Source organism: Mytilus edulis, chromosome 4 (genome assembly GCF_963676685.1).
Source record: "Mytilus edulis chromosome 4, xbMytEdul2.2, whole genome shotgun sequence".
NCBI lineage: Eukaryota > Metazoa > Mollusca > Bivalvia > Mytilida > Mytilidae > Mytilus > Mytilus edulis.
The window spans coordinates 52511629-52655807 of record NC_092347.1 but is presented as its reverse complement, the minus strand read 5'-3'; the positions used below and the strand labels follow the sequence as shown (position 1 = coordinate 52655807).

The following is a 144179-nucleotide window of genomic DNA, read 5'->3' as shown; positions in this document are numbered from 1 at the left end:
ACTAGATTTTTGAAAAACTAAGGCTTTTCTACCTTTAGGAATATATTACCTTAGCTGTATTTGGCAAAACTTTTAGGAATGTTTGTTCCTAAATGCTCTTCAACTTTGTACTCTATTTGGCCTTTTAAACATTTTTTGATTCGAGCGTCACTGATGAGTCTTTTTTTAGACGAAACGTGCGTCTGGCGTAAACATAAAATTTTGATCCTGGTATCTATGGTGAGTCTATTTGTGCTACTTGCGTTTTCACATGAATCAGAAACAAAGGAGGAGGTATTATACGGACTTTATGTTTGCCCCATTACGTCTTCAGTATCTTATTTTTACTTTAAATTTAGTCCGAGATTACTCTGACGTCCAACGGCTGTTTTGCCAGACAAGCTGGGGCCGTGGGACGTCAGAGCTCGTCCCATATCAAAAAGTGGATATTTGCCCACCCAAAATAGATGCGCTGCTTCGTCGCTTCTGGTGCCGATTGAGGGCCTTGGAATTATATAAATCGGGCATCAATCTGTTCATTTTTCATTTATCTCTTCATTTATGTAAGTTTCACCTACCTGCCAACCTTTATTTTTCCATATTTTAACAGTTTTCACAGAGACCAATCGATTTCTGCATTTTGACAATATCAAATATCCACTTTTTGATATGGTCCCACGGTCCCAGCTTGTCTGGCAAAACAGCCGTTGGACGTCAGAGTAATCTCGGACTACTTTAAATTGTAATAAACGAGCATCTTCATATAACAATTTACAGTAAAACATCTGTTTGCATCAGGCTGATAGCTTAAGATTATAAAGTACTTAATGTTTCCCCATTTCCAGCAATGTTTTTTTTTAGCAATTATCTCCTTAATTGGCGTTTTTTATAAACTAATTATGGGAAAACTGCTATTGTCTAATTTAAGCGTGAGATCTATATGTGATTTTACCGCACTTGGCGATTTTTTTTCTATCATATCTTACGATTTAGGTAGCACTCCACAGTTAGGTGTGTAGTTTCGCATTTTGACCCCTGTGGATTTTTCAAATATTAGAGCTAGTGTGCAATAAAATTCATTTTTGGATAGCTGAGTATTAAAATAGCCTTTGTATTGGGTTTATATGAACATCAAGATTATGTAATGTATGTAATATAGGCTGTTTTCTGTATGACAGTCCGTATTTGCATGTCCCTACCATACATTGGTCCGGCAATTGTTGTAATGTTTTTTTCCAACTTTTTATCGCACGAACTTTGTGATTGGATTTTACGAAAAAATGAGGCGAAAGACACCCATTTTTTATTTGATCATTAGGAAGATTTATGAAAACAGTTTCTAAAAAGGTATCACTCAAAGGCATTGAAATTCTAGTTTGATCCAAATTTTGGGGGTATATGTGACATGTCCACCCCTCTTTTTGCAATATTTTATGGTAAATAAATGTAGAATGTTGCCATGGATACACATACAAGGAATTAATTTTCACTCTTTTAACTTTTGAAAATCAAATCTATGGAATATACTGATTACATGCATATGCACATGTACAACACAAACAGTTAGGTTAATGTATTAGAAATCCAGGAATAGGAGATGATAAAACATTTTGAGGCTCATTTTTAATTTTATTTTTAACTGTGGAGTGCTACCTTAGCAGAAAATTTTCCGCAATTTTGGTCAAAATAAAAAAAAAATCTGACCTATAATCATTAAATTTGAGGACAAATTTGTGCTTGCATGAAAATTTATTCATAGGTCTTTTCAAGAGAAAAATATTAATGATATAATAATCAATCACAGATAGCCAGCTTTTTTCATCTCTATGTCCATGTCCAAAAAATATTTTAAGTTCATTAGACCACACTCATTCTGTGTCAGAAACCTATGCTGTGTCAACTATTTAATCACAATTCAAATTTCGAGCTGAATCCAGCTTGAATATTGTGTCCATACTTGCCCCAACTGTTCAGGGTTCAACCTCTGCGGTCGTATAAAGCTGCGCCCTGCGGAGCATCTGGTTTTCATAGTTTTCATTTAGTACTACCGGTTATTTTTGTTTGTTATAAGGAACATCCGCCCTATGTTTAAAATAGTTTTGTCTTCGAAACAAGACCCCTAAAATGCTTTTCTTGACATTTTCAGAAGTGACACTATTTGCTGGCAATAAAAAAATAGCAATAAAAAAGTCCTTTAATTGAACAAAATTTGCATTCACGGCAGATTATATTCTTACTACCAACAACTTAAATCACCAACTACACTTAGGCTGTTTTTCTTCAGCATGATAGTTTTACTTTGTGACAAGGAAAGGACAAGAATAAATCAAGATTTTATCAATTTTATTTTCGCTAACAACTTTATGAAGTTCTTAACTTGCTTAACGTATGTCAATATCCTAACTGAAGAACTGACTCAGCTTTTAAACGTGTGTGGGCAATTCTTTTCTAAATTAATTGTTTTGATTCTAAATGTCTTGGAAAATTGAACCAATGTTTATTTTTTTACATTGTTTTTCAACAAATAGTCTTGTTCCTGTTTCTTATTGAAACAAAAAGAGTTTGTTTTGGAATAGGTAAAAAAAGAAAGAAAAGAAAACAGATAATTAATAAAATCCTGTTTAAGAATAGGTTAATTAACTTTTTAAAATTTTCTACTTCGAAAAACTGTACCATGCTTCATACCATCAAGTTATATTATGGTGTAATAATTTGTACCATACCATCATACCATACTATGGTACCATACCATGGTACCATTCATGCATACCATGGTATGATGGTATTCGTACCATACCACCATACCATAACACATACCATACCATGTTTTAGAGTATGCCGTCTCAAATACACCTCTAATAATAAAAGGGTTGGTTGTCATCATTTGTGGTTTTACGGGAGTTGTGGAACTGATTTTTTTAAGTATTGTATAATTGACACCTTGTGATGGAAACTTATCTGAAATCGTGGGATTGTTTGACATTATGTGTAGTAAATCATATTATACCTTCATTTTTTTGTATTATAATGGGAGTTGTTGGACTTTCAGTACTATACCACAATTACACATTGTGATTACTACATTCTGCATGACAATCTTGTTTAATAGTTTAATAGTTTATTTCAAACCTTGTATGCCTTGTCAATTCTTGAATTGAGCAAACCTAGCTTTGTCCATAATCTTTATACATGTATATATAAAGGTTCAACTTCTTGAAATATTTAGGTTTGCTTCATACCTAAAGCTACACATAAAAAATTGGCAGTGCTCCATCGTTTGGCGTTAGGATAAACCAGATAATCCGAAGCTCTCGTGCATGTTCTCATTTTTCATTTCTCAGATTTCATTATCAGGGTTACCTCCTTACACATAAAATGGTTCATGAGGGTTAAGAAAAAGAAATTGACTAAGTATAAGTTGTATTGCCACCATCACGATTATTGACCGATTCAATGTGACGGTTTCTCAACGCCCTAATGACATGTATTCGCGGTCTATGATATTTAAATACACGTAAAGTCGTTTGGTTTGTAATTTAATCGATTGTGTTCTTTTCTCAATTGTAACAATACAATTATGTTTGAGTGTAAGATTCGCATGGCAGGTGAAGCATACATAGCAGGAAACGTTTACCCTTGATCCTTTAGGAGTTCATGTGATTCCTCTGCTATTGTTTGATATCTTGATGTGTTTCTTTATAATTTATCTGTAAGATTTGAACATTGGTAAAATTCCTGTCGCCTTAAACTATACATCGCTGGGACATGGTTCTTCTTGGTAGCATTCTTGTATGCCTGGTATCTTTGTAGAGTGTTTTTCTCAAATAGAACGAACAAAGTAAAAAAGCTAGCGATATACTTTAGCTTTATGTTCTGCTAAAAAGATGATGCACAGTTACTATATCGTTTAAAGCATAGTTACTAGTATGCTAATTGTATCTATCCCAAATGAACTTAGAATTCTGAACACAGTTTGGCTTGTTTCATACCTACACGTACATCTAAAAAAACGACAGTTGAAGTAGTTTCTGAAGTAATATTTACGAGGATTTCGATATGATAACGTGAACAGTTGTTATCCATTCGTTTGATGTGTTTGGACTTTTGATTTTGCCTTTTGATTTTGGACTTTCCTTTTTAAATTTTCCTCGGAGTTCAGTGTTTTTGTGTTTTTACTTTTTGCAACAATATTGTGTTTTCTTATTGGAATTCCTTTTCTCCAAAAGATTTGGGAGTATTAAATAGTTTACACGATCAATTGATCGTTTCCTTGCGTTTCGGAACTACCATTACAAATTTAAAAAATGACTGTAACATATATAATTATAATCAGACTAAGAATTATAGCGGTAACTAGCCTTTAAAGTTCTATGTTGTTGAATCCTTCCGCTAGATTGCTATTTAATTACAGGAAATAAGATTAAAGCAAAACAGTATTGAAAATGACAGCAGAATTAAAAAAAATATTAATCTTTTCAATATCTGCCAAATTTCCTTTATTGAGAAAATATCTCCAAGCAAAACGTGCAATATTACATATCGACAAACTAGGGATCTACAAGGCATGCATACTACAAAAAATTTTAAGTGAATATTTGCCTGATTTGCATACATATTTTCAATTATCTTTTATTTTTTTCGCTTTTAAGAACAAAGAAAGACTTTTTTATGATATTCATTATGTTGCCTTTCTAATGATCAGCTTCGGGTAATGTACATCTTCAATATAATGAACATATGCTATTTTGTGTAGCAAGTCATCTAGTGGAACTTTTGCTTAGGTAAATAAGGTAAACAGTAGTTTCCCGATTTTCAAATCTCTTCAATCGATTAAAAATTTTAAAAAAATATAAGTATGGAACATACACTGGAGGAATCGCATGAACTTCATGGATCGAAACCAACTGTGTACTACCGGTAAGTGTCTCCTATTGGACATTCATAACTTGCCACGCCATTCCACACTCGTTCACAATCGGAGTTAGGACACAAGTAGTAAAATAGGGAGGTGAGATAATCTTCACCAAAAGCGGTGGTATATATAAGAAGATGTGGTATGATTGCCAATGAGACAACTCTCCATCCAAGTCACAATTTGTAACAGTAAAGCATTATAGGTCAAGGTGGCGGTCTTCAACACGGAGCCTTGGATATCACACCGAATCGCAAGCTATTAAGGACCTAAAGATTATTAGTGTAATACTATTCTACAGAAAAACCAACGGTATAATCTAAATTAAAAAACAACAACACAGAAACAAACGACAACCACTGAACAGCAGAAACCTGACTTAGGACAAGTGTAAAAAATTAAGCGTTTTCATTATTAAAGTCATATCAACCTGGGATCTACAATATATCGTTACGTGATAATACATTGCAGCTTTTCTTTTGATGAAAAACTGCAAAATGTCCGTTTCAAAATCTTAATGTCAATGGCCAAATGGATATCAAATATTGTCATGACTCCAATTATCGGCTGTAAATAATTATCAAAGTTACCAGGCCAATAAATTGATACGCCAGATGTGCGTTTCGTTTAAATAAGACTAATCAGTGACGCTCGAATCCAAAAAAGTTAAAATGGCCAAATAAAGTACGAAGTTGAAGAGTATTGAGGACCAAAATTCCTAAAAGTTTTGCCAAATATAGCTAAGGTAATTAATATATTCCTTGAGGTAGAAAAGCCTTAGTATTTCAAAAATTCCAAAAGTTATTAAATAAATTTAGATATCTCTGCTAAAATGTTTTTTCTTCATCATTTAGTAATGAGATGAATGTTTGCTTAGCGTGCAATCTTCTATGTTTTCATGCATCGGGTATTGCTATATTGATGATAATGGGTTGATGTGTATACAATACCTTCAAGCAACCTTATCAAATAATTGGCCAATAATTATACTTGTTATGATAATGATCGAATTTCCATCTGTTCTAAATTATGATAACAATCATATTTATCATCTTTGTAACATCATTTGCATTACAAGATGTCATTTTCCTATGTTGAAAGAACTTCTATAACGCAATTAAATTCCTCATAATTAGTTTAATATCGCTAGAATTCTTATAAAGAAAAACATGATTTTCGAAGATTTGTGTCTTATTCGTTTACCTCATTGGCCTTTTATTAAGTTGTTATATATGTTGTGTACAAGTTATCATGTTGTACACCTTATAATTTGTACAATAATTTATCATATGGATATTGTGATAAAAAAAAGGGTTGGTACCCACTAAAAAAAGTCATATTGATTCATTTATATTGCCTTGAGCTTATAAATTGAACTCCTGTTTACTGGTCTTTCAAATGGCTAGTATTGTTGACCAACAGGATTATTTTTTTCAAGAAGTTCAGCAATTTGCTGAGAATAATACATCGCTGTTAGGGCTCATAACATAATTATCTTAATAACAAAATACAAGTTAAGCTTCGTGCCATACTCAAAATGGTTTAATTCTTACTTTCAGATGACACCATACTTTACTACTTATCCATTGCGGATATGCATGATATTATAAAAACAGCACATTTTGGGGTCGGTCATGTAGGTCTCCATTAAAAAAACAAAGAACTAAAAAAAACATTTTGCTAACATAAACCGGGAAGCAATACGCATATTTACAACCAACTGTGAACAAAGTATTGAAAAGAAAACGTTCTGATATATCAAAACTTGTTGTTAAACCTATAATTTCTGTTGAATTCAACTGTAGAGGGCAGGTTGACATTGTAGACCTTCAACCTGTCCCCGACCAGGAATTTAAATGGATAATGCATTATCAAGACCATCTTACCAAATTTAGCGCGCTTAGAGCTCTGAAATCTAAGAGAGCTGCTGAAGTTGCGTATCAATTACTTGACATTTATCTTCTATTTGGTGCACCTCATATCCTCAAAAGCGATAATGGGAGAGAGTTCACTGCACATATAATTACTGAACTGAAATCGTTATGGTCAGGATTAGTAATAGTTCATGGGCGACACAGACATCCCCAAAGTCAAGGGTCTGTAGAAAGAGCAAATGCAGACATTGAAGAAATGCTCATATCATGATGAATGACAATGACACACGACAGTGGTCTGAAGGTTTGCGCTTCGTGCAATTTCAGCAAAAACAGATCATATCACAGAGTATATTGTGTAATTCGAGATGTTCGCTCACCTGCTCCAACAAATAAGAGCATAATATATCATTGTATAGTATTGTAAATAGATTTATCAGTGTGTTTCATATTGATTCGTAATTAAAAATGAATTTATTTTTTATCATTTGATTTGAAACTTATCATATGTAAAATATTGTACAAGTTATAAGTGAAATTAAGCCTTATTTTGTACAAATTGTAATGTGTACAGGCACTTTTTGTACAAATTACAATTCATACAAAGTCAAAATACAAATTATAATAATTTGTACAAAATGATAACTTGTACACAACATTATATATATACTCCCTCTCTCTTAAAATGAAGCGTTTTTTTTAAATATCAAAAGACTATTGTAATATTTCAGGGAAAAGCAACAACTATATTATTAGATTTTTTTTAAGGCTCATAACAGTACACATGCACTATGTAATTAATACAATTTAAACAAAAGTTATAATTAAATGTCAATTATGACGTCATTACGCAAATGAAAGTTGTACTTCAACGAATTTTTTTTTCTATTTTAATTTGTCTATCAAAATATTTATATAGCTGGTAAAACCGGAAAATGTAAATGTTAAGTTGAAATAAATATGAAATATTTTGCTTGTATGTAAACTAAGATAGTAGATAATTTTTAAGTGATATTACATAGAGGTGCATCCAAGGTCTATGTGTTATCGGTTTTCTGCTTAACATTTTGTAATGCTATCAACTCGACGTGAAATGATGTAAGTTAATTCAACGTTAAAGACGTAATCATTATCCTCTAGAGATGGAATAAAAATCCAATTCGGATAATTTACCTTGAGAATTTTTCTTTTTTCAATATTTTATGATAAGGAAAACGAAAGGGAAATATTTCGTATAAAAATGCAATCACGTCAATAACACTTCAATGTCAAAGGATTAAATGGGAAAAAAAAATATCGATGGTCTCAAAATGAGAGTTCAAAAATATCAATCGTACAAATTTATACGGAAGTAGTTTGATGATTTCGGGTTTACTGTTATACATGTTTAACGATGTTCAAATCTCATAACCCCATTGTTAGGAAGATATACATCAAGATGATAAAGAAAACTGAGAGAATCACATGAAGACCAAAAAGGAACAAGACTGGATGCGTTGACAAGATAATATTCGCTTGCTATGTGAATCCACACTCTGTCACAAAGGTATAATCGGGAATTTAATTAAATAAAGATAAGATAAGATCAGATAAGAATTTTATTAATCTAATCAAGAACCCATAAAGGGCAGCATTTTACAACACAATATGATTGGGAAAAGCAAAACAGAAAACTAATACCACACTATAACGTTATGGACAGGATCAGAGCCTAACACAACATGTGTTTTATATAACTATTATATTAAATCTCATAACAATAAAATATTAAATTATTTCATATATTTTGTTTACATCTGGATCTTATTTCTAAACCTTTAATAATGTAATTTCCTAGGCACATGATAGTTGGTAAATGCTCATTTGTGAACAGCCAGAAATATTTCTTATCATTAGGTAGTTCTTTAAAATTAGTACAAAAAGTGATAACTTTATCAATAATAATTTCCTCTGTTCATCATATAATGGACAATTTACTGTAAAATTGGTCTCATCTTCAATAGAATTTGATCCATGTGATAAGCAGTGATGACATAGACGTTGAGTTCTCTAGATATATATTTTTTACTATATCTATCTTTCTCAATTCTAAGATCATGAGCACTTATTCTCATTTTACATATAGCTCTTCTTATACTAAAATCTTTAATTGATAAATAAGCCTCCTTTACAAAGTCAGTCTTGAGGTTGAAATAATTTTCTAATTTACTATTACCTTGTGATAAGGTTTCAGATCTTTTGACCAACCAAAATGTTTTAAAACTATTACAAAGTTTACCTTTTACAAATTTAATTAATTTATTGAGCTTTGTATCTAAATTTTGTATAACAAGTGATTGAAGTACATATTTCATAGATGAATACCAACAATTAGTGTTTTCTGCATCTAAATTAAAATTGTATTACAAACATAAGTATCATAAAGTAACCCTTTGTCCAACTTGTTAAGCTTGTGTACATATTTTACCATAGATATAATGACAGAAAAATAAAGAGGAAATCTTGCAACCTCTGATAACACTGCTAAATTTGAGGCTTTCTTATTTACACCAAGAATATACTTTAAATATCTGAAATGTGATTTTTCCAAATAATCATTTATGTAGTTTAATTCAAATAGATAATCACTTTTTTTCTTGCAAACAGTAGAGTTAATTTGAAATGAACCCAGCAGAGTTAATTTTAAATATAATCGTTTAAACTACAGGAACGACACATCGTATCTGTTACAATTGGTAATGCTGACCGTGAAGTTAATGTGGTGTTGAATTTACTTTTTCGTCCTCATAACTCTGTAGGAGCATGACCTTGTTAATAATGTACATAAATGTTAGCGTACACGAGCGTACCGTAATAACATGTAAACGCCATATGATTGGGCAGAGGGTAAATTATTGCTTAGAAATGGGAGAGAAGTAAAAGAAACAAGTTGTAAATTTCTTACGTCCTTAACGTTTTTCGAGATTCACCTTTAACAGGAACGCTCAAAGCCGAATATTTGAAATTCAACGATGTATAAGAACTGAATCAGTTAAAAAGCTGTATGATCAAAATAAAAAATGACCTAACAAATTTGTAAACAAACACTTTTAGAAGTTTTGTTTATAAATCAATTGAACTGAGCTGATGATACCCTCGGGGAATGATCGACCAGGGCTGTCCAAAATGAAAACAACACGTTATAAATTTCAAGCGTCCGAAGTTGACAATTAGAAAGTTGAAATCATTCGATTTTTTTAGATTCTAGTCTGAAGTCGCCCTTCTGTGTCAATATCCTGAAAAAATGAAGAGATAAAGCAGACATGCTAGTTTCGATAGGTATCCTAAATCAATCCCATGTGCAATGGAATATATGAGATGCAATAATATGACAGTTGATTTCCATTTGTTTGATGTGTTTGAGCTTTTGATTTTGCCATTTGTTTAAGGAATTTCCGTTTTGAGTTTTCTTGGGGTTCGGTGCTTTCGTTATATTGCTCTTCGCTGAAATGTTGGTAATTGAGTATCATGATATCATTTTAAAGTGATCTCAAAGAACCTTACAAGAAGCCTTTTCGTTTTGTCTCAGAAAATGAAGGATATACATTCTGCTGAATATGAGTACAAAAAGCTATGTTTACTAAAACAATGTGTTATATGTTCATTAATGCAACATGTACCGTGTGCTGACATACCTACAATTAATATATATTAAATATGACAGCTATCATGGTGTCGGTTGCAATAATATACGACATTCTTTTTCTTACACTGACGTGCACTTGCTGATAGTAACCCGAAAGTTTTTTGTGTAATATTTATGTATTTTTTCCGAAGTTCAAAGTCACGTGAATGCAATTAAGTATCACTCCAGACTTTCGAAGTAATCAATATTGACGTTATTAATTGAAAGCTTTGAATGAGATATAATTAACGTTTACATGTACAAAAACATGATTAATATTGTACCTGTTAGAATAGTATTTGTTCGAAGTAGTATTTTTACCTATAATGTCTTAGTTTTGTTCACATACCATTGTCAATATAATAGAATTTGATGCGACTGTCATACAATAGAGGGGTTAGGCTAGCTTTAAAATCAGGTTTAATACACCATTTTCTACGTAAGAAAATGTCTGTACCAAGTCATGAATATGACAGTTCTTATCAATTCGTTTGATGTATTTGAGCTTTAGATTTTGCCATTTGATTAGATACTTTCCTTTTTGAATTTTCCTTGGAGTTCAGCATTTTTGGGATTTTACTTTTTTCGAACAAAACATGTTACAAAAACAACCGATTTATATTGTTTGAATAAAACAATATTTTATATCAAATAATACAAGCGAAAAATAGATATATACAAGAACATGTGGTATGATTGCCAATGAGGCAACTCTGCATCGAAGTCACAACTTTTAAAAGTAAACCATTATGATCAAAGTACGGTCTTCAACACGGAGACTTTGCTCACACCGAACAGTAGGCTATTAAGGGCCCTAAAAAATAAATAGTGATAAAAAAAGTCCCTTAAACCTATAGGTAATTATCACTTGTGCTCCTATCAAGACTTTTTTTTCCTAAAGTCTGCTTTCATAATAACAGTATACCTCTAATAAACGAAACACCTATTTGCCTTTAAACTTGATCAATACTAGAACATTTAAAAAAGTTTTAATTTACATTGACCATAAGTATTTACACTGGGTAAAATTGTTCATTGTCGAGTTTGCGAGGTTGGATATTGCCCTGAGTGCCTTTTGCTCTTTTAAAAGTATCTCTGCTTTTTCTTCTTGTTATCGTGCGTGAGACACGGGGAGGTCAACAGAACATAACACACATACACTTTGTTTTGCTATCTATATAAAATTAGAAGATGTGGTATGATAGCCAATAAGACAACTCTCCACAAGAGACTAGAATGACACAGAAATTAACACGTACGGCCTTCAACATGAGCAAAGCCCATACCGCATAGTCAGCTATACAAGGCTATACTTATTATTGTCGCTTTTTGCAATCAGATGAAGAATGAAGAAAAATATAAACGAAGAAGTCGTTGAAAATAATACTATATTGATGATATCCTCACCACCTAATTTCCAGAATCCTTACACTTATCACTTACTTCCTAGAAGCCCGGAACTTATTTGCTTTTCACTTTTTTCGTCCCCAATAGCTGTCAATGGACTTTTAGCAACCAATAACAAACAACAATCAATTCCAACAAAACACTAGAAATGCAACGTTGAATATACCGAAATCCATCTCCATTATTCCAAGGCTTTCTATACAGTGTAATTACGACAAAAGTATCAAATATCAATTAATAATGTTGAAATGACATAAACACTGTTATGTAGGCCGCCACAATTCATTCTAGTTCGGAAACCGATCATATCATAAAAGTTCTCTCAAGAATACTAATGGAAGTAAAATCATCCCCATGAGTATTCAGGAAGTCATTTTGTAAGATAGGAAACAATGACCGATGTAGATTGTTCTTCCGTTATTTCTCTTAGCAAAGCAGCGTTCAGAGTTGTTGTCGTCAAAACCTCAGACATCTTATGTACTATAAGTATTCATAAATTACACCAAGCATATATTTTGCGCGCTTAGTAGCACATCCAATAACAAAAAAAAAAGAAAGCCAAATAAATTACGAAGTTAAGGAGCATTGAAAAGCATATGAAGTCCAAATAAAGTAAAATATGGGGCAAAACAATTTATTTATGTGACGAATTTTATCATTTTTTATATACAGCAAAATATAAAAGACTATCAAAGAATCAAGGCATTACAGAAGCTATTGCATACTTAACCTTTTTAAATAGTGCTAAGAAATAAAACAAAAACCTTTATAATTTGATTGACTGATTTTAGTTTACTTAACATTCTCGTGTAAATATTTCATGCATATTCATGACAAAACCATTAAATGTAATACCTGTATATGGGCTGCAAAGTGGATCGATATCCATGTACAAAAACAGCTGTCTAAGACTCTTTTTAAAGTTTAAAAATTTTAAGTGTATGTTTGTCAACACACGATATAAGTTGCATTTATGAACATTTTACGCATTGAATTAGTAACCATTTTTTTTGTACTGATATGAGGCAGTTGTAATACAGATCTTTCTCAAAGACAAAAAGGAAATCTTTTTGCAAGGTTCATTTAATGTTACAATTGAATTCATCTACGACTGGTCTGAAAAATTTAGACCGAGGAATATGATTTGATTGATTGATAAATTGCTGTCTCAGCATTACAAATCTAGACATGGTTCGAGAACTTGTCTGCGCTAGGATTACCTAAAGATCATCTTCAAGTCTATATAATACGTTTTTTTGTAATAGATACAGATATCTTTTCAAAAACTAATGTCAAAATAGGGATTTGGCACAATTGCCTTTGAGGCTATTCATCAAAGACTATTATTAAAAGAACAAAGATGTTAACACTACCAGGCCAGGGTACGATCTTGAACAATGAGTAAAACAAATATCGTAAAGTAAGCTGGAAAAGGCAAAATTTCAAAATTGAAAAGATAAGAAACAGTTAAAAAGAAAATGAAACAACGGTGTGATTTTCCCCTTCGTCAATTTTAATCAATTATGTCTGACAACATCAAACAACAACCAGGCTCCTTGGTTGAGACAGGCACACATAGAATATTGCAGAATTATACATGTTGGTGATTGCTCAACCTTTCCATACAATTGGACAGTGGTATAACAGCACAACATAAGAACACACTGTATAAATTAGTTGTAAAGTAGTCGACTCGTCTGATATGTTCTATAAGAGTACTAGCAGTTTCTGAAAACTAGTTTATATTCCAATTACAACTAAAAAATAAACCATACTTTCGCAAACTAAAATATCTATTAAAGCAACTCAAACAGGTTACATACAAAGACGTCAAAGGCAGTCTGAGAAAACCATTATCATGTGCAATGCCAAAATACAAATTACTAGTACATGAATAAGTTTATTTAAAGGACCAATAAGTATTATAGACTTTATCTTAATATACGACCTCTATAAATAACATTAATGATAAATTAGCAACTTTTCAGTAATTCAGGGAAACAGTTATTGACTGAATAATTTTCAAGTAACTTTTATGTACTATAAATAAAAAAATTATTGCGTGCATTTATTATCATTTTAGACTAAATTGCAATTTTAATCTTTGCGAAAATCTTGTTTAATTCAGATTAAAAAATTTGAAACACAAATATACATTTCAGTAACATTGGTTATGACATGAGACCTAATTAAAAACATTCTGTCAAGAAAGAGGTATGACGGTGACAATATAAATCCCCCGACCTGTGTGAAGACTTAATTGTCAAAATATAGTGTAGCTATTGTCAACGAAAGGTAATACATTGGCGAAAAATACCAAGGGAACATTCAAAACTTATAAATCCAAAAAGGAACTGACAAAAAAAAAAAGAAAAAGAAAAACGACCAAAAGGTAAACAATTCCACTATACTACACATACACTAAAGAATGGGCAATACGAACCCCATCAAAGACTGGGCGATATCTGGTCCTAGGTAATTGTGTTATATAAAAGAAAAGAAAAGTTTTATTTGATGATGGCAAAATCAAGGAAAGGCAAACAGAATTGTGGTTACGTCGATTATAACACAATTCGTACCATTTGCGATACAAATATTCCAAAAGCAGTCAACTGAATAGAAACGGAGTCCAAAAACTTTACCACTTGGTTGAATATCTTCTATGTAGGCGACAAACTTCTATCGTGAAATCATAAATGAAAAAGTAGGTTCTGGAATATTATATGAATTGAGAGATTTACAATTTATACAGGTGTTCGAAAGCTGCCACATAGAAATGAAAACTTCACAAATGGGAGGTGAAATCAATCCTTCTGTTGTAAAGTGTTGTTCTCAACTGATCCTCATTGTCAGTTTCTATATGTTTGTCAAGATATGAGTCAGAATTTACAGTTAATGTAGTCACCTTTATATAAGGATAAAAAAAAAGCATTCAACACAGTTACCAAACTTATATTGAGGACATCATCTATGTAACAAAATGAAGTAAAGGATAATGTTAGCTTCTGAATTCAGAAACACGTCGATAAAAAAGGATATTATATTCAGCCATTCTAAATTAAAATATTTGTATCTATCATACTATTTTTTTTTATTTACAAAAGAAGATGGCAACTGTTATAATTCAATTTTAGTTTCTAAAGGCCATTCTGTAAAAAAATTAATGTAATAACATCTTTTATTTATCTTATTTGGCTAATGTTACTTTAAAATTAAATACAATTTTTCTTCTTGTTCCCCTCCCCTCGCCCTCCCCCCCCCCCCCCCCCCTTACAATCAGTTTACATAAAAAAAAATGGTTTACTTGATTGCGTTGATAAATAACACTCTAGTTTAAACTGTTTGACATTTTTTAGTGTTCATAATTAAATAACATTCAGATCTGTGCTTTGCACGAAAATTTGGCGTAAATGAAATTTATGTTTATATTTTCAATAGACAACTACATGCGATAGTTAAATAAAAAAAAATATGAATGATTGATTGTTGTTCGCTAAACATGATTTAAATAACTGATTTTTTTCTATTGTTTAGACGTTTATTTTGTTGGGTTTCAAGGCCATTTATAATCCACAATCCACAGATGTTATTAAAGTAATATAAGACAACTGTTGACACTGTGTGGTCAGATGTGGTCAGTAAATGGGTGATTTTGGGATGTAGTTTTGCTATCCATCTCTGTTGGAATACTACAAGAGACTGTCTGATACTTTAATCGCCTTATAATTATTTTATTACAAGTTCCAATCATGTCGATTGATAAATGCGGAAAGAAGTTGAGAATTGATTTGAATTTTAAGAAAGCAAAATTACGAAGTTCAAATTTTAACTCCCTAAGGTCAAATATTTTACAGTGTTGACATAAAAAGTTTTGTTCCTAAATTAAAAATGGAAAATGTCTGATTTATATATATAAAGTTTACACTTGTGTTCTCATTCAAGTTGAATGAAAGCGAAATCCAGAGAATGTCCTTTACAAAGGAAAACCCTAATTTATAAATGAGTAGGTCCAGTAAGGGCCGATTTTGGCCTCAAATTTCAGGGTCATCTGACGAAAGATTTTGGACACTTTTTAAACACTTCAAGCTTGAATATGATCCGCACCCGTGTTCATCCTCAACCTTTATATATATTATGTATTATCATCAAATACAACTTACATTTCAATATTAAGAATGAACACAAATGCGTCCACTTTCATTTAAGACGGAAACCGTCTAAAATTTAACTAAAATGCTAAAATTGTGAAGATTTCCGTAATTTAGCATGACTTAATGATGCTAGTACCCGAATTATGTGCATCATATTGTCAAAAACAGCTCATTTATGTATCAGAAGCAGTCTACTTTCCAATTAATAACTAAAAGTTGACTGTAAAACAATTTGTTTAAATGCTATATTTTGGGGCCAAAAAGGGGTCATTTTCCTTTCATTCATCTGAAGCGCATTTTTGGATTGACCTTCATCAAGACCGCTCAAAACTGAAAGTTTCAAAGCCAGGAATGTATAAGAACCGAAACAGTTTAAGAGCTGTTTGACATAAAAGGACATAAAATAGTGAAATCCGTCTCATGGCAACTTTACCAGAGGGAGTTGAAAACTTAGTTTCTAAATAATTTATAAATTCATAAACGGAAAATATAAGATTTTGATATAAATCCTGTCAGTACTGGAGTATTGTTTACTGAGCTGTTGATATCATAGGGGACTTGTACATGATCGAAACAGGACACATTGAAAAAGAGTTTCATGATATAAACCATAAGAATATTGAGTTCACTGAACGCTGCTAGGGTTGAGTACGCATTTATTTCATTCCCTGGGTGCACCTTTGGTACTGAACCAGTAACTTGAAAAGCTACGGTAGTTTATTAGTTGACAAGTTTGACTCCGTGAGGACAACAAATGAAAGAGCAGATAGTGTGCTGGTTCATAGATCGTATGTACTTAATAGTTATTACATTGCCAAGCCTGCTAGGTGTATATCCGATTCATAAGTCTCTGAAACATTGCCGTTTACAGTGACATGCATAAAAGCTAGAAATAAAACTTTTTCAAAAATACCCGGTTATTAATGTTTTAAGACTCGCGACTTTTCTCCAAAAGACATCAGAAAAAACAGAAAAGCCAAATAAAGTACGAAGAATCGAGGACTCAAAATTCCAATAATTTCTCTCTTATACAACAATGTTAATCTATTTCAAGGATAGAGCGTCCTTAGTATTTCAGGAACTGGATAAGCCTTTTCACTATTTTTGTCTCCAAGTCTAAATCCAAAATGTTATTTGTGAAAAGAATTGTAAACTTTTAGTTTACAATAGACTCTTATTTTATTAGCCTATTTCAACACAATCGATAGGTTGAGAAATGTCTTGGCACTTATTGTTCGCATGGTAATAATTGTGTTGGGTGATGTTGTTATGAAATATAATAACAGCATTCTCCAAGTTGCACAACAAACTATCCCAGCGTTATTATAAATAATTATACATTGAATTTATGATTAAAATGCTTTGCAAACTATTATCATTATAACAGTAATGAATTAAGGTGTTTCTATGGTTAATCAACCATGTATGTTTTATTGAGACGTGTAATCCCAGCAGCAGAATCCGGAAATTAATAACTCAAGAACATGGTGATTGATAACAATATGTTCAAATCAATCTCGGATATATGTCCAAAAATTATTACCATAGCCATGAATAAAACAATATGTGGGTAACATTGAGATAGCAACCCGACGACAGGATTCAATTAGATATGTACCTCTGATCATGGAAGTATTATATCTACACATTGTTACACATGATTGATTTTTTCTTCTTGTTATTATATTTATGTTTTCAGCAAGAACATGACCCAAAACACCTCTGGGCCAGTATAATGGATCCCAAGCAAAATGCAGTTCAAAGGAGTTATTTTCTGATATTTTAGCTCACCTGGCCCGAAGGGCCAAGTGAGCTTTTCCCATCACTTTGCGTCCGGCGTCCGTCGTCCGTCGTCCGTCGTCCGGCGTCCGTCGTCCGTCGTCCGGCGTCCGTCGTCCGTCGTCCGTCGTCGTCGTCCGCCGTCGTTAACTTTTACAAAAATCTTCTCCTCTGAAACTACTGGGCCAAATTAAACCAAACTTGGCCACAATCATCATTGGGGTATCTAGTTTAAAAAATGTGTGGCGTGACCCGGCCAACCAACCAAGATGGCCGCCATGGCTAAAAATAGAACATAGGGGTAAAATGCAGTTTTTGGCTTATAACTCAAAAACAAAAGCATTTAGAGCAAATCTGACAGGGGTAAAATTGTTTATCAGGTCAAGATCTATCTGCCCTGAAATTTTCAGATGAATCGGACAACCCGTTGTTGGGTTACTGCCCCTGAATTGATAATTTTAAGGAAATTTTGCTGTTTTTGGTTACTATCTTGAATATTATTATAGATAGAGATAAACTGTAAACAGCAATAATGTTCAGCAAAGTAAGATTTACAAATAAGTCAGCGTGACCGAAATGGTCAATTGACCCCTTTAGGAGTTATTGCCCTTTTTAGTCCATTTTTAACCATTTTTCGTAAATCTTAGTTATCTTTTACAAAAATCTTCTCCTCTGAAACTACTGGGACAAATTATTCCAAACTTGGCCACAATCATCATTGGGGTATCTAGTTTAAAAATATGTGGCGTGACCCGGCCAACCAACCAAGATGGCCGCCATGGCTAAAAATAGAACATAGGGGTAAAATGCAGTTTTTGGCTAATAACTCAAAAACCAAAGCATTTAGAGCAAATCTGACATGAGTAAAATTGTTTATCAGGTCAAGATCTATCTGCCCTGAAATTTTCAGATGAATCGGACATTCCGTTGTTGGGTTACTGCCCCTGAATTGGTAATTTTAAGGAAATTTTGCTGTTTTTGGATATTATCTTGAATATTATTATAAATAGAGATAAACTGTAAACAGCAATAATGTTCAGCAAAGTAAGATCTACAAATAAGTCAACTTGACCAAAATGGTCAGTTGACCACTTTAGGAGTTATTGCCCTTTATAATCAATTTTTAACCATTTTTCGTAAATCTTAGTAATCTTTTAGAAAAATATTCTCCTCCGAAACTACTGGGCCAAATTTAACCAAACTTAGCCATAATTGGGGTATCTAGTTAAAATAATGTGTCCGGTAACTCGGCCAACAAACCAAGATGGCCGCCATGGCTAAGAATAGAACATGGGGGTAAAATGCAGTTTTTGGCTTATAACTCAAAAACCAAAGCATTAAGAGCAAATCTGACAGGAAGTAAAATTGTTGATCAGGTCACGATCTATCTGCCCTGGAATTTTCAGATGAATCGAATAATCGGTTGTTAGGTTGCTGCCCCTGAATTGGTAATTTTGAGGAAATTTTGCTGTTTTTTTGTTATCTTGAATATTATTATAGATAGAGATAAACTGTAAACAGCAATAATGTACAGCAAAGTAAGAACTAAAAATAAGTCACTATGACCAAAATAGTCAATTGACCCCCTAAGGAGTTATTGCCCTTCATAGTCAATTTTTAACAATTTTCTTAAAATTTGAAGATTTTCAATAACATTTTCCACAGAAAGTACTGTTATAGATAGAGATAATTGTAAGCAGCAAGAATGTTTAGTAAAGTAAGATCTACAAACACATCACCATCACCAAAACAAAATTTTGTCATGAATCCATCTGTGTCCATTGTTTAATATTCACATAGACCAAGGTGAGCGACACAGGCTCTTTAGAGCCTCTAGTTTATATTTCTTAAAACCACATTCTCACATATTTAAGATTATCTTTCAAAATTTCCATGATATAACCATTGCATTTTAAATTTTAATATACCATTATCAATAACCGATAAATATTTTTAACACTTGCAATCTTGGTTTTCTCATTGTGCATAATGTTCGATTGACCAATCACAGCTTTTATTACATTATTTGGTACTAGCAGCTTTTGACATTTCTGTTTAATAATGTTTCTTGAAAACCAATAAATTAAATCTCTTCAAAGAAAGGCAAAATCTTTCCACAAAAACAAAGTACACGAAAAACGTTATCTTTATTATTTCATATATCTAGATTTTCGATACAATACTTCATTTTAAAAGCATCGGAAACTCGTTTCTCATTACAAAAGTACAGTGGAGATCACTTCTAACCTCTCATTAGAACTGTCATAGAACTGTTCTAACCTGTAGTAGAACAGTTCTACCTAGAACATTTCTACCCTAGAACTGTTCTAAGTAGAACTGTCAGAATCAGTTCTAGGTAGAACTGTCTAAATCAGTTCTAGGTAGAACTGTCTAAATCAGTTCTAGGTAGAACTGTCCAAATCAAAATGAAGTGAATAGGAGGTTATCCAACTCATCGGAGAAATATTTTTATAAGATTGCACAGGAAACATCATTGTTTACGTTTCTTCGTTCCCCGTTTTTAACAGTCTCTTCATACATGTCATAAATATATCTGTGCATTTAATTCATGGAATTTTAATCGTAATTTACCTTGTTTGCCTTGGATTTACATTCATTTAAGATTCTGTTTTTGACAAATGTTCATACGAAAATTGTACAGTGGATGAATTATGGGATATTAATGATAAAAGTGTTGTATTATAACGTAAAAAAAACTATATACATTTGAACCACCTCGTCAATTTAGCCAGACTTATCCATAACGATTATAAATGATATCTGGGAGTCTGAAACCCAGAAAAATATACTTATCTGAACATGAATGAAGCATTTGCCATTGGACGTTCGGCTACAAACAAAATCATGCATTTTTCTTTGCCTTATTTCTTCAAATTATATTAACAGTATACTTTTCCAAGAAGAGAACTTCCCATACATTAGAGACATATAAATACAGTATACATGTCTCTGCATACATGTACTTTTTATTTTAAAATAAAGTATATGAATCAGTCATGTGAGTGTTGGATGATGCCGTAAAATAGTTTTGTTTAAAAAAAAACCATCACAAACTAACTGACTTTTAAAAAGTCACTTTAGTGACGGTTCATTATTATGGATACAGAGAGAAAATAAGGGTGCGCTAAATTTTTAGATATGGTACAAATACACTTTACCGCTATTTGTCTGCCATTACTGGATATCGCACAGGTTCCCGTAAAAATTTGACATCATAAAACAAAATATCTGACGCCAATATGGAAAAGTGATTGTTGTATGCTTCAAAAGTTCAAGAGGCCGGGTCAGCCAGGATTAGCAATATAGGTGTATTGTGTTCCAAAGTTGGTGTCATTTTTATCATACGATCCGTCCTGACATAGAAATATTATTGGTTTACAATGAGGCCATATATATTTACATGATAAGTGTAAATAAGTTCAGTTTTGGTTGATATGGTCAAATAATTTTGTTAAAACGACTCAGTCTGATACATGTATATCAGTATATCGAAACTTCTGAAATTTGTTTACAATTCAATATTTTGAATAAAAAGAGGACTTGCAGAAAATTGCTGGTACTCTAAATTGATGTGAAATTTTTTTTTTAGCCAATATGTGTTACAATATTGCTGTCATTTGAATTATACAATCCATCGTGATATATGTAACTACATGTATAAGTGATTTACTATGCGGCTATATATATATATATATATATATATATATACAACTCGTCTAAACATCAACCCAACAATGTTAGATCTGTAAATTTGCTTTCGCAAATGTTTGGTTCTTCCCTCGCTGGGATTCGAACCCATGCTACTGTGATATCGTGACACCAAATCGCCTGCACTGCAGCCGTCCCGCTAGACCACACGACCACCTGGGTTCAAAATTATTTGTCTGCATCAACCAAAACCATGAAAACTGACCATATTTGACCGCATCAACCAAAACTGACCATATGTGACAGCATCAACCAAAACTGACCATATTTACACTTTATAATGTAAATCTTAATATCTATCTAACATTGTTGGGTTGATGTTTAGACGAGTTGTATATATATATATATTGTTGGGTTGATGTTTAGACGAGTTGTATATATATATATATATTGTTGGGTTGATGTTTAGACGAGTTGTATATTATATATATATATATACAACTCGTCTAAACATCAACCCAACAATGTTAGATATATATATATATATATATTAAGATTTACATTATAAAGTGTAAATATGGTCAGTTTTGGTTGATGCTGTCACATATGGTCAGTTTTGGTTGATGCGGTCAAATATGGTCAGTTTTCATGGTTTTGGTTGATGCAGACAAATAATTTTGTTATATTCATGAGTCAGTCTGAGATATCAAAACTACTGAAATTAGTTTACGATTCAAAATTTTGATTAAAAAGAGGACATGCTGGCACTTTAAACTGATGCGAGCATAATTTTGTTTTCCAATGTTGCTTTCCTTTATCATGTTTATATTGAACAATCCATCCTGATATAAAAATATAAGCACGCGCAATATAAAATTCTACTCGGAACAATATTCCCCAATATTCATGCAATAACCCTATAATATAGATCATTTGTATTATAATGATTATACAATCCATCCTTACATAAAAATATTACAGATTTACTATGCGACTATAAGAGTTGTATAAAAAAGAGCAAATATGGTCAGTTTTGGTTGATGTGGTCAAATATGGTCAGTTTTGGTTGATGCTGTCAAATATGGTCAGTTTTGATTGATACAGACAAATAATTTTGTAACATGAGTCAGTCTGAGGTATGAAAACTACTGATATTTGTTTCTGATGCGATATTTTGAATAAAAATAGGAAATGCTGGCACCCTCAATTAATGCGAGAGAAAAAAATTGTGATCATTGATTTCCAATATTGCAGTTATTTATATACTACAGTCCCTCTCGAACTAAAATTATAACTGGATTGCTGTGCAGCTATTTAGATTTACATAATAAAAAGCAAATATGGTAAGTTTTGGTTGATGCAGTCAAAAGATTTTATTACACGACTCAGTCTGAAGTATAAAAACTACTGATATTTGTTTATGATTCAATATTTTGAATAAAACAAGGACATGCTCATTGGAGGATCAAGGGGAGGGGGTCCAGGGGTTGGAACCCCACTTTTTTTTTTTAACATCAATGCATATGACTGGGAGCATATAGTTGGACCCCCAGCCTGGATCTAGCTGCCCCTGCATGCTGGCACTATAAATTGATGTGAACAATTACATTTTTTTTTTCAAAATTGCTGTTACTTGTATATTCCAGTCCCTCTAGACCTAAAATTAAAACTGAAGTACTGTGCAGCTATATAGATTTGCAGAAAGAAAAAGCAAATAAAGGCAGTTTAGATTGATGTGGTCAAAAGATTTTTGTTAAACAGGTCGTCCGAGGTATGAAAACTACTCGTAAACAGATATTATATTGGTTATTGAGGTCCGATAATTTTGTTATGTGATAATGAACCATCCTGACTCCCGGAATAACAAATGTAAAACAATTCAAATAATAATGCCCCCCCCCCCCCCTAATACTAACGGCCTAATTTATGTACAAAAATTGAGAGAAAAACAAAAATTTATGTAACACATCAACAACAAAAAATCACTGAATTAAATGCTCCTGACTTGGAACAGGCACACACATGCAGAATTATGGCGGGGTTTACAGGTTAAACATGTTCTCTAAGGCAGCACCATTTGATTTTCTGGGGGGGGGGGGGGGGGTATGGGTTTTTTTTTCTGTACAAACTTTTTTTTTCGACTTCGGCGAAGAACAATCTATTTTTTTAGCGACAAACCGAAAACAATTTTTTTCTTTCAAATTTAGCATTACATATAGTGGCATCTGAGGATGAAACAAACAATTTTTTTTCTAAGGGTCCAAAACAAATTATTTTTTTTCACCAAACATAGCCGTAGAATTTAAAAATCAATTTTAGCCGTAGAATTTATAAATCAATTTTAGCCGTAGAATTTATATATAAATCAATTCTGGCCGTAGAATTTATAAAAATCAATTCTAGCCGTAGAATTAGAAATCAATTCTAACCGTAGAACTGTTCTAGAAGTAGAACTGACCAAATATCTGGTCAGTTCTAGCTAGAACTGTCAGGATCAGTTCTAGGGTAGAACTGTCAGGATCAGTTCTAGGTAGAACTGTCCAAATCAGTTCTAGGTAGAACTGACAAAATCAGTTCTAGCTAGAACAGTTCTAACCTAGAACTGACTAAAAGGTGTCAGGCTGACAGTTCTACGTACTGTTCTAGAACAGTTCTCCTGACAGATTTAATGAGAGGTTAGAAGTGATCTCCACTGTATTTCTGATGGCGAAAAAAGCTTTGAATTCGATTGCACTAATGATATTCAAAAAATAATTTGAGAGGGAATGCATAAATTTATTGGCATAACACTATTCTGTGTTGTTCTTGTATAGTATATGATTTTTTTTATATCGAAGCTGAATAGATTGATTAACTGTTGTTTGCTGTCCAATGGAGAAGTAACATGACTTTATCATTGTGTTCTTAATAAAACCTTTATGAAACCCCTTGATATATGTACAGAAAATGCCTATTGTTATCGATAATCGATTTGTTGGTCATTTTGTCAACTCGAATAATAATTCACTGCTCTTCAACTTTTTATTTATTTGAGAGTCAATGATGAGTCTCTTTTGTAGACGAAAAGCGCGTCTGGTGTAAACAATGTTAAACCTGGTATCTATGCTTAATTGAGAATGGAAATGGGGAATGTGTCAAAGATACAACAACCCGACCATAGAGCAGACAACAACCGAAGGCCACCAATAGGTCTTCAATGCAGCGAGAAACCCCTGCACCCGAAGGCGTCTTTCAGCTGGTCCCTAAACAAATATGTACACTAGTTCAGTGATAATGGACGTCATACTAAACTCCGAATTATACACAAGAAACTAACATTAAAAATCATACAAGACTAACAAAGGCCAGAGGTTCCTGACTTGGGACAGGCGCAAATGATATATGTCTTATTAAAAAAAAACATAGGAAAGCCAATCGGAAACGAAAGATAATATATTGTTCCCTGTCTTTACACTTGGTTGTGCTTTGTATGTCCTTGAAAGGTTTTCTTAAAAATTCAAAATCAATTCTGTTTACTTTGACTCAGTTAATGATCTATAGAAACGCATTCAAATGATGAATTTTGAATTTTTTAACTAGATGTAGATACCAGCTATTTACAGGTTTCCAGACTAAAAAATAGACATATAAAATAGGGAGTGGCTATTCGTCCGGTTAGCGTATGTCATTTTACAGCAACTATGTCATCAGCGTATGTCATGTTACAGCAACTTTGTCGTCAGCGTATGTCATTTTTCAATCAGCAAAATCCCATGCGTATAGCAAGTTACAAAAGAAACGTGAAAATGCTCATTATATCAAATGTCCTACCGTTTAAGACCTTTAAGTGACCTTATAGATATATTTAACAAGATAAATCATTAATTTCGATAACGTTCTCAAGTACAATGGAAGTCCATCTCACCAGGTTAAAAGAAATGCACCAACAATAGAAACTATAAATATCCGGAGTAAAAAATCCACTATCAGTGTCTAAAAGATATTTCACTCCACATTTAGCACATATCTCTGCAATCTGTTGTCAACAATGTCAAATTCCGATAATATATCAACAGAATATATTCTGGCATAAACATCTACTAAGTACCTGATAACATACAATCTATCATGTATATCAAATAACTCTATATATATCAAAGTGTATGCAATACAGTAGTTTGCTTACAGTTCGGTACTTTCTTGAGAAATCTGGTCGTTTTAAGCAAGTAATGTCTCCATAAAATCTTCTGCAGGGTGAGAGTCGCACTCTATGTTCATATATTAAAACAAATCAAATGTGTATTGCCGCTGATAAAAAAAAAAACACCATTGTCACTATCTGATAACTTTTTCTAACACTAAGAATCTTTGGTTTTCTGATTTTGCATTTTGTCCGCTTAACCAAAAAGAACTTAACATTATAATAAGTGCAAATGAATTAAAAGCTTTGTTTCGTCATCAAAAAAACTTTGTAATGATAAACACAGGTAAGTATAAAACTGAAATTCACATATATGTGGCGTGAAAATAACTTAATATGATTATATAGTCCAGAGTCCCTTGTCAGCAGATCTAATGACTTTTTAATGTAGGGCCCTTTATTAACTTGTAATTGTGCTGATGGATTGTGTATTAAAATCACTTTTTTTCACAAGACAGTTCTGTGCCAGTTCTTTTACTGAAAAAATGTATTCCCAAATTATCAAAAAAGAATTTGTCAGTTCCCTATAAAATTCGCTATCTAATGTTTTTCATTTTCCAATGTGTTACTGTTTTAAAATCTCTGCTCTCTATGATTATTTGAATGTCTTCCAATTTCTACATTTAAATTATGGTAACAAATTCTTAGTTTTGCAATTAATTTTCGATGTTTTTTTTTATAATTTTTTAACCTTGCTGATAAAAATTTGGTAAGTTCGAAACACCTTTTGAAGGAGTTCAAAAAGCAAATAAATATTTCTACCCTTTTTAAACATAACCTCATTATTATTCAAAGAGACATAGCAAATTCAGAACGTTTAACCTGGTCCACCAATTATTAACTTTACACAACATTAATAATTTGTATGAAATAGTTGTAACTGGGCATTAGGCAAACAATAAACAAATTTACAGAAGATAAAAGTTGAACTGAAGTTATTTCCTTCGTTAGTTTTACACAAGTTCTTAATTATTTTACAGTAATACATAAGCAGGATAAATTTTACTAACTGAGAAAAGCAAAATTAATGGCTTGCGAAGAAATAAAAATAAGAGTATGGGCTACATAGGAAATGTCACAACTGCTTTATTTTAGATAAAAGATAAAGAAGTGATACAGATGCATTAAGACAGATAGTAAAAGAGATAATCGGTCACTTGTGAAGTAATCCTAAGTGCAGAGTATAAATAAGCCTACAGTCTTTAAGTTGAAAAGCATTTTAGAGACTAATTATTGAAATCTTATATATGTTCAATAATTTTATAATTACTATCAGCATATGTTTGTTATGAATACATCATGTGGAATCCGTTTGTATTCTTTCAAAATATTTATATATCCTCAAATAACTTCAAAGATTAGGAAAGCTGTTGAAAAAAACTAATATTCTCTTTGAATGTTTATTTCATAAACATGACCTTGACTTTTTGTAAGATAATTTCTGAATTGTTAATTTTCGTTTCATCTTTTACAGACAGTCAATCAAGGCTTAACTGATAGTGATGGTATAGTCTTAAAAGTGATAAAAGTCAGGTTAGATTTGTAATATTAAATGCATTTATGTATCAGTGCTGACCTGTTAGTAGGTAGATGCAAAAAGGTCAGATCATTAGGCCTGGCCAAATGGCGGGATTCTCGCGTGATTTAGAATTAGACTTCACGAGATGCATCAGAACGAAAGAATTAACGCTTAACTGGGAGAACATAAATTATAATTGGTGTATTGCCTAAACCTTATGTTATACGTGCATATTTGTCATTAAACTTTTAACCTTTTCCAATTAAGCCACAAAAATGCAAATTAAATCCGTCTACAGTCATACCCAATTTGATTTAATAATTAGTTTTACTTTTGGTCTAATTACTTTCTCTACTACCAAGTTATTGTTTGAAAGCACTGCCAGATGATGACATCACAACTGATGACAGACAGATATCAAAAAGAAACTACTGTTATATATACATTATATAAATCATGTTGTTTATCATAAAATCTTATTTGTTTTTCGTTTATTGTTTTGTTCAACTGTTCCGGGTACGGCGTCCGCTAATTTTGTTTAACCCCGCCACATTTTGTATGTGCCTGTCCCTTGTCAGGAGAATGCAATAATTCAGGAGTTGTCGCTTGCTGTTGTATATCATGTATGATATTAATTATTGTTTTGTACACAAATCAGGTCGATAGTTTTCTAGTTTGCACTGTTTTACATTTGTTACTCCGAGTTCTTACACATCTTCCTATGGGGTATGAGTTTTGCTAATTTTAGAATGCTATACGGTAATCCGTAGTTGCTTACTCCTGCATCAATTGGTTTCTGAATGAGAGTTGTCGCATTGGCACTCATATCACATTTTCTTCTTCTTTTTTATTCATATATACGATGTATACACATAGAGTTAGAGTGAGAGTGAGAAAAGAATGACATCATTTCCGGATAATCCTTCGGTATATCTGGTTTTTGATTTATGTGAGAATTTGAAGCTGGGAATGATCTTTATTGTAATAAGTAAGTGATGTTTAAAAAATTATCAGATGCTCAAGCCATTTATTTATATCGATTGAGTGTTTGTTTTTACTGTCCTCAATTCAGAAAAAGATACTTTAAAAAAAATCAACTTTCAAATGAATGTGAAAATATGAAGAAAACAAAAAGGTCAAAATTTCTGAAAGTTTTGAACAAATACACTATTATAGGCGATGAATCCCGGGGGTATGCAAAACTTAGTATGTAGAGTAGTTTACTCAGTAAAATATCATGATGAGAACTTATTCTTGCATATTGTATCTAAGTTAATTTTGGTAAAAAAAACATCAACTGTTAAAAGTGTAACAATTTTAATCTCAAGAAATAGATTTTGCTATTTCTCAGAACCAATATCACTGGAAAGGAAAATCAACTTCCAAGCAGTCATGTGTGTATTAATAAGACATTTTATGAAATTATCCCCTGTAAATAAGCTTACTTTGATATTTACCAATTGTGTATGATCACTGTTAATGTTTATTCTTCTTCTACTGTTGCAGATTTTAGCATTTAATGTATTTTGGCATGAGTGAATCTCCATTTGAAATATGTAATCACATGAATTCTTGAAAGACGAATCCAGATTTGATAGGGATTACTTGCATCCAGACTAAATCAATATCAAAATTGCTGTGCATGTTAACCAGTTGAAAGAAAAACATTTATAAAAAGAATAAATAGATCTTAAAACTTTCAAAACAATTTTACGAGAAATTTTAGTGTCGGTTGTTTTATACTTCATTTAAGCTGCCACATTGTCAATAAAGTTCTTATTGCTTGTTTATAATGTAAAAATCTTTGAAGATTGCGACTGAATGTTTTCTATTAACGCGCAGTGGCAAATTTTTCATGCATATTCAGTACGAAATAAAATTGAGAATGGAAATGGGGAATGTGTCAAAGAGACGAAAACAGATTAACAATAATTCTAATTATCATAATTATATAATAATAATAAGTTTTAGCAAAGTTTGATAGTTTAAGGGTGGAAATTTGAACTTCCAGTTGAATTTTAAGGGTTTTCTTTGTTAGATTGTTCAGACAATGTAACGACTTCAGCTACTGATTTAATCTGGCTGTCTTTGTCGGGCACTGTAGGAATTTTAGAAAGGGAATTTGGTCGATTTTAGCGCTTTTACATCTTCTTGGATGGATCGAAATTAAGCGTCTAAATGAAATACTTCAATTCTAAACGACAACATGTTATTGTGATATGCATATGAGCACAGCTTTGTATTGGACGATTAACTGAACCTGAATTTGAACGTGGTATATCACAAGGCATACAACTAACTATATAGACCACAAATAATCCGAAACAATGTTTCAAATGTTTTTTCATGATACACATGAATCTTTGGGATGAAACTAAGGCGTAGTCAATTTAAAACAGGATGAGAAAAATCATAGTCAAAGAAATAAGTAATCAAATAAAAAGAGGCAACTTATAAATCAATAATGCTAAAATGTGTATTTTTTCCAACTAATTTTATTAGATGGCATGGTACAGATATAAAACAAACTTTTGAATGATTATTTGTATATAAAAATATATATTTCAAATTAAATTACTCATTTTTTTATGTGATGGAGTTGCAATATATGTGATAAAAATACTTGCTCAATAAAACTATTTCTGAGTCTTTTCTTATACATTTGATTACTTTTACTAGATTTTCAATCACTAATTTCTCCTTGAATTTCACATACTGTAAATGTTCAATCCAATATCACTAATTTCTCCTGAGTAACCATCAACAAAAGTTGGGCACGATTGGTCATCGATTTTGTTGAAACTTTCTGACAACTACCATTGCCATAAATTATGAAAAAAAATCTTTACATGTCGTCCTGAATTATGTATGGCTATTCTCGGCTAACAGTGACTTATATACAGCTTATTATGTTTGATGCAGTTTACATCATATATAATTCTTTTAAATACTTGTTCAATGACATTTTTACACTTTTTCTGACATTTTTAATCTAGGTTTACTTAGTAGTATGAATTTTAGCATATTATAATCGCGGCAATTATGAACCAACTTTATTCCTAATTTATGCAAAAATGCATCCATTCCTGAATAAACTAAATAAAAGCTTTTATTCAAAAAGATTGATATTTCTCATTTATGCAAAAACGTTTGAGGGGCTATATAGATTTTATCATAAAAAATTGATAAAAATGCCAAAAATTGCCTTAAATCTGCATGCGTTATTTCCCTTTTAAGAACTGACCAAAGTTTAAAAATAGAAAAAGTCATTTCTTTATCTACACAAGAATGGAGACTACGGGAGACAGACGTCTGCAACATATTTTGATTCTTTTAATCAATATCTTTTACACTTTATATCTAATTTTAAAATATATCTATATAAGAAACAAACTGTTTGAAAATATTTGTGTAACATTCCGTAATATATCTGGTCTTTCTGACACTGATAAACTGTGTGAGCTTCTTTCTAACCACAAACTTAGCAAACTCGTGGCAAATTTTATAGCAGACTGTTATCATATCAGAACTTTAACACTATGATCATTTGATTTGAAATTATTTATCTTATCTTTTTTGCAATTCGCTTATATATATAACATGACACTAAATTTTATGAACAATGATAAAGTCTCTTAATTATATGTATGTTAAATAACGATTCAAACAGTGCATCATAAGCCTATTTGGCTGGCTGAAGTTTTATATTATGTATTTAATGTAACGATATACTTTATATTCAGGTTGCACTATAATAAACAATTCTTCTTCTTCTTCTTCTTCTATAAATGTTTCATAATGGCTTGTCAATTTTATAACAATGATAAGCTTTTACTATGTCAATGTATGTTCAGAGGACATAAAAGTCATAACAAACTTGAGAGAACATGTGAAAATTGTGATGATGACTAGGACAAGTTGATGTTTGTACAGAATGTGGTCTGCGCCCGTCGCCTTCATGCAAATTTACAAATATATTCAAGCCATTGTTCAACGTACTTGGAAACAATAAAAAAAAGAAAAAGGAGAAAACTATTCAACTCACAACCAGTACAACTGACCATACACCGGTATAATGGTTTCATTATGGCCCTTTTGCTTGTCCAATGTCTTAAAACGTTGTAAAACTTTGGCTTTCTAGTGTACTGTTTTTAGGCGTACCAAACGAAAGTAAAGATTATTAGAAAAAGACGTATAGTACGCACTGAAATTTGCATCATACGGTCTATACCACTGACACGTGATACAGATTTAGTTTTAGACGGATTGTGCACTTTCTTGTACATTCGTATTAGTAGCAACATTTTCTTTACTCATAGTTTATATTTAAAGGTTTTGACATTAATCCACTCGATCTGCATTAATCCTACGTCATTGTTGTATGGTTGGAAGCATCGTGTTCTGTACTTTAAATTGATTTTGCAATTTCACTTGTTAGACTTTTAAGAATAAAATTGTATTTCCACGATTTTTTGCATAAAACCACCGATTTGTTTTTGAATTACGACTTCAAACAGAACATTTCTTGATTAATGACTGATGATTTTATACAATGTGGTAGTCAACGTTTTAACAGCGAATTTACCAGTTGTATAAATTCGAGAAGGAAGTTTTAAATCTAAACATTTTAAAGATGTTTATTTCTTTTCAGCATTTTAGTGGAATTGTTATGCTATTTGTAGCCGTATGGTATTAAGTTCGTACAAGATGCGTTTTCTGTTTTACTTATTTTTGGAGTATAATCTGTGGTAGGTTTGATCTTTTCTCTCTCTTCATTGTATATAATACATGCGGGTCATACACATCTGTTGTATCCCCTTTAAAAGAACTGCATTATTTTTGGTAAGTGTCGAGTCTAGCACATTTGTTCTTCCTGTTTTCTCACACGTCCCGAATATATTAGTGTAAGTGTACTTGCAGATCTAGTACAAGCGTCAATAGTATACGATTTGTGAATCAAAATGAAGGTATTCCAATTAACGAATGCTTTACACAACAAATTGATTAAGCATATACATATTTTCATATCAAAACAAAATCTTAAATAAATATAATGGTGATTTGGTTAGTTGTTTAATGATGATATTCATACGTTTTGAATCAAATACGTGATACATTTAGCTGTATTACTTAACCAAACACTATCTAAAATATATACAATTAAGTCGTTTGTTGTAGGTATTCTGTCAATGCTGATTCTTAGCTTCTTTTAAATTTTTTGAGAAATGTCTTTCACTTCATCGCATTGGTCTGAATATGAATTTCATATTTCTAAAAGATGTGAACATATAATACAGAAAGACTTTGAAAAGTATAAACCTTTATCGGTAAAATTTTGTACATTTTCCCATTCATCCTATTGCCTAATATCAAATTAAGCACAGAACTCAATCCTCGAAATTAATAGGAAATGGCTTCAACATTCATGCAGTAACGTCAAGTCTTGTACATCCGCGTTAATTTAGTATCAATGAAAAGCGCGTGATGTTGTTCATGCCAACAATCGAACAATTGAGAGGCGTATAACGAAAAAAGACAGTCTTATTTCAAAATTGCTTCCTGTAATTTCATATCTAAACAACTACAACAAATACTCAACACATTTGTAAAACAAACTGATAAAAAGAAAAATTAAGTTTTCTTTTCTTCATTTTTTGGTACTGATTTAATCAGCTCGCCATTGCGACTTTGTTTGATACTGTATCACATATTAGGCCAGAATCAAAACAATATAATTATTGTATTTACTCTACATGTGTTGAAGAAGAAATTGTTTTTTTCAAATGGTCGACGCATTTCTTTAAAATATATCTAATTGATCCAAACTTGAAAACAACAGCTTCGGTTTTTACGTCTACTGCAATCGAACATTTGTCACTGCTTTAAGATTCAATCTAAAAAAAAAACCACCACCATAATAAATGAACGATACTTGAAAAAAGACAACTGTTCAATATGTCCGATGTATCAATTACTTTCCTTATGATTTAGTTCGACTTTATAGTGCTATATCAAACGAATAAAGGCAAGAAATGTCATCTATTATAACTATATATTTAATCTTAGCTTAATCTTGATTTCTATCAGTGTTAATAAAATCAAACCTCTCAGCGCTCCCGTTTCTAATATGTCGCGCTCCCACGCGACATATCAGAAACGGGAGCGCTGAGAGGTTTAATTTTAGTTTAATAGACTGGATTTCTATAATGGTTAGTTCAGAAACCATGTTGATGATATATTCCGTCATAAAACTACATATCTAATATCATTCATCCTTTTTGGTTTTGTAGTTTGAAATGAATTTGGATCGGGAAAAAAATCGGAAAACAGGAGATGTTTGCAACTTTTCTCCGAGTAGATACGATATTCCAGGGCTTGCGTTTTTCATCATGATTTCCATGAAACAAGGTTGCTGCTTAAACAAAAGCGACTCAGTCAAGAGTCCCAAGTGGTGAAGTCAAAATCATTCCTTCGAACATTTTACAGACCCCATCACGAGTTGGTTGACCGTTATGGAAAATCTATTTCAGAGATGACGACGGAAATATTTTCAATCGTCGTAAACAAAATCCCGTCCTCCCTTTCCCCCCGAATGTAATTACCGAATTAGAATTATCATCGGTTTGTTCTTACATGAGCAACACGGCGGTTTTCGTATGTGGGTCAGGATCTGTTTATCATCCAGGGGCACATGAAATCAATCCGCTTATTCGTGTTGCTCAGTCCTTAAATTTCGATATTTGTATACTGTATTTTGTCTTTTTATTTGTCGTGGTTTTGTCAGTTTATTTTTAATTAAGGAGTTTGAATGTTCTTTGAAAATTCATCCCTCTCTTTTGTATTCCGTCTTTCTTTTACACTGTGAACTAACCTAAATTCAATACGTTTGTAGATCATTCGATTCCAGATGTTCCATTTCAACCTACTGATTCCTTATCATAGTACCTGTTTTAAGAGATTCGAAGTGTTTTTGGTATACTTAATTTATATATTATATAGATGATAGACTGGCATCAACGAAAGCGGATTATCTATAAAGCAGTTTGTTTTCAAATTAAATGTATGAGCTCATACTTAGAGTCTTAATTATGACTCGTTTGATTAGATAATGTCCTCTTTATAACATGAAACTGATCGTTTTAAGGCTACCACGACCAAAATATTCTGGAAACATTCATCGTTCACATCCACCGTACGTTAGGCAAGCAACAATCAATCAATCAATCATTGTTCACACCCACTGGACTTTAAGCTAGTAACAGTCAATCAATTATTGTGTACACTAACTGGACGTTAAGCAAGCAACAATCAATCAATCAATCAATCAATCATTGTTCACACCCACTATACTTTAAGAAAAAAGATAGATAAATACGTTTATTGCAATAAGCACAATTATGCTATAGCACATTTAAATTACAACATTATCATGTGTAAGCAACATGAAATTTATATTAATACATAGGTATACAAAACTGCAGAGAACATAATTAACAATATGAACATTTTGTTAATGAAAAAGACAATTAGATGCATATATATAACTACGCTAATCTGAAAGTTCTGAGTTTCCAACTTTCACGCAAAAAACACATCAAATTGTAAATAGCAGTTTTTGTTTGAACTTGTAGTAGTGAATACAGTTCGTTGATATTTTGCCATGTATGATAATGTTTTGAGAAGTATTTAAGTCTATACTGTCTATATGCTGGACAAACCATAATAAAATGATAATCGTTCTCTATACAAAAAAACACAATCAATCAACCAACCCGCAATCATTGTTCACACCCACTATACTTTAAGAAAAAAAACCACAATCAATCAACCAACCAATCACTGTTTACACCCACTGGACTTATTAAGTTTACAAAAATCAATCAATTATTGTTAACACCAAATGCACTTTAATGGAGCAACGGTCAATTACTGTTCACAGCCCCTGGACGTTAAGCAAGAAACAATCAAACAATCATTAAAATAAAATTAAAATTAGAATGTGTTAAGGAGACAACAACGTTAACCCGGCCAAAGAGCAGATAAAAGCCGAAGGCCACCAATGGGTCTTCAATTGTTCACTCCCACTATACCTTTAGCAAGCAACTTACTGATCAAGATCGATTTACATTTAATCTCCAGATATTTTTAATAACCGCAGATTAACTTATGAAATATAGAAACAGGTATTAAATACGTACCAAACAAAAACAACCAATGACTCAACATAGAAGTTTTTATCAATGAGAATCATTTACATGATATATATCTGATTCATGTTTGATTTACTTCACATCTGTTTTATATGAAAATAGTAATTATTTAGGTCTAACGTTAATATCTAAATAAAACTGAACCGCCATAATGACTATAATACATTAGGTTACTCAAAAATAGCAAAAAAATAGCAATGACAAAAATTGAGACAGAAAAGACACGTGAACTTAAAAATTAATAGCCATTCTTAACTATATATGTTTCTTTAGTATTAACTCTAAAAAGAAATTTCCGACTTCAGATTTTCGAAATTGGTTAGCATATCCTGCTCCCTGAGCGTATCCAGTCGTCCTGACCGATGGATACTCAATATCAAAAGTCAAGTTCTAAATGACAGTCATTTTTTTAGTGACATTAGACCAATTACTAGAAAATACAAATTTTCTTAATTTGTATACTTTGAAGAAATCATTGCCAAAACAATTTATTTTTATCTGAGATTACTATAACAACTATATGTGTTACAGTAATCTCAGATTTTTTTATGCAATGCATAGCATTCTAACTTTTAATAGATAGTAAAAGTGATTGAAATACCTTGAAGATGTCTTATTTAATTAAATTTAGTTTACAGTTTAGCTGCCAATATTAGTCTGTTCCTAAAACCTTACTTGCAAAGTGTTTAAAACAATAGCCTATGATGAGTTGATGTATTCGTCAAAAGTTTGTAGTAAAAGATTATTAATGTCATTCTGGCGAAGCTGTTAAAAGCATTAAAAAACACCATATCATGCTTTGGAAGATTCGTTGTTGTCAAATAAAGGCAACAGTAGTATACCTTGCCCAATGGTCATATATCTATTTATCGCATAACAATCCAGGTCACACAAACTAAAAGCGAGGGAAACACATTAACTACAACAGGAAAACAAAGAAACAACAGACACACTGAACTGATGAATAAACAAACGTCAACAAACAAAGAAATGGACTATTTGATAACAATTGCTATATTCATAAAATTAACTTGGTACATGACACTTAAAGAAAAAAATGGGGGTTGAATCTGGTTTTATGGTTAGCCAAACCGTCAACACCGTGTACGAACCTAATAGTATTATGAATGTATACTCGTCAAAGAAACCAGGTTTACAATTGTGTACGCCAGACGCACAAGAGACCCATCAGTGACGCTCACATAATTTTAAAAGTTAAAATGCTTGATAAATAATGAAGTTGAAGAGAAATTGTGGACCTAAAATTCCGTGAGTTTTTGTTACATGTATATAGCGTATGCAATCTACAGTTGATTTTATATCGAAAAAAAAAATAAGAAAATATTACTAGTGGGTTTGATAGAAAGTACACAGTGAAATATTCATAAGAATTAAAGTTTTACACAATTATGGCCTATATATTTTGTCATAAATATCTAAAACTAGTTTTGAAAGATTAACATAATGATAGCTGCTGTACTCCTATCTTTTACAACTTTTTCTATTATTTCTGTTTGTTTTGTTCACACACTGTTGTCAATATATAAATGAAATTTAATGCAACTTTTATACAAGTTAGAGGTTTAGCTAGCTATAAAACCAGATTTAATTCACCATTTTTTACATAGCAAAAATTCCTGTACCAAGTCAGGAATACTTTCCGTTTCGAATTTTCTTTGGAATTCGGTATTTTTATTATTTTCCTTTTCGGTAGAAACGAAAAAAGTTTGCATCAGTCTTTAATTAGCACGACCGAAACTCAATTTGTTTGAAAAGTAGTAACACTTCAGATTTTATGTTTTTGATTGAATCGTAGTGTTTTGTTGTCTTCGTTTTTCGTATTCAACTCATTCACACTAGCATCCGCAAAATACACTTTTGGTATAGATAGTACATATTATTTATTAATAGCCGTGTCCGTTACCAATTCCAGCAAAACATATTAATACCTTTGTCAATACGTGAATTATATATCGCTTCCTGTACAGACTTTTCTTAAGTTATATTGGTATACTATACATTTATTTTGTAGTTATTTTTATCGTAGCCTGATATGACCTTTCTTATGTAAGATAATTATTGTTAGAAAGGTGTGTGTCTAAGAGAGGATTATAATGATGTTTGGTAATCAAGTAGAAGTCTTCGATTTTTAATGATTTAAAAATGGATTAAGCTGCACCTTGTGTTTCGGATATCATTTTAGTGCCCTTAAAATACTACTACATTTGATATGGCACCACAGCAAGAACTAGTCAAATTGTTATTACGTAGTAATTATAATTATACAAGGCTAGGGTACCTGGTGAGGATTTACGGCCTTGGTTAAAAATGACCTAAATGATATCCGAAACACAAGGTGCAGCTTAATCCATTTTTAAATCATTGAAAACAGAAGATTTCTACTTGATTACCAAACATCATTATAATCTTCTCATAAAAGGCAAGCCGCATACCTTTCTAACAGTAATTATTTTACATAAGAAATGTTAAATCAGACTACGATAAAAATAACTACAAAATAAATGTATAGTATACGAAATATAACTTTAGAAAAGTCTATACAGGAAGCGATATATGATTCACTTATTGACAAAGGTATTAATATGTTTTGCTGGAATTGGTAATGGACACGGCTATTAATACATTATAATATAGTATAATGAGAGAGTTCTATGTCACAGGTCACTAACAACAAAACACCCATACTTAAATATCAATAAAAGATCATAAAAAGCTACGGAAGCGTATTAGCGCCACACACATTTTTTTTTTATTTTTCTTCCTTTGTTTGCGTTTAACGCAAACCTTTGCGTTACAACGCAAACCTTTGCGTTAAAACGCAAACCTTTGCGTTACAACGCAAACCTTTGCGTTATAACGCAAACCTTTGCAATATAACGCAAACCTTTGTGACAAGACAGTGGACCGACGCTGACGGAAGTTATCCGTTCAAAAACTGTCGGCATAATCGGGATGATCAGGTACTGTCGGAACGTAATCCTATCACGGTCCGCTCTATCGCATTGCAAACGGCTTTGTCTGGTCTCAGTCGTATTGTATTCTGTTATTGTCGGGACTTCTCCAGATCATTCCCGTTCCACAGGACACCGTCCCGAATACACAGAACATTGTTAGGAATTCGATCCGATACAGCAGAATCTGTCAGGACATAGGCACGATAGTAATCCGACTAGACAAAATCGGCTGAGTTTCCCCGAATGTTACGGGACGCACCTAACTGTCGGGGTGCTTTGCCGAACTATTCGGACCCTTCCCGACCAGTAGGAATCTGTTACGAACTAAAACGACTGCGTTCAGACAATAATAGGACATTCCAGATAATTGAGGATACTAATCCGACTTTTTCACTTTTCGTGTCGTATCGCTGTCTGATCTCAAACAGGAGCAATAATCGGCAATGTGTGAACCCCGCATTAGATTCAGCATACTTTTTTTGAAAAAATAAGGCTTTTCTACCTCTGGAATAAATTACCTTAGCTGTATTTGGCAAAACTTTTAGAAATTTTTGGTCCTCAATGCTCTACAACTTTGTACTCTATTTGGCCTTTAAAACATTTTTTTGATTCGAGCGTCACTGATGAGTCTTTTTTTAGACGAAACGCGCGTCTGGCGTAAATATAAAATTTTGATCCTTGTATATATGATGAGTTTATTTACACCGGAAATATTTTTTTACACTTGTTTCAATCAGTTTGGAGATAATGCGATTCCAGATGTTACCCACGGGGGGTCAACTTCCTATTATTGGGTATACGGGGATGTGCCAAAAATATGGGTCATAATTTTGCGAGATTTTATATAAAAATGACCCTCCTTTTTAATGAAATCCTATATTAAAATGCATTTACGTTTGATAACTATATATTGATTCGGGGTATGATCTATATATCATATATAAATATGCTATTGAGAATTATACATTATTAATCGGGTCAATTATTATATTAAATTAAATCAATTCATTTGAAAGTTCACCTTTCAAACAAAGTGCTTTCAAATAAGTTCCCAAATGAACCCCGGTGAGTTAGTGCTTATATAAGAAGTGCTTATATAAGCATGGGTCATATTTTAAATATTGTATATAAGTATAGGTCATTCTTTCTTAAATATTTATATAACTATAGGTACTGAATTCCAGTGAATGTTATATTAAAATGGGTATTAAAACAGCATACTTATCTGAAAACGTTTTGAAATTCAGCATACTTTTTTATACTACAAAATCAAGATAAGTGACAACATTGCATAAGAAATGTACAACAAAAATACCAAACTCCGAGGTAATTTAAAAAAAAATTGAAGTCCACAAAAACTGACAAAACCAATCGTAAGACATATCAACCAACTGGACTGGAAATTATTTTGTTATTGAGTTTTGGTTTGCTGAGCTCTAGCTGACATTAAGTCAATATTGAAGTTATTCTATATTAGAAAAAAAGCAGATAAGAGTCACAAATACTTTCTTAAATTTCGGACATACATGTATATGACTCTTGCTCAAAGCTTTATTTACTTATTCTTAAGATCAGTATACATTTTGAAAACACAAATGAAGTATTATTCGTTGATGTATAACTTTTATAAATATTCAGATAAAACTAAACTGCCCCAATTTGGTTACTCGTAAATATAAAAATATACAATGAGTAATAAAAATGGAGACAGAAAAGACGTGTGACCTATCAAATAACTAACGACAATTAAATATCTGTCTAATATATATCAATACTAACAAAATATTTCCGACTAAGATGTTCGAAATTCGTTGGAATATCCTGCTCCTGAGATTAACTTAACAACTATGTGTTACAGTAATATTTAATGTCATTGATTTTTATGCAATTCGTAGCAGAACATTTAGTAGATGGTAAAAGTGATTGAAATATTTGGTAGATATTTTATTCTATTACATTTAATTAACAGTTAAGGGACCAATTGAACTCACCAGGGGCTATTGTTTTTTTGTAATAAAAAATTTAGTTATAGACTACGGAAGCCGATAAGGGCCATTCAAAAAAAAAAAATTATGTCGTTATAACGACATCGCTATGTCGTAATTTCGACATAATATGTCGTTATAACGACATCGCTATGTCGTAATTTCGACATAACATGTCGTTATAACGACATCGCTATGTCATAATTTCGACATAATATGTCGTTATAACGACATCGCTTTGTCGTAATTTCGACATAACTTGTCGTAATAACGACATAGCTATGTCGTAATAACGACATCAATATATATTAAAGAATATGTATTATGATTGCCAAGACACTAAATGACACAGAAATTAACAACTATAGGTCATATCATAATGCCCCCAATAACTAGAAAAGCCCCCGCATAATCAGCTATAAAAGAGGGACGAAAGATACCAGAGGGAGAGCCCCCGAAATGCTGTGTGGCAGACAGTGTTATTAATTAATTATTAGCTCCCTTGGTAAAACTCCAAATTTCATATTTAATGTATTTCATTGTTAAATAATTTACATGAAGCTGAATAAGTATATATCTGTTAATTGCATAGCTTTTGCTATTTGAATTCATTGATTAAAGATATTTATTTATATTGTAAAGTTTAATATTTGTATCGTCGCAAAATCTTTGGTCACCTTCTTTAGTTACCTTCTGTGAGAAACTTATATATTTTATAGATCCTAATCGAAAGTAATAAGAAACCGACCGGGGACTAAGCCGACTGACTTAAAGTCCTATCAAGGCAAGCAAAGCCTAACACCTTTCTTTAAAGAAGTGCACAACTCCGTGGTTTGTGGTAATGAGGGTGAATGAACGTATCGATTGCTGTGTATTTACTGTCAAACGAAGGGCACGATGTTCCTAAAACACGACGTTACACATAAAAAGCGGCGTCGAAGAGGGTTTTTGACTAATTTTTGCGAGTTTTATTCGTTTTTTTATATGTTGGTTGATTTATTAATTATATTACAAAATTTTTAAAATTTCTGATTCTGGTTCTGTTCGTTTTGTGATGTCATTTTATCATAAATTACCTCAAGTTGTGGAAATCTATTTAATAATGTTTACCCTTTAAGTTATTTCAACTAAAAATGCATTACTGTCGCAAGTAATGTGGGAAAGAAAGATGGGACAGAAGTAGATATAGGCAGATGTGGTACAGTTTTCCGTAAAAAAGATATTTTTTCTTAGATGTACGAAACTTTTATCATATGATGTTTAACTTTTAAGGTGCATATCATCTGTCATTGTAAAATTTCTAAATCTTAACTCAACCCCAATACAAATATATCTGACACTCTGCAAGTAAATCGAACATTTTTACCCTTGGTTAAATTTGAATAGAATTGTATTTTCCCGTGTACATAAGTTGTCGAAATACACCCCTTCAATTACTTGAACCTTGGCTTGAGAATTATTTCCGCAAGTCATCTATAGTGTTTAATTTCTGATATACATTTTAAAATATAGTAATCTACTCCTGGATCGTCCGCGAAAACGGCTTAAATAATCCCGGGTTTTTAAAATTCGATGAAACGGTTTTCGTCGCTGTTTGGGATATGTCTTTCAATTACTAGTACCTCCATTTCATGCACAAGTTTATATTGACGAAAAGTTCCGGCTTCGCTAGTACAGGAATTAATTTCATCACGACAGTTATAACATGAATAGCAGGACAAATCGCGAAGTAAAACACTCCGTGAACTGGTATAAGTCTTTTAATATTGGTGATTGCACCTTACTGAAATGACGACTTTAAATGATCTATGGAGTACTTCCACAATATAAATTTCAATTCGAATTTTACATTTAGAGGATTGTCTTGGTGTCTAAAAATTGTCTTTGCAAAAGTTGGACGAAGTTCATGTAATGAGATGTTTTTCCCCATTTCACCATTCTTCTTTAAAATAAATCGTTAAAAGCTATAAACGATTAATAAAAATTGCAAAATTTAACCTGTGTCGAACCTATGTCCCCGGGTGGAGTCTATAGCAACATGCGCTATTCTTTTTTTTTCGGCAGCAATCATCAACCTGTTTTTCCAAATTTCACAACACGATTTGTTTTAATTATCATGAACATTTAATTGAAACTTAAGCACATGTAACGACGGAAATTAGCGTCTTTCGAACTTTCGACGTTTGGACAAATTGGCTACTGTTTTGTAATGTGTGGAAGCATTTTATTCCTTTAAGACCCAGACATGTAGTTAATAAGAAAAGAATCTTGTCATTTTTTACTCTTCGTGTATCTAACTTTTGTTTTGATTAATTATAAAAAATACGCGTTAACTGCTTTGAAAAATGAAATATCAACTTGGACAAAATGGCTACCGTTTGAAAAACGACTGTGTAGAGAAGATTTTATTGAATCAGCAATATTTGAACTCACGAACAATGAGGCAAATATTTGTACTTTTGTTAGATATTATTATTGTCTTACTATTTTTATTCATTTTCTGCTACTTACAAAATTCACTTTCAGTCGTTGAGATAACGAAAAACGTCGTTGGACATTTTTCTTATTCCCGCTTAATATAAAGCCACCGAGTCAAATAAAATTTGGCAAAAATAACGTCTTTAACGCCACAAAGAACCGACATCTGTCGTTGTTCCTGCCAAGTATCAAGAAGATCAGAGAATAAGAAATAGGATCACTATACATAAGATTTAAAACAGTTTTTCATAAATGTAACGTTGGACATCCGGTTTTTTTCACATAGCTTTGCTAATATAATCATCAAATATAATAGATATTACTTAGTATATGATCAAGAGCTGTAAAAACATAATTTGAAACATATATTGAATTTGCTTTAATATTGGTTCGTGTTTTCTAACATTTTTATTTTGTTTTGCGGATGAAATTTCGAAGATTCTGTTTTAAATACTAGAGGTTGTAGAAACATCGTGTCCAACGTTTGTAAGTAGAAAGAGAGCAATCAATATATTTCAATTCACCCTTATTACACGAAGGCATATAGTTGGGCGCTGGTTTATAGGTCGGATGTATGTCAGTCCTCATATAATTCCTCACATATTAGTTCAAACAAGTAGAGAGTTTATCACACTAAGTCAGTATCTCCTTAATTAGGATCTATAAATTATATAAGTTTCTCACAGAAGGTAACCAAAGAAGGTGACCAAAGATTTTGCAACAATACAAATATTAAACTTTACAATATGAATAAATATCTTTAATCAATGAATTCAAATAGCAAAAGATATGCAAATAACAAATATATACTTATTAAGCATCATGTAAATTAATCAACAATGAAATACTTTAAATATGAAATTTGGAGTTTTACCAAGGGAGCTAATAATTAATTAATGTTAACACTGTCTGCCACACAGCATTTCGGGGCCTCTCCCTCTGGTATCTTTCGTCCCTCTTTTATAGCTGACTATGCGGGGGCTTTTCTAATTATTGGGGGCATTATGATAACATATAGTTGTTAATTTCTGTGTCATTTAGTCTCTTGGCAATGATAATACATATTCTTTAATATATATAGTGATGTCGTTATTACGACATAGCTATGTCGTTAAAACGACATAGTGATGTCGTAATAACGACATGTTATGTCGAAATTACGACATAGCGATGTCGTTATAACGACATGTTATGTCGAAATTACGACATAGCGATGTCGTAATAACGACAAGTTATGTCGAAATTACGACATGCTATGTCGTAATTACGACATAATTTATGTTATAGTTATTGACCAAGCAAGTCGGTATATGTCATTTAATCTGCACAGCACGAGATGACCCAATAACCCGAACGACGTAGGAGTTCGGGTTATTGGGTCATCTCGTGCTGTGCAGATTAAATTACATATACCGATTTGATTGGCCAATAACTGTTTTAACACATGACGCAATCAATTTACGTGAACGTTTTAGAAATGTGGACGTTATTCTCCAATCCACGGGTCCTAGGAAAGTTTCTTGTAGGGTAAAGAAAGGGGGAAATACGACTTTGGTAAGTTTTAAATTAATCTTTTTTTTTATATTTAGACTCATTCTAAAATAGCGATTTAATAGTATATGTTTTTAAATCGTTTCCGTTAATTCATTCCCAATTTTTATTTAATTGGTGACGATTAAGACTTTGATAAATTGTGTACTTTCAAATCGGTGTATGAAAAAAAAACATAACTGCAAGGGTTGTTGAGTTTAACTAAGATTAATTGCTTTTGAATATCTTTTCCTCAATGGATATGCTTAAAAGAACCGAGGAAGATGTTGTAATACCTAAATTTAAAAGGTTAAATAAACAGAAAATATGTTTCTCTTTCAAAACCTTTTACTCCCCGCAATCCCCCCCCCCCCCCCCCCCCCATTTCTTTTAATCTACTGTATTACTTTTTAAGACACGTCCATCTAAATGAAGTCTGATTGATCTCCAGCTAATCACCCAGTTTTAAAACAAACTTTAATATAGTCCTCATTAAATCCGATCCAAATATAGTATCGTTATAGGAATAATTATTCAAAAAGTCGTTCAGATGGCGGATTCGGGGGTGGGGGCGAACGGGTAGTTTACCCTTGGATTGAACAAAGTACGGTGTTTTAGCTTAAAATCGTCAATATTGTCTTTAGTCTCGCTACACTCGGTGATATTTATGCCCCACCTACGATAGTAGTGGGGCATTATGTTTTCTGGTCTGTGCCTCCGTTCTTCCGTCCGTCCGTCCGTCCGTCTGTGCGTCCGTTCGTCCGTCCGCTTCAGGTTAAAGTTTTTGGTCAAGGTAGTTTTTGAAGAAGTTGAAGTCCAATCAACTTGAAACTTAGTACACGTGTTCCCCATGATATTATTTTTCTAATTTTACTGCCAAATTATAGTTTTGACCCCAATTTCATGGTCCACTGAATATAGAAAATGATAGTGCGAAGTTCAAGTTAAAGTTTTTGGTCAAGGTAGTTTTTGATGAAGTTAAAGTTACATCAACTTGAAACTTAGTACACATGTTCCCTATGATATGATCTTTCTAATTTTAATTCCAAATTAAAGTTTTGACTCCAATTTCACGGTCCACTGAACATAGAAAATGATAGTGCGAGTGGGTCATTCGTGTACTATGGACACATTCTTGTTTTTTTTAATTTGATAGAATAACGCCCCTTTCAAAATTCAGGAACCGCCCCTAAAGGTAAACATAGATTTGAACTGTGCGGTATATCTGAGGTAGTTAATGCACACCTTTGCTGTGCATTATCTAGATTATAGCACAGTAAGAACAAAGAGATTTTACTCTTGCCATGTGTTAATTTTTTTTAATGGCCCTTATCGGCTTCCGTAATAGACGAATATTGGTCCCTTAACTGTTAACTAAATGTAATTTTTTGACGGGGTAAAAGTACATATACTCTTAATTTTTTTTATTTTTCCGTTAAAGGATGGTTGTTCTATCTTCTTTTCTTATATTCAGTTCAATCATACAATCATCTGCAAAACATAATTTTAGTATAGATAGTACACATAATAAAGCAAAATTGGATAAATTCAATAACCATGTCAAGGACCAACTGAAGCCAAATCTTGGATCAATTGTAAGATAAATTAGCAACACGACTTGAGCCACATGTGAAGCATGATATGCTTAGCCTTCCAGAACACCTGGATCACACCCAGTTTTTTGGTGGGCTTGTGCTGCTCAATCAGTACTTTTCTATGTTGTTATTTGTAGACTTGTGCATGTATGCCTTGTATCGTTATTTGTTGATTTTTTTTATCATGACATTATCAGTTTGTTTTTCATTTATGAGTTTTGAGTCTCGTAAAATGAAATAAGTCTAAAACAAAATTAAAATAGGTTTTCTACGTATATGCAGTATATTCAAAATCTTGATAAGTTAAAAGTAAGGAGAGCTTATGGACAGCGTGATGATGTTTTGGGTTCTTTTGTGTCCATTTCGTTCAGTCTTATTGCACAATGATAGAATATGAGTTGACTTCACTGATTTATTCGAAATATTTATAATTCAGTGGATGGATTTAATATGAACTGATTACTGGTCCTCGAATGTATACAACCAAAATCAAAACACTGCATGGTGACCTGTTTTTCATTGCTTATAAAAGGGGTCTCAAGTTCGAGTTTACGTTCTAAAACTTTTCATTCAGTAACCCTTTATATGTTATTAGAACATACTCACCCCTTCTCGTCCAATGAAAAGTCAGTTTTTTGCCCTCTAATTTTCATAGTGCATGGTTTTTGCCATGCACTATGAAATGCTGTACATGAATGACTTTTCATTGTCAGTTAATTATGAAAGTGAACTCTTAACAGCTGCACTAACGAATTGTACAATCCCCTTAGGCATTTTGCTTGGGAAAAAAGCCTACTGATTAAAGATGAAAGAGCAAAGATTAAAATAAAAACATTTTGAATTTTGCAAAATTGCATGCATTTTCTAATGGTACACATATATAGAATACACACAAAAAAATGGTAAGGATAAATAAAATGATATTTATTTAAATTATATACCTTACATTAGAGGGAATTATTTTCTTTTTCTTTCTAAAAACACAATGTCAGACTGCTGATATATAAAGCAAAGAATTGTTTTCGGAGAAACACAATACATTTCAATTTCTCAATAAAAAGTAAGCATTTAATGTTAAATGGTCTGAATTCAAATATTCATACAGAGTTTTATATTTATAAAAAAAATCAAATTTCATAAAGGGGATTTATACAACATTGTGTTGCTTTTTAAAATAAAAAAATGTAATAAAGGATATATATAAAGTATTAAATTTTACCTGAAGTAGAAGAAAAACAATTAATCCTTCACAAACTATGTGCTATTTCATTTCATCCATTGAAATGATCATTATCTATGTTTTATATTTAGTGCATTATAAAAAGTGAACTCTTATTCAGGTTTGAATATTACAATGGGAAAGGATTGTCTTGTAAGGTCACTCGAAAGTGTGAATATGTTCTAAATTGGTCAGACAATACTTGGTAATGTTTTATGAAGATTTAAACCCTCGGCTTCGCCTTGGGCTTAAATCTTCATAAAAAATGACCAAGTATTGTCTAACCTATAATGAAAAGTCAGTGTTTTGCCCTCTAATTTTCATAGTGCATGGTTTTTGCCATGCACTATGAAATGCTGTACATGAATGACTTTTCATTGTCAGTTAATTATGAAAGTGAACTCTTAACAGCTGCACTAACGAATTGTACAATCCCCTTAGGCATTTTGCTTGGGAAAAAAGCCTACTGATTAAAGATGAAAGAGCAAAGATTAAAATAAAAACATTTTGAATTTTGCAAAATTGCATGCATTTTCTAATGGTACACATATATAGAATACACACAAAAAAAATGGTAAGGATAAATAAAATGATATTTATTTAAATTATATACCTTACATTAGAGGGAATTATTTTCTTTTTCTTTCTAAAAACACAATGTCAGACTGCTGATATATAAAGCAAAGAATTGTTTTCGGAGAAACACAATACATTTCAATTTCTCAATAAAAAGTAAGCATTTAATGTTAAATGGTCTGAATTCAAATATTCATACAGAGTTTTATATTTATAAAAAAAATCAAATTTCATAAAGGGGATTTATACAACATTGTGTTGCTTTTTAAAATAAAAAAATGTAATAAAGGATATATATAAAGTATTAAATTTTACCTGAAGTAGAAAAAAAACAATTAATCCTTCACAAACTATGTGCTATTTCATTTCATCCATTGAAATGATCATTATCTATGTTTTATATTTAGTGCATTATAAAAAGTGAACTCTTATTCAGGTTTGAATATTACAATGGGAAAGGATTGTCTTGTAAGGTCACTCGAAAGTGTGAATATGTTCTAAATTGGTCAGACAATACTTGGTAATGTTTTATGAAGATTTAAACCCTCGGCTTCGCCTTGGGCTTAAATCTTCATAAAAAATGACCAAGTATTGTCTAACCTATAACAAATATATTTCTAAACGTAGGTTATGTTAAAGAATATTCAAGAAATACTATGAATTTCCGATTGAATGTCCTAAAACTGATAAGATGGCATAGCCTTACAAAATGTCAATTATATTGGCGGGAAAAGCCATTTATCAATATAATATTTCATTATATTGACGTAAAGGACGAGGATGGTTAGACGAGAAGTATGCTGCCTTCACTTTTAATCCCTGTGTAAATATTTTTACTGAATGGAAACATGACACCAGTATAACCTTCTTCCTTCATCAAAATACTACAGGAAAAAAAATCAAAATCGTTACAAACCGTTACGGGCAAAATTTTGTCATTTCTGATTGAAATTGACATTTAAACTATTAATTTTTGAATAATTACTGTACATTTCGGTCATGTGTTATTGGAGAGAATTTGTTATTAATTCATATAACAGAATTTGTATTGATCTTTTACTGACATTACAAGATCAACAACATTTTACGATGGGGTCTATGGGCGCAGATTTACGTGACCAGAATCTCAGACTTTTTTGTTTACAGAAAGTACTATATGTACGTTATTTAAACTAAGAATGAAAAATACCTGTTTCTAGATTTAAAGAATCTAGCTTTTTCAGAGTTTCAGTTCTTATAGACATTACGTTTTATTCTCAGATTTTTTTTTGTTTTTGTTTGTTTTTAGAGTTAACTGTCTTTTAGTAACTGTGAGTACTCTTTGATCTGTTATTTGTGTTCTTTGTGTTTTTGATTTTTAGTATCTACGAGTATACGCAGATCTGCTATTAGTGTTCTTTGTGTTTTTGTTAATTGTTTTTGTGCGTTATATCGGTTTGATGATTAAGCCACCTTTTCAGCTGATTTTTATAGTTTGTTGTTCTGTAATATCACTGTCGAAAGTTAATTAGAGGTAGACGTTGTTGTCTGCAAACATATAAAAAAGAAGATGTGGTATGATTGCCAATGAGACAACTATCCACAAAAGACCAAAATGACACAGACATTAACAACTATAGGTCACCGTACGGCCTTCAACAATGAGCAAAGCCCATACCGCATAGTCAGCTATAAAAGGCCCCGATAAGACAATGTAAAACAATTCAAACGAGAACACTAACGGCCTTATTTATGTAAAAAAAATGAACGAAAAACAAATATGTAACACATAAACAAACGAAAACCACTGAATTACAGGCTCCTGACATGGGACAGGCACATACATAAATAATGTGGCGGGGTTAAACATGTTAGCGGGATCCCAATCCTCCCCTAACCTGGGACAGTGGTATAACAGTACAACATAAGAACGAACTATAAAAATCAGTTGAAAAAGGCTCAACTCATCAGATGGACAAAGACAAGTGGACGTGGCCGGTTACTTATACATCCCGACAAAAAAACCCACAATGAACAGATCTGAGAGTACTCGCAGTTATATGTTTACACTTGCCGCTTTCTGTATGATTTTGAGTGGGCAAGCCTGTACGGTATGGGTGTTGCTCATTGTTAAAGGCAGAGCAGTGACATATAGTTGCTTACTTTTACGTCATCTGGTCTCTGGTTGAGATTTTTCGCATTGACAATCTTATTTTTTATATGGCGTGGTTCTCTTGTTACGATAGTCGAGACATGATTAAAAATGTATGCTGCAGTAAGGAGATAAAAGGGAAGTTCTTCATAACGCTCTGATAGTACAATTCGTTAGTCAAATATCAATTAATGAAAGGCCTTGAACACCAATATTATTTCTCTGATATTGAATCATGAATGTGTTAATCATTCCAATAAATATTGGGTATAAGGAAGTCTTAAGAGAATAATACTAGTAATCAAATCTAACTGTATAATCAAGGGAATATGTATAATGAGAGACTTTAAACAAGTTATTTCTATCTTGCACATTGTTTTGAGGTTTGAATAAGGCTAAATATATGCTTGAAGCCGTCCATCAAATTAAATGCTTTACAGAAAAGAGTGAAAAAAAACTAAACTCTTTTGTGCTTGGTGTTGTTTTAACGTGTGTTCTACAATTTTCGTGTTCATTTTTAGCTCACCCACCTGGCCCACAGGGCCAAGTGAGCGTTTCCCATCACTTGGCGTCCGGCGTCCGTCGTCGTCGTTAACTTTTACAAAAATCTTCTCCTGTGAAACTACTCAGCCAAATTTAACCAAACTTAGCCACTATCATCATTGAGGTATCTAGTTTAAAAAAATGTGTGACGTGACCCGGCCAACCAACCAAGATGGCCGCCATGGCTAAAAATAGAACATAGGGGTAAAATGTAGATTTTGGCTTATAACTCTGAAACCAAAGCATTTAGAGCAAATCTGACAAAGGGTTAAATTGTCTATTAGGTCAAGATCTGTCTGCCCTGAAAATTTCCGACAAATCAGACAACCTGTCGTTGGGTTGCTGCCACTAAATTAGTAATTTTAAGGAAAATTTTGCAGTTTTTGGTTATTATCTTGAATATTATTATGGATAGAGATAACCTGTAAATAGCAATAATGTTCAGCAAAGTAAGATCTACAAAAAAGTCAAATGACCAAAATTGTCAGTTGACCCCTTAAGGAGTTATTGCGCTTTATAGTCAATTTTTAACCATTTATCAAAAATTTTAGTATTTTTAAAAAAAAATCTTCTCCTGTGAAACTACTGGGCCAAATTTAACCAAACTAGGCCACAATCATCATTGAGGTATCTAGTTTTAAAAAATGTGTGGCGTGACCTGACCAACCTACCAAGATGGCCGCCATGGCTAAAAATAGTACATAGGGGTGACATGTAGATTTTGGCTTATATCTCTGAAACCAAAGCATTTAGAGCAAATCTGACAATGGATTAAATTGTTTATCAGATCAAGATCTATCTGCCCTGAAATTTTCAGACAAATCAGACAAACCTTTTTGGGGTTTCTGCCCCCAAATTAGTAATTTTAAATAAAATTTTGCAGTTTTTGGTTATTATCTTGAATATTATTATAGATAGAGATAAAGGGTAAACAGCAATAATGTTCAGCAAAGAAAGACCTACAATTAAGTCAAACATGACCAAATTTTTGTAAATTTTTAGAAAATATTTTTCACTGTTATTACTGGGCCAAGTTCATTATAGATATAGATAATTGTAGCAACAATAATGCACAGTAAAGTAAGACCTAGAAACACATCACCATCACCAAAATTTGTAAATTTTTAGAAAATATTTTTGTCATGAATTTATCTGTGTCCATTGTTAAATTATAATTAATGCACATAGACCAAGGTCATCGACACAGGTTCTTGAGAGCCTCTAGTTTATTTTGTGTTTAGAGCGAAAAATCAGAAAACTCTGTTGGTGCCTGCTGTTCCTTGTAGCCTTTGTTTTTTTTATTAAAAAGACTAAAAATTGCATGGTACTTGCTGCTACTTCGCTAAGCATACAGCATTGGTGAGTGAAAGCGAAAACCTAGTCGGCTCGGAGTCAGAATAATGTGTCTTGGTAAGTTGACATATCGGTACTTAGCTTGTGCATAAGCACGTTAAAAATTCGACTCAGCATGTCAGTCTTAATATAATTTAACCCTCATCCACCACCACCTATATGTAAGGATTGGGTTTTTGAACTTCTATGTAGTAATTCTTATTTTGAATGAAAATACAGCTATATTTTTGTGAGATCTCATATATATATAATACCCAAGTATTAATGAGTAAACACATAAAGCAACAGCTATGGTGTTGGTTATTTACTGACATCCTTATAATAAATGATTTATTATGGTCAAATTTATGCATTTTAATATAATATAATCTACTTAGCTTGATGTTAAAGGACTTTGTGGGAATATTTTTTCATATAAAAATTAATGTGGAATCTACAAAATAGCTTTACAGTCTTGAAATTCACTAAATGAGATTACATACGGGAAATCAATAAACATTTCTCAATTTTATAAACTTACTGAGTATTAAATAACATAATTGTATTTGCGAGATGACAAATTTCACATATTACATTCAGACAGTATTAAATACATTAGTTGTCGTACAAAGTAAATAATCGAAACTTTTTATTAATTTTGTTAACCTTCACCATGAATACACCATAGAAACTAATGTACTTCAACACAAACCGATGTCTTTCTTATATAAGCATGAATTGTGCACCTTTACATGCAATTCAGTGCCAGATGAAAAATGTTAACATTAACCTCATTTTGAACTGATAGTCCACATAATTTTTGGATTTTTTATTGTTTTCTTGCTGCGACACTCTTTGTAACGTCATAATGACATTTCTTAACTTTTGGCCCTTAGATCAATATGAAGACCTTTTTTCCTTTCTATATAATTCTGAATGGTATATATGGAAAAGCCGAGGTGCAAGTGAAAAACAAAAATATTTGGTTCGGAGGGTTTTGAATCACCTTTTTTTAGTTTACATTTAATTTTTCGAAATTCGGTGGAAAAATGGACAAATTATGCACTTTGCTAATTAGCATAAAGGTAAACTCTGTAGAGCTGAGACTGAAGATTAAGTCCTATAAAAGGCTTATATAATGTGGTTCAGTATTTTTGTTATTTTACTTTTATACGATATTCTACACATCTATCTATATAATACTAAAATAACGAGGTCCAATTTGTCAGCCGTCATTGGGTAAAACGACAAATCAAAGAATTCAACTTTATATATATAGCTAATATAGGAGAATGGTGTTGATTAAAATTACACCACTCCAGACCCTTTTGTTTTCCACATAATTAATATTGCAAATAATTAACAAGTTCCGGGTCGAATCCGATACCGACACCAATAGTATATTCACCTGTTACCTATAGGGAAAACGGTAGTATTACATTTTCCCAGCATTAGGTTGGCCTTTTGTGTACCAAGACAGGTGAAGGAAGTCAACTTAGGAGCGCTGTGATTGGATGTAAGGGTACAATATATTTTTTTATTTATCTATGAATAACTGCAGTGTGCTAGGATGAAAAATTTTGTCCTGCATTTTTCTTTACCTGTAATCTCTGTCCTGCCTTTTTATTTTTCACTCTGTTCGGTCCTGCCTTTTTTTTTTAGTTTATCCTGACTTTTTTTTACCTAAATTGTCGTCCTGACTTTTTTTTTTGCAAGTGTCTCATCCTGCCTTTTTTTTTTACTCAGAACTCCTGTCCTGCCTATTTTTTTTTTCAAATTTCATCCTAGCCCCCCCATAAAAATCAAATGGTAGCTCCCTAACATAAACAAGCTCCGTTGGAAATTGGTCATGATACTGGTCCGAGACCACAATTATTTCGTGGTGCATTTCTTTTAGAACATAAATGAAAATAAAAAAAATCCCACCTGCGCTTTCTCAAAAAAACTTCTACAGTGTGTTGTACTACTTTTGGGACAAATTATATCAAAATTATAGAAAACTTCATCGCCTCAAACTCAAAATATGGACAATTTTATCTTTAGGGCATCTTGAAATCTTTTGACAGCTTCCGAAGTGCTATTTTTCAACCTTTTTTACCTGGACCAAATCACTACTTTCCTTTAAAATTCTGGAACCAAACTTTTTTACAGTGTAATTTCACCCCCCTACTTGCAATTTGAGGCATAAAACATGGAGAAATAAATTTGGAAGGGGTATAAAAATTAATGGCAAGTAACCCACTGTCAACACTAGGGACTATATATTTGTGAACAACGAAAATCAAGGGACGATAATGGTTGTCTCGGACCTAATAGGGTAGAAAGAGTTGACAAATCTTAAAAAAAAACTTGGTATGACCAAAGCTTAATGAATTATAACACTGCTTACAAAGTTTCATGACAAAAGGATGTATATTATAGACATTAAGTTAAGTTCTATACTCATCTTTGCGTGTAAAATTTTGACGTTAAAATTGAAAAATTTCAACTATCAACATTTGGGGCTTTAAAATTAAAATATTGCAAAAAAATACTTTTTAAATGCCTTAATATCTAACTTATCATGTACTAAAAGCAATAGAGTACTCATTTGATTTATCAGACTTGGCATAATTATTCAAAAGTCAAATTTATATGAGCCTGTGCCTAAAATTGAGGTTTTATAATGAAGGGGGGCCTAACATGAAGATGTAATATTTTCCTGCAATTTTAAATTTGTGAAGCTTTTTGGTTATAAATAATCCTTACATATGTATTGAAAGTACTTTAAATGGAAAGAAAAGTTACAAATAACATATCATATTAGTTTAAAAGGGTCTTAGGCCAAGTAAGACTGGAAAAAATTTAGGGTCAATTTAGGCCGTGCCACATATTTACATTAAAAAATGCATATTGAGGCTATAAGAAATAAAAATGTGTGGTTTTTTTTTATCATTTCTATACTCATGTGACATGATACAACAAGTCTGAGCACAAAAAGACTCTTGCAATTAACTTTTCTTACAAACAGTATGGTCTGATACAAAGATTTTTGCCTTTTTAGGGAAAAACTTGCATGCAATTTATTCTCAACAGGCTTATATTTAAACCTCTTGCTATCCTACAGAAGAAAAGAAAGATAGTATGTGAAATGGAACAGGTACAATAGACATTGTAAAGTGCATTTGATACAAATTTAGTGAGGTCTTTATTATGGACATCAAATTTTATGTACCAAGCTCCCCATTATTGACTTCATCCAAACAAGGCGTTTGACAAGGGCCATTTATACAACACATTTTGCACATTTTGTCTGAGATAATCTTCTTTTCTGTAAATTCAGAGTTCATAAATAAGTAAGAGAAGTAGATAAAGGCATAGAAACACAAATATTGACACATGAAAACCTGTCAGATAGAAAGTCAGGATGCCATTTATGTATCAATATTGAAAAAGTTATAAAATGCCTATTTTGACCATAAAATGCAAAATTGGTCATTTTTGCAGAAATTCCATAAAATAAAAGTTTAAATCCTTTAGTCTCATGCTATTTGACAAATTGACACCATCAAATCATTTAGGGAAGATTTAGAAAATTTTAGTATTGTCGCCTATGGCAGAATAAATAGTACCGTTTTCCCTATAGGGACTTTATCAGATGACCAAATATCCAGGCTAAAATAAGGCTTACACGTAGTTATATACTTTAATTAAGTCACGGACCAGCGATTTCACGGGTGTGTTCAAGTTATATTGAATGTTTTGAGATGCAGAACTTTACGATTTTCAATTTTGGGCCAAAGTATTATGGGATTAGGGAAAGAATGCTTTTTCGTGAATTCGGATGGCACCCCTCCTAACATCTTCATAGGAAGGGATTGAAATCTAGATAAGACTACATTTTATATTCTCTGTTCTGTTGTCTCAATAACCGTATACTCAACATCAACTTTTAAATAATTTTCAACAGCAATATGTTAATTTGCTATGTATATATGCATGGCTCAGTAACATAGATGAAACAATATAATTTATATGAAGCAAAAATCAGTGGATATAAAACACATATAAGGCGAGATGTTACTAAAGCTTCGATCACGTGAACTATAATACGTCATATAATGATCTCATAATGGCGTCTCTGAATCGTCAACGATCTTGTCGTTTCCGCTATGTCCATTCGGTTGACCATTTATCATGCGCACTGTTAAATGATTTGAACTCTCTGGGTCTGTTCGAACATTTGTATATTCGGTATTCCAAGATGGAATATGTTTTTTCTCCTTACGACAAATTATCCTTCGAACAAAAGATAGAAATTCCTCTCGAAATATTTTACCCGTTATCAAATAAATATAAAAGTTGAAAGCATAATGAGTCAAACCAATCTCTTCAATGATACTTTTAACAAGTATGTATCGAAAATGACTAGACCACTGATGGGTCAACGCTGAGGCATCTACTAAGTTGTGTGTTGAGTTGTCTGATAAATAAGGCATAGTACTGTTCACTAACGAAAGCGAGTCTTCAGGTTCCACACTGTATTGAACATACAACGCCACAGCTATTGTCACTGGAAAAGTCGTGAATATATGGTAAAATGAAACTGCAATTAACATAACTGTTGTAGCATTTCCGTGAGATTTGGCATGAGATTTTAACTGATGTTTTTCAAACTTTGAGAGTCTTCTGGCCTCATTTATTACAAGAACATTAAAAAATAAAATCAACAGCGGTACTAACATAAATACCACGGTCTCCGAAAACCAGGTCCAAACTGACCAAAGAGATTTATCGCCATTTTTTATTGCTGAAGGACGAGGAAGACATTTGGCAAATTGAGAATTGTACGACCAAAAATAGCCTTGTATGAGGTTCATGCAAAGGCAAAATATTGCGAGACAGACGATCACTATCATAGCACGTGTTGTAGTGCAGAATCTTTCCCGCTTAAATGGATGGCAAATTGAAATATATCTTTCAACTGTAAAGGCTAAAACTAACAACGGTGATAAGTATTGTGATGTCATAAAAATAATTGGATAGAATTCACAAAGAAATTTAACATCAAGTGTGCTAATTTCCCAGGTATCATTCAGTTCATGAAAGACTTGCAATGTAAGAAATAACAAATCCGACAAAGCTAAAGCTGCAAGGTAATATCCGGAGGAATTCGACATCCGTTTTTGTAACCATATGCATAAAGCGAATATGTTTCCAGGGAATCCTATGCTGTAGGTCAATAACGTCACATATCGTCCTACTATTGTCTTCTCTGGTATATATTTAGAATAATACTGAGACGGATTAACAAATGAGATATTTGCAGTAGGAGGAGTTACTGTTGAAGGAAGAGAAAAGCCAATCTGATCCGATATATCTGAAATGTTGTATTCCATTTTGTCAGCCTGAAAAAGAACAAGAATTCATTTAATTTTCCAACAAAAAGTTTGTAGCGAGAGAGATTCAGTTCGAGACTAATTTTTTTAATTGTTATTATACAATCCCGGAGGAGAACTGGATCAATTATGCTTAAGGGTTGTAACATTTTATCTGGCTATAACCGTTTTACTATCCTATTTTAAAATAACAAATAAACCGCTAATGAATACGATTTAGTGTGTATACGAGTACGAGACAGCAACGCAGCAATGTTATTATTTGTACAAAAATGACATGCAGTCTCAGAAATCCAAAGAATGGAATTCAACAATAGACATGTAGCCATCCTTGTCAAGCTTTAAATACTAGTTATAGTGTCTAGACAATTTGTATATTATATATAAAAATAAGAAAGAGGAATATCTGTATTAAGAACAAATTCTTGAATGGACAAAAACACAAAGATATAAATAAACATTATCACTGATGAGCTTCCTGACTTGATATATATGAATTAACGGCGTATTGGTTGTATTAGACTACAAAGATGATACCTATTTATGATTTATTTTATATTTACCGCCGTTTCAAAAACCTACAGATGTTTGCATGGCAGTTGCTTGTGATCACAACAAGAACTTCCTGAAGAGGACTCAATCATACAATATATATCAATTGTAAATTTGTTCATTATAGAATTATACAATGCATGTGTCACGTGTATCGTTTGTGTATATTCCGATTATGATCTGATTTCTAGCATGCTAACGTTAACACAAGAATGAGCAGACATACACATAATGTACATGTCAATTCAAATATTCAAAATAATTCAAGAATTACTAGGGTTACATCTTGTTTCAAGAGGAAATTAAAAAAAAAACTCAAAGAAATATATATAATATGGGATACATACTTTGGCAATATCATTGGTTCAATATGTATATTTTACTGACATTATAACGACCAAGAACAAGAAGAAATGTTTATGAAAACTCACATGCAGGGCCGTAACTAGCCCCTTTTAATACTGAGGCAAAATATATTCGCCGAGCGAGGGGTCTGGGGGCCGCTTAAGGCCCCCAGAAGCTCTGAGAAAAATAACGCAAAATCGTGCATTCTGAGCGTTTCTTACATAGAAACGCAAATCATTTTTAGCTATTTTTTCGACAATATTCTGGTCTCAAAGCAAAAACATAGATTCATTGTTATTTAAGACTTTAAAGTTTTAGGGATATTCAAAACATTAAAAGACCGATATCGGTAGGATAAAGCAAAATAAAGGCAACAGTAGTATACCGCTGTTCAAACTCATAAATCCATGGACAAAAAACAAAATCGGGGTAACAAACTAAAACTGAGAGAAACGCATAAATATAAGAGGTGATCAACGACACAACACTTCAATGTAACTAACACACACAGAAACGGACCAAGCATCAGACAAAATCCCACGAGAATAACAAATATAACATCAAAACCAAATACATGAATTTGGGATAGACAAGTACCGTGACACGTCTTATCGCAATGTCAATTTACACTCAAAAATAAGAGAAAACAAACGACGCAACGTTAAATTGTAACACACACAGAAACGAACTATAATATAACAATGGCCATATTCCTGACTTGGTACAGGACATTTTTAAAGAAAAAATGGTGGGTTGAACCTGGTTTTGTGGCATGCCAAACCTCGCACTTTAATGGCATTGTTAAATATAACATAGAAATGACAACATAATATTACAGGACTATAATACAAATAAATAGGAAAACGTATTAGACAAAGAAACACATGATTAATAACAAAAAGCATCAGGTTTAAAATTTAATACGCCAAAAACGCGCCTCGTCCACACAAGACTCACCAGTGACGCCAAGATATAAAAGATCGAAAGCGAAAAAAAGTACAAAGTTGTACACCACTGAAGATCAAAAGTTGAAAAAGGTTGTGTCAAATATGGCTAAGTTTTTATGCTTGGGATAAACATCCTTATTATTTAGAACAAAAATCGTAATTCTCATAATCATTAATACCGGATCTGTCTGTCTGTTCTTGTCTTGTATTGTGCTGACTTGAGATTTTTTATGACTAGATTTATATAATAGTTCTTGAAAAACTGGTCATTATCGTGATATATGGACTGCCCACAGGACAGTGGTATTGACTAAGATAGTGATAATGACTGAGCCGAAGGCGAGGTCATTATCGCTGTCGCAGTCAATACCATTGTCCTACGGGCAGTTCATGTATCACGATAATGACCAGTTTTTCAAGAACTATTATGTTTATTTCATTGAGAAACCATGTTTTTGAAAATTCTCATCAATTCAAAATGCCTACAGCGAACTCGAGTAGTTGTACGATTTCTATGGCAAAGAGTGAAGACCAGTCGTAGTAATACTGCCATTCATTTTAGTGCAATTTTTCAGTATATAAATACTTAATCAAGTTATCTTTAATTTTATAATTAATGAAAACATATAATAAACAATTCAACAACTTAAACTTATATTAAAAACAGGAACATGTTTTATAAAAGGTACATCTCTCTAAACAGAGAAACCACGCCCCACCGGTCATTCACAGAAAAATCACGCCCCAGCGGTCATTATCAGACGGAAACCACGCCCCAACGGTCATTATCAGACGGAAACCACGCCCCACCGGTCATTATCATGCAAAAGTTCGTTAACGACCGGTTTTCTGGTCCGTTTTTTTCTGTTAATGACCGATGGAATTTATTACTGAAGAATAATGAATGTCATGTGACCCCTTTTAATCCAATAAGAGAATCTTATTCTTAACCGATATGAAATAATTAAATATAGTGAGTCATTAGTGCAGTAATATACGTTAAATACGAGTACTGGTCTTTAATGTATCAAAATATCCTATTTTCGATGTTATGACATAACATGTTTATTCCTTATATGTAGATAGGCACATGCATAATTTTGAAGGTCTCAATTGATGAAATGAAATATGCATATTTATCATGACCAATATGATGTGTTCATCAAAACCATTTACACTGAACATTTACATATAGACATTAACAAACTGGCCCAGATTACATAGGTTATTTCTGAAGACGACAACATAGGATCTTCTGCAATGTTGAATCAAAATAAGATCGAACTACTATGATAATAAATGTTGGTATATTATTGGTTGTATATAGTTTGTATTACAGTAATCAAGCACTCGGGAATAAATCGCTGTATTGGAAGATAGCATATTCTGACCACCAAAACAAACAGAATATGTATGAGTTCAAAACCTCTTATGCCCGCGTCACACTGTCCCGATTTTTACGCCGATGGTAACACGATAATGGAAATTTTCAAAATCGGGACTAATCGTATCCAGATCGGGCTATTCGTAGTGCCATCTTTATCCATCTTATAACCATCGGCCACTTTTTCTAGCCTTCGGGGACAACTTCGGGAAGGGTTCTAAATTTTTTAACATGTTAAAAAATCCCCGAAGGTGCGTCCGATGTTGAGGGTTCGTATTGAGTTCGTATCACCATCCTCACCATCGTATTGTCACCGGGAATGCATCTTTGCACATCGTATTGCATTCGTGTTTCCGTCGCTTCCATCGGGCAGTTTTGACATTACGATGTCTACACGAGTAAATCCCGAAGATACCCGAAGGTCTTACGATGGCAACACGACTTCGTGAAGACCTCGTAATCCCGTCTTGTTGCCATCGAATAAAAGTACGAAGGCGACAAGATGGAACTACGACGGCAATAAATCCAGCTAAATATAAGTTAATTTTCGCGCTAAAATACATTTAAAGTGCCATGCGCGATATGTCCTGGTCAGTCTAATACGACAGTTAAGAAAGACGTTCACAAAACATGGAGTTCATATCATATGATTCTATGAGAACAAGAAAGGCGACAGCGTTGTTTCTATTAATTCAAATGGAACAAGAAGAGCAGCTATTACAGGCTCAGGATTTTCTTTTACAAGTAAAATATTATTTTTTGTCAATTTTTCATATCAAGTAACATAATGAAAATCATAAACGCGCCTCGTACACCAACACTGCAGGTACGCGTATATAGGGAAACCAACTTTTTCTTCATTATTCTGATTTTTTATGTATCGTCTGAGTTGTTGTCACACGAATGTTTACTCCATAACCATTTTGTTTTCTATATGTCATATTTTGCCGCATTTGTTTCTTTCCCCTCATCCTTCCTTTTGTCTATATTATTATGATATTCTCCTGGAAAGAGCTCTTTTTGAATAAAAGGGATCAACGAACCCATTACCTTACCTTTAAGATAGATCAGTAAACATGGGCATAATTATGGGTGATTATTCAGACTAGTGCACACATTTTACAGTTTAAACAAGGCAATGCCGTGCGTGGCATCCCCTCGTATGTAACATATTGGGGACAAATATGGACACTATTATAGTGTTATTAACTGGCTGTTTCTGTATTGGCACTGGTATAGATTCAAGGTTTGCTGTATTGGCCTCGAGACCCGTAGGGTCGAGGGCCAATACAGCTGACCGAGAATCTATACCAGTGCCAATACAGAAACAGCCAGTTCATAACACTTTTATTAAATGATTATAAGAGAATTAAAAACCGGAAGTGAACGTCCTGTATTAGCCCATGGGCCAATACAGCTTTTTTCCCGCTTTTTTCTGTATTGGCCCTGTTTTTTCCGTTTCAAAACTTTAAGACATTACAAAACATTGCACATCATTTAACCTGTTTATTTTATGACTTTAATTTAAAAAATATTATACCAATGTTTTTATGCATAACGATACTTCCAGAGTTAAGTAATGGCGTAAGAAAATTGAAAACCGGAAGTGAACGTGCTGTATTAGCCCTAGGGCTAATACAGCTTTTTTCCCGCTTTTTTCTGTATTAGCCCTGTTTTTTTCCGTATTGGCCCTGTTCGAAGAGCAATATTAAATCTTGATTTATATCGACAGTGGAACGTTTTTAGTATTGCACATGCTGATTTATCCGTATTGGGGCTTATTTGCTCATATCATTTAATAAATTTGTATATGACACATGCAGAAAATGGTAAATTGAATATGCATATTTGATACATAAGCTATTTTTTTTAGAAATCAACCAAAACATTCAGTAACTGGAATTACCTTTAATATTGTCTTTAGAACCAGCAGGTAAAAAATGAGCAACCAATTTCCTGTGTATTATGCTATTTCAAGGAGAAAAAACAAGTCCATCTGCATGACCTTGACCTTTGGCCTTGAACGTAAAAAATGTCAGATCATTACAAGGAGGAACAATATACCAAATGTGGTTAAAACCTTTTGAAGCATATTGGTTTTATAGTGTCCACAAGGGTGGTATTGCCTTGTATTACAACTGCCACTGTGACCTTGACCTTTGAACTTTAAAGTCAATAGCGCTTAAGATATTCTTAAGGAGTAACACCATACCAAGTTTTGAGCATTTTGGTTCTAGAGTGTCCATAACAATTTTATCTACACGCAACTTACATGTAGTAGGCGAGGGGATAATAAACTAAGTTTTATAAGAATTAGACAAAAAGATCGATTTCCCGCCATGCATGGCAGACTTGTACAGAAACGATATGTTGTCGAAATTCTGTTCGTATCTTTTAGACATCGTATGGACATCGCGCCATCAGCGTAATCCATCGTGCAGCCTTCGTAATCCATCGTGTAGCCTTCGTGATCCATCGTGTAGGCTTCGGCTGATATATGAAGCTTAAATACCCGTCTTCGGTTAACCTTCGTATGTCCATCTTTTGCTATCGTATATAATTTCGGCACCATCGTATAGACTTCGTTATTCATCGTACTTGCTTCGGTCACTTTTTGGTATTTTAACGAGATCGGGACCAACGTCGTACGAACTTACAATTTTCGCATTCGGGTGTCCATCGTATATAAAAATCGGGACAGTGTGACGCGGGCATTAGGATATGTTCAGTACGATGAAAAAGGATTATTACTTTTTTCTTACAGCTTGTGAATTTCTTTACCCGCAAGAATAGTTTTATTAGAAAGAACAAATTACAGATCACGAGTACGTGGATGATTTCTGAATTTACGAAATTTGTATGTGATATATCGTTAATAATCATAGATTATCGTTGATCATCTCAACGAGGTTATTTTCTCGCTTGAACCGGTATGTTTTTTCCTGTCATTATAATCACTTACATACATTGTGTTTTGTTGTGCAAGCATTATGTTCATTTGCTTCTTCAAAAAAGATAAATGTATGCATTATCCCCATAAAGCTATTTCATCCAATGTACAATCTAATAGAACATTAATATTAGAAACACCCAAAATCGATGAAATTGGTAAAGTCGAGTAAACCGATTATTGTTTATTGTAATCAAATTAAAAATTAGTCTTCAACACTTGAGATAATTATTTGATACATGTAAATGTTGTGCATGTTTGACCTTAAACTCTAGAAGTCTCGTCTAAAAATAAACATACTGATGCTCGAGAAGTAACGAGTAGAGTGACATAAAATATAATTGCCACTTAGGAATTATACATAAAAAATCACATTTACGGAACTGAATAAGCAATCGATTGCAATAAATATGCTCGTATTCTCATATCGGTATGACATGTAAATGAAATAAATGTGGTAATATTCTTTTGTATAATTGCGAAGTGTTCCGTAAGTGATTTATAATATAATTCGCAACTTAATTAATGAGCATTTTGCGTTCAATCTAAGCATTTATTTCATAAGCGACTTTCTGACTGACAAAAAATAAAATATATGAAGGAAGGAGAATTTTTATTTCTAATTGGCAACTAGAAAACATTCATTCCACGCAACATAAATCAGGAAGAAAAGAATACATGATTATTATGTATTATGGGGAAAAACGTGTAGTAAAGTATCCACGTCTCTGGGACCGAGGTACTTTGTTAACGGCACAGTGTATTGCAAGTCACAGGCAATGATATGAATTAATTCTCATAGGAATAATATGGTCCAATGAAGTACAATGTCTGGTTCGAGTGGAAACAATTAACAAGTGATTGACAACTTCATAATTACAAAAACACTAATCTGTCAGAATTCATCAATGTTGGAGAGTTATTGTCTATAAACTGTCTTTATTTCTCAATACAATCGTATATAACAAAGCAAGACTAATACAGAGACTAGGGAAAACCAAATATTGCTATTAATGCCAATATGGCGGTATATAAAGCTTCTCAATAGAACTTTTAGTTTTGTACTCTTGTATATTGTTAGGTAAACATTCTCTTAAAACAAACTGAATTCCATATATGAATCATTGACGAATGTTTTATCATATTTTTGATTACACAAGCTAGGAAAGAAATATAAAGGCATTTCCTTAATTGAATGGAGGAATTTATGATGAAGCATACACAAAAGATATTGGCTTAGCGTCGATGGGACTTCAACCGAACACTTTGCAAAAAATAGCAAACTACTGTAGTATCATACTTTAATTCAACCAGATAAAAACTGTTCGTGTCATTTCAGTGTATGTTGCAACGAAAAATATTGCTGCCAAAGCACTACAAAAAGTGTTTGTTTTACTTTCTCTTACAGTCATCTGTGAAGGGAAATACACCAACAAACACACAAACAAATCAAAGAAAGAGATTGATGATTCTATGGGGTAAATATTACCCTTGTTTCCCATTATTACCAATTTTTCCAACCAAAAATATTTCAACTGCACAATTGTTCACCATTACAGAAAAAAACCAATCCATCATTTTGAAAGCTCAATCTAAACAATATTTTTAACAATATAGCGTGAAATGAATCTCCTTAAAACCATATATAGCTATCAACTTAAGATAAATAGCTGCATAGTGAGCTTCCGGAACGTTCGTACACAAATCAGAACATTGAATTAACAAAACATGTAAAGTGTTTGAAATTAAGAATTCGTGAAAACATACATTAGTCATTTTAAGCATGTGAACTATTGCATAGTTTTTAGAAATCAAAAAGGTATTATATTCGAACCCTATAGAACTACTATTCTCAATAATTTGCCGCTGAAGTTGAAAGATAATTACATCGCTCAAGGCAAAATTGAGTCCACTTTGATGAAATGAACAGCGTCGGATAGAAATCTACCTTCGACAAGTGCACGATTATTATACATGTATAGCTTATATTTCAGTGGTTGTCGTTTGTTGCTGTATATCATATTTGTTTTTGTTCAGTACTTTATACATAAGTTTTCACGTTTGAAATGGTTTTACATTTGTCATTTCGGAGCCTTGGCAGTAAGGGTTTACTCATTGTTGAAGGCCGTACAGTGACCTCTGTGTCATTTGGTCTCTTGTGGATAGTTGCCTCAATGGCAATCAAATCACATCTTCTTCTTTTTTAAGACTTTAATTGACTTTGGAACATTCAAAAATGAAATGAACGATGTCTCTATTGTAGATTTCCTTAAATTTTAACATATTACTCAGATATCAGTTGCCGCTGGTATAAGGTTATTAGCTAACTTGAACAGCGCCCTTTCCCTTAAAACACATTGTTTCTGCGAAAAAGTTAATTTGGTTTTGACATTGCAAGAAAGACGATTTGATTAAGACTAGTAACTATTATCTTAATTTCTTACTTAGAATCATTTCTTGTTTCTATGCTGTTTAATATGTATTAATTCTTATTTACATTTTAGTCCCAAACCACCTATATATTTGGTTTACAGTTGGTATAATATTATCATTGGCAGACAGAAATGAGTAAAATATATTATAGAGAAGTTTTCATTAAAATATTCTTCAAAGTTTTATGTATAATGTATACATAGCTTAGATGCACTTGTCCAAAGATAAATGACCATGTATAAATTTTTATAGACCATGTACTAATTTAGCCAGATGGTTTTATGATGTAAGTAAACACCCATTCAGATTACTGAATGACCATGTTATGTGAACCCAATTACACATGTTACTTTTAAGGCTTATGACCTCTTCTGTAGCCATTTTTTTACGAATTTTTCAAACTTCAATTGTATCAAAACTGCAGATATAATGATTAATAGAGATAGGCCATTTAGTACATATACCAAGGTGGAACTTTTGAAAAGCATAAGTAATTATTGTTTCATTGCATTTACTAGAAAAAGAGTACTTTGTGGCAAATAAACCAAGATTTTTTATAGAAAAATCCACAGCCTTTAATACAGAGATTTTCGTTATAAAATTTGAAACATAGATTACTCACTGGCTTTTCTATGGTGTGCTAGTGTTCATTTTCTACAAAATGTTCTAACCAACCTGTAAATTCCAAAATACCTCGTGCTGAGTCACTTAAGTCGAGTGCACCCTAAAAGGTGTACTTGATTTGGTCCATATTTTTATTTGTTTTAACTAATAACTACATTAATTGTTTAAGGAGAAAATAGAAACAATGTACTCTTTTAATTTTATCAATTTAATGGAAAGCCTAATTTGTTCAATGTCATTTGATTTATTTACTTTATTGTATTTGGTAATTATTACTATAATATTTTAATTTGTAGTTTACCGTTTGATGTTTAGTATTGTACTATAATAAACAAAATGATCTGTGTATTCCAACTGAACAGAACTTAGTGTTTTTAATTTAAAGGTAACCGGACAATTTCAAAAAACCTAGCGGTAGGATAAAGTCCTAAAACACGAACAGCATACAATTTACTTGTCATCTGCATACACATACAAGTTTCATCCAACCTCTCTCTAAACCAAGCTGAGTAAAGTCTAACCCCAAACAACACCGAAACCAAGTATAAAAAGTGCTGGAGTCTAAGTATAAAAAGTATATAATACGCATCTTATATACCACACTAAAAGCAATTGTATGGCTATAACCTCTGGTCAATAATGTGTGTTTATTGCAATAAATCAACACATTGTCAGCTTATTCTGTAAATGATTACCACTTTGATTAGAACTTCTCTGGAAATCTTCCTAAATATCCAGACACAATTTCCGTTGTTTTTTTTATGTTTTGAATGTACTTGTTTGGTTCTATTTTCTTACAAAAAAGAATAATTACTTCAAGTATAAATTGGTGGAAAATAAACAAGAACATGTCAATCATCATTGATTTAAATACTAGTAGTTAAGTTCAAGAACTGCTAATCACATCATAGTAAGGTTTGTTTATTAGCATTTCTTTGTGTATGGGTTTTTGGTTTTTAACTTTTCATATGTCCTGCTTGCTCTGGAATTTCATGGAACACTTCGTGTAAACGTTCTTACTAATATTTATTTCACTTACATAAAACTGGCAACGGTTTTAATATAGCTAAGCATACGTATCTTTAATGCAATGACGTTTTTTTTTAATATGAAAACACTAGTACTATTTAAAGAAGCTGTTGTAAAAAAACAATGAAGCTATATGAGGATATATGTGTTTTAGGAAGTTATAGACTCATTTGTAGAAAAAAAAAAAACCTTCAAACTAAATGTTTGAAATTAAGTCATTATAGTCTAATCGGATAATTATTTACGAATCTAATTCATTAGTTGATTGATATATCTTGCGGATACCACTGAATTTTCGAGTGACACACAGAGAGACTGTTTGTTAGACGGATACTCCTGGGAACTAAAATCTTATCAAAGTCCTATTGTATCGATAATGACAAAAATACCAAAGCTATAATGGTAATCGTAAACAAAATCAAAGCATTGTGAAGGGTTTGAATTGAATCATGCAACAATACATCGCATCTGATTCTGAGATCGATGTCTTGATAATTATACCATTAATCAAGCTTTCTTGTGTCGAAAATAATAAGAAAATTTTCGAAAAAGGAAGAACAGGCCAAAAGTTATCCTGATTACCAAATAAATTGAATGCATTTTGTAAAATCCTATATTTCATAACGCATAGAGTGAGAAGACATTAAAACAAGTGTTTTTTTGCACGATGAATTATTGTAAATGTGAATGACAACTGTAATATCTTGAAAAATTACAAAACAACTTAACTGTCGGTAGTATCGCGAGACTTGAGTTGAAGCAATCTCTATCGATATTTGGTAGGAATGATTACTTTTTTTAACAAAAGAATGTTATCTTTTAAAACTAATGAGGTCCCAAAGGAAGGAGGAATTCGTCAAAATGTTTTATATCTAAGAGAAGCAGGAAATCAAAACTTCCGTGGTATTCATGCAGAAATTAACTAAAAAGTAACTTATGATGACAATATTGAATAAACGCAAGCATTCAAATAAACGCAAGCATACACAACAATAACTTATGACCGTGACATAACTGCACAGAAAAAAAATCGCTCGCATCTGTAAAGCAGAAACACAATTTCCTTGACCATGCAATGTATTTAAGGACCGATGTATCTGTAATCAACAGGAAAGTACAGACAATTTGCACCCTTGGATCTAATGAATGGGACTGTCGTATACAAGTCTTCTCCTACGCTAATGCATTTTAAATGAGGCAGGGGCTGGTGAATTGATTGTGGCCAATGTTTGGTGGATCGGTAGTCGATTGGAAAACAGCGGCTCAAAATCAATTCAGTCTGACTATGACTGAACATATCATTTCTTTAAAAGTGGTTATTGATACAACTATGAATTTTTACATGCAAAATAATGATATTTATACAGTGATCTGTTCTCACATATTCATTGTTTCATTCCACTATTAGTACAGAAAAGTCCATGTTTTTGCTAAATAATTCCGGTCATAATATAGAAAAGGTGGTGTATTTTATCATAATAATCTGAGTTAACATCACCTCCAATTGCAATTGAAACAAATGCTGCATTTGTCTTAAGGAAAATATTACATTTTAAACCAAATCACATGCTTTCAGAAAATATTTGATTATGCAAATACCTATAATGGTTAACAGTAATATTCCAGAAAATGTTTCCATTCATAAAATTGATTCTTTTTTTCTTTTTCTCTCAATCTATTAACTTCATTGTTCGGGTAACAGTTACATCAGACTTGAATACAGAGCGGAATTAAATACTTTTTTGATTGAACATCAATATCTCTAATGTCTTAGTTTGTATACAGCAATTTTCATCTGTTACCGTAATTGGGTTTCTTAGAACGTATAATGGGAAACGCAGTTAATGCAGTGACATCTAAAATTATTACTTTAATCTTTTTTGTTGAAGTCATTTGTGCTAAAGAGCTTTTTATTGAGAAGTATGTACTTAAATTTCATTGTATTCTTTATTTTGTATAGATGTAGAATTAATTTGAAATTAAGTTCTTGCTTAAAAAGGGTAAAATGATACTTTTGGGAAATCGAAATCACAAAATTTACGACAATCACTGATGGTAGGGAATAAGAAAGATTGACAATATCAGAACCAAAAGAAAAAAGACAAATAATAGCGCACAGAACACTGTTCAAAGGCATTTTTAAAATATTGGACAACTCAAATGAATACATGTTCAAACCCAGTTACAGATATCGCATTTCTGTAACACAAAATACAGCATTTGACAACCATGATAACAAACAACTTTTTCTACTTTTTTTGCTTTACTCTTTGTTGAACTAGTAATTTGTACTAAGCAATACTGCTGATATGATTAACGACAATATGTGTAACAAGTATATATAATAAGACCAAAATTGCAAAATGATGGGTTTTTTTTTATCTGACAGATAACGCCGTCCACATTTTATTCGTTCCCCTGCTTTTAATTTTTATTTTTACCCAAACGCAATTCTTTAAATTCCAAAAACAAATTTCATTGAAGGTAAAAGGAGGTCAACGATAGGCATATGTTCATGTCATAATCGAAAAATGGATTAATTATAGCTTTATATATTGATGGGTGTTTATGAAGTCTTTACGGCGCATGTTATGCAGGTGTATGACAGTATAGTTCATAAGAAATATGACCGCGTTTTTTTTATCATACTGTTTAAGCAGGATATTTGCTGTGATCTTTCCATATCGGTCGGATGTCGGTTAGGTCAGTTGTACGGTAATGTTAGCTGCTGCTCTGTAAAAATATCTATGCTGAACAGGGGCCAGTTTCACAAAAATGTCTTAGGACTAAGACATGTCTTAGGATGGTCTTACGACGTATCTTAGTCCTATGTGGGTTTCACAAAGTGGTCCTAAATTAGGCCATCTCTTTAAGTTGGTCATAAAGTTAGGACTACACGAGAGGTGTCTTATGATGGTCTTAGGATAGTCATAAGTTTATTTATATAAATAACACGCAGTTTTTATATTATTTTTTCAAAAATTATCTAATTCTTATCCAATTGTCTATTCTCCATTTCCTGCTCACAACTTAATCTTTATTGGTTAAGGGATTATAATGATTTGTCAACAATGAACATTCGATGTATTGGTATCAAGAGTGCACGATTTTATCCTTTAACCTTATTTCTTTAAACCGATACAGGGACATTCAACTCACTTGTACAACACATGTTATAGTTTTATTCCCTTTTCTCAATTTTGTATTTTAAGTTCATATGTACATTAGTAAATTATTAATAAACTTTTTATGTAAGACTTATTCTTTATAATAATTTTGCAAATTATCTAATTATCAATACGCTTAGTAATTTAAAGGAAATCCATCCTACAGTTACATGATTTTTTCTATAAATCCATGTATTTTGTCTTTTAAATTTAAAGAAGTTGCGACATGTTTATGATATCTTTGCTAAGATCATCCTAAGACAGCTTCGAGACGAGGAGTGAGATATGTCCTTAGATATATCTTATGACATGTCTTAGGATAGCTTCGTGAAACCGGCCCCAGGTAGTTAGTAGTATTATGTTAGAACACTAAAATTGTTTTTCTACAAATTTTGAAAACCAAAACTTTATTTGTACAATTCTTTGAACATTTGTTGAATATACCAACATCATTAATTCTGATATACATTTGGCAAAGCATTTGTTTTATCTCATGCCAATCTGGTTTTCCTTCTGACAGAAAATTTACACTACAATTATTTTTTCTAACAGAATTACAAAATGCCTTTGCAACAAATGAATCAATTGGCATGTACGACGTTATCTTTTTTGTTTACTGTGTTGATAAGATGCATGCAGGTTATTATTTTTTATTTTTACTGTAAATGTATTGTATTCAACTATTTTATTTTGGGTTTTAAATTAACCAGGTTTTAAATTAGTGTAAATATATCTATAAATCGGTGCAAAACTTAAAGAAAGCAAGTCGGGTACATTTGAATAGTGAATTTGTTCTAATAACATCCGTTTGCGATATCGTAAAATATGAAAGGGAATGGCATGCTTCAAGAAATTGCTTCTATTATCAGGAAAAAACATTTTGTTAAGTTGAGGTGAGATTTGAAGACCTTTGTTAAGTCGAAATAAATGTACAGCAAAACATAAAGATTATAGATGAAGTAGATTAAAGTTGCCTTAAAAAATAAACAAAAAAATAAAAACCAACAAAAAAACACGAAAAATTATTATTTCAAAGCATTACTAGTTTGAAAGTATTTTACAAGTATGCTACAAATTCAGACAAATATGTTCTAGCATTCAATATAAGCTAAATTAAACTATATCTTGAAAATAAATCAAAAACCAAACTAAATGGATTGATATTATCAAACAAATAGCAAAGTTACAGACAATGCTTGCAAACGATTAAGTTATTAACCTCTCTCCCCTCAAACACAAAAAATAAAAGAAAGAAATCTGCAAAAAAATATAATCCTTAATTAAAAATGGAAAAAATTACACATACCTCTATGTAATCAAAGTCCGGGAACTTGTACGCCATGATTAACGTTAAAGAGAAAACCTCTTCGAATAACAAATAGCAAAACTAAACGGGCATATATTTACGGATATCAGTTTATATAATCAAGTGTCCATTGTTTGAGGCAAAACTAAATGCAATGCAATGGTAGTAATCACTAATGATTGTTTTGAACACAAATCCTATATTAGCTCCGTCTCTTTCCAGTACATGGAAGCGTCGGTGTCAACAATAACCAATTTATGTCCTCTATGATTTATTTCTTGTAGAAACTTTATCTTGGGAATATTTGAATAAGTTGAAAATGCTCAAGCTTTCTATTGATTCGAGTAGATAATTTTATACGAATTATCCAGAGTGTTCCGAATGTGTTTCTGACCAAGACGATTTCCGTTCAGTGTTTTTTTTACTCGAGATTAACTTGTGTAAAATTTACATTGATTGAAACGCTGGCATTACACATTTTTCTTACAAATGTTTTAGTAAATTCTTCTATATTCTGTTCTCGAAGTTGAAATCGGTCAAGTTCTAACACTTGTAACAATTATAAACTGATCTTCCAATACCATTAGTTTTATAGCTAAGTTGTTTAATTTGTCCCTGGAGATACTCTCCGCAGTAATGTCTAACTAAAAGCAAAATACATAGGAACAAATGATCCAAAATAAGACAGAGTGATCCAATTCTCATTGCAATGTTAAGTCTTTCGATGTTATTTATATACTCGACTATCGCACGTGGAAAATAAAACATTCAAAATTATGTAAGAGCAAAAAATTATTGAATGCATTGCTGTCATGTACTCTATTGGTAAGTGATTTTCAGATAGGGCGTTTTGAAATTGTAATTACTTTTGTGGAAATGAGACTTGACCATTAAGATTTCTTCGACCTAGAATGTTTTCAGTACTAGATTATTAATCGATAAGAATTTTTTACATTTCTCACTTAACTGTTTTATTAGACAATTGAAATGTTGAATTATTTATTCATTCTTTGATTTCTCCGACTGTGATTTAAATGGATTGGTTAATACAAAGCAGTGTAAAGTTTTGCATATCTCATATGCGAAAAACAGATCAAGAATTTTGAAATTGAATTATAATTACTTTTATATATTTCTATTTCTTTAAGTACATTTATGATGAACAATGCCAAAGTTTGATCTTGCTAATCATTTCATATGTTGCCAAATGATATTTTTTTGTATACAAAAATACAAAACTATGAAGATTTGGTAACAATGCAAATGAGACAACTTTCCACCAGAGACCAAACGACGTAGACGGAAGCAACTACATAACACCATACGGCCTTTAAACCGCATAACTAACCTTAAAAAGCCCCGACATGAAAAATGTTAAACAATTCAAACAAGAAAGATTATGTGTTAGTGTACAGCAGCATTATTGCCTTATCAACACTTTAAGCTTGCTTTCAAAATCTGTGATGCTCTTTTCGTTAATTTAGTTTTTTGTAAATCTTTGAAATCATATGAAAAACTTTGATTTTCTTGCCTCTGGTAGGCATATACTGCCTAAGTCAGAGTTGACACAACTTTGAGGACTTTTTGGTTTTAAATATTTTAAAACTTCCTAATTGATATGGCCTGTCGACTGCTTTGTTTCCGGAAAGCCACATACATGGTTCTTGTGTAGATGAAACGCGTGCCTGGCGTAGTAAGTTATAAGCCTGGTATCTTCAATGAGTTTTTAAATTGTGTTACGTAACGGAATGATAAAGAATCCTATGTCAGCCAAACTCATTTTAAACTGACCTATATTCTATTAGAACATCCATTGATTACTACCATACCATACAAATATTTGTCTAATGCTCATAAAAATGTCAGAACCAACTGTACGTAATAGTGTTTGAGCACATATCAGACTGAGTAAACTACAAATGTAGCTATGTTGTCATGACCGTCATAAAACTTTCGAGCATGATTTTTGTACTCAGACTCGAAAATCAACCAATCAAATTGATGGATTTCAGGTTTCATTCATGATTTTTGTGCTTCGAGCACTGAGCAAAGTTTTATGCCTTCAGGCCTCACCTGTTTATACTCGATAATAAATTTTCTATTATTTACGAAGACAGCTTTAAGACCAAAACAGGACACAATAAAAATTGTCAAATCCATCTAACTTGAAGGTAAACTTTGCCTGAGAAAGTTGGTACACTTGAACCTTGGTTTTGAAAAAAAAAGGTCTTATATGAAGACATCTGTTGTTAGATAAAGCTTAACATTATTATTAATCTTGTCCTGAATTTAAAATTTCTAAACAGTTGCAAAACGTTTACTCTTCTCTTTATCTCTCTGATAATAACAATTTGTGAATGTGTTAAATTGGTTATTAACAGAACATTTCGGTGGAAAGTTTAAATTAATGCACTTATGTTGTTGCAAATAAAGGAAATAGCTAAATCTTACAAGCTTGCATACAAAATAATGTAAACGTACGGTGACCTATAGTTGTTAATGTCTGTGTCATTTTGGTCTTTTGTGGATAGTTGTCTCATTGGCAACTATTTTTTATATAAAGATATGTGGTATGATTACCAATGAGACAACTCGCCACCAGAGACCAAAATGCTGTGTATGTAAAAAACTATAGGTCCACCGTTTGACATTCAGCAATGGGCAAAACCCACACCGCATAATAATGCAAGCTATGAAAGGCCACAATATGACAAAATAATGAAATATTTCAAATGAGAATACCAACGGCCTGTTTTTTTGCTATAACAATTATCGAAAAACAAATATGACAGCAGACATGCATTCATAAATTGTATTATGATATAATACTGTTTACCGTATCGTTTATAGCCATTCCATTTGTATAAAAAGTTAATTGTATGATTTTATCACCAGATATTCCGAAAAACACACCTTTTCGATTGAAAACGTAAAGATTTTTCTTAGTTGATTTCTTTTCTTCACAACTATCAAAGAGATATTTCAACTAATTGAACACTGCAACTAAACTACACTAATATTCATTTTAGTTACAGACATTAACGCTTTGATGTTTTGTCTATAAACTTCTTCATTATTTCAAAAATATTCTTTTAGTAAAACTAAATGAATATTTGCACGGATTTGCAATTTGTCAAAAATATATAGGGTATAATTTGTCGGATATGGCCTACAACGGACTATTTCTGGATTTTTATTAGGTGTAACAGATCATATTTTTCTCCTTACCATCCGATGCCGCCATGAAGTAAAGCTTTGTAGACAGAAGACTTAAAACATGATCACGCCGATTACATAAGTATTAAAGATGCAACAGATCATTATCTGCTGAAATAAATCACACTTACTGTGCAAAGAAAATATATCAAAAGTGAAAATCATATCTTTAATACAAATTTAATATTTAAACGTGGTGTTCATTGATTGGTGTTTTATATAACGCCACTTTGTCGATATAAGATTAATGATCCATTAACATACCGTAATGGCTAAGGAACACAGTTCTTTTTTTATTCTGAAATTCCATTTACAATTTAAGAATGCAGATCCTGCTGAAATCTTGATTGATTACGTTGATCACAGTTTACTCTGACCGCAAACTCTAATGGCCCATTATATATTTATTCATAATCTTTGAAATATAGGTTATAAACATATTTAAAACATATTTAGTATGGTATGTATATGTGCGTGTTTATCAGATAAGCATGACAATACAATCGCAAAAAAATTTGGCTCTTATAACCCTAAAATATGTACATATCCAATAACAACTAGACAAAACAAGATCCTGTTTGCATCCATTTGATACGAATCTTTCAGGAAATAAGTTTCCCGGTTTGAAATGTTTTAAAATATTAATTTTTGCAGCCCTTTATAGCTTGCTGTTTGGTGTGAGCCAAGGTTCCGTGTTGAAGGCCGCACGTTGACCTATTATGGTTTACTTTTTACAAATTGGGCTTGGATGGCGAGTTGTCACATTTACACTCATATCACATCTTATTATATCAAGTGAACGAATAAATAATAAACTCAAAATTTGACAATGGATGAAACCAGTCTTTTGCCATCCTCAAATTTTAACGAAATTACATTTTCTTTACATAATTGGTTGTCTTCACACATTTCTTTGATTTATAATGTGTGAATCAAAAAGATAATTAATACTTGTATATAAGTATTCTAATGAATCAACTATTTCCTGAAATGCACACATTATCATATGTTTGTTTTGTCGATTTTTTGTTAACGAAATGTAGGTTATTAGGTCAGACATATTCTTTTTATATTGCATTTTAAAATCGATTCAAATAAAAATCGATTATATTTTATACAAAATTAATGTAAACGGGGTCTAAATAGTGGATTCAAACTCCTTTTGCAAAGTTTAAAAGCATCAGTATTTTAAAGTTGATCTGCTCAACATATTGTAAAATTGTAAAATTTGGAACATACTGCCGAAACATACCGTTATTGATGAAAATATTTCAAAGAAAACATGCCCCTTATTAAAACCGAAAACAAACAAACAAAGTTGTTAACAACAAACAAACAAGCATCACCTATTGTTGAACTCATGATAGACATATGAATCAACATCAAGGTCTTATCACCATCCTATGTTCATTTCAAAGCGAATGCATGATAAGCTAACGTTCGTTTAAGAGGATCTACGATAATATTTGAATTTATTTAAGGAACGACTGTAATATTCTTTCTATGAAGAAATAACATAAAAAAAATTGGTGCACACTGAATAACCCGCGTAGAGGGTTATTTAACAGTATACACCACATTTTTTTATGTTATTTCGAATAGACAGAAAAAATATTACTGTCATTTCTTATAATTTAATTCTAAATTCCATTTTAAACCGTAGAAAACCATGAAAAAACGTTGACGACGTCACGGTCACATGACTAAATTATGTCTATGGGCTGATAACAAAATTACGTCAGTCAATCAGAAGACGCGTTACTTTCAAAATTAAATTATTATCAGTTGTTCTCAATTATTTTTTTAAATAATATTTTAGCTAGACACATATCACTTAAGGTTTGGCTTAAACATGACAACAGGATTCGAGATAATCTTCTACGCTATATACTACGTCTGTTTGTAGTCGAAACATCGTTTTGATCAAACTTTTAAAAATAAATATTTTAGCTGGACACAATTAAGGTTTGGCTAAAATATGACAACAGGATTCTAGATTAACTGCTATGCTACACAATGTCTGCTTATAGTTGAAAAAACATCGTTTTGGTGAAACTGTTTTGAAAAAACAATTCAACCTTAATTTGTCATGGTCAAATAGGAAAGAGAAAATTCCCAGATTAAATTTTATTTATGGAAAATAAACTTTGTATCGCCTTAGGTCACGATGGCATGCACGCTAGTAGTACCATCATGCGACATTTATCAAAGGATCGTTTGATATACAGCATTCCCATAAAATAATCGTCGATTATAAATTGTTACTTATATAGATCATAAATGTCAGTAATTTTATAGACAACAGTCTTCTATTAACCTTTTAATCATGTTACCCGATAACATCACCGTACAGATTTAATGTAAAGCTATGGTGGCTATGATCAAAGTATATTCGATATTAGAGATAGTCATATTGGAATATCAGAAACCAAATTCAATAGAAGAATAATTGGTAAATTTAGAATAATGATGATTAAAATTAAATACAATAACGAATAAAGTATATAACTTTTCTTGTTTGTCTTCGCTATCAAAGATATAATTTGATTTCTAAAATAATGATGTTATATAATCAAATATTATTTAATGTCCGTTTTCAAATTGTCAGTGTCAAACTTGCCCATATTTCAGAGTTTAAAAGCACAAGATGACAAATAAATATATGAAGTGCCATCTTTAGTCAGTCATTTTTCATTGCTGTGCTTTTTTATACCTGGTTTTATGGGTTATTGTTTATAACTTCAGCATCCATTCATATCCAATCATTTCGTAGTTATAATTTATAAAACATCTGATTCAGAGTGGATGCTGATAAGGAATAGACACAGCAGCTAGTCGCGAAAGCAAATACTTATTCAGAAAGCGTGTCTTATTGATGAGTGTTATGTTGTAAAAGTAGTGAAGCAGTTATAAACAATGCGCTCCTGCATTTCCTGCTTCCCGTACAGAACCCATTTTGTAAAAGACGTTACTTATGCAATCAAAGCACTGAGGCATTCGACAGTATCTTGTTTTTTTAAATAACAACCCCTACAGGTAAACTCCTGTTGCAGTATATATAAGGCAATAGAAGGTAAAAGATGTTATAATATTTGAACTTAAGTTTAAATCTTGTCATATTGTGTTATCTAGAGAAGAATAAAAAAAATATATGCGTAGCTCAAAAGTTTCATATTCAGAAGATCAATGCGTTGGGCCGTTTAAAAACCAATCTCGACAGTTTTATATTGTGTTTCACTGTTTTATCATCCTTGTCTTGTGGTATCTTGGTCTTTTCAATTTGGAATCGAACCCTGTCTGGTAGAAATTACGACTTTTTACTTGTATATTTTCTGCTGTTTCACTAAGCTGTGACATTTAGATACAAAGAGCAAAGACTGGTCGGTTTTCGATTACCTGTCTTTCTGTGAACTAATAACTCGAATGTCTGTCTTAAAGCTAGGTTCACACTGCCGATCAGATCAACTCGATGACCCCGATTGTCCAAATTTCCACGACCAAGCTCATCCAAATTCTTGATCGGGCCTGTTTACGACTTCTACCCTACCACCATCCGACTGTACACGATCTAAACTCGACAATTTTTGACTCCTTAATGACTCCATCACAACACCATCCCGACAACAAAATGAATACTAGTACTTATTAGATAATTCCGATCAATTCACGATCTTTACTCGACTAGCTATACCAAATCAACTATTCACGATCTCAGCCTGATTTCGACCAGACCAGATCGCATACCTGCCAACTGTCACTATTTGCGGGGGATTTCCCCCATGGAGGCTCCCAAATTGAAATTTTGAAAGAGCAGTTTTGTCCACAATTTAAACAAAACAACTAATTTTACAATGACATTAGGCTTATAAAAGTATGAAGAAGCCAAAAAATAACATTAAAATGTATTTGCAGGCCCCCTTGATTTTTTTTTTCAGGACTATGACAGCCATCTTGCATGCAAAACCCCCATGGGCATTTTGAAAAGTTGGCAGGTATGAGATCGACCTGATCGTATATAGGTCGTAGGGATAATCGGGAATTGGTCGGGTATACTCATTTTTAGTATAAAAACGTCCGATTTTTTTATTCCCTGCCGCTTCGGAGTGAGCATTAAGTGTTATACCCTTGTCCGTTAGTACGCACATACGTCCCAACATTACCCTTCTTTATAATGTTATATATGCTAACTGGGGCATTATTGGTGTCTCATGAACACATTCTCTGTTTATTTGGTTATATTGAGTAGAAGTTCCGAGTAAAATCATACATTTAAAATATCTACATAGAAATAAAGCAGTTGGAATTGTGGGCAAGGTGGTAAAAGCTCAGAGGGAGGGTTAATAGCTGTGACGGAGCTTGACGAGTGCATAGAAGACGAAGACGATGGTGTGGACATCAACAGGCGCGGAGAAATCTAGGTGAGGCAGTGGATGACACGATGACCACTGTGTGGGCAGTTTGAGAGACTTGCACTAACTCAATAAAGAGGAACCCATAGCTTGTAAAAACTTGCTCATAGTGAACACTGATGAGTTTTATTGCTCTATTTTGGAAATGACACTACAAAATGAGATTTGTCAATGGATTAGTACTTATGTTAGATAGCAATATACATAAACTTTTCCATCCCCATTTCCTTGCTTCCTTACAAATAAAAGCGTACTATTTGTCAAATATATGTGCATAATGTAAGTAGGTAATCAGTATTTTTCATAGATTTGATATCCAGTAGTTGAATGGTTAAAGATATTTATTTTCTTTTTGCTGTATGGCCACAACCTGTAGGTATTTGCCCAAAAAATATTGCAAAAAGAGGGCAAAGATGTCACATATTTCCTCAAAATTTGACCCAAAGTAGAATTTCAATCCCCTGGAGTGATACCTTTTCTAAAACAGTTTACAACTTTATATATATCTATCTATCAAGAGATCAAGGGTGCATTTCTTTTTAACCAATGTTTGGTAAACGTTGTGTGCCGTTTGTTGTAGTTTGTTAAACGTAACAGAAGTAGAAACAAATGCATCGTTTGAGAGGATTGAAATTTTGAGTAATTTTAAACCATGTTTTGAGTTATGACAAGCAAGAACACGGTTTGGTAATTGATTTAATATTCAAGTTAGAAAGAAATGCATCGTTTGAACAAACAAACGACGAACGACCAACTGTAGATGCATTTGCAGCGAGTGCATAGTTTGTCAAAGTTTATGCAAACTTGCAAAAGTATGTTAGAAACAAATGATCAAAACTTGTACTCGCTAAACAGTTTGTATCGTTACTGTTAGAAAGAATTCGCACCAAATAAAAATTATTTGTCTTTCGTCTCATTTTTGTGTGAAATTAGGTCAAAAAGTTCGAATGAAAAAAAAATTGACTGTTAGGTGACCTATACTTGTTATTGATAATTTCTGTGTCATTTGGTGTTCTGTGAAGAGCTGTCTCATTGGCAATTCAGTGTACCACATCTTTTTTTATGCTACAAACATTTCTGGACAAACGAAAAATACGGACAGACAAAACAGAAAATAGCCCATAAAATAGGTAAAATATAATCTTTATGTTCTTATAAACCAACTTTGAAAGATAACTTAAGTCATCAGCAGACTAACAATGAATATCATTGCACAATTACTTTAATATTTGAAAAAAATCCACCGGTGCCAAAATTGCAGGATTTTCTTCCCTTTCCGGAACATCCGAGATCATCCCAGATTTGTTGGGTTACGTGTTGCTAAGTTTTAGTTTTTACGTTGGGTTACGTGTTGCTAAGTTTTTAGTTTTCTATGTTATGTGGACTGCTGTTTGTCTTCTCTTCGGTTACTGTTTTTGGCTATGGCTGTGTCGGTGTGTTTTCGACCTTTGAGATTGATTGTTCCTTTGGTGTCTTTTGTCTATTCTAAAAGGTTACCTTTCCTTGCAAAAGTAAAGACACGTACTGTACACGGAGGAATTTTTGTACAGTTAAAAATAATTTGCCAATATATTTTTGCGGAAGTATAGTTATGAGAGTTAATCAGATCTGACAACATTTTTAAAGAATCGTGTAGCAGTCATGTGTTCTCGTGTATGGCCGAGTAAAGATCGAAGAGTGGTAGAATGTGGTCGCGAAGGGATCGGGTATTGGTCGAGTTGGTCGCGAAATGATCGGACATTAATCGAGCAAAGGTCGAAATTATAGAATACTGATTGGTAGTTTTTTTTTTGTATTCCAACCAAACTCGATCTCTACACGATCCTTTCCCGATAAATTCGACCGCTACTCGACGAATTCTCGATCTCTTCTCGAGTGACTTGCTTCTCGATCTTTACTCGAATGTTTTTGACATTGATCGCTCCATTATAAGCCGTTATAGCTTTGTAAGTTTACAAGTCAAACTCTCATTGTGTCGGTTTGAACAAAACGGTTTTCAAAACATATCACATTAAAAGAAGACAAGATCAAATAACATCACAGTTGTTTAAACATTCATGCTTTAGTTCAAAGCATTTAACCATTTAGAATGAAATTCAAAACAGTGTGGCTGTGGCCATTGATTGACACATTAAATTCATCCATTGACTGGGACAATTTATGTGAACGTTTGTATCTAACGACCACTGCTCACTATGTACTTTTTAAAGACACTTAAACTATGGGGTCACCAAAGGTTCTCAACACCTTAATAAAGTAATTCGAAAAATTAATCAGAACTAACACGATGTTTTGATTTATATCTATTATATAAATCAAAACATAAAGGTTATTCCTAATTAATTTTTCGAATTATTTTATAATTAAAGGCGTTAAGAAACCTTTGGTGACCCCACAGTTTAAATGTCTATCGTAGGTACGTCGTGAACAGTGGTCGTTACAGACAAACGTTCACGTAAATTGCCCCAGTCAATGGATGAATTTAATGTGTCAATCAATGGCCACAGCCTCACTGTTTTGAATTTCATTCTAAATAACAAATTTCAAAAAAATACTGGACGGGTGTTTAAACATCAATTCTATGGTGTTGACCTTTGTTTAAACGTTGTGAAACATGTTTTCGGTGATCCCTTATATGCATTGACTATTTACTTTCGGTGATCCCTTATAAAATGTGACAAGTAACCCCCCGGGACATGTATTTTTCTATTTTTGTATTATGCTGTAAATATGTTATTTCCTTGTTATAGATAAGATATATGTGTTTAAAAATTGTTGATAATGTTATTCATTCTATATGAGTGCTAAGTTCCTATGATAATAGGACTTTAACTGTTTGTTTATTGTTCATTGAAGAGATATTTTCATAAATTAATCCAAGTCAGGAATATTTTCATTTTTGCATAAATTGTAAACATCAAGATTTTTGTTAAAATGACTTTCCATATTTTAATGTTTATCTAGTTATTACAAATGCTTTAAAAATTGTGTTGTGTATTAACTTGTACCAACAAATGGGTAGAAAATGAGGAATATTGTGATATTTAGATTTTTGAGACTTGTTGTTATTTTGAGAAAGTTCCCGTACTTTTTCATCTGTAACTTTTCCGGGATCGACCCCACTTTAGACATACTTTCTGTCAGTTTTGGACAATGACAGCTAAACTTACTTTTACACACTCTTTTCTTAAGTCGAATTGAGTTCGAGAATTTACTTTTCCCCACTGAAGGTTATGCATTTTGCTTAAACTTGTCGATCTTCGTTTCTGTTACAGACAACATGTATCGCTATCCGCCATTACTTCAGATGGAAGGCTAGCGATTTCATTGGTTGATTAAAAGAATAAAGTATTTTATCTGAATTTTTGTGGAAATTGTTATAAAGAAATGTTTTATTTTACGATTAATGTTAGAAAATGTAAAAGTTTATATTTTAACAATTTTGTATTCTTTGTCGATTCAACTTGATAAAGAATGGAGCTTTTTGATTGGCTATTGGTTACTGTGCACCGTGCAAGATGGGGCACTTAAGAGTATCGTGCATGCCCATGTGCGGTACATTTGCACTGTCGTGCAGTGGCGGGTATTATATAACCTTTCAAAAACGCTGCACTGACGTCACTTTCACGCCATTTTATTAGGGATTGAACCGCTGCCAAAATTTTTATAGAAAGTAAGGCCAATTTTACGTTTAGAAACTTATTTAATATTTAACTAAATTTTCTTATTGGAAAACGTAATTTTACAGAGATTTTAATACTAATTTTAAGAAGTTTGTTTTCAATTCAAAAGTAACTTTTAAAGGCTGTTTTACGAATGTATGGTTAAAAATTTCATTGTTTTGGAATTGGAAAGTTTTGTTTAAGTACATTTTACCGGAAAGTTAGATTTTTCTACTTAAGAGTCCAAAGCCAATCAAACTATTTTTGCGTTTAAATTATAAACTATATTATAGGATTTTGAAGGTATATCTGAGAGTTCTTTGTTACACTTTTATTGTCCTCTATTTTACAAGACATACGCTACTAGTAAAGTCTCTAGTACACTTGTCTTCCTTTACGCAAATTAAATAAATTAGATAAGGCAAAAGGGACACAAAACATACGCTACTAGTAAAGTCTCTAGTACACCTGTTTTGTTTAAATAACTTTATAAATAGGGAGATTAGTTAAAAGACATACACTACTAGTAAAGTCTCTAGTATTTTGTCTTGATTAAAATAATTGAAATAAGGATAAAGGGCATACGCTACTAGTAAAGTTTCTAGTACATTTGTCCTGTTTAAATAACTTTATAAATAGGGAGATTAGTCAAAAGACATACACTACTAGTAAAGTCTCTAGTATTTTGTCTTGATTAAAATAATTGAAATAAGGATAAAGGGCATACGCTACTAGTAAAGTTTCTAGTACATTTGTCCTGTTTAAATAACTTTATAAATAGGGAGATTAGTCAAAAGACATACACTACTAGTAAAGTCTCTAGTATTTTGTCTTGATTAAAATAATTGAAATAAGGATAAAGCGCATACGCTACTAGTAAAGTTTCTAGTACATTTGTCCTGTTTAAATAACTTTATAAATAGGGAGATTAGTCAAAAGACATACACTAGTAAAGTCTCTAGTATTTTGTCTTGATTAAAATAATTGAAATAAGGATAAAGGGCATACGCTACTAGTAAAGTTTCTAGTACATTTGTCCTGTTTAAATAACTTTATAAATAGGGAGATTAGTCAAAAGACATACACTACTAGTAAAGTCTCTAGTATTTTGTCTTGATTAAAATAATTGAAATAAGGATAAAGGGCATACGCTACTAGTAAAGTTTCTAGTACATTTGTCCTGTTTAAATAACTTTATAATAGGGAGATTAGTCAAAAGACATACACTACTAGTAAAGTCTCTAGTATATTTGTTTTGATTTAAGTAATTGAGATAAGGATAAGGGTTTCAGGACTACACTGCTAGTAAAGTCTCTAGGAATTGTCTTGAAGTAAATAAGAAAACCAAATTACGGATAAACACTATTTTGAGTAAACTTTGATATAAATTATATGGCATATACTGCTAGTAAAGTCTCTAGCACAATTGTCATAATAGCTTAAATTTGTATAAACTGAGATAAGCTTATTTTCTCTTCATAAATCTATTTGTACATTCATTTACAAGTAAATATTTAAAAACCTTTAGATCTTAGGCATACGCTCTAGCACAAAGTCAGCTAGTACACTTGCCTATCTAAATTTTATACACTTGATAACGCTCTAGCACAGGGTCAGCTAGCACACTTTCTTGTGTATTAAACCTAAATATTTAAAACAAATTAAACATAAAACCTTTTAGAGCTAAGTCATACGCTCTAGCACAGAGTCAGCTAGCACACTTGCCTTTCCAAATTTTGTACACTTGATAACGCTCTAGCACAGGGTCAGCTAGCACACTTTCTTGTGTACTAAAGTAATAACATTCATAATCAAGAATTTAATACATTAAAAACCTTTTAGATCTAAGGCATACGCTCTAGCACAGAGTCAGCTAGCACATTTGCCTTTCTAAATTTTGTACACTTGATAACGCTCTAGCACAGGGTTTGCTAGCACACTTTCTTGTGTATTAAACTGTTAAATATTCTTATTGTTTATGTAACGTTTCAGAATTTAAACTCAGAAGTTAAGTACTCAGTTAAACCGTTAAGTGATATATATATATATACCTCAGATATACCTTGTTTAATATTAGACATACGCTACTAGTAAAGTCTCTAGTACACTTGTCTCTTTGTTATATGTTATATTTGCTACTGGTCTCATTGTTATATACCAGTGTCAGTGTATCTGAAGAAAACCCTAGTCAAATAATAAAAACACACTATTGTTATTCATATTTTTATTGGTAAACTGTAGTCCTTAATAGTCCATTATATATATATTGAAAGTGACCATAACATCATGTCAATAATAAAGTATTGAACTTGAAAACGTATTTCCGTTTACTTTAGATTTTAACAAATCTAGCGAGACATACAGTTTGCTTTTCCAGTCATTATTTCTGGTTTATTGTGTCACCTCAGTTGGTTCTGATTTTGAGATTTAGTCTTGGGTCAAGGTATTTCGTACGTTCATTGTTTGGGAGTTTGCTGACAACCTTATTTGCCATATAGCTCTTGCGCGCTACAATACATTGACTATTTACTTTCGGTGATCCCTTATATACATTGACTATTTACTTTCGGTGATCCCTTATATACATTGACTATTTACTTTCGGTGATCCATTATATACTTTGACTATTTACTTTCGGTTATCTCTTATATACATTGACTATTTACTAAATATAATATTTACATACCGTGATTTTCTATTTCGATCTTCCAATTATCCTATTTTGACAACAATTAAAAGATAGCAATTAATGTACAATTGTCATGTTTACCAGTTTCAATTTTTCCCGAACAAACAATAAAAGACCGATACCAATAATGTCAACAGTTTAAAAACGAACTTTGTACACGAGTTTTAACATGACACTTTCTGTGCTTTAAGGAAATAAGTTTACGTTAAGTATTATTTAGGGAATGTATTCTTCTTATCTTTGTATGATTCCTGGCCAGCAATAAGAATTACACGTAATGCCCTCTTCCCCATTAATTTCTTGCAATATTTTGCTATTGATTTGTCGATCAATTATCAGCGTTGACACAACAGAGTGTCGTTGTAATGTCAGATGTCTCACTGTGCTTTCATGTTTTCTGACTTCTAAAACTTTCGTCCATAGTTAGTCCGTTAGTTCTTCACGCAATTTACCACAGTTTAAATTTGTTTAATAGGATAAGTTTCTTATTATGAATTTAATGGAGTTTTTTTTTTATTTTTTGAATAAAATAATTAGGAAATTATATTTTAATTTCTTTCGTTAATTTTTTTTTTACCACATTATTTAGTTCCTATCAAGCAGTACCATCCTATTATGGAATTTTAATGGATATTTTAACATGCTAGATGGTTTTAAAAACTATAGTTGAAGAAATTGTTATAACATCATTATATATTCGTGTCCAATATGCATCATCTCCCACGCTTAAAACAATACAAACATTAGCAATGTTTACAGCAAAGGAAGACATTTTTCGGTTAATTACGTAAATTCTTTTTAAAGTTTAAAAACACCATCACAAGCCTTGGAGGAAGTAATATCAAAAATTAAAAAAAGAATTAAAAAAATTACTGTATATATATAGCCTTTACCGAGATGTTGTTAAATGGAATTGCATATACTGTATTTATCGTGTTTTTCAATAGCATATAATAGCCAAATCGTTAAAAGACACCCTCCTTAATTAATGAAAACTATCATCATTCTTTAACAATGATATTATGGCTGACCCTAAATCTGTTTCTAATCGTGACATGTTGCCCAATGATGGTGTATGGCATGTGTATGCTACAACAGTATCAACACTATGCTACAGACAACACTCGTGCCTGCATGTATATAACTTATGATACACTGTAACTTATTCTACACGACTACAGAAACAACGATGATATTTGGTATACTAGTATACAACATTTTGAATAAAAATCATGTTTCCAATTTATGTTATGCTGTTTCTTCCTTGTTCTTTTATTGTGTGTTTATGACACATGGTGTAGATATAGAACGGGGATAGTCATGAACGTTAAAGTTTTTTTTTAATCCAACCACATTGTGTGCCTGCATGTATAACTTCCAGCTTTTACGACCATGTGTTGTTCGTTCTTGCTTCTCTTTATGTCTAAGTATGTTTTTTTGGGAAGTCGGGTGTTGGAATAACATAAACAGTTCCATTTTTGTTGCACCAGTTAGATGCTCATTTCGACACATACCCCATATCTTAATTTATTCCTATTTGTTTTACCGTACAATCAGATCTTTCTTTTTTCAAATTATTTACTTTTCTCTAGTTCACTTTCTGAAAACGTCGTCATCTGTGTCCCAGACTAATGAAATAACCTTCTTAATTAATAGACTAAATTTCCAGTGGGCCAGGCTTTCAGTAAATCATACAATACAAAGGCTGCAAACCATTTTCAAACCTATTGAACTATGTGGCACGTTATAGGGGTACTTTGACATCAATCACGTGACAAGATGACACTTTGCTAATCATTGATATGACTGGACATCTATGCATACTTGTGATAAATATACTTTCAAGAGCTTTCTTGTACTCTAGCGAATATCGGAATCAATCGGAATGATTTTGATATCGAATAAGAAGAATGGTGAATAAACATTGCGTATCATATTAATAGCCTCTGTATTCATTGGAATACAATATAGTCTTTTCCTGATTAAAGAGTTCTTTATATTTACCGAGGAATGTTGCAGACGCTTTTGGTTTCATCAGCAATTTTCAATGCTGCTTTAAAATGAATTCTCCTGTATTTAACGTACCAATAATTAGTTTTCTTAAAAAACTTGTAGGTTGCGAATGATAACATTTATTCAATATGCTTAAAATATTCATCAAGTGCCCTTTGACAAATTTAAATGAACGCGGAGGTTTTATTTGTGTTTGTAGTAAATTGGCTTTCTCCAGCATTGTTTAATTCTATTCTCATAGCAGAACTCACTTTATGTTACATTGAAATACAATTATAGGTTGGAATCATACCAATACCGACAGTATATACATTGAAGAAAGTTGCCTTCCAAAAAAAACTATTCAATACCGTGACTGAAAGAGCGTGCAATCTCCGGAACTATGTATGCTTTTCTTTAGAAAAAGGTTGCTTTCCAAAAAACATATACCAACCGAAAGAGCATGCAATTTTATAAGCCTTATGCTTGTCTGTAAATCCTTAAAATCTCACGAAGATAGCAGGAAGACAATGTAAATGCTTTGTGAAAGATAACACACCTAAAAATATCAAACAAACCGAAAAAGCAACAAAAACAACAGGTAAATTAAACAAAAATTAAAGAAACGATAACCAATACGAGTATGAGCTAAACTAGGATACATTATGTTTCATAAGGGATGTCTTCCTGTCTCACTAGTTACAGGTGTTTGTAGGCCGTTTTCACTAACAACAGCATCAAAGGCTTTCGCATGATTATCATAGACAGTAATTTTCTAAAATATTGAATTTTCACATGAAACATTTTGTTAAAAACGTTAATAATCAAAATAAAGAAATGCTTATAAATGTCAGTTTTATATTTCGATATATATACACATAAATTTTGTATTGCCGTTGACACATATTAAATATGCCAAGGATTTGAAGTCATTTGAAGTCATTAATGTTCATGACTATGCCGTTTCCGCGTCTTTTGTGCACTGTCAAGAATTATAATTTTGCTATCATGTGCTATAATCGATGTTCCTTTTATTTTATGACAGATGTCATTTGCAACTGTTAAAGTACGTTTCATTCATAAAATCATAAAAGTCGTAAATGGAGTCACTAATATCTTTATATTCGTATTTTGATTTACGTATGACAGCTTTCCTCGTGTATTTATTAATTAGTGGTTATTTATAAAGATATTCATAGCAATTACATAAAGGCATTAATCAGTTAATTAACATGTGATGGTACTGTTTCCGCGTTTTCTATAATGATGCGAGCTGTACATTATATTGCTGAAGAGTGCCAATCAAGCTAAGATAACATCAGGTACTAATAAGACAGAATTTACGTCTTGAACTTCAACATCTGCTATATTGTGCTATATTTATCGCTCTGTCTTCAGTTATTCTCCTAAATGTTTGCATTATAAGTCTGTAAGTACTGGGAGTCATGCCAGACATCTCGGTCTTGACTATTGACCAACTAAAAAACAAACATTACCGATAGTTATAGTTGCCCTCTCCAGTCTAGCAGCTATAGACTTGACCAGAAGGAAAGGATATACATGGATAAACAAGACACAACGAACCTATGATACAAGGATTAAAGTTCATATTTTGCAATGCAACTACTGTTGTGTCAATTGAAGCAACATCTGTAAAAGAGATGAAGGGAGAGTTCAAAAAGTCTGTTTTGCCACTTTTTAATTGTAGGGTTGATGTCTCATTTACATTAACACACATCCACTTTTATTTAGATTTTACTTAAGGATATTGATTGTGTGCGTTCGAAGCATTCTTTTGAGTTCATCTCCATCAAGAAGAGCACTCAATGCCAAAGATGTAATTATATAAATACTTCAGAAATACTAGTATTTCATCAAGGAATCTGCAATAGCTTTGTCTGTTTGTCTGAGGCAGTTCAAACACTTTAACCGTATGCATACTATATCACACGGGTCTGTGTCGAATGTACGGAAGACGGATTTGTCAGTGTAATTAACCAACTAATAGGGAGTAAATCTATTAATACAATTCACAAAAAAAAAAATAGGAGGAGAACGGGTTATAAACGTCCAATAAATTGGTACTATTATGACACTTTAAAATAATGCATATATGGTATTTAATAGTATTTATTAAACCTTAACAAAAACTCTGATGTTTTTTTTTAAATTGATGGTTCCCATTTCAGAGTCTGTCAGATGTTTCGAGAGTATTTTGTTTACATTGCTTTCGTTTGGTTTATTGGGTAGCTTTGATTTACATCAATATTTGTGCTGTCTTTAATTGCGTCATATTTTATCATTACTGTTGATGAATTCAAAAAAAAGGTTAATTGACTGAACATACACCACTATACTGTATGTCATTCCACTATCAAAACATAAGATAACAAGAATGTGTTCAAAGTACACGAATACCCGATCCCCCCATAATTTTCTATGTTCAATGGACCGTGAAAATGGGGTAAAATCTCTAATTTGGCATTAAAATTAGAAAGATTATATCATAGGGAACATGTGTATACTAAGTTTCAAGTTGATTGGACTTTAACTTCATCAAAACTACCTCGACCAAAAACTTTAACCTGAAGCGGGACGAACGGTACGACGAACGGACGGACGGGTGAACGGACAGATGAACGGTACAACAGACAGACGGACGCACAGACCAGAAAACATAATGCCCATAAATGGGGCATAAAAAATGGACAGACACAAAATTAGCCATTTTTCTATCTAAGTATTGTTTTACTTCCACTATCATGCAGTTTCCGTTTGTTGAATCAAAGAATGAATCTTTTTCTCCTATTAATGAAAATCAAAACGTCGCAGACACCCTTTTTAAATAAAATGTAATGTGTTATTGTCTACTGATAACTTAGAAAGATATAAGCTTTCAACATAGCAGGAATATTATCAACTTTGAAAGTCATTTGTATAACCAAATAACTGTTCAGAATACGACCAACTCCCGTAATAGTTGCTGTTAAACAGATAATGACACAACGGCTGGGAAATACTATCGTTTCATATTAAATTAAAAGCTTCTTCTATGCATTTACTAGACTCGACCAACCTTAAGTAGCTGATATAAATCCAATTTGATATTACAATACGGTTTTGATTAAAATTTAATGAAGTTTTCAGGTTTAATTTAATTCGTTTCTCTATCATTTTCTCGTATGTCTGCATTTTGCGCCAATTTTTTCTCGAAACACTTGATATTCCAATCTATCACTTGGCGTTGCTTTGACAATAACAAATTGTATGGTAATCAAATAAATACTGTGTTACGAACATAATAGACTCAACATTGATACAAATGTACATTTTCATTCCAGTGAAGTATGTTATGTGTCGTAACGATATGCATCAAACCTTTTAAATGGATGTGTGAATAATATATTCATCCGCATGTGCTTAATAAATCAAATCAATCAAATATCTTATTGTTTGTATAAACTTTACAGTTTGTGACCAACATATATCACAATATACTACGATGGCCGAAGTGAGCCGACAAAAATGCTATTTAAAAAACTTGTATAGTACTGTACAGACAGTTTGTACAATGTACTATCTTGTTGTTTTACTTCCGGGTAAAAAGATAGTACTTTGTACAGAAAGTTTGTACAATGTACTATCTTGTTGTTTTACTTCCAGGTAAAAAGATAGTACTCTGTACAGAAAGTTTGTACAATGTACTATCTTCTTGTTTTACTTCCGGGTAAAAGATAGTACTCTGTACAGACAAGTTTGTACAGTGCACTATCTTTTTATGGGATCAGGAAATAATAGGTACGGCAATTAATTGGTGCAGTTCCTTCACCGGAAATCTGTGACATGTTCGAAATATTTAATCAAATTATTTATGCATTTCAATATAGAGAAAAAAAATAGTCTATCATGGCAGATATAGAGGCGATGGATTTATAATATATAACGGAACATATCAGGGAACATCAGATGAAATAATAGATTTTTTTCGTCTAGCAAATAATTAAAACCCCTAATTAAAATCGAAAACGATCAAATGTCGTTCTTAGATGTTGATGTATTTAAAGGTCAAAGATTTACAACATATAACATTCTTGACCTTGAAATTCAAAGTAATTTTTAAGACACAAATTCTTATCTGTTTCTGGACAGAAATAACTGTCACTCACAGCATGTATTCAGAGGATTTATTAAAGGTAAAGCAATGCGGCAAACTAGAAACACAATTGACCATAACAAATTAATAAAAAAATCTTAACTAATTTCAAAGTGAAATTATTAGATAGGGGTTATGATAACGTGGAGAAAGATGATAGTATCACTGATGCTTTATCAATTGACCGTACTGATTTATTACAACAAAAGAAATCAGAAGAAAACAATATATTCCGTAAGTTTTTATAACTAAATATTATAATCCATATATACGTAAAATAAAGAAACGTGTAATGAAACACTGGCATTTATTACAGTTTGACGAAGATTGTGTACAAGTATTCAATGTAGCACCAATAGTTGCGTATAGCAAACATAAAAGTATTGGGGATATGCTTAGTATATCAAAGTTTAAGACTTTATTCAAATTGACAGTTGGATCCCTGATGATGGCAGATCTGTCATAACTTGTCTGTACAGAGTACTATCTTTTTACCCGGAAGTAAAAACAAGATAGTACATTGTTCAAACTTTCTGTACAGAGTACCATCTTTTTACCGGAAGTAAAACACAAGATTGTACATTGTACAAACTTTCTGTACAGAGTACTATCATTTTACCCGGAAGTAAAACAACAGGATAGTACATTGTACAAACTTTCTGTACAGAGTACTATCTTTTAATCAGGAAGTAAAACAACAAGAAAGTATTATGTACAAACTGTCTATACAGTACTATACAAAGTTTAAATAGTATTTTTGTCGGCTCACTTCGGCCATCGTAATATACACAATAGACACAATAAACATATGTATGTTAGCGGCAATAAGGCATTAAGCTTAAATCCTAGGCAATAAGCTAACGCCTAGGCATTAAGTCTAAAGCCTAAATGATGTTAGGCATTAGTCTTAAATCCTAGGATTTAAGCTTAAATCCTGAAAAATATGTCCAGGCATTAAGCTTATTGCCTAAAAATTAAATGCGAGTAAATCAAAGACATTTACTCAATTAAATAAAAAATTATTCATTTGTTACATAATAGCATTTCGAGAACTGAAGTTTAAAATGTCATCTACTGGAAATAAAATCACAGATAAATAGGTTTTTATATTAAAACTTATCAAATATTTCTTATAAAACATGAAATCAGTGATAGAAATTTGTGTTAAAATCATTTGTTATCACAAGTTGTTTATACATATATATCAAACATACACATGTTTACCTTGTTGAATTGTACGTATCATGCCCGACTATAAATACAATTTACTTACTTACTTAGTACTTACTTATACACAATAAAAACAGCATCAACAATTTAAACAACAAACAAGCTGTTAAGAGTCCCCTGCCCTCAGTTTTTATGACTTTTTCAAGAAGGATTTTAACTTATTTGTTTGTAGAGGCGTTGATGGATTTAGTAAATAATGAATTCTTTCTTCTTCAGTTAAATTATTAAAGTTATTATTTTCAGTACAGATGCGTTGAAAAAAGGCATTTCTTAGAGTTTTATTATAATCACAATAGAGTAAAAAATGTTTCTCATCCTCTAGTATTTTACATTTATGGCAAAGTCGTTCCTCTCTTGGGATTTTAAAATATCTTCCCTTTTCAATCAAGAGGGAGTGATCACTTATTCTAAATTTAGTGATTAATCTCCTTATCTGAAAATTAGATAAGATTCTAGTTTGTAATCTTTTTAAAGTTTTTTATATAGATAAAATTTACTTTTATCATCAATGTTTTCAAATTTAGTTTGAATAAAATCTTCATATCTATTTTTCATTTTTAATTTTATATCGTTTTTTTTAATTTTATTCTCAATTTAACATGATACCATGGATACGGCAAGAAATGCCCGAGACTAAATATGGTGTTGGTAAGAATTACAATGTCAATAGAATTGTCTGTTCTATGTGTTGTACTGAGTTGTCACGTTTCCTGCGATTGGAACCCATAAGCTTTGATACTTTATATTTTTTTCAAGAAGCATGAAAATAGCTTTTGACAAAAAACAAGAATCACATAAAACATATTAATACATTCTATACAAAAAACTGCTAAAATAATATAATTCCGATAATCCTACTCAATTTTTGGCATTAACAATAGTATGTATATGCGTTCTTGATTATATTTTCAACAACGAAAATTGGAGATCTATTGTCATCGCCTTGTGTCTTTTGTTCAAATTTCATCTTTGCTAGATGTTAAAACTAAGCCAAAGTTGCGGTTAAAGGATAAAGTTGATTGGAGTAATGTATGAAACATTATATTTACAATAAGATCTTACTAGGTCTTTGTCAGTTTTTATAAAATTTAGAATGGAAATGGGGAATGTGTCAAAGAGACAAAAACCCGACCACAACAGCTAAAGGCCATCAGTGGGTCTTCAATGCAGCGAGAAACTCTATAGGCTGTTCTTGACAACGATCAGTCAATTTGTTTCTTTGATTTGATGGCAATTTACAGAGATTCCTTATGGTACATAAAATTTTCTTCAAAACTTATCTGAATCTATTATTAAATGTTATGTTACATTTTTATATTTGTTGATATAAACTTAAGAATGGAACTGAGAGAATATTTCAAAGTGACAACAATCAGACTAAAGAACAGGGAAAAAAACGAAGGGCATGCACTAATTGACTTCAACACAGCGAGAAAATATCGTACCTGGAAAAAAAAGATATCGATGCGTTTGACGTCTTTTGACAGGTATTGGAAATGTTTTAATTAAATTCATAAAAAAATATTGCAAAAATATAAATTAAGAATTGCTAATTACAAATTAATATTATAGTGCAAAACAATAAGAATCTAATATGCCCGTTGTATGAACTTCATAGCATTGCATGCTCCAAAAATTATATCTATTATCTATTATTATTATATAAGAGATCAACAATAATGGATGTATTTACGTCATGTAATCAATTACATTTGGCAGGACATTATATGTAATTATACCTGCAAAAATGTATATTTATTTCTAAATATATGCTATTTGTCAAAATTACACTACAGCTTCGTTTAACATTTGAACTTCATTCAATTCCTCTTTACACCCTATTTGCAAAAATGACAACCAGATCTAATGAGATGAATAACGATAAACCAGCATGCTATTTTTGTATGTATTAATTATAGTCATCTTTTCCAGTATCTAGCTGAAGTACCCATTTATCGATAAACAGCTGAGATGGTGAATACATTGTACCTTCAGTACCCTTCCGGTGGTATTTTCGAGACTTTTTCACTGTTATTAAATTGTTAACGATGTTGTTGTATGTATGACAAAAATTTGATATTACAATTGCATACGGTCAAATAAAAAAAACAAACATTCTCGTTTCCTATTGTTAGTTTTCCTTTTTGGACTACTAGTATGTTGTTCCTTCATACGTAATGTATATTCCCCAACCCGTTTGCTTTAATCGTGTCTGCAAATTCGTATAATATTTAAATGAACGAAATCATAATCTATGTATAACTAGTAAATTCATGATTAAGTCAGGGATTTTGTGAATTCTTTCATAGATACAAAATATTTGGTTTTGACGTGTGGTTTATCAGAAATGAAATATCACATACTAATTTGTACGGATTGTTTTATCGGAAAGAACACAATCTGTCTACGCATTAATTGAAAAAGTTGTGAACTATTTGGTATGTTAATATAACTTCAACAAGTATATAACATAGTCAATTTTCTGTTAGATTTTTCCTCCTTATCAATCGGGCATTACATTCACTTTTCTTTAAATGTCCTTGCTAACTCAAAATAAAAATTTCATAAAAATTCCCCAAAAAGTAAAATAAACAAACCAATAAAAATCAATCAACAAACAAAATCCTGACTCAATGAGAAATAACAGAACACCCTAAAAATAAACAAACAAAAAACCCAAAGAAGACGTCTACGTGCAAAGAAAACAGAAACATAAGAATTCAGATAATTGGCCAAAGAACGGAATGGTATAATGAGAATCAATCACAAAGCACTAAAAAACATGTTATTCTATGTATATCTTAAATAAACAGTTAGTTGTAAATTGCATTATGGAAATGATCATAACGACTCGATTATAAATATTTGGGACATATGGATTTTTGATCAGTTGTTTTCTATATCCTATTGCTAACAATCATCCACATGTTACATACAGCTCTGAAGAAAGTTAATACTTTCAGAAGTTGTTGCTTATTTCTGGGTTTTCAGTGCTCCGACGGCCTCATTAAAATCGCGTTGTAATTCTACTACCGATCGATGATGACATAATTATATTTACAGTAACGTTGGGCATGAAAAGTGGTAGAATAGTTATCTGGCGAAGCTCATCAAGAGATACTGTTCTAGTTAAAAATATGATTCATTTGGCAATTTGTGCCTCATTATCGATCCAAAATGTTCGGAAGTTTCTTCAGAATTTAATTCGGTCGATTATTTTTTTATCATCATTTATTTAATGATCTTTCTCCTTCGATAAAACTTATGTCGACTCTTAACAAACACATCTGCGTTTTTGTCAAAATGATTAAATAAACTCATATCTTTTAGATCACAGTTCTCACAAGAATGCTAGTGCGAAACAATCAAGCTTTCTTCGTTTATTGTCAACAAAAGATATGATATGGAAAAGACCGTGTGTGGTCTTAAATCGTGATATAAGATGAACAACTCAAGTATTAGCGGTTTAAGAACAGATACCTACTATTCAATAAAATCCAATAAAAGAAACATAAAAGTTGGGCAATACTGTTATTGAATAGAGTTTAGATCATTTAAACAAAATAAATGAAGACCAATAATATAAAAACATGTTCTTAAGATAAAACGTTTTTGTTATATAAGGCAGATAAATGCGAATATCAAAAGATCGAAAGTTTGATTCACAACTATGTCTATCAAGTTGATTTGTTGTTATTTTAGTTTTCAGTTTTATATAAATAATCGATTTACGATTGATTGTGTGGGTGTTTCTTAGTGTCCACTAACATTTGTATATCAATCAAAAGCTTTCCAGATATTTAAAACTGAAGTCTCGCTGTGGGGAAACTATAGCGTTGGAGAGGTCCAAATAGCAACAATTTAACCTGATATACACGCTGGGAGGGGGTGGGGGGGGGGGGGGGGGTGGTGGAGGTTAGTTTAAAAAGATAAGCATAATATTACATTATTGTATTGTTTTAGTATAAGGTAGGACTGGATATGAAAATCTTTTGAAAATGGCAAGTACTTTATTGTTAATAAGAATTCATTGATTAAATCTAAATGGCCTAACGCCCAGTGGCAAATACTGAATGCATGTTCAGGATGACACACAAGTAATGTATACATGTAACTGCTTTTGTTGTTTCTGTTTGTTTACATCGTTGGTATTCACCTACCTACATAACCATGATTGACATGTACAGTGGCGGATCCAGAAATTTTCATAAGTGGGGGGCCTCTGACTGACCTTAGAGGGGGCCCGCTCCAGTCACGCTTCAGTGATTCCCTAAATAAGCAAACAAATTTTTTCCCAAAAAGGGGGGGGGGGCGGGCCCCCTGCCCTCCCCCTAAATCCGCCTCTGATGTAGAAGCAATGTGTACATTGTAATATAAAAATAATTATTTTTAAAAAGTCTGATTTTTTAAATTAAATAACTGTACACTTCACTTTGACAACCTTGATTTTTGTTATTTTATATACATTTTTAAAAATTTAAAACTACTATACTACACATATGTCGTAAAGAGTTGCCTATAATTCTGATCATATAAACTGAAGACTTTGCCGAGGTGAAGTTTAACTTGAAGAACCATTTTTTTACGCTCTCCCATGAAAAAAGAATCTTTAATATAAACGTTAAAGAGATTAAGTAATGGATGGTTAACTTGAAGAACTTTTTTCCCCCAACCTTAGGAGGCTATAATAGATATAAAGCCTAATTGTTCAACTCAAATGGAAGACTGATGTATAGAAATGTGGTTAAATTGGACTTTTTTGTTCACTAATGAGACCCATGCCGACGTAGCATAGTCCGGTCAGTATCGAAACGTTAAACAAAAACCTTTGCAACAACTATGTGACGTGTCTGCATTAATGGTCATTTGCAAGGCAAATTTCTATCCCATCAATTGATCTGTACTCTTATTTTCCATGGAGGCTCTAATTTCCCAACCATCAATCTGTTGGTTTTTTTTTTTTTGGTTTTTTTTTATCTTTTCTTTGAAGACCCTTCCATTTCGATTTATATTTTTAATATGTGTTCTCTTTCTGAATATTAATGTAACATTGGTCACTGGACGTTAAGCAAACATTTATCAATCAGTTTCCTCTATCGAGTTTCTAAATTAATCATATCCAATATAATTAATTAATAACTAACAGTGTACGACCTCCATTTAGGTCAATGTCGTTTTGTAATAGATAAAACTGAAAAACTTGAGACCGACGGCGTGTTTCGTAAACATTCTTGCATGTGGAAATCACATGTGTATACACATAAACGTCAGTTTTGTTTATTTGTTGGATTCGTAAACAAAACTGAGGTCCATTTGTACACAAGAATGCATTCTATCTATATGCTTTAATCTTATCAATTAATGAAACAAGACTTCGTAATTTTCCCCAATCAAGATAATGGTTGTTTTCATTAATATCGTAATTAACAATGATAGTGAAATGTAGTTAGTTACTATAAGTGTGACACTATTTATGTATCAATAATTAATACGTTCTTAAATAGGTCCTCTATAGTAAAAAGAGTAATAATATACTAATATGCATGATGCATTGTGACTTAATAGGAATTGTGGACTTTAACCACAATGCATTTTTAAAACTTACCAGGCTTTAAATCTCAGCCCAGGAAAAATTTTGATGGATTCTCTGTCACAATAATGAAGCTACTCTCGTACAATATTGTCAAACATTTATGAATACTTTATCTTATATATCAAGAGCAGACATGTAGAAATGCTTCACTCGCTGATGATATAGTATTATCATTGGATACTAGATAGAAGTTCAATGAGTTCAAGGTCGTATTCAAGATAAGAAGAAAATTTGTTATGACCAATGAATCATGATCTTGAGTTCAAGGTCATTTGACAATGACAACCTTACTTTAATTAAACAGATGTTAGTTTAATCTAAAGGTAATACCATTATGATAAAATATTAACAAGGACCGTTTCGAATGAAAATAAGGTTACTGAGAGATTTTTTTAAAAAGGGACACATCAAGACATCACCTGCATAATGAAAATATATCGCTCGTAGCTGATACGGTATTACGGGGCTTGCATTTCCTATAATGATTTGTTTAATATTTGTCACATGAAAGTCATTGCAGAGATTGTTCTGGTCATATTCCTGTCATTCTTTCTACATTCATAACACTAAAGGTCGGGAAAGTTCACCAGATTTCTTCTTTTACTGCAACACGATGCAGAAACAAACATTACTACATCTATACTATTAAACGAGAAAACCTCATTTTGTGTGTCGCTTCTCTTCCTTCCACAATAAACTAATCATCAGGCCTCTGTGTCCTATAGGTAACATGCATAGTCGCATTTGTCATCCATTCTTATGATTATTCAGATTGAGATATTTTGGGAGAAAAACGACAAAAAAAGTGTCCGGATATTGATCCCGTTATTTGACTGACTTTAAGTCATAGATAGGTTTTCCGGTTTGAAACATGCACAAGTACAACCAATCGTATCATAGATAACAAAAATGAAAAAGAAATAAGCCAACCAGAGCGTTCTCCATATCATGGTTTTTAGATCACAAGAACCACAACTATTATACCTTCTTAGAAAGGACAATTATTTTTCCTGTTTATCTTCATGTAAACTACAATTATACTACTATGATATATAGCTATATATGTGGACACTCTGTATTCTGTCTACTGTTTTCTTTGAAATGACTATTTAAGGGGTCATACTGGTCAGTTGCATATATGTTGAAATAAGTAAAACATGTGGAAAAAAGAATGTGTCCATAGAACACGGATGCCACATCGGCACTATAATTTTCTATGTTCAGTGGACCGTGAAATGGGGTAAAATATCTAATTTGGCATAAAAAAATTAGAAAGATTATATAATAGGGAACATAATAAGTTACTATGTTTCGAACTGATTGGACTTAACTTCATCAAAATCTATCACAACCAATAAATTTAACCTGAAGCCGTACGGACGAACGAACGAACGAACGAACGGACGCACATAGAAAACATAATTCCCTTAAATGGAGTATAAACATTTATTGTTGAAAGTGAAAGTAGTGATTTGGCCAAAATGAAAGTAGGGTAGAGATTTGAGGAAGGCAGGACTTTTTCGGGACGTCGGGATCGTGTTTTTAAGCTCGGGATTTTGAGATTGATCCTTACGTGATCCGGAAATATTGTTTTCGAATTTCGGGATGTCGGGATATGAATTTCTTTAAATTCGGCACCTCGGGATTTCATGTTTTTAAGCCCGGGATTTCGGGATCAGTACCCCTCCGACCCGTGACCCCTCAAATTAGCCTTCGTCATGTAAACAAGATTCAAATCCTACCATTGGCATGTTAATACACATGATAGGGCTCTCAAAAGAACAAAAGCACTGATGAATTGTCCTAGAAGCATATCTAATTTTATTAGAATAATAATGGTCTATAAGCAGTTGCATTTATTTCATGTTTGAAGTGGTGCAATTTTTTTATTTGATAATTTGATTTTACTTTTACCAAAAAAAATGCATTGTAGCAATGGGAAATATTAATTATGATCTGAGGCCAGAAACCTGAAAATAATTGAATTTAACATTAAGGAAACAGATAATGGACTTTGGAAAAAGTGAGAGGGCTTTTGATACCTTTTATGAAATTCTGCAGACATAATATGTTTTACAAAAAATTATTCTACAACAGTTTACAACTGTGTATGCCCTTGGTCAAAGAACCGAAAATTAGGTCAAGGGCAAGGGAACCCTGTCGAATGGACATTTACATATTTTTTTAAATGGTTCTATAGAATAATTGTAGCATAGGTACTATCAAAAATGAGGGGGTAGGAGACACTGACACAGTCAAGGAATTTACACACTCATGACATGAGGTCAAGGTAATACAAGCCGTTTCTGATGACACCGTTAATCTATAGACTAAATATTATAGTTGGCACAGATGATGCACCCACTCCCATATCATATAAAGCTATAAAGGAATAACTGACGAACTGTTAAAGTGACGTTACCCAAATTTTTACCTGATCTGAGAGTTGTGGTAACAAGTCTTGTGTATAAGTTTCATAACTGTTTGAGGCAAACTTAAGTTAGGGAACGGAAACGAAAAAAAAATCCGTTTGTTAAGGTTTATAACTATAGAACGGTTAAAAATCAAAATTGCTCTGTGTTTTGTGGTAGTAATCATTTTTATCAGTTTCATAACATTTGGTTGAGGCAAACTAAAGTAAGGGAACAGTAACGAACTAAACTCTCTCTCCACTACGACCGGGGCATAAAAACGTACATCGTTTTTATGATGGCGAGACAAAAGTTAGATGCATTCTTGGCTAAAAAGAAGTTAATTTTGAAAAAAGAACTTAGTCCGATGCTTATATACTTCTAAGTAAATAAGGCAGTTCAAGAATTGCTTGGGAAATTTATTTGTAAACATTCTAAATCAAAGCTAAATAAGTGTTTCTTTATCACCTTTGAATTTGAATGAATTGCCACCCTGTTTTTCTCTCATTTTTATAATTTTATAAGATTTTGGCTCGTTTGGAATGTGTGGACTAATTCAGTTTCAAGAATGAATCTATTGTTTGTGTAAGTTATAAATAACTTACGGATAGGAAAATATTTACGTTTATATCAATTTAACCCTTTATTTATTTGATAATAAATATCAGATTTAGGATTAAATTTCCGAAGGGAAAATAGAGAAACTATTTTATATTTTCTGCATGATAAATCACACAAAGTGTGAAGAAATTGAACAACAAATACTTAACCAGACTTGACAAATCTAAACAATATGTTATTTACTCAAATATAACACCATTTTTACAGATTTATTTTTGATAATGACGTCCTAATTTCGGTAACAGATGTGGATAGATTGATTTATATGTTTTATAAATTTTCCTTTTAGTTGTACATCTCCCAGTGTAATAAAGTGGAAAACTGAATTCAAAAAACTGCGCCAACATAAGAATGAAAATGCTAACTAATTTTTTATGTTTTTCAAACGATATCATTAAGTTTTATGCACACAAATTTAGACATATGTCACCTTGTTGTTTTCTGCTAGAGTAATTTCTTCTCATTAAATTGGTATATAAAGGCAGGCAGAAAAAATGTCAAGGAGTACAACTCCCCTTAGTATATACGGAGTGTCTATTCGTCCGGCTAGCCGGACGAATAGTTAAAAATCTCTATTCGTCCGGCCATCCGTCTGCGGATGCGCAAATCTTCAATATCAATAAAGTATCATGTGACGCGGAAAATGTCCCGGATGAGGTGTCGGATAACACACGCGCGTATGCAATGGACGTTTTGAGAATTGGAGATCGTGATTTATATTTAAAGATGTCATAGAGAAAACCAGAGAGAATGTGATTGCTTTAAACAAATGTCTATAGGAGTGATTCCAGAACAATAGCGTATTAACTGTGAGGAATAAGCCTGAAATTAAAGTGAAATTGATGATTTACCCAATTTACCTTATGGAGGCAAAACGCATTCGGAAAAAATATTATATCAATTAAACTTGCTTGGATGCATTATTTTCAAGTTATACTACAACGGAGATCTATGAACATACTGATATGCCGAGACTGGGAATATGACACCAGGGTTTGGGATCCCCCTTTTTTTCGGTTGTATCTAAATATTTATTATATACATTTTTTTTCTAAAACAAATCTTATCGAAAACACAATGCTACTTTTGGGGACAGGTTACACGTGCCTACCATTTTCTTTAATTTCCTATGAATTAAAAATCGCCGAACAATTTGAGTGAAGAATTGTGCACTGATAATCATATGAGGACCTTACTTTAACCAAACTTCACAGAAACAATAAATTCAGGATCTTTTAGAATCATAGATGAAGCCAATAATGATTGGCCCGACTATTTACTTTACAGGAAATTCATATGCAGAACAACAAAAGAGAGAATCATTCCCCCTCCCTCCCTCAGTACCCAAAAAAAATGGAGGGATGGATGGCCATCTTTTTCAAGACAGACAAATAAGAATTATTACCGTTAAAAAAATGTGAAAAGAGTCCAAATTTTATCATAAATTTGATTGTATGATGTATATTAAATAAAGCCATTGCATATTGATACACAAAACTATGACTGGAATCAATACAAATATTGGAATACAAAAGACCATACACATTAAACCACTATTTTTAAAGCCCTATTCCTCAGAAAATATATGCGCACATAGAATATTAGAATAAAAAAGTCTGAATCAAATGTATAGTTTATTTCTTTCTTTTTTTTAGAATGACTTCTTTTTTTATAAAAAGATGTTAGACAATATAAATTAAAAACAACTCGTGCTTTATTAAAAACCTTCAAAACACGATGTTATATCTTCATCATTATATTTTTGGCCGGACAAATAGCGAAAAACCGTAAAAAATGCTATTTGTCCGGCTTGCCGGATGCATAGACATTTTTGACTATTTGTCCGGCTAGCCGAACGAAAGTGGCCGCATTCGTGTTCATCCTTAATAGTAAAACGTAAGTTGTATTTGATGATAATACATAACATATATAAAGGTTGAGGATGAACACGGATGCGGCCACTTTCATTTTTACCAAAAACCAACTGAAAAATGACATTTTTCGGCATATTTGGTAGATTTTTCATTTTGAGCTTGAATCGGATGGTTTTTAATGACTAAATCTGTTAAAATCTTCCACATAAACTAATTAATTCAAATAAAATAGACACTTAAGTGTTTAAAAAGTGATCAAAATCTTTCGTCAGATGAACCTGAAATTTGAGGCCAAAATCGGTCCTTACCGGACCTACTCCTTTGTACAGGTGGGATACAATGACGTTAAGCACGATATAGCGTCTCAAATTGTAACGTCAAATTTTTACGTTTTACGGCGATTACCGATTATTTGGGATAAGTTTTGTATTTCGCTTGCAATTTTTGTTTTGCACATCAATATGGATACTTCTTATAATGTTTTGTTGTACTGAATATGCATGGAATATTTCCCAATAAAAGTAACGTAAGCAACAAACAACAAAATATATCGTATTTGGGTAATGCTTAAGCTTTATGAAATGAGAAGATAAATACGGTAGGATGAGTTCCAATGAGACAACTCTCTACCAGAAATCAATTGACATAAAACGTAATAAAGTGCAATGTTTTCCCATTTAGATCCGAAATGGAGGAGGATATATATTTTGCTTTAATATAAAAAGTTTGTCGGGAATTACAAGTTAAGCGGGTCTTGCTTATAAAATTCACTATACTTTCTTTCATAGCGGTACAATTAGATTATGAAATGAAACGATTGTCAGAAAAAAGGTTAATTATAATTCATCTCATATGTTTACTTTGTATGATGTGGAGAGATATATAGCCACGCTTTAGGCCCAATTTTATTTTCACTTTCAATTCTATACACATGAATCTTGTTGCAGAGAAATAAAAAAAAATCGCAGTCAAAATTTGATAGCCTCTTGTGATACAAAACTTTTTCACAACTTAAGAACCTCATCTAAACGAACAATTCCAGTCATCGGTTTTTTTTTAATACTTTGTGTTCTAATTGATAGTATCTGACTAACAAGAAAATTCTATCTGAGGAACTATATACAGATGATCCACCATAAATAGCATACCCCGAATCGACAACGTTGAAAACGTAAGAAAATCGTCCAGTGGACAAACTTGCAAGACATTTCATTTCTTTGAAAACGAAGTCGTTTCGACTACGCAAGTTATCAAAAAGTATGTAGCTGTTTTGTAAAGTTAAAGCACAATTACGGAAATGCACTATTTAGCATACAACTAATCTAAATTTTCAATAAATAACGTCGCAAATGACAATTTATTTGTAAAAAACGGCGAAATCCGACATTGGACATCTTGCAAGACATTTTCCAGAAGCCGTTGCATTTTTATATGTAGTGTGAGTGCTGCAAAAATTCGATTTTGATATGGTCTATATATGTACTTATGTGAGCCGAATTTACACAAACGAAATATCATATAATCTTATATTTCAAAACCTATAAATTTTGATAACTTAACTTCTTCCAAAATCTGACCATAATGAACACTATTTGTTTTTGCCAAAAAATAGCGTTGGTCGTATGAGAAACACATATCCAGTAATATTGTTATACTTTATATATAAAGCATATCATTCATTCGAATTTTCGTGGATATCACACTATTTTGAAGAACACAAACACCCCTGCTAATGTGATTATGCGTATAGTCTGTTACGTCTGACACGCATATTTTTGACGTTTTTTCAATATGTTGTCCTTATTTTAGACTAAAGTAAAATATGATAAAACAATTTGTACTTTTTTCGGAATAGTAGTTACCTGTCTACTCTATGGATATAATTTTTATATAACTTAACTGTTATGATTTTATAGATAAGCTGTTTATTAGTGTGGACTGGTTGATTACACGGTATTGACGCAATAACGTGCGTAACGTCAATATGATCCTATTCATGATGTGAAACGGTCACTATAAATTTTATGTCAGTTCGCAATTTAGCGGTCATTTTCGAAATTCCATAGAGCTGTAAGATTTGAAAATTCAAGTATACAAAAATGAAAGCAACCAATATGATATTATTATATTTTCACATAAATTATAGAAAAGGTTCGCCACCTCTACATGAAAATGTGATTTTATTGAATTATACGAAAACACTTTTATTTCTAACATAACCATGATAATTAAGGGTATTTTAAACTTGTGATAGAAAAATGATCTATGAAACAAAATAATACTCCTGAAATGTGATTTTTTTAAAGAGTCGTTTAAGCCTTCAATGCAAAGGAAATACTAAATTTTTCATCAATTTCTATCAAGTTGTCCGTGTCTCCCCAAAATGTTACCACGTCCAAATTGAAAATTTTTTTGCACGGAACGTCAATGTAACGTAATATATATATAATTTTGTTTTCCATTGACTGAAAGTTTAGCATTGTTGTGTTTTTAGCATTTGACCAGAGCTCTGGCGTTTGTGTAATGATATATTTTATGGAGATCATTTTTAATAATTTAAAAGGTAATAAATCAACAAGAAAATTTAACTTCCATCAAAGTTTTGTAAACCATGTGCTGATCTTAAAGGCGTCGAAGCTTTTGATGAATAATAAGTTTTCTATAATATCGAACCTTTCGACTTTGGAACCTAGTAACATGTACGTGTCTACTAGTACGAATGTTTGTGGTATATACTAACAGTCATTTCCACGCATCCGACAAGCAGACCAATGTGAAAAATACTTATTTGAATTCAAGGAATGTAGATCACTTTTTAATTTTAAATAAAATGAAAAATTCCAAACTGCCGTTTTCATTAAAAAATCTGAGGATGAAATTGAAATTATAGATCAAGCAAAGAGAAGATATATAGTAGCTGTTGCTGCCATTGACCCGAACGAGGATTATTTTCTTATTTATAATCTTCTTGAAAGACACACATTTGGGATGTTGATAGTACGGATAAAAAGACCCTAAATTATTCTCTAACTGTAGTTCAAAAACTACAGCTGAAGGCGGGTTTATAACATTTATACTCTTAAACCCCTAAACAACTTCGGTACTGGCTGTTTCCACGCGATGTATACGTCCAGACTTGGATACTTGTGATGACGGAATCCTAAGCATCATAGAGGATAAACATTTTGCAACAATTGACATGCTTGGGCAGTGACAAATACTTGAAATGTATACTTTCGTTAATTCAAGATTATGATGAAATAAAGTTTATTTAATTGTCAAAAGTATACAATCAGTCATGCAAACAGTCTATTTTTTAAATGAGTAGTTAGACATGAAAATGCCAGCTGTATTAAAAATGGTGCAAAGCTTTGACGTTTTCATGGTACAGAAGTCGGTTGAAAATAATTGAAAACTACGTCGAGTAACGTTACCATTACTAAACCGAACAATGTGCGTAACGTCTATGTGTTCCGAATGGTTGTAAGAAAATATGTTTGTAAAAACATTTCGTCATACTAGGTTTTCTGCTGTAATGTGATAAAGTTAATAAAATCCAAAACAATCATATTCACATTAGCATATCACATCACAGAAATAAATAACAGTTTTTATCTTACCTCCTATACATTTCTAGGAATATGATTGGTTAAAAGCGACCTCGTGGAGACCGTGTATATTCAATATTAGGTTAGTAGGGAGGCGGGGCTTATTTCAATATTAGGTTAGTAGTGAATTTGCGACTTAGGCACTGTTTGATTATTTCAAATATTGCAAGTTCTTTTTAATATTGTTATATCAAGGTTGTTTATTATAAATATCTATCGTTTACATTAGTTTTTTTTAGTGCATATCAATTGAAGTAGGTTCTTAAAATTGAACACCTGAACACTTTAATACAGAAATAAGGAGATGTGTTATGAAAGCAAATAAGACAACTTTAGTCTAAATTCAACACATAAAGATAGTCGGTAAGATAAATTCGTTACATAGTGTGCTAGTGACCTAATATGATCGCTCTCACCCCATATGGAATTTACTGACCCTGTATATATCATATTAGGTCACTAACACACTATGTAACTAATAATATTACCCACATTCTTTATTTCACCAGCAGTAATATAAAAAACAATGGCACCACGAAGCTAGCTGTCTAAAACATTTGAATATCGAAATGCTTTCATATGTTTGCTGCAACCGTGAGAGAACTGTAACAAGTTATTCTATGGTAAAACTCTACTAAAATATTCGTTCAGAATGAAATAAATGTGATCTGTCTTTTATCTCTTAAAGTATAAAAAAATTAGAATAAGCTGAACAATTAACTTATAAATTATGACATTAAAAAAAATCACATCTTAAAACGTCGACGCGATGCATACCATAATTATTTCTCTAAAGCAAGTGATACGAGATCTCTATAATCTAAATAAACCTTCATTCTCAATCAGTGTCAAAAAGATTTTACATGAACTGAACGGCAAACTGCATACAAGCAGGCTGGTGCTAACAAATAACAGATCGCATATCATATATGCAAAAAAATCTGTTTTGTTCTTCAAAGAAACATTGCTCACTTTGGCATGTTAATTTCAATATCGATTGATTTTTGATTGCCCTAATTATTTTTTCATCCTCTTTTTGCGTGGTACATTATTGTTTTAGACCTTTTGTTTATGATAGAAAAGGGAGTTTATTGCTTTTTAATAAAATATCTGTGTGTTGCTTTAAGTCTTATGTGTATAAATGTATTTAGATAATACACCTAAAGGGAAACTGACACATACCGACAAAAGAGCCAGCGAAAACCGAGACGTTAGTTCGTGTTTTTCCTTGATTTGGATATCAATCATCACCCTCAAGATTGATTAAGTGCAATATGTAGACATTCCAAGAAAAGTATGACATCGTACAATGGGAAAATAAATCTTTAAGTCTATCAGAAATGCTGCATATACACACCTTGATAATTCAATGGACCCGAATTTTAAAGGAAATATTTGTAGCCATTTAATTTTTGTTTGGTTTCAATTTGTGGTTGACGAAATATTTTGCATAGTTCAGTTATAAATATACAATTACGTTCATAGAAACAGAAAGAACATCTCTGAAGGAACCTGTGGCAAGTCGCACACACCCACAACATAAGATAGACAATGAACTATAAAAAACAAAACAAATCGTGTTTTTCTCGCTAATATTGGAAAGTAAATCAAAAAAGAGATGTCGCTGTTTGATTTAATTAACTTCAAGGCAATAGTGTAAATGACTGACGTTTAAGTAGAGAAATTAGTCTGATTACAAATAAAACCAAATCCTTGTTGGAATTTGTAAGAGATTACGAGTTCTATCGCCGGCTCTGTTAAACTCAGCTTGATATTTCAATAACATATTTCACTTTTGAAATTATGTAGTTATCAAAATCGGCAAACGATAAATTATATACATGCATGTAGCTGTTACACTTTAAAAATATGAGCATTCATTGATTTTGCAATTCTTATCATAACTGCAACGATAGAAGAAGATGTATTCTTTATTTGAACAACCATACAATGTATCATGCTTAGAATTTAAACACTTGTGATACATGTTTAGATCTAAACGTGTTTAGGATTGTGTTTAATTTCTTAACTTTTTCAGTAAGCACATAATATTTAAACATGACATGAATTTAAACACGTTTAAAAATGAAAGTGTATAGAAATTAAACACATTTTTCTAAGCTAAACAGGATTCTAAACACAATCCTAAACACATTGTACCGATACACGTTTAGATCTAAACATGTAAAAAAAAAAGTGCACAAAAGATGTGCTTAGGATCTAAACACCATTTTTACAGTGTAGACATATTAATTATACCCCGCTACTTCGGTGGAATAACCAACCTTCTACCATGGAAGTAACAAAGACAATATACACACTTCCATGTGTCTACAGATAATGCGAATCATTTTACATATTACCTAAGCAAGCTATATTCTGTATTGGAACGTTTCAGTACACAACAGATTCAGTTAACGTTTCTCTCAACGCCTAACAATATGTCGTACTTGGTCGGTTTGATTTCTCATCATTTATATATCAGACCCAGAATGTATCACTTATTTGTTTGTTATGATCGTCTAAAGATTCTAATATGTTTACATTCGTCAAATGTCTGACCATCATAATACCAATTTGTTCCACTTGTAGTGAAAGCTATTTGTGAATGCATATCGCATTTTTCTGTATAGACTGGCTAGTATGCCGAATGAAGCTATCTAATCATGGAAGTAACCATTGTACCATGTTGTAGTGTTTGACAGAGTTATTGGTTCGTTAAAATAAGTGCCAAGCGCACAATAAAGACTTCTTTAGAAAAGTTATTTGGGATGAAGTGTTGATATTATTTTATTATTATGAACTCTTTTGTATACATATTGAAAATCTAGTGTGTTCCTCCTGTTCTCGATGATGCACGTTTATCAGTTTATGCGGATTTGAAATACATATTTTAACCATTATTGTTATTATTGCTATTCTTAAGGCTAGCAATTAAAAATGGATAAAAAATGATGTGAGGTCTTCTTCAATGAAACACCGAGTACCGAATGACACAAATAAGACATTTTGCTCTTTTATAATATCTTTGGTTTGTTGTAAAAACTTAGTTTTATACGATTGCACACTTGAGTACAAAATGTTGATCCTAGTATCTATCGAACAATTGATAGCTTTCAAACGTGAGACATTTTACAAATGTAATCAAAAGATTTGTGTTGCTGTTACACGACCATGTTAATGTGTGTGTACATATACGTACATGCGTTATGATATTGATTAACTTTCGTTTTTTTAAGGCAGTGGCTATTCGTCCGGCTAGCCGGACAAATAGTCAAAAATGTCTATTCATCCGGCAAGCCGGACAAATAGCATTTTTTACGGTTTTTCGCTATTTGTCCGGCCAAAAATATAATGATGAAGATATAACATCGTGTTTTGAAGGTTTTTAATAAAGCACGAGTTGTTTTAAATTATATTGTCTAACATCTTTTTATGAAAAAGAAGTCATTCTAAAAAAAAAAGAAATAAACTATACATTTGATTCAGACTTTTTTATTCTAATATTCTATGTGCGCATATATTTTCTGAGGAATAGGGCTTTAGTGGTTTAATGTGCATGGTCTTTTGTATTCCAATATTTGTATTGATTCCAGTCATAGTTTTGTGTATCAATATGCAATAGCTTTATTTAATATACATCATACAATCAAATTTATGATAAAATTTGGACTCTTTTCACATTTTTTTTAACGGTAATAATTCTTATTTGTCTGTCTTGAAAAAGATGGCCATCCATCCCTCCATTTTTTTGGGTACTGAGGGAGGGGGAATGATTCTCTCTTTTGTTGTTCTGCATATGAATTTCCTGTAAAGTAAATAGTCGGGCCAATCATTTTTGGCTTCATCTATGATTCTAAAAGATCCTGAATTATTGTTTCTGTGAAGTTTGGTTAAAGTAAGGTCCTCATATGATTATCAGTGCACAATTCTTCACTTAAATTGTTCGGCGATTTTTAATTCATAGGAAATTAGAGAAAATGGTAGGCACGTGTAACCTGTCCCCAAAAGTAGCATTGTGTTTTCGATAAGATTTGTTTTAGAAAAAAAATGTATATAATAAATATTTAGATACAACCGAAAAAAAGGGGGGATCCCCCAACCCTGGTGTCTTATTCCCAGTCTCGGCATATCAGTATGTTCATAGATCTCCGTTGTAGTATAACTTGAAAATAATGCATCCAAGCAAGTTTAATTGATATTATATTTTTTCCGAATGCATTTTGCCTCCATAAGGTAAATTGGGTAAATCATCAATTTCACTTTAATTTCAGGCTTATTCCTCACAGTTAACATGCATACGCTATTGTTCTGGAATCACTCCTATAGACATTTGTTTAAAGCAATCACATTCTCTCTGGTTTTCTCTATGACATCTTTAAATATGAATCACGATCTCCAATTCTCAAAACGTCCATTGCATACGCGCGTGTGCTATCCGACACCGCGTGTGTTATCCGACACCTCATCCGGGACACTTTCCGCGTCACATGATACTTTATTGATATCGAAGATTTGCGCATCCGCAGACGGATGGCCGGACGAATAGAGATTTTTAACTATTCGTCCGGCTAGCCGGACGAATAGACACTCCGTTTTTTTAAAGCGTGTTTGTCATGATCTGTCATGATTGTGTCTTTCTGTAAAAAAAAATCATTTCAGTCAAATGCAACATTGCATTTACAACATCTGCTATGTAAAAACTTTTCTAAATTATGTTTTTGACATAATCCTGGTAAACTAATATTTCTCATAAAGATTCCCTAGACGTATACATTTCCTTTTCGGGAATCAGGTTTATTGGGAAAATAAAACAACTTTCTCATTAAGTGGATTAACACCGTAATCTCTAAAAAGGTATATAAAAGATACAGATCAACACCAAATATCAAATCTACACTTGAAAAACAGAAATTTGCATCATATCATAATGGATCTTGGGCAAAGTAGACACGATAAACTGTTGTAAATCATGCTTATCTTAACATTTTAAAATCATTTTTAATATTTGCATATGTGTTTCAAATCTCTATCAACACTTATACAAACGCTCATAAATCTTTAGAAGTAGGTTACTATATTTTAGAGATTACTTAGGCGTAAAAATAGAACAAAAACAATGTAATCAAAATTTGCGATGCAACATTTATAACATCTGTTCACTTTAAACTTTGGAGGTAATTCTTCAACGTTCACGCGTTCTAAGTACATTTCTGGATTCACCCTCATCGCGAACGCTCGAAGTCGAATATGTGAGCCTATGATGTATAAGAACCGAAAAAGTTGAAGAGGTGAATGACATATAAGGACATACGAAATAACTACATATAAATCCATGTGATGTCAACTTAAGATAATTTTACGAAACTAAAGCTCCAAGTTCTGCATGCAAAGTTGACCTTGGATGTATTTGACCTTTTTTAAAGCTCCTCACGTTTTACAGTACCTATACATCCTTTTTGTCTTTCATATGTTTGCGTTTAAGCCTACGTAAATAAGGTTATAAAATACAGAAAACAGCTTAGAACGCATCAAATTTATATAGTGTTATTTTATTCGTATTAAACTTCTTAGTTGTAAGTCAAAAGATGCAACATATTCTTTTGTACCGAAACAAATCTATTTAATATATAATTTGCATAGGATGTTACTAGGTGAACTCTATATATATATTTGTCTATGTGTACTCTATTTGATCCTATCATACTGCGTGCAATATACGGATAATTGGTGCTGCATATAATGCCTCAATATGATGAAAATAGGAAAGAACTTGTCAATACTATTCAAACATTTAGATCCATCTTATTACTCCTATAATACATGACATTTTAATATCTAATAGATAATTAATTTAGCACTTATTAATTTTTATATCCTTCAGGTTATATTACATTATTATTACATTATTATTAATATCCAATTATTTTATGTCATAGTTGTGCTTCAGATAATAACATCGAAAGACGGTAGTATGCTGATTTTGAAGTATATATCAACCATTCCAGAGATATTTTTTTATTGATTTAGTAGGAAAAATTATGCTACAACATGCTTTTACAGATTCATACAAAATCAAAACAAACACTTTATAAATGTGGTACGTCCGAAGCACTTTCCTGTATTTATCTTCACCAGTAAAACTCAAACCCAAAAATGTGATTGCTAAGTATTATAAATATCGTCAAAGAGCGGAGTTATATGAGCAAAAGGGGACCATAATTAATAACGTAATTCTTCTACGGTCAACTTCAAATCCAATATCAATTTCGGAATGTATAAATCATACTAAATCAGTTTTAATGAGTGACTGTTTTTTATTTATTAAGTAAATTGGTGTGAAAAACACAAAAAATCATTTAGCAGGTGCCTATGAGCCTTTGTTCTATGCTCTTATTGATATCTCTTATAACAGCAAAATAAATAATCTATAAAGGTTATCTTGTTTCCATATCCCATCGTATATTAACAGTGCAATCATATGTGATATGTCATGTTTTCAAATAAAAAAAATACATGTATTTAAAACCAAGATGAATTACTTATATATTGAATATCGAAAGGAATATAAATATATCACTTACTTTTTCCAATAGAAATCATTTGTCCATATCAATTACTACTACAAGTCCTTAATTGCTTAAAGTTAATCGTAGCCTGAAAATATAAATTGTTATCATTGGATTTTTAACTCGTTAATATGCACAAAATTTCCACAGAAAACTAACAAGCTCTAACACAAAATCAGTGAAGTCCAGCCAATCAATTCGCTAAAATGTTGATTTTATGCAGCATTAAAACAACATGCACGTCCTCTCCAAAATGTTAATCTGTGCATACGCCAAGACTTTCTGAATCTGATGAGATGTTATAGGTAAATCATTATATATCTTCATCTCCTGTACTTATCGCATTATGAGGAAAATATCGTAAATATACGCCTGACTGAACTCCATATGACATATACTTGTGGTGAACGTGCTACGTTGGGTTCATACTGTAGGTTTATATACTATAGACAAAGGTGGTACACGAAAATTATAGCATATTAAACTCTTTATCAACGAAGTCCATCGTGATTAAAGACTGGCTTGACTGAAATTTAACAAAGTAACGACCAGCCTCATCCATTAAGAGTTAAGTGAAACTCTGACATGTAATTTTATATATACACTAATAACTTTGTGTTCTTTTAAATCGTCCTGAAAGGTAACATCGCCCGAAAACCATAAACAAAACAGTGGAAGTAAATTGAGAAAGAGTTTACAATTTACTTTGTTTGCATAACCATTGAAATAGAAGCTGTACAAATATTCAATTTTGAAGTTAAACATTTTGCTTGGACAAAAACACAATAATTATATACTAATTAACCATTAGCAAAAGTTGACTACTTTTGAATTTACAAAATTTCAGATCTAATGCATTTTGATGGATTTTTTTGTGAGTAGAAATTCCAAAGTCTAGAACTAATGGAAACAGGTATTTGATAGTTAGAAATAACACATTACAAACATGTAAATAACAAGTAATGAGACCAAGAAATTTCCCATTAATATCCGTAAAATCAAGAGTATTTTTTTGTTTATTGTTCCAAAAATTAACAGCAATAGTTGGGAAACGGATTTAAAACTTCAATTTGTTAAATATTTATTATCTATACATCAATTACTTTAAATAACGTTTCTACACTGTTAATACAGAGATATGGAAGCGTGAAACACTTCAGTTACCATAGCGAATGCATCTTACTCTCTTATGTTATTCTTTTGCTAATGTGCAAATCTAACAATTTAACTTCCTGTGACTATCATACATAGTCTCAACATCCTAGTTCTTAATCCGAAATCAAATTTCAAACTTTCAAATGTATGTAAAGAGGGAAGAAACAAACTGAGTTGACATTCTAAAGCGAGGAACATAACTGTTAATCGTTAATTTAAACAAAAGTGTACGTAAGCAACAATGCGTATATCACGTGTAAAGAGCAAATACTTGTTACCCTTCTGGAGAATCCGAGTTCACCCTCAGTTTTCTTGGGGGTTTTGTGTTGCTCAAATTTGAAGTTTCTTTGTGGTGTTTATAGTAAACTTGTTTGTGTATTCGTCTTTTTTATGGCCATGGTAGTTACTGCTTTTTCTGATATATATGTCATTTGTTTGTACTTAAGTATTTTGTAACTCCTTTCCCCGATAATCATGTCAAGCATTGCATTCATATTTGTTCACAAGTATTTCGATCGTTAAACTTTATTTACTACAGGCAAGGATTTGTATAGTAAGTCTTACTATACAAATCCTTGCTACAGGCACAAATGAAAGTAACAAATTTTTGGAGGATACGGAGAACTTAGTGTAAAAAAAATACAAATTCAATTGATCCAAAATTATTTGTTGATAGATTCTGTACGACCCCTGGTGTGTGAATCAATTAATGCAAATCAAGAGATTATAATTTCAAATGATATTTATACCTCGTTGAATGTTTTGACCTAATAAACATTTCAAATATTATTTTTATAGATAAATTTATACCGCTGATTTTAGGTTTAAAGTCCGAAAGAATTTTTACATAGATTCGAAAATTCTAATAAACACCATGACATGATGGCAAACATTAAATATGACTAAATCTGTACGATTGAAGTCATATAAATAATACTGTTCCTTAACAATGCAGTTCAAAATATAAAAACATACTTTCATGGTGTTTCTATAATCTTTCCGTTCAATTTCACAATGTTAAATGCCATAATTTGAAATTTTTAAGCTTTCGACATGGTTTTTGGTAAATTAATTTCTTGTACAGTTTATGGCTTTTTTGTGACAAGTTATCCCGAAGTTTACGTCACATAAATCCACAACACCTGTTAATGTCGTTTTATTCCTCAGTCGCTAAATATCCAGATAATCCGTTTCTTATGAGAAAATTATTCCTTCTAATTTATGCATCATTCCGATTAAAAAGAGATGTTAAAACCTTATGATTTATTTGTTGTATCAACCGATTGTATTCTTCATGTATGTTAAATCACGTTTCTGAACAACACTGAAATATAAGTACAAGATCATATAAAATCTGTAACATGGAAGATTCGAATCAGACCTGGTATTGCCTTGTACTATAATCAATAAAAATCGTCTCAATGTTTTTATCGGTACTTCAAAATCATACTTATTGCATACTTACAAGTAACGAATTTTCCCATGCATATAAGGTACTCATATAAATGAAATCACCAAATAGGTATAAATCTAAGCACTTGGTACTTGAAGAGTGAATATTAACTGACATACATGCCAAATTGAAATGTCTTGTAAATCTGTAGAATTATAACTATAATGGAGCAAATTTTTCGTCTAAATCTGATGAAATACAACCATAATTGAAGCAAATGAAGTAATACTTTCATGTTTTGATTTTTGCATGTAATTATGAAATTAAACGTCTCAAACATTGACAGACTTAGATTCATGCAGAATCATCTTTTTAAAGATGTGATGGTGTTTTTGAAAGACATATAATGGATGAATAACAACTTCTGTCTAGATGATTATAGAAAAAAATTGAGCAGACACATAATTGTATATATGTAGAATAAGTATACTGTATGAGCAAGAAATCTGATTTATGAATAAGAAATAACAGAACTTTTGATTTTTGTCCGATTTGTTATACATGTACCATTCGATCAATATTGACAATCGCAGACCGTCATTATCAGATCGAGAATCCGATTGCTCAGCTTCAAGTAATATAACATATTATATTGTTTAATTTAAAAATTCCCAAATGGACAGAAAATCATCTTAACCTTTAAGAAACCTAAGACGGCGTGCACGAAGTTGACGGCAACTGTAAAATGCGCTTTTTAAAAAGTTCTTTACCACCGTATTCAAAATATTTTTGAATAAAAATAAGAATAAGAATTTTTTTATGATAAAATAATAAATGCATGCCATTAAAATCCACATTAATAGTAAGGTAAATTAAAATTTAATCTATAAAGCAGGAAACGGACATATAGAAAACGGCAAAAATAAGGTGTAACTTGTAACATTAAATAAGTATAAATTAGAGTTTTTGACCTAAAACTTATACAAAATTCAACATATTTTCCTGCATTTTCGTATTACAGAATTGTTCGGACTCGGACTCGGACATCACACGAAATTCATCGCAAAAAAAATCAAAAACGATCATGGTAGATAAGTTTGGAATTATCTTCGTTATGTGTAAGAAGCAGTAATTTGGAAGGACCAATAATCGAAATGGAAGAATCGGCAAGAAAAAATATGCAATTGCAATTTTTTTTATTTCAAAATGACTTGGTATTCAAAATGTGCATAACCAGAGGTTTAAGATAATCTGCAAAATATGAATGATTCGATAGTCTCGACTGAACACCTGAATTTTTTTAATGTCCAGCTCTTATGTTACAATCTAAAGAAATGACGTTTTAACGCTATTTTCTTAAAAGGGTTTACGACAAAGTCGCTAATCATTTCCATTGCACTGCTCTTAGCATATATTTATTTATATTTCCAGAATGTGCATTTGCTGCACTTTTTTGTTCGAAAGAAAAAGAAATATGTTGAACGTAAATATTTAAAGTTATGTGATAAACTAAGTGTCCAGTGCTTTTGTTATGCGCTTGTTTTCTGGGGGGAAATGCCAACGTCGTAAATGGTTTTAGTAATTTGAAGACGTTACGTTTGTGGACTCAGCTTTGTGCACGCCGTCTATATACTGTATCATGGCCCAATGTATATAGTTATGTTAAGAACCAGAGCTAATGTCAAAAGTTCAGCTTTACGACAGACTAGGTTAATATACAACATCGGAGAAACATAAATTGAAACGAGCATGATACTGAAAGACTAATTAAAAAAACAAGTCCCGTTGCGCCATTTTTTTTTTAATCTCTCTTCTCGCCTTCATTTATCTTTTTAAGATTATTTTTTGAAGTGTTATTTGCGTGAAAAAAGGGGGAACATATATCGACTGTTAACCTGTAACCTTGCAGAATAATAACATTTGACCTTGCAGAATTTAAAAACGACAAATATTGAATATATGATTTCGTGTCAAAGACATCTGTAAATAAATGATTGTTATGTTTGAAGATTATACCTCTACATAATATACTATAAGTATAATATAAGATTTGATCTCTAAATCATATTACAAAACACATAATACATATACATGAAATATTTTCCACTGGACGTTAAGCAAATAACAATCTACCAATCAAACTAAAGATCGAAGAATGCTACACGATTAACATATGATTAGAATATATGGATCATTCAGATTTACCCTAGTTTTTTACAGCTAGATATTTGTGTAATAATTATATTTCCCCCTATATAGATATATGAAGATGTGGTATGAGTGCCAATGAGACAACTCTATAGATCTATGTTAGCTACGTACGACGCTTCAATCTACATTATAGAAGATTGCTATTTTCTACCACATTTTTCTTTGCATAAAGAATGTATCTCAAAGACTCAACGATATTGTATTATTTATATATATGTCACATGTACCATTTCAATAACAAATCAATTTTCAGAAAAATAAATGATTTGTTATAAATAAATTCAATCTTTATGTCAAATAGAACAATTATTCATTTAAGGAAACATCGTGACATTCTTTTTTATACAAAAATAAGAATTTATTCTCTTAATGATATTTTGTTTAGTTTGACATTCGAAAGTGAAGCTGACTTATTTATAATCTGATAGGTGCGCTTTAAATACAAATATTTTGTTCTAATGCAGTGAAAAGAAAATGGCGTGAGACATAACCATAACCGTTTCTTTTTATCACAAAACGACTAATTTTGCTTGTGATTGTCTTACTTTTTATTGGGGAACCAGTTCAGTCTAGCCTATACATTTTTATTGTGCAGATTTTTACTAGTTTGCATTTTTGTTTGCATTTTTAAGTCAGTTGTGTGGTATGTCTGTTAATATGTATGTTTACACAGTTTGGGCTGCCGCATCCCAATTATGTCACATTAACACATGACATGGGTAAAATCTCTTTGTTCTTACTGTGCTATAATCTTAATAATGCACAGCTAAGGTGTGCATTAACTACCTCAGATAACTGCACAGTTCAAATCTATTCTTACCTTTAGGGACGTTTCCTGAATTCTGAAAGGGGTGTTACATGTATTCTATAAAATTATAAAATACCAACGATTGTAGCGAGACTAAAAATGTTACGTTGTCCAATTCAAGGATGAACAACCTATCCCCCCCCTCCACCCCTAATATTTTTTTTAAGTCCGCCATTTGACTTGAAGTTACAAAAAAGTTGATCAATTAAACACTTTGTACAAACATCGTAAGTTCAAAATAAGAAAACAAAAAATTATGGATTGATTTTTTGTGTTTTTAACGTAACTTTTACGAGCAACATTTCGGCTATTTCGAGGCGCCCAGTTTTTATTGGTTAAGGAAGCCGAAGTGCCCGAGAAAACCACACACCTTTGATAGGAATACTGACAGTCCCAATCAATTGAAATTGGAGTCGAAAACTCCCGCACGGGGGAGTTCACCCTCAAACCCTCAGTGTTAACTAGTGATTACAGTAAAAAAAAACCAAAAAAAACTGGCAAACCAGGCCCCTGATGAAAAAAGAAAGGTTTCTCCTTCCTTTTTTATTATCTAAACTGGGACATAACATATTTAATTTTATTTCGTGTGTACACAATGTAAATCTTAAATCAGTGTTTTAAAGACAAAATTGACATTTTAAATTTATGTACTAACATCGTCCTCGGTTCATCTTTCTCTAAACATATCAAACATATCATTAAGGAAAGAAAAAAAAACTTATCTTTACTCAATAACACCGATTTGAATCGTCACTGATTAGAATTTTTTTTTTTAATAAATTTAACAATGTGCAGATTAAATCCAATATACCGACTTGCTGGGTCAATAACTATAACTTAACTTAATCTATTATTTCTGTTTGGTTTGCTAACCAAATTTTGTGAATATTACAGACTATAAACTACTGCCAGACATGTTTGAGGTTAAGCTAGATATAACACCAGGTTTAACCCATCATTTTCTTCGGGAAATGCCTGTTCCAAGTCATACAACTTTTTTTATACTTGTCCCGTTGATTATTAGCGTATGACTATGGACATTTTTTTATGGACTGCACGTTTTTTGATCAGTTGTATTTTTTTGTAATTTAAGAAGCGATACATATCAAAAAGTAAAGACTTTTCCGGATAATTTTTTTATCTTTTATTCAATTGCATTTGGAAATCAAAGTTTATCAAATTTAAATCTTTCATTGATCGATTCCAAGTTCTTTAAGTACGTTTGTGTGGTTTCACATTCAATTATCAAACAAAAATGTAACAAAGTTTTCCATTGAACATTTAAAAATGATTATAAAGAATAAACAAGTCTTTAATCATTAAAAACAAAAATAAAATAACACGATATTGACAATTTGTGATTATAAAAGGAATGTCTAACGCGATGTATCCTGCGTTCAAAATGTTCTACGTCATGCACCTTCTAATGAACAGATATCAAAAAGTATGGTTTCCGAGCACTTTCTCCACCAATAAAAACTGAGAGCCACAACATGGCAAATAGGGCTCAAATTTGTGTTTAACACCTTCAATCAATCAATCAATCAATCAATCAATCAATCAATCAATCAAATGATTGCAAAAAGATACAATAAATAGACAATACAATGACAGCAGAAAACTACTTTCATATTTCTGACTTGATACAGTTATTTCATTGTGTAGAAAATGGTGGATTAAACTTGGTTTTAAAGCTAGCTACCTCTAACTTGTATGCCAGTCGTAAAGAATTCCATCGTATTGACAACAATGTTTGACAACAATGTGTGAGCACAACAAATTAAAGCTGTAACGAAATAGAAAAATGACAAAAGGAATACTAGTAAACAACGATCGTTGATGGTAATGGTAATGAAAAATACATTTCGTAGTAGAAAAAAAGAGGTCAAGTAATCGGGTGTGTTAAACTGAAAGACAAAAGTTGATATGATCTGAGCCAAGAAACAATTAGAAATGAACATGTGCAAAGTTATTCCTTTAAGAATTGGACAAGGAAGACAGTGAAGAAACAGATAACGACTTAGGTGATAAAAATCTTAGATTTAATTGTAAACTAAAACCATAGGCACTTAGAGATGATTAGGAAGGTTGATATAGTAATTTCTTTAATTAATGATTGCAATTTCCCAGTTAAGTTGGGGGTCAAAATCTTGCAGTCCAAAATAATATTTTTCAATCGAAAAAAAATATACTGGAATTCAAGTCACTCAATTTTCCTTTTCAATTTGCTTTACTTTTTTTCTCTATTAGATATTTCTATTTATGCTGTTTTTATCAATTTTGGGGCCTAAATTATAGCACAAACCAGCTCATCGACTGAAAATATTAAGATTGCCTTGATCCTTCCTGATAACTTCGAAATAAGTTGGAACTGCATGTATGGTGTCAAAATGGACTACTCATTCTAAAAAAAAATCTGAATGAGCTAAACGGTGGACTTGGTTTACAAAATGACCACCTGGACTTCCAATCCGGCATTCAACATTATAGACAAAGTCGAGCGTCTCCTAGCCTGTGTAATGATGCATTCTTTAATAACAAAATTTAGATTAAGTGACCATAATTTATTAATAGAAAATGGAAGATACCTTAAAATACCAAGAGAAGAAAGATTATGCAAAAAATGTAAACAAATTGAAGATGAAATTCATTTCTTTTTATATTGTAATAGAAACCATAATAATAGAAAAGATCAACCCAATTTCACACATTCAGGTAAATAAGCTAGTATCCTTTTTAATACAGTCTATTGAACTAAGGACAAAAGGACTCTTAAAATATATACTTTTATTGTGTATATTAATGATCTTGTTGTTATTTTTTATTTTCATTTTGTTATGTTGTGTCATACACTATAAATATGTAGTTTTATGGCAATAAAGATTTGAATTGAATTGAATCGAATTGAATTGAATTTAATGAGCAATACTGTTTAAATGGGAATGCTTAAAGTTTATTGTTCTGGCTGAAAAACCCTCTATAGCAATATGTCTTAATATCTTTTCTTAGTTTTTGTAAGGGAACATTAAATCACCAATACATATAAATTGTTCTTATATATACGTATACACTCACTTACAAATCCTTAGACTTAAAGCAAATCAGAAATAGTTTGGTTATTTTAAATATCATAGAGGAGAGTGTCAACATTCCTTCTTTATGTCTGATTACAAGAATCCGTTTAAAGAATTAACTTCACGATGTTCGTCAAAAACCCTCCAATAGCAAGAAAATATCTTCATAACACTTTGAACAAACACATTTCGTATCGTTCTAAAGATATATATAAATGCTTTCAATCACAACCACAATTACTTTACATCAACACAAAACTTTGACTACACTACAATGCAGTACACCAGTACTCTTTTCGAAATTGAAAGTTCGTCTACATTTTCTGTTTTAACATTTTTCTTCAATGCGAATGTTAAATGCAAAAAACAGATTATATTCTAATTAAAATTCTCAACGCCGATACCAGTTAGTTTTCTTATCCTATTTAGAAATTGAAAAACCAACAGACAGGGTTTACTGTAAGTACCGACTGTGTCCCCTACCTGATCTTCTCATCATATTTAGAAACATCTAATATTCTAGTACTCTTTTATCATTAATTTTTACTTTCAGATTTTCCAATACCGGTGACGTTCTATTCACTCATTACCATGATACCATCCATAACTAGTTCCGATTTTCCGAACTGCATACTTTCAAATAGTTTTCAAAACTTCTAAAATCACATATTCAAAGATTAAATTGATTTCAATTCCCTTTCCTTATACCATTAATTAACTAACAGTCAGTAAAATGGTAATGATTTTGACCTTTTGTCCGACTATTTTTACATTTTTCGACTAAGGACAATATCTAGGGGCCAGCTGAACCCGCCTCCGGGTGCGAAATTTATCGCCATGTTGAAGACCCATTGGTGGACTTCGGCTTTTTTCTGTCCTTTGATCAGGTTTTTGTCTCTTTGACACATTCATTATTTCCATTCTTAATTTTATTACTGAGATTTTTTTTTTTTTAAATAAAACGTAATCGCTGTGTTCTCAATTTATCTAATATGTCATATGATTCAGTAGAAAGAAAATATATTAATCAATTGGAATGGGAAATATTATTTGCTTTTCCTCAATTGTCACTTTTGATAAAGTATACCTGCACTTCAAACACAAGTTTAGTGACAAGAATGTCTCGAGGCAATCGATTGTAAACATTGTAAATGAATGAAAATACCAGAGCACCTGTAATGAGATACAAACCTGTTAAAATAATTGACAATGTGCATGACCGCAATTTATCAAAAATAGACACAAACAAAGCGTACACATCCCAAAACCTTACATAAACTTAGAAAAAGAAAAATGTTAGATATAAATTAAAATCCCTGGGGTATATGATATGCAAGTAACACAATATCGTACCTAATAAAGTGACAAGACAGCTTTCAATATAAATGTCATTTTGTATCTAACATAAAAGCTTTCTTCTTGTAATATATTTAGCATAGAAACTGATAAGCAGTTTAAATATTTTTCAATTGATGACTTTATAAGTCAATTTAATTTATGGCGGTATAAAGTTTTTAACCGCGTGATGTTAAAACCTATAAAATTCGCTTTAAAGATTATATAGTGACGTTAAACTTAAAAATTATTATTGCACTGTTTTTTCCCCTATTAAACTTAAATTTACTCTTTTCTATTTCTAATAAGGAAATACAAATAACTATATGTATATATATATATACGTCTAATAAATCAAAGAAAATATCCGTTAATGAAGAAAAGTACGTTTGACACGAGTATCACAAAGTTACCAGTGAAGCAGGAATACAAGATAAATCATCAGTTCATGTTGAATTTTTGAGTTGAAGTTCGCTTTGAAAGCCAACCGATTTGGTTGATAACATTTTTTTTTTACCTGTTGTGTTATGGTTGAGTTTTTTTTTAGTTTTAGTCGGTTGTTTCTCTGATTAAAAGTTTTCCGATTGCCCTCTTGATTTCTGGATTTTGATCCAGGTTGTGCTCCTCCATTTAATATTTTACAACCATGGAGATTCATAGTTTTTGTTTGTTCTGTTTTCCTAAATTTTACTATAGCAATTCTTTAGCACAAACGCGTATTTCATTATTTCGTATATATGGTGGACGTTAAACTTCAAAATGTACAACCGAGCATCTACAAAAGATCGATTCGTTGCGAAATTTGAACTGTTTCTAAAAATATTTCCCCACTATACACCTTTCAGATTCATACAAATTTTGAAAAAAACATATTATTATAGATTAAGCAATAATGCAATGTTATATATACTTATTATACGATGAATATGAAAAGGTACTTGACAGGTGTTTTCTATATTGGTTTCCTGTTTATTGGAACATAATTCTTAGGTACAAGACATGTTTTTCCGATAATTGGAATCAGATTCCATCTTCCAAAGATGGCGTTATAGGCCAAGTACAAATGTACAAGTAGAAATTTCATAAAGTTTCCAATATTACAGCGTGATGGGTAGATGGGCGCGAAAAGACTATATTAACAGGTACATGTTATTAAAAAAATTCCAAGAACACAGAGACTAAGTATGTTATTATAACATTTCTCGTCCAATTCATCTTCACCAAATGCTGACAAGTAACACAAGTACACAATGACTTCATGATAAAGATTTAGTTCGTTTGATGCCAAACCTTCCTTAAATTCTCAGTTGATAAAATTCGGAAATTATAAATAAAATTAGGTTCCAAAGTCAACATTCACAGTTGACCTTAAATAGATTTGGCCATTCACTTAAGGCCCTTTCATATCATAGTTTTTCACTTATCCCAGCTTCTATGCATCCTACAGTAGGCTTTCATTTTAAGGGTCGAGCGTTCTTGATGGAGGCTAATACAAAAAAGCGCTTTGGACGGAATCAAAGTCTTCAACTCGGCGTATTCAACAAAATGTCATTTAACAAAATCACTAAAAATGGTAAACAATGCATAAACTTAAACCCCCAAATAAAACCACAATAGTAGCAAGATTAACATTCTTCAAATGTGTATGTCGTGTCAGAGTACGTTTTTATAAGCTTAGTTTTTTATGTGTTGTTTCTTCAAAAGTTTTTATACGTAACTAGATTGTTTAACTAGTGTTTGTATTCTATTTCAATTTAGAGAAGGTCGAATCAAAATTCGCACAACACCGTATATGAATTATATATTTTGTTATTGAACCTGGTTGAATTATAAGATAATTCTAATTTTAACTGATTTTTATTTTATTTCAATAGTGACTATCGAAACAGATGACAAAATGTTTCCTTAGAACAACGAAATAAGCAGAAAGCACTAACGTATTCATAAGAACAATGGAAGAAAGCACAGAAAGAACAATGTGCATCAAATCATAAAAAGGATCTATTAGCAAACATCACAGTTTCCGAACGACAAGAATATGTTGAACGTAATCAATATCGTCTTTATGATCCTCGTTGCATAGAAAGTGCACTCTTTTGTTTCATTACATGATTCAGTGTTGTATTGGTTTATCCATTACTCTAATGATGAGAGTACCAGATCCTATTTATTGAAGTGCATAAGGTTCACTAGCATATAAACATCAACCAAATTCTTTATATCCAATAAAATTAATATGTTCACATCAGTTTGGCAGAATAACCTTGCTTGATGTGAACATCATAAATGATAAAATGCTTTATAAAATATAAGTCAAAATCGTTCAAAATCGACGTAAACGTGAAAAATTAGCATTTTTTTAAAACTAGGAAACAAGTTAGCCTGTTCCATAAATTGTTTACCCGATTATGTCTGTTGCATAAAATCGAACTTCAAAGCCACAATAAAATGCAAATAGCCCTTAACTGTGAATCAATTGCCTTGTCATATGCTTTTAATCATCACTAATAACTTTATGGCAATATTTTTGTACACGGCTACTCCCCCTTCAGTTTCGTTTGAAATTCATCAAAGCTCAACCCAGTTACGAAAAATGAATTATGGTTGAAAGTTGCCTCATTGGCAATCATACCCATAACTCATCTCCACATTTATATATAATAAAAAAAATAGAAGACTAACCATAACATAAAAAGTTTTTTGTCTTTCTTAAAATCATCGTAATATTAAAAATACTACCTTTCCCTAAAATGCGTGAAATGGAAAATGTTGAAACAAAATTTTAAAAAGGAATTTAATATTAGGAAGGGTGAATTAGGACTTAAATATGGTCACTTATGTCTCCTTCCGACCAACTGTAAAACCGATGGGGCGTCATATGGTTTTGCAGGATATACAAGTTCAAAGTCATGTCATTCTGGTTGGAATGTGGACGTTAAATCCAATACCTCGTGGAAAGTGGGTGACACACTCTTTGAACGCCAAGAACCCTTGCAACAACTACTTGAGAGGCCGTAGTTGGTATGTTGCAAAGGAGAATGTATGTCCTTATCCAATATACCCTCATTTCCCAGTAACAGTCCAAAGTTTCCCGACCTAAACATGCACTACATAATTGCCACTGGACGTTAAACAACCAACAATCAATCAATCGTATTTAGAGAATTAACGTTAAGTTCTTTTTAGGAATAGATACGTTAGCAATAAGGCACCGACCGTGGAGCCTCTATTCTGTCCTGAGTGTCTATAGATGTCATATCTACCTTAATGATCACCGAACGCTGACTTTTAAACGAAAGTAAAAGATTATATTAAAAAAGTATATGTACAATTATATCAACTTAAATGTTATGAAAATTTAAATGACAGCGAGTGAATATAAAGCTTAAGTATACTTTTTAAATACCGAGAAAATGTGCAGGTATAAACCCTGGTTTGGAAAAAAATATAACTCAAAATTGTACATTTACAAAACATAGCATCATTTATATAATAATGCCCAAGAAAATATATGAAATACATAGAAAAGGAATTCATCTTATAAATAACACGATTTAGGGATACGGTTATCACACGCATAGTTTTCTGAATATATTGAATGTATTAATAATAAATATATAAGGATTAAAGACATAAAATCAAACTCACATGGTGCAATTGATTCATAAAGTCTAGTGAGGCTGAATCACCAGTAAAAATCCTTTTATCTAAATCATTTTTCATGAAACTTCTCCACCTATTCGTTAAGTATAATGTCGATAAAATCAAAAGGTGCTCGCACATTCTTTAGCATCAAATAAAAATTTCTTAACATGCTTTTTGAACCAATCAAAAGAAATTAATGCAAGATAAATATAGATTTAGTGGTCGTCTGCAATGCTAAAATTGGCGCTACAATTCACCATTTGTCATAGTTGTCATTAACCGATTTGATACATTTGTACTTGTAATTTATAAATATGTAAAATTTGTTCCGTGTTTAAACATTAAAAGGAAATAGATCCGCCACTCAATTGAGATTAGTTTTAAGTCCTTAATCAATTAGTTTCACCAAACTCAAATGTGAATATTAATAATGTATGCCTATAGAAAGACTATATCAATTCTAAACTTCACAGAAGGTATTTGGGATAAAATGTCTGAATCAACATAAAATAGCAATAGGGCAGGGTATAGATGGAAATTTACACTATATAAAAAAGTGCACATTAGTTTGTGATTATGTTTGACAAGTGTAAATGGCGCGATGTACGAAATTGACTTCTACCATTAGTATTGGGACGCATTTAAGACAACATGGTCAGTAGTTAACCAATGTTAAGTCTCATAAATCAATTACGAAGAAAAACAAATGTAACAAACAAAAACTGAGGGAATCACATGAAATCCAAACTATAGGTACGTCTACATGGTAAGCGTTTCCTGCTTTGCATACTATAGGTACGTCTACATGGTGAGCGTTTCCTGCTTTGCATACTATAGGTACGTCTACATGGTAAGCGTTTCCTGCTTTGCATACTATAGGTACGTCTACATGGTAAGCGTATCCTGCTTTGCATACTATAGGTACGTCTACATGGTAGGCGTTTCCTGCTTTGCATACATCACTCACAACGCGATGCAAGAGGCGAGAAACAGTCCCTCTATAAACTTCATGATCTTAGAAAGCGGTAAAAACTACAAACAATCTGGTGAAAAACCCAAAACTGGAATTATCAGAACTGTGATAATTAATGGGAATCCTGCATTTAAGTCCGACTTTTATAATAAGTAGTCTTTTTTCACGTTTGTTCGTCGATTTCGCAATCGAGACCTATAAATAATAGCTCTAATCTGTTTTTTAAGATACTTTGCAACTTGGTACTGGATGTTTGTCATACAACCGATCAATCAAGATCACACCAAAGGCTTGCTGGGCTAAAGAATTATGGCCATTAGAAATTATACACCTATGTCAAAGGGGTCACTTATTTGGCTATTCAGTATGAAAATAAATACGCATCCATGATCAGTAACAGTAAACGCATTGTTGAGGGAACATTTTAAAAGTGTAACACAGTATCTGCACGTAAAAAAAAAACACCTTTAATTGGTCTGTAGGTGAAGAGTTGCAACCATTTTTATTTTCCAGTTGTAGCCAAAATTTCTTTTTCTGTCAACCCACTTTGCAGATCATATGCATACCTGTATGATTGATGGCTAATTTGTGTTGTCTTACATATATGCATAAAGTATATTCAACAACAGACAACAAGCCTTCAGATCTAATTTAAAACATATGCAGGAGAAGTACAAAGGAATATTGAGAATGATGAATTGAAATTGCATGTCTATGTATTTTTTATTGGAACGATCAAAGAACATATCTGAACAAAAATTCATCAAAGATTCATTTTAATGAATTTAACTTCGTGAGAAAATAACATGACGTGTGATTCCCCCCCCCCCCCCCTTTCCCCCTAAGAGGGCTAAAAGTTCACGATTAATGGTATAGAACAAGTAGCAGAATATCAAAGTTATATTTTCCAAAGAAGGAGGGTTATGAGAGCTCCAAAATTCGATCCAAAAAAATATACTTCAGCTAGATATAGTTGCAAGCTTGATAATATTTTACTATAGTTACTGTAGTCAAATGCTTATAAAAAGGCAGTTTTAAGATAAAAATGTCCGTATCTTCCAGCAATACATACATAAGTTTATGACGGAAAATTCCAATATAAAGGATCTTGAATAGTTGAACATGTTTCTTTTACACAGCAAAGGGATATTTAAAATAGGCTGTGCTAATTTATTCCACGGTTGATTATTTTTGGAATGATATTACATAACTGTTCTTACCTTTTTTGCAGAAAATATGTCACTACAAAATATTCTTTACAGTAAAAATCAAATTTTCAATTAACCGGAAATATCAAGAGGGATTAAAGTTAAATATAACATCTATAACACTTGACCCTTGGTTTACTTTACAATATAGGCATTGATGTAGACGAGTGGGATCACATTATTTCTGCTTAAAATGATATAAAATTCCGTTAAATGGCACAGAGTAACATTACGTAGGCATTCGATTAATTCAAAGTAAGACATGAAAACCTTCAATTTAATTATTTAACGAAATGACAACATTACATTAACGTGATAATTTTGCAAATCAAAATTATGTAAGAGAATTAATTTTCATTTATTTTAATTATATTGTTGGGTTCACGATGTATATACATGACATAAAAACACGACTATAATGATTAGTTTTCTAGAAAATTTAGAGAAACCATCGACATTATTTTCTTATGTCTGAGATTGGTGTTTCAATAATAATAAACAAAAAATACGGAGGTATACAAAAAAAAACCTCTGTTGTACTTGTACCAAGGATTTATTATTAATTGCAAATGCATCACAATATTCTGAAGTGCCCTTTGTGTCTTTGTGATTTTTTTTATATGTGAACATGTTACTTGTGAACATTCTTTGATAAATTAAGGAAACAGGCTCTAATATATTGCAACCCCCTTTTAATACTAAAACCAGATGCAACCATATACAAAACAATTTAGCAGTTGTGCAATGGTTGTTACCAATAACAATCTACGATAAAGTTGCCTCTCTAAATGCAGGATGGACCCTTTTGTCAAAGGTTAAGACTGTTTGATGGAATAGTGCTTATTGTTGATATCATATCGTTTGAGTTTTCTAATTTTAGTGGTTATATCCTCTTTTCAATGAGGAAACATGCTTAAAATTTCTCCGTATTAAAGGCTTAATAAATTTCACTGATTCTAATATGACGTTCTTCTTAAGCTTTGGGTTCAAAGCCATGTTCTATTTCAAATAGAACATGGGCATAGGACATGGGCTGCACGTGATTGACGCCAATTGAAATTGTAACGTCAGATGAATTTTGAACAACGCCAAAGATCAAAAAGGACATTTTTGTTGGTGTTGCTCGCTAGGAAATCAAATAAAAACGTTCTAAAAGTAAGTTTAAATTTTTCTGTTCTTTTTTTATTGATAAACTGCTGATTTTCTATAACGTTTTTGGTTCATGAAATCAATATGGCGACATTCCGAGCGTCTACTATAGGTCCGCTTCGAAGTGAAAAAGTTCAAATATTCCTATTAGAATCGAAATAATTCTATCCTGCCATGCTCTATGCTCATTTTATCATGGGTAGGCGTTATATTTGTAAACATTTAAAAACTCGCTAACGCTCGGTATTAAGATATTAACAAATATAATGCCTACCCATGTTAAAATGAGCATAGAGCATACATGGCAGAATAGAATTATTTCTTAATTTAGATATGAATAATCCACGTAAACATCAAGATGCTGTCATGCATTTGTTAAACATCAAAAAATGAAAAAGCATGTTACGACTAGATAGTATCAAAGCTTCTAGCAACATATCAACATGTAACAGTTAATGTCAAGGCGTGTATAAATAAGAGAATGTTTTTTTTTCTTATCGCCATAGATGAAATATTATTACATTTATTATATAAACAAACACCAGCCTTTGATATCGAAAACAAACCAGCACAACACACATATACTGTATTTGCATGCTTTTTGGACATTTAATTTCTAAATTTGTAAAGCAATTACAGATAATGTTCAATGTCTAATAGATATACTGTTTTTTTACTGTTTCTGATAACAGCTAACAGATTGTTGTCCATTTGCATAATACATTGGGTATAAATATAAAATGAATTCTTAGTTCCGAAATTAAAAATGGTCCTTTCAGAAAAAAAAGTCTAATATAAAAGAGTTTAATCACAATCTCGTCAGAAATGTATTCATTTAATTAATATTTTAGTTCCTGACTTATAGTTGCACTACTGACAAAAATCTTTTAATTTACACTTTTGAACATTGTGTTATTTTTATAAATATGAACGAAATTCGTCAGTAGAAGATACAAGTCATCATTTTCTCTAAATTTGAAACAATTAAACCGATTTGAATGAGTCAATAATATTAATTTAAAAGTTGCAATTTAATTAGAACATGTCATTTCCAGGAGATTATTTGTTTGCCCCCTCTACACTTGTGCGGTCAATTATAACGGAAAGGCTTAAACTCTAATAAAATTGCAACAAAAACTACTTGTCTATGACTGTATGTGTGTCCAGTATGTCTTATTTTAAATATACATTTACGAAAAGTCTACCAAGTTAAAAGTGGGGATAACAGATGAGTTTGGATTAAAATCATCGTTTTCATATAAAAAATCTTAAAAACTGGTATTTTTTTAATTTTGTTATTGATGGAGTAGCAGCATATTTTGGTTCAATATAACAATTTCATCATCAGCACAAACAAGATTGCATAAGGAAACTGACAAAAAAATCACTGTCCATAAATTAGTCATTATAACACAGAAACTTATTTCATAACCAAAAATAGTTATTTTTAGTAAAAAACTAGATTTTTTTCTCACTAAATCTTTGAAAACATGAAACAGAAAATTTTGTTATAAAATAAATTTAGACTTGCAACAGACAACCTTACGGCACCTCTGAAATTTGTTAAAAGTGTTCTTGCGAGTGCGGAGCGCATGGTATTGAATTTAACCCTTTTTTCTCCAAACGGGCTCCGTAATTATACAACCAAAACAGACATACGGACGCCCATCTTTACTATGGGTTGTACTTCCAAACTAAGAAGTCGTTAGATGTTCATATACCTATATCAAAGTCAAACTTTGTGTTAAGAATTGACAGAAAGAGTTAAACACTGCTACATGATTCTGTTCGTGTCCGAAAGCTTGAATTTTCGAGTTCTTGTTTATTTAAAATTTATTTTTGTGTGAGACGTTTAGTAGTATCTGTCGAATTAGTTGTCACAAGGTGTGGGAACATGTCCGTCGTTTAAGTATTAATGTTTACTAAATGAATAAGTTATATTGGTAGCATTTCGTTTCGTTGGAATGACACAATATATGTTACTCAAACTTTGGAATTATTGGCTTTAATCATTAAAATATTACAAGCACAAAATTACTATAATAACAGTAAACAATAAATAGGGAATGTGCCCATGAGACAGAGATGATACCCCCGCTTGCATATAACGTTATAAAGGGACATAACTAAAGAACGGTAAAAGTGGCGCTACTGTACTTGGTTTGAGCTTTGTTGTAATGAGCAGTGTATAAGTTTCATAAGAGTAAACTTATGTTAGAGAACAGAAACATTTGCAAAGGGGCATAACTCTCGCTATGGTGGTGGCTGTATAAAATATTTTTTACTTTAAATATCAGGTTTAAATCCTGTTAGAATAAAACCATCGAAAATCAAGTTATTAATAGATCCTCCATAAAAATCACTGTAACATCATCCAGAAAAGGGAAGTTTACGATCGGGTAAAAAGTCTGATGATTTTGGATGTCATGTAATTCTTAATTGAACAATAGTTACCTTTTTTAGATCTTGTAACTTCTGAATTTGTAGACATATCAAATAAAGTAATAAGTTTTACTTCAGAACTATTATTCTAAAAATATACAAATGGATTTGACCGTGACCATAACTAACAGCCAATTGAAAGTAATTCAGGTCATCAAAGATGTGTTCGTGTCTACTTGATATCGTCTGGATCTTTATGGTATGTGATTATGATTTTAGACACTCAGTATAAGGTAGTTGCTGCTATCAAATGGTACATTTCTACTTGGTTCACTAATGTGTGGGCTTTTTCCAGTCCGTTTACTGTTGCAGATTATTTCTTCTTAGCAATACAGTCACTTCATATGTAAAAAGTTTCATTGTAGTTTTCTAATCATACGCTATTTTTATGTCACCCTGACGGAGGTCGGGTGACATATTGTTATTGTTCCATTCTTTTTTTTATTTATAATTATTATTCCACACTTTTTTGTTCAGACTATTTCTCAGAATTTTATGTCACCCTGACGGAGGTCGGGTGACATATTGTTATTGTTCCATTCTTTTTTTATTTATAATTATTATTCCACACTTTTTTGTCCAGAATATTTCTAAGAATTTTATGTCACCCTGACGAAAGTCGGGTGACATATTGCTATTGTTCCATTTTTTTTTTTTATTTATAATTATTATTCCACAATTTTTTGTCAAGACTATTTCTCAGAATTGGATGTACCAATGATGATGGAACTTTACCATAATGTTAACCCCCATGTGTAGATTTGCAATCGGGGGTTGGCATTTCCAAGATGGCTGCCGTTGTCATGGAAACAGAAATAATGTGAAAATTGGAAAGTCTTCCAAAATGAATGAAACTTTGTGGAAATGTTATTTGGCATGCGAAGACTTACCATCCATCTTTGGAATTTTCAAAATGGCGGCCGTTGTCATAGAAACAGTACAAACATGAAAATTTTCAAAATGCTTTAAAACTTCTGAATTTTTTCTGAAAAAATGATGTATTGTGAAGTAAATATATTAATTAAATGTAAAAAAAAAATGGCAGCCACTTATTGGCACTTGGCGGACTAGGGTGACATCCGCTATTGCTCGCAATGGCAGTTCTAGTTTCTTTTCTGTCTATAATTTTGCTTTTGCATCAATGCTCAATTAAGATGATTTAACAAAATTTTATTGACGAGATTGACCAAGTTTATGTTTGATTAATTTTTTTTACCTTTAGCAACCAGTGTTTTGTAGTGGTCAAGTTTGATTTTTAAATCAAATTTGTTAAGGAATGATACGTATTTTTAGAGTGCTCATGGTCACTACAACAAAACGGCAATACTTCAAGCAAATAAACTCAGGGCAAAATGAATGTCCACTTGAGGTGATCGCGTATTTCAAGGTCCTTCTCAGCAAACGAACTTTCGAGACTTACTGCCTGACAGGAGTAGTTTCGATGATTATATTTGAGTACGCCAGTCAATACTAATGCGTCTATGCCATGATCAATATAATACGTATAATGCATTTTGTATTACAACACTCTTTAAAGTGGAACAGATGTAATGAAAAGAAAAACACATATTGAAAAGATGCCTTGTATGATAGATTTACTTTGAGAAAAAGGAACATACATGTATCTAGATAAGTAGTCGTTATTTTCAAATTAATTCTACAGTAACTTTTTAAACATTTAACAATGTTTAACAATTACTCCTTATGGGTTTTGCATAATCATGTTACAATAAAAGCATCAAATTTATGTTGCAATTTCCCTGAAATTTCCATAAAATGCTTTTGAGATGTCTTTCTGATAAGTATTTTGCTCAAGGATTGGAGATCATTTATCAATTTCAGTCTAATAACAAGTAACAAAAAACAAATTGCATGTCATTTTCAGGCATTGATAGTCAATAATAGCTGTAATTCAATTAACTAGTCAACATAAATAAAAAGAATAAGATGTTAAATAGAAAGAAAGAAATTCATTCGCAACCATTGGAAGATAAAACCGACATCACGTCTGCTAGCCAGTTCCCAAATGACATATATACAAACGACAGGAAGGGATAAATCTGGCTTCTAGGACACATTCTTGGTCAAATCGATTCAAACGTTTGATTAGTGTTATAATCTTTATTTAAATATAAAAAATATGTTCTGAAACCAATTCAGAAAAAAACATCAGAATTAAATTGTTATTTAACTGAAATATTACATTTGTTTGCTCAACTGCATTATGTGATGTAGCATGAAAACGGCATTGTTTAAGTAGATATCACGATAGGAAACGCACGCATTGGAGTTTCATATCAAGAAGAAATAAGTTTGCTGGTGCTGCTGGAATTTTGCTGCTTAGAAATTGAAAGTTAACAATTTGAAAGCTGAAATCATCAGTTAAATGTTCTCAATCGTCCAAGCAAACAACAATCAAACAACATTTTAAATACAACCCCCAATAGAAAAGCAAGAACAAATTGGCTGGTAGGAGTCAGCTTCCAAATATGCCTCCATGTGTCTAAGTGCAAATGTTTAGTACAAAAAGTACAAAACAAAGGGATGCTACATGAGGAATCGAGTACTAAAGTACCAGAAAATTATCTAAAAGTCGTGCTGATTCTTGCAAACATTCCCTTATTTTCTATAAGAGTCCTAGTAAGTTGTAGACCCTCCTCATGACACAACTCTTTTGTTTGATTGTTTTCATAATACATCAATATGCATAATAAATTTGTTCTCGTCTTATTTTCTGCAACATTTGGCACTGGCCGTAAGTAATAACACTCAAACCTGAAAAAAAGCTTTTACGCAGTGTTAAATACAACTTTACCATCCTGAATATAACTAATAAAATACAAATGCATATACTATGTAGCCTAAAGTATCAAATTGTTACATGAGAATTATCTAGTTTAACAATATTTATTTATAGTGGATTGGGAAACAAGTTTTGTAACTTATATTAATTCCTTTCCACTTTGCGGGTGCGAGTGCTGCCTTGTAGCGGCATTAGCCTACTCTTTTTCGAAATCTACAAGGGTGTCTTTAACGTGCAAGAGATATGGCTCTCTCTTAACACGGGTCAGCCATTTATCGTCCCCTTCCGACGGACTATCATCGTGTCCTTAAGACCATACTCGCAAATGGTATCAAGGGAGAGCCGAAAATCAGACCCTGAATTTTTTTATCCCGGAACGAGAATCGAACCAGGAACCTTTGTGTTAGTAGTCCGATGCATTAATCACTACACCACGGAAAAATTATTTAAAACAAATATATCTTGGTGACAAAAGTGTTTAGGTACAGCTTTATTATACTACAGTTTAAACATTGTATATCATTTTATGGGACAATTTACCTTATTTATGGTTTTAAGATGTGTGCAACTGTGGATATAAAAAAGATATAAGTAATAAATTATGTGCTTTGTAAACAAATTGCTGCAAATTTATTGCTTTGCAACAAATTGACACAACATGTATTTTTCATCGAGGTCTTTGATGTTGTTCCGGACAACCACAACAGTACACAATGTCATGCTATCCTCAATATTCAAACTTAAACCTTGAATTAATGGTACATGTACACCTGAATACTAGGCTATACATTGGTGTGATTGACATGTCAGAAATTCGGTGAAAGGGGTCATAATATCTGAAAACGGGCTTTTAAGGTATGCTTGATTAGTTTTAAAGCAATGTATATTTTGAAAAATAAAAAATAGAATTTTTAAAAATTCAAAGTGGGAAGGTTAAACAACAAACACAAAATTAATTATCTCTGATCGGGTATGCAATCGAAAAAAAGTGCATACAAACGGAGACTACTATAATGTGTTATAGTAGTATCAGATACAAGCGACTATAGCGTATATGTTTGACAATTATAAACTGGTTGATAGGGCAAGCTTCAATAAGAAAAATACCAAACCGGAAAAATCCGCTTCAGCGAAATTTATTTGAAGAAAGAAAATACTGTTAATATGTACCTGTATGGATAAACATGTGTAGGAGCTGTTTTCTTTGAATTGAAAGGAGAGCAGCAGGACATAGCCATACGCTTTGACGGCTTATCCGTAGCCCTTACTTTCTATGCACTTATAATAAATCCGGATGGTTCCGATCTACTTTAGTTTTTACAAAGGATGGGTGTGATTTCGTTTCGGTATAGCCAATTAGAATTTCTGTTTTATCATGTAACGTTGTCTGACAATGTACAAATTTTGACAGGGGTATTATTGTTAGAGTATGGTGTGTGGCGTATGCAATTTTAAGACTGGTACCTTTGATTACTATTTACACCACTGGGTCGATGACACTGCTGGTGGACGTTTCGTCCCCGAGGGTATCACCAGCCCAGAAGTCAGCACTTCGGTGTTGACATGAATATCAATTATATGGTTATTTTCATAAATTTCCTGTTTACAAAAGTATGATTTTTTCGAAAAACTAAGAATTTTCTTATCACAAGCATAGATTACCTTAGCCGCATTTGGCACAACTTTTTGGAATTTAGGGTACTAAAAGCTCTTTAACTTTGTACTTGTTTGGCTTTATAACTATTTTGACCAGAGCGTCACTGATGAGTCTTACTAAAATGTAGGAGAAACGCGCGTCTGGCGTATGAAATTTTAAGCCTGGTACCTTTGATAACTATTGTGATTGTATGCAAAACGAATGATACATGTATATTTGTATTTCATCGTATGTTCAACAATTTCTAATACATTTGGCAAATAATACTTGTGTAGATCATTATTGTTAAGAAGTCTTCAACAAAGTCCTCAATTAATCTACATGCCTATCTATATTTCTAAAGTATCCGTGGTAAAAGATATGGTCAACTCATCCTGTCCACCAGCAGGATCATGACAAGGAGTGAGTCTGTTTGGATGTGTAGAAGGTATTACATGTAGTCATTTTAGTACGTGGGCGCTAATTTTGTATGTTTTTCATATTGTAGTAGTTCTACGCTCTTTGCAGGTTTAAAAATCGTTCGAAACTCTTATGGAAAGTCTTACGTGGCAAAATTTCTGCCCTTTCCTATCATACACTCCTGTAGATACGGAAAAATACTAGTCAAAATGTCTGAAATTAGGAAAGTTTGGTACTAGACCACCATCGACAAGCAACAAAGTTTTACAATTCACTGAAAATTTTATATAGGGTATGTGTTTTACAAGATGGTATTCAACGCCTTTATATTCAATAGTCGCATTTTAAACGTCAATTCTACCTAACTTGGGTTTGTTGACCATTTAAATCTTAGACCTTAAAAAACAGTCGAAAACCAGGTTGAAATAGAACAAAAGAATCGAAGCTCTTTGTTAGAGAAGGCGATAAATGTTTACTGTATTGTTTACTATAGTGACAAAATTTTAATAAGTTAATAGAAACAAACAAAATTGCAATTTTCTTCTCAATTACGAGGTGTTTTATTTTAAAATCACCATTTGCATAAGTTTTCAATTTATCTAGTACATAGTTAAGCAGAACAATTAGATATCAAGTCGACGACATGGGTATCTTTCAAGTTGGATGAAGAAAATGCATAACCTCCGATTTTTATGAAAAAATTACCACGGACGGAAAACATGTCAATCTATTAGTTCAGTAATTTTCGTGTCTGCCCTTCCATTGTGTGACTGAAGAAAAAAATCCAAAAAATGGGTAACAATTGTATTGAAAAGAGAACATCGAGTGCACCTTTTTATGTTAGGGCGTGTTTGAGTTGAGTATTTTGTTTTGATATCGTACAAAATAAGAATATTTCATACATCGTCTCGCTTCAGATTCTATCATTTTTATATATTAAAGCTACAGGTTGACTTTATAACACAAAAAAATCACAGTACTAAAAGATGAAATATATGGGTCAAGTGAAATACCTATCTAATGAGTCACAAAAACAGAGAAGGTGTGTTCGAATAGCTATTTTTTTGCTGAAAGTACTTGACGACAGTCTTTCAAGTTGGATGATGAAAATGCATATCTTCGAAAAATTCTATTTTTTTGTATGTGATTACTAGGGTTTATAGTCTTCATACACTAAAAAAATTTAGTCTGCCCTTCCACGAAATATTTAATTAGAATTTTTTTTAATGTTTAGGAATTTTCGAAAATTCCACCTGACAACCGATCAGACAATAGTTTTAAGTTGAATCAATGCAGACAAGATTATTAACTGATGCTCATTAGCTAGTTGATACATTTGTCTTTTAAAATACAACTGACATATAAGGATCGTAATGGTGCAATGTGGATAAATTTATCGGTTTCCAAGAGCAATATTGGTAGCGCGTCATCCCTACAATGGCTTCCATTTCTACGATTGTGAAAATGAACTGGCGTAATGGGGAGATAATTTTGACGAAGTAGACTCCTGACTGAAAAGAACGACAAAATGTATAAAAACGAACGCCTACACAAACCATATACGTACGTTTAATCTGTTTACTGAAAAGGTTTATTTGAAAATGCTGTAACGATAAATATATAAAGTTTTTGCAATTAACTAATTTCGTAAGATAAAAGTGGCTGTAAAAATAGTTTAAACATAAAATGCATAATATTGACAATAAAACAATGATCCTATCCAGAATTCAATTTGTAGAAATACATAAATAATTCCACCCCGAGCATGTTTGTATTGTTCCGGAAATTGAATTTACACATGGTCTATAATAACATACACTTTATTTCTCAATAGAGAAATAATTTTGTTTGAAATTTGAATTGAAATGCTAATGAACTTAATATGTATATAGTAATGATTGTATGAAGAAATTTTTAGGAAGCAATTATTATATAAAATATTATTCCAAATCGGTCAATAAACAACATTTGTCGGCTGTGATGCGAACACCAATAAATCAATCAATAGACATGCAACCCGAATAAATTCAGTTCCACGCCGTAAAAATTTAAAGAACAAAAATATTGAATTCCAAGAAAATCCAAAATTGAAAGTCATTTATCAAATGGAAAAATCAAAAGCCCAAACGCATCAACCAAATGCAAAACAACTGTCATATGACGCCTCGCCCCTATCGAGTAAGCGCCCCAACTCCTCAAATCGTAATGACAAAGTTCAACTATTTTTTTTTGTATTCTGCGTTTGGTAGATCAAGTTTTATGCCGTTGCTTGCATCAAATAAGTCTTGTAATTTGGTAAAGTATTGAAGAAATATTTTTCAGTTAATCCACAAAATATTACTGAATGTAACAAGTGAAACTGCGAGCTACTGCTCACTGATGATACCCCCGCCGCAAGTGGATAATATTAATAGTGTAAAAATATGGAAGTGTTCGGTAAACAGGAAGTTGTCGAGTGATGAATCTGAAAACGCATCACACGGTATACCTGACTTATATAAATCCTGAAACCAAATTTCAGAAATCCTTGTATTGTAGTTCCTGAGAAAAATGTGACGAAAATTTTCAACTTGGCTATCATGTGTAAAATCATACAAGTGTTCGGTAAACAGGAAGTTGTTGAGTGATGAATCTGAAAACGCATCACACGGTATAGCTGACTTATATAAATCCTGAAACCAAATTTCAGAAATCCTTGTATTGTAGTTCCTGAGAAAAATGTGACGAAAATTTTCAACTTGGCTATCATGTGTAAAATCATACAAGTGTTCGGTTAACAGGAAGTTGTCGAGTGATGAATCTGAAAACGCATCACACGGTATAGCTGACTTATATAAATCCTGAAACCAAATTTCAGAAATCCTTGTATTGTAGTTCCTGAGCAAAATGTGACGAAAATTTTCAACTTGGCTATCATGTGTAAAATCAGACAAGTGTTCGGTAAACAGGAAGTTGTCAAGTGATGAATCTGAAAACGCATCACACGGTATGGCTGACATATATAAATGTTGATACCAAATTACAGAAAGGGTGGATGTGTAGTTCCTGAGAAAAATGTGACGAAAGTTTCATGGGACGGACTGACTGACGGACTGATGGACGGACTGACGGATGGACTGACGGACGGACTGACAGACAGAGGTAAAACAGTATACCCCCCCTTTTTTTAAAGCGGGGGTATAATTATTTATACAAATTTATTAGAGATGCGTTAGAAATAAGAACAATTCTTAAAAATATGGTAACAATTATATTATTATAGTATGAAATTCAAAACAGTGTAGCTGTGGCCATTGATTGACCCATCAAAATCATTCATTGACTGGGACAATTTACGTGAACGTTTGTCTGTAACAACCACTGTTCATGACGTACCTACGATAGACATTTAAACTGTGGGGTCACCAAAGGTTTCTTAACGCCTTTAATTATAAAATAATTCGAAAAATTAATCAGGAATAACCTTTGTGTTTTGATTTATATAATTGATATAAATCAAAATATCGTGTTATTTCTGATTAATTTTTCGAATTACTTAATTAGGTGTTGAGAACCTTTGGTGACCCCATAGTTTAAGTGTCTTTAAAAGTACATAGTGAGCATTGGTCGTTACATACAAACGTTCACCTAAATTGTCCCAGTCAATGAATGATTTTAATGTGTCAATCAATGGCCACAGCTACACTGTTTTGAATTTCATACTATCTATACATGTATATAATACTTTTAAAATGTTGTTTTGTATATCATCATATGATTTGTAATGGAGAACACCGTAATGTAATTTAGTTAAAGAATCTATTCGGCACTCAATTTTCTTTCAAGTAAAAACTAGCGGATTAGATATGCTTTATAGCTAGCTTAACCTCTCACTATAGTATGACAGTCGCATATAATTTCATCATATAGAACACAATGTGTGAACAAAACAAACAAACATAGTAGGCAAAAATGTCAAAAATTGGAGTCAACTTTGAGTTCTTATTTTATATTTTGTACTTGTCTCCAAAACAGACCTTTAATACCCCCTTTTTTTACATAGACAAACATGCTATTATATATAAGCACAAATTGAAGAGTTGTGAACGGAAAAATTTATTTAAAAAACAGGGAGAATTAAAAACAAAATGATTTGTGTAATTGTGCCTTTTTGAATAAAAAAAAGCAGTCAATATTTTTAATTGAAAGACATTAATGTGTTCGCACTTGATGTCTACAAATTAAAGCAAAGAATCGTTTTCCTCTACAAGCTATACTTATACATATAAGTCAGAGCACAAACCCATTATATCTTTGGTAAATTCAAAGCTGTTGGTGATAAAAACCCAATAATATGACTGTAAAATTGTGCAATGAAACGGCGTATTTTCTTTTCTGGACTAAAGCATAAACCAATTTCTTGGAATTTGTCAACAAACATATATCATAAAGAACAAATATTTAACATTGGTTTAGATTGTATCGGCATTTCTAACTGATTATGAAGTACCCAATGGACCGTTCTCAATATGGTAATGTTAGTTAATTTCATAATATAAACTACCTTGATATCTTGTAAACCTCACATACATTTTTTTCGTTTTTTATATAGATTAGAACTGTCCTGTTTGAATTGTTTTACACTAGTCATGTTGGGGCCATTGAAAGCTTGTTGTTAGTTGTGAGCCAATGCTTCGTGTTGAATGTCGTACTTTGAGCTATAATTGTTCATTTTTTATTTGCATCTGACTTGAATGGTGTGTTTTAATACGACCGTATCATATGTTAAGGAAGCTCGAGGGTATACAAAATTCAGCAAAAAATTAAACATTTGTTTTTTCATTACAAATTTTATTTATTACACTATTAGTTATTACTTCATAATATGGTACAAAAATCACACGGACGAATCGATTTGGTTTGGCCACAGATGACTTTAAAAATGTTTATATCATTGAAAAAGCTCCAAATTTTTCTTTGGTGCAAAAATGTCATTTTTTGAAAAAAGAGGGACGAAAGATACCAAAGGGACAGTCAAACTCATAAATCTAAAACAAACTGACAACGCCATGGCTAAAAATGAAAAGGACAAACAAACAAGAGCACACACGACACAACATATAAAACTAAAGAATAAACAACACGAACCCCACCAAAAAACTAGGGGTGATCTCAGGTGCTCCGGAAGGGTAAGCAGATCCTGCTCCACATGTGGCACCCGTCTTGTTGCTTATGTGATAACAAATCCGGTAAATAGTCTAATTCGGTAGGTCACATTCATGAAAAGGAAGGGGATTGTAGTTACGACGTAAGGAACATATCCGATATCATTTGTTGACGTTTGAATTGAAATATCTTTTTTTACTCATCGGTGACCTATATTTTTTATTATTGTTTTCAAACAGGCTGTACATAAACTAAATAATTGTAAAATTAAAGCGATTTCTGTAATTTAGTTCTTTTTTTATTTCGATATTACCAATATTTCTCCTATTAGTTCAACAGAAAAAAAGGACATTAACAAAAATGTATGCTTCTTTCGAAGGCAGATTGTGAGCTTAAATGAACGGTGACCCCATATTTTTATTTTATATTTTCTAGTATTCAGTTACTGCTTCGTAATTTGAAAATTTATTGTCAGTTTAACTAATATAATTGAACAGACAGAACCAACAGTTACACTACGGTTGCATTTCCCTCATGGAATTTGAACTTGATTGTTCTATTATTTGGTTTTAATGCTCTGAAAGTTTTATACGTTTGTAAACATGTCTAAGCTTATAAAATGTTTAGACATATGATAAGTAAGAACGAATGTCTCAACAAGAACAGTGATGTTTGAAGACGGAAGTGAATGTCTTAAATACAAAACAAATTGCTGTAGTTTCCATAATCTCAAGTAGTTCAAGTCATATGTTCTTGATTTATAGCATAACAAAACTTTATTTGGATCAATGTATACCAGGTAAGTACGCTCCTTGTCCTGGTTTATAAAAGAGAAAAAAACCATCGAAAAATTGATATAAAAAGATCAGTCTTGTATTTTTAGTTTGAATATACTATATAAAAGTTTAAACACATTCAATTGTGTATAAAAC

The 144179-nt window shown here is 32.0% G+C and overlaps 1 protein-coding gene across 3 annotated transcripts; it reads right to left on the bottom strand.

Moving 5' to 3' along the window:
* Positions 1–55662: 55662 nt before the first annotated feature.
* On the bottom strand, positions 55663–129696 carry LOC139519943 (C-C chemokine receptor type 1-like). 3 transcript variants are annotated; one of them, XM_071312262.1, is made up of 3 exons: positions 129665–129696; positions 113866–113938; positions 55663–57095 (listed from the first exon to the last, which is right to left on the bottom strand). In XM_071312262.1, the coding sequence occupies exon 3, from the start codon at positions 57084–57086 to the stop codon at positions 55815–55817; it is 1272 nt and encodes a 423-aa protein (XP_071168363.1). In that variant the 5' UTR covers positions 57087–57095; positions 113866–113938; positions 129665–129696; the 3' UTR covers positions 55663–55814. The 3 variants fall into 3 exon arrangements, with proteins under 3 accessions (XP_071168363.1, XP_071168362.1, XP_071168361.1); XM_071312261.1 differs by lacking the exon at positions 129665–129696 and adding an exon at positions 127475–127601; XM_071312260.1 differs by lacking the exons at positions 113866–113938; positions 129665–129696 and adding an exon at positions 71824–72572.
* Between the last annotated feature and the right edge of the window lie 14483 nt (positions 129697–144179).

Excerpts from the sequence above, each read along its gene's own strand:
- LOC139519943 (XM_071312260.1), bottom strand. The coding sequence starts at position 71,859 with ATGGCGTACAAGTTCCCGGACTTTGATTACATAGAG. Across the intron at positions 57,096-71,823 it reads CGGACTTTGATTACATAGAG|GCTGACAAAATGGAATACAA; the intron begins GTATGTGTAATT and ends GTTCTTTTTCAG.